The 140,054-nt window shown below is 53.7% G+C and overlaps 21 protein-coding genes across 21 annotated transcripts in view; 10 read left to right on the forward strand and 11 right to left on the reverse strand.

The window, feature by feature from the left end:
• IUM83_18676 (uncharacterized protein) overlaps positions 1-72 on the reverse strand; it is a gene marked incomplete at both ends in the record, with an annotated part of 1,156 nt that extends 1,084 nt beyond the window's left edge. The window contains one exon of the mRNA XM_067943686.1: positions 1-72. This exon is cut by the window's left edge and continues 935 nt beyond it. Within this exon, the coding sequence (XP_067780059.1) occupies positions 1-72 (72 nt within the window).
• Positions 73-1,798: 1,726 nt separating this feature from the next.
• Positions 1,799-2,494, reverse strand: IUM83_18677 (Glutathione peroxidase; the record flags this gene model as incomplete). Its single annotated transcript, XM_067943687.1, has 1 exon — positions 1,799-2,494. The coding sequence occupies one exon, from the start codon at positions 2,492-2,494 to the stop codon at positions 1,799-1,801; it is 696 nt and encodes a 231-aa protein (XP_067780060.1).
• A 351-nt stretch (positions 2,495-2,845) lies between these two features.
• IUM83_18678 (uncharacterized protein) lies at positions 2,846-5,483 on the forward strand (the record flags this gene model as incomplete). The annotated part of the gene is made up of 5 exons (XM_067943688.1): positions 2,846-3,541; positions 3,611-3,801; positions 3,874-4,542; positions 4,626-4,694; positions 4,763-5,483. 5 exons carry the CDS (start codon positions 2,846-2,848, stop codon positions 5,481-5,483), a joined length of 2,346 nt encoding a protein of 781 aa, XP_067780063.1.
• Positions 5,484-6,482: 999 nt separating this feature from the next.
• IUM83_18679 (uncharacterized protein) lies at positions 6,483-7,202 on the forward strand (the record flags this gene model as incomplete). Its single annotated transcript, XM_067943689.1, has 1 exon — positions 6,483-7,202. The coding sequence occupies one exon, from the start codon at positions 6,483-6,485 to the stop codon at positions 7,200-7,202; it is 720 nt and encodes a 239-aa protein (XP_067780064.1).
• Positions 7,203-9,638: 2,436 nt separating this feature from the next.
• Positions 9,639-10,742, reverse strand: IUM83_18680 (uncharacterized protein; the record flags this gene model as incomplete). Its single annotated transcript, XM_067943690.1, has 3 exons — positions 9,639-10,359; positions 10,428-10,496; positions 10,567-10,742. 3 exons carry the CDS (start codon positions 10,740-10,742, stop codon positions 9,639-9,641), a joined length of 966 nt encoding a protein of 321 aa, XP_067780030.1.
• Positions 10,743-47,401: 36,659 nt separating this feature from the next.
• IUM83_18681 (uncharacterized protein) lies at positions 47,402-48,040 on the forward strand (the record flags this gene model as incomplete). The annotated part of the gene is made up of 1 exon (XM_067943691.1): positions 47,402-48,040. The coding sequence occupies one exon, from the start codon at positions 47,402-47,404 to the stop codon at positions 48,038-48,040; it is 639 nt and encodes a 212-aa protein (XP_067780029.1).
• Positions 48,041-48,865: 825 nt separating this feature from the next.
• Positions 48,866-50,390, reverse strand: IUM83_18682 (putative xylanase; the record flags this gene model as incomplete). The annotated part of the gene is made up of 4 exons (XM_067943692.1): positions 48,866-49,750; positions 49,834-49,944; positions 50,029-50,281; positions 50,386-50,390. 4 exons carry the CDS (start codon positions 50,388-50,390, stop codon positions 48,866-48,868), a joined length of 1,254 nt encoding a protein of 417 aa, XP_067780032.1.
• Positions 50,391-53,208: 2,818 nt separating this feature from the next.
• IUM83_18683 (putative xylanase) lies at positions 53,209-54,734 on the forward strand (the record flags this gene model as incomplete). Its single annotated transcript, XM_067943693.1, has 4 exons — positions 53,209-53,213; positions 53,318-53,570; positions 53,656-53,766; positions 53,850-54,734. 4 exons carry the CDS (start codon positions 53,209-53,211, stop codon positions 54,732-54,734), a joined length of 1,254 nt encoding a protein of 417 aa, XP_067780031.1.
• Positions 54,735-54,911: 177 nt separating this feature from the next.
• Positions 54,912-56,216, reverse strand: IUM83_18684 (putative serine protease family S33; the record flags this gene model as incomplete). Its single annotated transcript, XM_067943694.1, has 1 exon — positions 54,912-56,216. The coding sequence occupies one exon, from the start codon at positions 56,214-56,216 to the stop codon at positions 54,912-54,914; it is 1,305 nt and encodes a 434-aa protein (XP_067780026.1).
• A 937-nt stretch (positions 56,217-57,153) lies between these two features.
• On the forward strand, positions 57,154-57,798 carry IUM83_18685 (KIF-1 binding protein; the record flags this gene model as incomplete). The annotated part of the gene is made up of 1 exon (XM_067943695.1): positions 57,154-57,798. The coding sequence occupies one exon, from the start codon at positions 57,154-57,156 to the stop codon at positions 57,796-57,798; it is 645 nt and encodes a 214-aa protein (XP_067780065.1).
• Positions 57,799-70,534: 12,736 nt separating this feature from the next.
• On the reverse strand, positions 70,535-70,816 carry IUM83_18686 (uncharacterized protein; the record flags this gene model as incomplete). The annotated part of the gene is made up of 1 exon (XM_067943696.1): positions 70,535-70,816. One exon carries the CDS (start codon positions 70,814-70,816, stop codon positions 70,535-70,537), a length of 282 nt encoding a protein of 93 aa, XP_067780028.1.
• A 9,149-nt stretch (positions 70,817-79,965) lies between these two features.
• Positions 79,966-80,502, reverse strand: IUM83_18687 (uncharacterized protein; the record flags this gene model as incomplete). Its single annotated transcript, XM_067943697.1, has 1 exon — positions 79,966-80,502. The coding sequence occupies one exon, from the start codon at positions 80,500-80,502 to the stop codon at positions 79,966-79,968; it is 537 nt and encodes a 178-aa protein (XP_067780027.1).
• A 2,489-nt stretch (positions 80,503-82,991) lies between these two features.
• IUM83_18688 (ARS-binding protein 1) lies at positions 82,992-83,258 on the reverse strand (the record flags this gene model as incomplete). Its single annotated transcript, XM_067943698.1, has 1 exon — positions 82,992-83,258. The coding sequence occupies one exon, from the start codon at positions 83,256-83,258 to the stop codon at positions 82,992-82,994; it is 267 nt and encodes an 88-aa protein (XP_067780034.1).
• Positions 83,259-85,437: 2,179 nt separating this feature from the next.
• IUM83_18689 (KIF-1 binding protein) lies at positions 85,438-87,583 on the reverse strand (the record flags this gene model as incomplete). The annotated part of the gene is made up of 4 exons (XM_067943699.1): positions 85,438-87,077; positions 87,166-87,226; positions 87,315-87,404; positions 87,524-87,583. 4 exons carry the CDS (start codon positions 87,581-87,583, stop codon positions 85,438-85,440), a joined length of 1,851 nt encoding a protein of 616 aa, XP_067780033.1.
• A 694-nt stretch (positions 87,584-88,277) lies between these two features.
• On the forward strand, positions 88,278-94,549 carry IUM83_18690 (uncharacterized protein; the record flags this gene model as incomplete). The annotated part of the gene is made up of 5 exons (XM_067943700.1): positions 88,278-88,345; positions 88,452-88,476; positions 88,552-88,929; positions 88,991-89,022; positions 94,087-94,549. 5 exons carry the CDS (start codon positions 88,278-88,280, stop codon positions 94,547-94,549), a joined length of 966 nt encoding a protein of 321 aa, XP_067780070.1.
• Positions 94,550-95,089: 540 nt separating this feature from the next.
• Positions 95,090-108,388, forward strand: IUM83_18691 (Secreted RxLR effector peptide protein; the record flags this gene model as incomplete). Its single annotated transcript, XM_067943701.1, has 3 exons — positions 95,090-95,616; positions 108,065-108,218; positions 108,287-108,388. The coding sequence occupies 3 exons, from the start codon at positions 95,090-95,092 to the stop codon at positions 108,386-108,388; spliced, it is 783 nt and encodes a 260-aa protein (XP_067780071.1).
• Positions 108,389-108,655: 267 nt separating this feature from the next.
• Positions 108,656-110,768, forward strand: IUM83_18692 (uncharacterized protein; the record flags this gene model as incomplete). The annotated part of the gene is made up of 2 exons (XM_067943702.1): positions 108,656-109,589; positions 109,657-110,768. 2 exons carry the CDS (start codon positions 108,656-108,658, stop codon positions 110,766-110,768), a joined length of 2,046 nt encoding a protein of 681 aa, XP_067780068.1.
• A 2,536-nt stretch (positions 110,769-113,304) lies between these two features.
• Positions 113,305-114,313, forward strand: IUM83_18693 (putative uracil phosphoribosyltransferase; the record flags this gene model as incomplete). Its single annotated transcript, XM_067943703.1, has 2 exons — positions 113,305-114,227; positions 114,298-114,313. 2 exons carry the CDS (start codon positions 113,305-113,307, stop codon positions 114,311-114,313), a joined length of 939 nt encoding a protein of 312 aa, XP_067780069.1.
• A 778-nt stretch (positions 114,314-115,091) lies between these two features.
• Positions 115,092-116,683, reverse strand: IUM83_18694 (Reticulocyte-binding protein 2 a; the record flags this gene model as incomplete). The annotated part of the gene is made up of 4 exons (XM_067943704.1): positions 115,092-116,064; positions 116,172-116,233; positions 116,313-116,472; positions 116,556-116,683. 4 exons carry the CDS (start codon positions 116,681-116,683, stop codon positions 115,092-115,094), a joined length of 1,323 nt encoding a protein of 440 aa, XP_067780074.1.
• A 277-nt stretch (positions 116,684-116,960) lies between these two features.
• On the forward strand, positions 116,961-117,795 carry IUM83_18695 (putative splicing factor, arginine/serine-rich; the record flags this gene model as incomplete). The annotated part of the gene is made up of 5 exons (XM_067943705.1): positions 116,961-117,095; positions 117,186-117,235; positions 117,302-117,364; positions 117,427-117,634; positions 117,697-117,795. 5 exons carry the CDS (start codon positions 116,961-116,963, stop codon positions 117,793-117,795), a joined length of 555 nt encoding a protein of 184 aa, XP_067780054.1.
• A 394-nt stretch (positions 117,796-118,189) lies between these two features.
• On the reverse strand, positions 118,190-119,258 carry IUM83_18696 (vacuolar protein sorting-associated protein 26A; the record flags this gene model as incomplete). The annotated part of the gene is made up of 3 exons (XM_067943706.1): positions 118,190-118,541; positions 118,624-119,180; positions 119,256-119,258. The coding sequence occupies 3 exons, from the start codon at positions 119,256-119,258 to the stop codon at positions 118,190-118,192; spliced, it is 912 nt and encodes a 303-aa protein (XP_067780072.1).
• Positions 119,259-140,054: the final 20,796 nt, after the last annotated feature.

The raw sequence follows: 140,054 nt of genomic DNA on the forward strand, positions 1-140,054 counted from the left end.
AAAGTGTCGGAAGTCAACGTCGTGTGGTGCCGCGGCGGGGGCGGCGGGTTTCTCTCGGCGACAGGACCGCATGCCCGCCAGCCTGCAAATTCTCGAATGAGCGGTCTGGACCAAACTGGCATCCATCACCCATCCGAACCCATCCTCTGACCCGGTTTTGTGAACTTGTCGCAGAGACCTCTCGCAGCTTATATGCTGCGGTTGTTTGAAAAACACTTGATTAAAGTATGGGAAAATCGTGTCCGAGCCATTTTCTAATATAAATCGCTCAATGTCGTAACGACATACAAAAAAGGACATGTCGTAACTTACGACGTTCGGAGCCAAGGTGTTAACTTACTAACCTACGCGACTTTGCACGAAGGTCTCACCCAGTAGAGCAACACTTCTGTTCGTGGGCGCTCTACTATTTCAGCAAGTTCTCAGAGTTCCGGCCCCATCCGTCTCGCACATGTCTTGAAACCATGGAATATGCTACACCATGGAGCAGTTACCTCCGTCGGGACCAGACAGCGCGCCCGCGATCGGTGAGAACCACAATTTTCGAGCTCGTGCTACGGAAAGCCGATCACTGTAGACAGCAATTGAGATGCCAGCCAGGGCAGTATGAACACGAAACCCTCGTCTGAAAATGGATCTTCTATGCGAGACATTCCGGTCTCGGTTTGGGGCGTGGCGCAGTAGCGACTTTATGTTGTTGGTCGTGGAAGTAAGCCCAAGCGAAGAGAAAGCTCGCGTGGCCGAATCGGACCACGAGATCACAAAGACGATCTAGAACTCGTTAAATGCGCGAGCAACTTACTCGCCGTCGTACCATTTCGTCATCTCAGACCCCGTCAGCTTCAAATTATAGTCGTCCACGCAGCTTAGTATCACCGCTATCAGAATTCCGACGCATGTTACCAGGTCCAGGATGCAGTCGCAGATAAACGAGACTAACACCTTGAAGGCCTCACTGCGTTTAGCTAAGCGCGCGTGAACGAAAACGAGTGACCAGCAATCGAGCACAAGAAGGCTTACGTAAAAACGATTGAGCTGCATTCGTGGTAAAAGCCAACTCATCCGGTAAGCCTGTACGGTCAGCAGCAAAGTCTCAACAAGTTCTCGAGCAATATGAATTATGTGGAAGTGCTTCCCATTAACGCCCAAGATCCCTTCTCGTGCCCAAGTCCTTGAGTACAGACGTACACTGAACAATTTTGCTGATACCAATAGTGAAGAGCCCCGGTTTGCTGATGCCAAACGTGAAGTTTGTGAAGTAGACCCCGCTATTTCCCAAGGCCGAAATGTAAACTTGCGACGCCAGACCGAGGTACTAACAATCACCACAACTATGAACATACCGTGCATTACAGCCAGGACAGCATGATGGTATAGTAATTCTAGGCTGACATGCCGATGCCAGCATATTCGAGACAGGTGTGCGGGTACGTGCTGTGCAGACGCCAATACAGCACTGCGTAGAAGGTGTTGTGTCCGAACGCTGTCCTGTGCACAGCAAATATCACCAGCCACCACACAGCGAAACTCCAAGAAGAGAGATTCGCATTGTGCGACTCTGTCTTCCCTACTGTAGGCTCGTGAGTGACGTAGCAATGCTCCACCCACCGCGCTTCCATGACGACTAAATGGAGCAGGACGAAGACACAAGGTGGGCCTACCGCGTTACACAGCGCTCAGTCCCAAGGTGAGAGTACACATCTCAGTCAAGCAAAGGTTTAGTGAGGCCCAAAGTGACTTTCGTCGCTATGTCCACTCAACCACCACGCCGACGCGGTCCATGTCTGAATGTCTTCCACTACTTAAACCGACGCTTTTCGTCTTCCTCATCGTTATCATCATCGTCCTCCTCCTCCTCGTCATCGCTGTCGTCGTCGTCACTATCGCTATTCCCGTCCTCCTCGTAGTCATACTCGTCCTCGTCCACCAGCTCCTGCCCCGGTTCGAGGCCGCGCGGGAGGTCCTCCAGCACCTCTTCAATCTCCGCAATCACCTCCTGCACCAGCGGCTCCGTGTCGTTCGGGAACACGGCGCGCATGTCGCCTCGGTGGTCCACCAAGAACTTGTCGAAGTTCCAGGTCGGCGCCACGGACGCGCTGTACTTGTCCGCGATCTTCTTGAAGAACGGGTGCGCCTTGTCCCCCGTGACCGGGGTCTTCTCCGCGATGGTGAACGTGGCTCCGAGCGCCGCGTACCGCTGCAGAACCTCGCTATTGTCGCCGGGTTCCTGTCCGGCGAAGTCGTTGGACGGCACGGCGACCACCACGAGCCCCAGCTCGCTGTACTTTTCGTGCAACTGCTGGAGCTGCTTCAACTGCGCCGAGTGGCTGCACTTGGACGCCGTGTTGACCACCAGCGCCGCCTTGAAGCGGAAGTCGGACGGGGCCAATTCCCCTTTCGGCGGCTGGATGGTGGTAAATCTCAAGAAGTTGGTGAATCCGCGAGGCTTGAGCGACGACGAAAACGACCGACTGCGCGCGGTGCGCGGGGCCATCGCAAGGCTGTGCAAACGAGTTGCAAGCCTGGAGGAGCTCTGCAGGCCGAGAACGCGCCGCTGCAGCATCGACCCAGTCATGACAACAGGACAATAGGACGGTCTCCGCTGTCCGCGTCCGACGTGGTGTGCGGAACATGGATTTGATGTGGCAGACTGGACTTTGGTGTGGTGGACGTACATATGGTGTATGCCACAGAAAACGGACCACTTCAACTTAGAGATGGCTACACCAGGACGGACACGGCATTATTCTTGGCCCTCAAGCGGTTAAACAAAACGGACGATGGTGCTGTCCCGCCACCTATTCCCAGCTCCAGTACAGCTTTTTCATTATCCTGGCGGTTAAGGATGCAGCCGGGAGGCCCCGCGAGGAAGTTTGGCTGGGAGGAGGACGAGGTGGAAATCTCGCACTTGACTTCGGCGACGGATGGAATCTCTGCGCGTGTCGTATCATCGGCCAACCTCGGTCCACAGCTCGTTAAGGGGCGTTCGCCTCCGCAATTGCTCGCGGGTCCAAGCAAAATTCACCCGGAGCCGGAGGTGACCCGCAGGACCAGCATTGAGAAACGAGACGCGCACAGATCCTCGGTATGGGGCAGTCTCACGGACTTTTCGATGCGGTTGCTACGCGCACAGACCCGCGCTACCTACCTCCAGTGGATTCTGGCGGTGGTAGTGTTCAGTTGTCTGCTGTGGACGATCTGGCTCATTTTCCTCAACATCTCGCCCAACTACACGGTGAACCTCGTCATGAACACGGTGCACTTCGACGACGGGGCCTTCTGGTTGTTTGTGGACCCCCCATCGGGGACGCTGCATCTGGCGGTGACAGGCCTCTCTCTTGTCAGCCTTGGATATGTTGTCATCTTGCTCATGTTGGCGTGTCGACCGAAACAGGCGGCTCGCTCGTCCCCGTCCAAGCAGATTTTGAAAGCTGGGATGGAAAAACTAGAATCTAGTGCTAGTAACAGTCGAACGACCTCATCGGCTCTAAAGCTGATCAACTCGTTCACAAAAGCCGACAGCTCTTCCAGACGATTTGTTGTGAGTGTTTCGGTTGATTTTCACGCCAATTCGGTGAGTTAGTCTAATTTCTGGTGATTTCTTTGACAGAAACTCTGGATGAAGATCGGGGATTTAGCCTTCGAGACGATCCTCCTCGTCCAGATCCTAGAAGCCGGGTCACCTGCTGTTATTGTCGGCATTTTCACCGTCGTTATCGCCTCAAATGCACTTGTGTTTGCTGTAATGATGTTACTTCCGTTGAACAGGATGGGGTTGGCTGAGACTCTCGCTAATCTGCTGTAAGAGGTGGTTTGAATTTTTATTTCAACAAACACTGCATCTAATGCTATGATCTCCTTCATCCACGACAGATTTGATCTGCTTATAGCTGTTGGATGCCCAATGATGATTCTCTGCTACTGCCTCGCCAACTTTAACTTTCCGAGGGGCAAGTTCGCTATTAATCTCGACGTATTCCCGGCAGGGTGGTTCGAAACCCAAGCAAGTGTCGTTGCCGACCCCGTGCAAACCGCTGTTATTTACAAGAGTCTAAAGTCGCTACGAATCACTACAGTGTACGAGTTGTTCGCGCGCATGGGCATCCACGTGACCTTGTTCATGCGTCTTCGTGAGCTCGTGATCCTCATCCAAAAGCCGAAAATGCAACTGATTCGCGTCTACCCGAGCTGTCACCGCCCGGCCGCGTTTTTCTTCGTCGTATTTGCAGGACTTTTGTGCTTCTTCGTCGAAGAGAGCATGCGTACATCGAACCTCGCGTGTGCTCCCCACCCTGAATGTGCTGTGAACGCTCGACGATGGACACTTATGGAGAATAGAGAAGTAATCCACTGCCCGTGCCTAATTATGATCGACCAAGATATCGCGCCAAAGACGTACGCCGAGTGGGTAATGCCCAAGAACCTAACAGATAAGGTCGCTCAGCTAGCCTCGACCGGTGACCTCCAGACACTGCAGCTTACGAATCGATACCTACCCATTCTCCCTGACGAGCTTCGCCTCTGCACGGGGTTGAGGCATTTGTACGTTAATTTTGCGAATGCCGTGCAATTTAGTTACTGCAAAAAAAAATTTTGTTCTAACTTATCTCGTAACATTTCTGCAGGACACTGGAATATACGCATACACAGATGCTGCCCGACTGGATCAAGGAATTCACCAACCTCGAGTACTTGTAAGTTTGGCCATCATTTTAAATCCTAAGTGACCCTATTCTAACCGTGTTTTGCTATTGTACTCAAGCCACCTCGAGAGCAAGTTCACAAGTCCAGTGGTATCACTTCCAGACGACATATTCGACAACATGTCGTCTCTGACGTTCATCCACTTCGCCGTGTTTATTCCAATGAAGCGGCTGCCGTCTTTCAAAGGACTAACGAACCTCAAATCCCTCACTTTGGCCGTATTCCTCTCCCTAGAGGAAATTCCAGCTCTCGACAGCCTCCGCCGTCTCGAAAAACTTTTAGTGACCTGCAGCCCTTCTCTGGACACTCTGCCTGACCTCGCGCCAGTCAGGAACCTCAAGTCACTCGTCCTAACCGACCGTGGCACGTGGTGCTGCAATGGGTTCCTGGGAGAGTGCAACCTGGACAACCCCATGTGTCAAATTCACCCGCTCTGGGGGACTCCAGCGGCAACGTGCCTCACTTCTAGTGATCCAAGAGCTACACCTGAAACTCTCGCGCTCATCGCCAAGTATCCGGAGAACGTCTGTACCGGTTTGCTGCGTCCTGGATCACTGGAAGGCCCACCCACCGAGGCCACCATGGACCCATGCAATGGTACATTGTATCGACAGTGTGTAGACCCCAGCGGCGCAGAATCAATGTGCTACAACGCCAGATTCATGGGCATCGCGTGCGATACGAACCCGTTTCCAATTAAAATGCGTCGACTGCAAATCGCCCGAGGTGTGGGCGATAAGTGTGACCCGGAGTACGAAGCGTGGCTGGGCTGCAAATAGTTTTGCCGATCAGTTTTTTCTCTCAATTTGATCATACAATTCATTTGCTGAGCTCGTCAGCGTTGGCAAGGCGAAAAGCTTTAAACTTCCAAGCGCTGCTCACTCGTGTTCCTGCTCTCTACCATATACGGTATCGTCCTAACAGGTCCAACAATAATTTTTTAACCGTCGAAGAAGGCAGCGATGCCTGACGTAGCACTTCCATCGGACTTTCCTGGCTCTACAGTGCATCGCACCTCCATTCCCTCCACCCCAGACTGCAGCCAGGTCCTGCCTGCAGCCATAGTGCGGGCGACCACATTTATTTCTATACAGACCTATTTGTAATCAGAGGTATTATACGTACCGAATACCTGGTACATTAGATCTTTTAACAACTTATTTATAGTTATTCACCCTTCATTAAGCGTATTTGTATAGTTTAGTACAACACAGAGGTGAGATGGGGCTGGTTCCATACATCAAATTGGGTGTCGTCGTCTCTTTGGGGAGATGCGTCCAGTTGTCGGTTTCCATGATGCGTCCGCCTGTCCGCATGGATCTCCAACGTCCTCCCGACTCAGCCATTCCGCGATTCGCAGTACGAGCCCAAGAGAATCGAAGCATCGATCAAATCGAAATGGCCTCATAGTCCCAAGACATTGCCCCCTCCACCACCTCCGACTCTGTGTGGATCCGAACTGCCAAGAAAAACAAGAACGGTCGACTGCGCAAGCCGCGCAAAGGGTGGGGGCCCTTCCGATCCGTGCTCAATGAACGCTCCGTAGACTTCAACTTGACGCTGGATGTACAAAATTTGAAACAAGAAGTGGGCAATTTATGCGTTTTCAGAGACATTCTGCAAACCAAAGCTCTGGTGCAGCAGCACTGCCCCGAGGTCTCGTTGGTGCGCGTGGTCAAAGAGTTCTACCAGGTGTTTCGAACCGCGGGCATCGTCCAAGAGGTGGGACGCAAGAGACTGTTAAATGAACACGACCAAAAAACTTTTTGGACAGCGTCATGCATGCCGACGTGGACGTGGGCGACGGGCTGAGCGGCACCACCGTCATGATGGAGCAGATGACCATGTACTCGACGTTTCTAAATACAATTTGCCTGACGATGCAGTCGTTCGAGGTCGTCGCGGCGGAAAATTCCGTGGTGGTCTCGACCAAGGCCAAACTGAGGTTTCAGATTTTGAGAAGTACCATTGAGAGTATTTTCCTGCATATTATAGGCAACGAGTGGCTGGTGTCGCAGCTTGTGGGCAGGGAAGTGGAGCCTGCGATGGGGATCACCTTCTTCTTCAATGGAGACGGCAAGTGCTGCAAATACTCGGTGGATCTGGATTTTGTGGGGGCATTTATGATCATTGTGAAGGATCCGGTGGTGGTGGGCATCCTGCTGGGACGAGCGTTGATAGCGGACAATTGCATGTTCGGCGTAATCGACGAGCCACGCGAGCCGGAAGAAGAGGACAAACCCGCAGTGCTTACTAGTGAGCAGGTGAGTGGGTTGGAAGAAAAGTTCCACGCGCAAGCGGATAAGCAGAGCGAATACCGCAGGGTATTAGCCATTGGAACCCCGCCATCAAGGATCACGACTGAGAAGGAAGCTTGGCGGCGCTCGAGAGATACTGAAAAGGCTTGTCTCCGTGCGGTGGGAGACTATTTCGCGACCTTCACGAAAGGCTACAAGCGCTACACGCACCGCGAATTTCTTCGGCGCCATTTTGTGTAGAATTCCACGTACACTACTGCCGAACAAGTCGCTGAGCGTTGGCAATCGCTGAGTACTTGCTTCGAGGTTCTTAGCTTCCAACAAAATGCAGTGGCGTCTGTCGAGTACGGTAGCCGAGAAGGACTGCGCGGTATCAAAGCTTCGGCGAAGTACAGGCTGCGCATTACGCCAGCCACGATTCAGTTTATATTTCCACGCCTGAGAGACTGGTACCAGCCACAAAACACGCTGGTGGGGACGGTACTGGGTGTTCCGTCGCAGATCAAGTCCTTCGTCCTGGGAGATAGCGGGCGGATCTCCGCCATCGAGGAGCACATGGACTTTATCGTGTCTTTGAGGAAGTTCATCACAAACCAGAAAGAGATGCTAGTCGTGCTGTCCATGCAAAGCGGGCACTGGAGAGCTTTGACTTCGCGAGCAGCCCAGTTTGGGTTCTTGACCGTCCCGGAATTTCCAGCACTGATACGTACACCTTTGCTGAAATGGAGAAAACACCAACAGCGGCCCTCCGACTCGGACGATGTGCATGGCGGATCTACTTAGCTGAGTTAATTAAAGTCTGGTAGTCTCGAATGCCTGGGGTGTACACAATCTGTATTTTGGCACAAGGTCAAGCCGCAGCTCACCATGATTAGAGAATGATAAGAGGTGCTGCTTCATTCATCTTGGTCGTTCTGGGATGTTTGCTTGCTATGCTTAGCAAAAACCAAACAGTTCTCTACTGAGGACTTGCTTGGTCAGAATCACCTGCTTCTCACGGTTTCAGCGATAGAGCAAGATCTTCTCACGAATCCTGGTCGAATGGATGATGCTGCAAACGCCCATACAGTCATATCTAGGTCTACGCATGCTCAATGCAACGAGAACGGCTCGAGCGAAGCAACGCGGACGGCTCTGTTGACTCAATCGTCGCCGTCTCGAAGCAAAGTTCATTCATGATGATAGCTCATTCATGATGGTTCTGGAGACGAAGCCGAGCCAGAGTCTTCGCGTAAGCAGTTCTCCCCTCATCGCAAACGAAATCCGTTCGCAGCGGTCGTTTTGATTTGTCTGTTGTGGACAATCTTGCTCATCCTGCTCAATCTAGCGCCGAATCACACTGTTATCCTCACCATGCGCACGGAAAACTTCGACGATGGCTCGTTCTTTCTGTTTGTGGACCCGCCACCATCCATACGCGGGTTGGCAGTGTGCGGTATGTCTACTGTCGCCCCCGGGTACGTCGTCATTCTCGTGAAAATGCTGATCCCCACATTTAGAGTCTTGCAAGAGCTGCCTACGAATGTTCACAAAGGTAAACACGTTGAAAGCCTGGATGCAGTGGTCCCGTCGTCGGAAAAGCATGATCCACCACGGTCAAAGTCGAAGAGTCAAGCTTTGGAATTCATAAGAAACAAACCGTCACTTCTTCAGGATGCGTCCACGACAGTTGCAAGCGCACTTGAAATGACAGACATCAAGTCTCGACAGCTTGCGGTGAACATTCTTCGTGTAAGGAATTAAGACATCTGTACGCAACACCTGTTGTTGCTTTATCAGAACGTGATGAATAGCTGACGAATTAATGTAACGTTTCAGAGCGCTGGAGTATACGCACACGCACACGCACACACCAAACTGGTTCAGAGAGTTCACCAGCCTTGAGTTCCTGTACGAGTTTTCTTTTGCTGATGTCTCTGTCCTTCTTGATAAACTGAATACTAATTGTCTGCTTTAATGTGCAGTCACATCGAAACAAAGTTCTCAAGTCCAGTGGTTGTGCTAAAAGACGACGTACTCGACGATATGACATCGTTGACTTTCATCCATTTCGCCATTTTTGTGCCGATGAGACGTCTGCCGTCAATTCTAGGGCTGTCAAATATCAAGTCACTCACCTTAGCCGTCTTCCTCTCCCTCGAGGAGCTCCCAGCTTGCGACAATCTCCAGAATCTCGAGAGATCACAGATCACCTGCTCGCTGATGCTCAACAGTTTACCGGATCTATCGCCAACCAGCAGCAAAATCCAGTCTTTCGCTATCACGGATCGACTGCAATGGATTTCTAAGTGAATGTAACCTCGAAGACCCAGCGCTGCGTGTCTTCCCACAAATCGCTCAGACAAAATTGCTGCCAAAGCAGTTATTGCGAAATTTCCAGAAACAACTTGCTACATTCTGCTGCGTCCTGGTTCACCTGAAGGCCGGCCAACGGAAGCTTCGATGGCTCCGTGTAATGGTATGCCTTGTCGCCAGTGCACAACGCTCGATACATGGGCGTCGACTGCGGCACAAACCGGCTCTCCATTAAATTGTGGCGTCAACGGATCGCAAAAGGAATCGGGGAGCCATGCGACCGCGAGTACGAAGCTTGGCTTTGGAGCAAGTAGATTAATCCGTGTCTGTACACAACCCTCGAATTTACACGACGATTTATTGCAATCCTTATCATTGGCATCACTTACAGCCCAGCCACGCTTCGTACTCCGGGTCACACTTATCGCCCACACCTCGGGCGATTTGCAGTCGACGCATTTTAATTGGAAACGGGTTCGTATCGCACGCGATGCCCATGAATCTGGCGTTGTAGCACATTGATTCTGCGCCACTGGGGTCTACACACTGTCGATACAATGTACCATTGCATGGGTCCATGGTGGCCTCGGTGGGTGGGCCTTCCAGTGATCCAGGACGCAGCAAACCGGTACAGACGTTCTCCGGATACTTGGCGATGAGCGCGAGAGTTTCAGGTGTAGCTCTTGGATCACTAGAAGTGAGGCACGTTGCCGCTGGAGTCCCCCAGAGCGGGTGAATTTGACACATGGGGTTGTCCAGGTTGCACTCCCCCAGGAACCCATTGCAGCACCACGTGCCACGGTCGGTTAGGACGAGTGACTTGAGGTTCTTGACTGGCGCGAGGTCAGGCAGAGTGTCCAGAGAAGGGCTGCAGGTCACTAAAAGTTTTTCGAGACGGCGGAGGCTATCAAGGGATGGAAGTTCCTCTAGCACCAGGAATGCAGCCAGGGTGAGGGATTTCAGGCTCGTGAGGCCCTTGAAGGACGGGAGCCGCTTCAGTGGAAGAAACGCAGAGAAGTGAATGAACGTCAAAGACGACATGTCGTCGAACATGTCGTCCGGCAGCGACACTATCGGGCTTGTAAACTTGCTCTCGAGGTGACTGGAGAAGGAAGATACATATTAGCTTTGATAGTTAAGTAGCGATAGCTACGTGGTTGAGAGACGTACATGTACTCGAGTTTGGTAAGTTCCTTGAACCAGGCGGGCAACGTCTGAGTGTGCGTGTATTCCAGTGTTCTGCTCAAACAAGCGTTAGTAAAGCGCTTTCGACCCTACAGGTATACCAGGACCACGCAATTTAACGTACAAGTGCCTCATTCCTGTGCACCGGCGAAGCTCATCCGGCAGGACGGGTAGGTATCGATTCGTGAGCTGTAGTGTCTGCAGGTCTCCACTCGAGACCAACTGAGCCACTTTTTCTGTCAGGTTTTTAGGCATTTCCCATTCGGCGTACGTCTTCGGTGCTGTGTCTCGGTCAATCATGATTAAGCACGGGCACTGCGTCAACGATCCATTCTCCAGTATAGTCCATCTTCGTGCATTTAAGGCACATTCCGGGTGTGGAGCGCACGCAATTGTCGACGTGCGCATACTCTCGCCGACAAAAACGACCAATAGTACGGCAAATATCACGAAGAAGGCGGCGGCGGGGCGGTGACAACACGGATACACTCGGATTCTCTGCCTCTTGGAGTCTTGTATGAGCATCACGAGCTGGCGCAGACGTAAAAACAAAGTAGCGTGCACCCCCATTCGCGCGAAAAACTCAAACGCGGAAGTGATGCGCAGGGATTTTAGGCTTTTGTAGATTACGGCGGTTTGTACCGGATCTGCGACGACGCTTGCTTGCTCTTCGAACCACCCGGCTGGGAAAACTTCGAGGTTGATAGCGAATTTATCACGCGGAAAGTTGAAGTTGTCCAGACAATACACAAGTATCAGCATTGGACACCCGACAGCGACAAGCAGGTCGAATCTGCAGAAAACGACCCAAAAAATCGTTAAATACCAAACACTCATCGCTGCTTGACGCACGTTGGTTCTTACAGAAGATCGACGAGGGTCTCCAAGAGCCCTATTCTGTCGAACGGAAGGAACATAATTACAGCACATGCGAGAGCGTTTGAAATGACAACTACAGTGAAGATGCCGACGATGACCAACGGCGCACCACCTTCTAGGATCTGTACGAGGAGGGCTGTTTCAAAAGCCAAGTCTCCGACCTTCATCCAGAGCTTCTGATTTAAGCAGACAGAGTCACGGATTAGTGAACAACATAATAGATCGAGGCTAACTAACTAGTGTGATTCAGACTCACCGCAACCTGGCAGGGAAATGTTTCCGCTTTGGTCAGTGCATCGATAAGTTTCAGTGCTGAAGATGTTGCTCTACTACGTCGTGTTTCATCGCAGGAGCTAGCACCAGAATTTCTCGCTTCGGCTCGCATAAAGCGAGGCGCGTGGGTCACTCGCTTGGATCGAATCGCCATTTTGAGCAGAATAATAATATACCCAAGGCCGACAAGCGAGAGTCCCAGTATTGCCAAGTACAAAATCGACGCAGGGGGGTCCACGAACAACCAGAAGGAACCATTGTCAAAGTGTTCTGTCTTCATGATCCAGTTTACGGTGTAGTTGGGCACGGCGTTGAGGAAAATTAGCCAGATTGTCCACAACAGGCAAACACATACAACCGCCGCGAAAACAGCTTGAAGGTACGCCGACCTGGTCTGAGCTGACGGCATACTCGCCGACAAACCTGACGCAAGACGCATCAGCGCCGAATCTCTGCGACTTTCTCTCCGATTAACCAACGCCTCTGGGTGAATTTTGGTCAGAGCAGTTGGAAATTGTGCTGGTGGACGCCCTTTAGTTAGTGTTGGCCCCAGATTTGTCGTTGCTATGTGTCGAGCAGAGCTGAGAAGGATCGCATTAGTCGGCGAGGATAGGCGCTGGACCTCGACATCACTCTCATCCCAGCCAACCGTTCTCGACGGACCACCAGGCCCCATTCTTGACATGACTTCAAGTCCTCGAAGCAATGCCGTCACTCATCAAAGCGTGACAAAAAGATGGAGCGTCGAGTAGAGCTGTTGTAGGCAAGCTCGGAATAGCGTCGATAAACTTATCACCGCTCTGGATGCGACTCGGGATGATCGTTGTTTTTAGCTCCCCAATCTGATGTTGACGAACAGAGCCAGCCAACATCACCAAGAGTATTGACAACTCATTTACGAAGCGAAGCCTACCATGGTATGCAACGGAGCAACTGGTGATACCCTTTGATACGATAATCCTGTACCACAATTGATTTGGAACTGCATGAAAATGATGAGATGCGGCTGTTCAAGACGATACACTTTTTCAAGTGCGCAATTCGTGGGAAAATCGCGCTGTAAAGTGGCCATGCGCGACCAAAGATGGTAAGTACAACGCGCTTCAACTGTATGGAGAAGTGAATATTCTTGTGTGGTATCGAGACCACGGCCAGGCACAGCTCCCTGCAATAACTATCCTGGTCAGGAAATATTTGGGCGAACCTTTATCACCAGCTCCTCAAGAGCGATATTTTAGCTCTAGCAGCTATGTAGTGACCGATTTGCGAACAAGTCTACCACGAGAACCGAGCTGAGTTGATGGGTTTGATGACAGCAAACTAGAGCGAGTACAAGATACTACAGAAGGAAATGTAGGTGGTTCTGCATATTACATCTAATATACGTATTCATGGATCAGTCAGTACCTATTTGTATCATTGTATCGCCTCCGCGGACCATTCAACGCGTCTAATGTCATCCATCTCTTCATCACTGGACGAACTGCTCCATTCCTCGTTGTCCGAATCGACTAGTTCGCCGTAGCTCCACCAGGGGAGGGGGGTTCTGGGGCGTTTTGTGAGTGAGACAATTTCTCGGAGCTACTGTCTAGTACAGTGCCTACCGACCCACACACCGCCGTTCTTAACGACGGCGCGCAGAGTGGTACGCCCTACCAGCCTACCACTCCGTTTTTTTTTTTAAGAATGGCCCTAAGATAGCAAAATTATATGTGTTATCGTATAATAAATGCTGTGCAGTATATAATATCTAAATTCGCCGGATTATTATGAAAACGTGTACTTACAGCAACAAGAGGGGCTTCACTAATTAAGTGGACAGAAACGAGAAATCCTAGCGGGTTGGCATGAAACACCAGAGATCTTGCACTGTACAACTGTCATTAGGTCATGTAGGGAGTTGGTCGGCACCTCGGCAAAAATCGCATCTTTGGTGATAAAGTATAGATTCCCCCGAGACCACGCCAAATCGCATGAGGGACCTATGAACCTGAAAAAAAAAAAAAAAACTAGCTAATTCGGGATAACCTGTGGTTTTTCGTGTGCAAATCAATCGCTCAAGCGAGGCAATGCAACTATTTGAATATCACGCTTTTCACGAAGTCTTGCACTTGTGCACTCCCACATAAACTATAACGCGCTGACGCCGCTACCCTTCGATGTTATTTAAGTGCATCGACTCAAGCGTGCACTTGTTCGACCGGGAGTGAGTGTAGTGGAAGAAATCTCCAGCCTGTCCAAGCTAGCAGCTTCAACACCAACTGGTCGCAGTCAATAACGGCAAACGTGATGACTGCGACAACAAATAGTGTGCATAACGAAAAGCAAGCGGAGCATAACGTAAAGCTGATGACCAGCCAGAAATCCAGTGCGCCATAACGACAAACTTGATGACTAGCTAACGATAACCTAGATTACAGTAGCTGCGGCTTCATTGGTTAGCAGGAGCCGCAGCACTAGGAGTACCTCGTGTCCTATTCACTTTTGCTATTTAGCTTTGGCAATACACTACGGCTAAACTTCCGGGTGCTTCGCCGACTCCCCCAGCGTGTCTTCGATTTCCCTGCAGACACTACAGTGAGATCAACGCGTAGAGGCGCGGGTTCTGAGCGAAGTATGCGGGGGCTTACTACTATGCTCGGTGTGGTAATGCACAGACATCGTACAGTATTGAATTGGTTCCAAGCATGCGAATATGAACCCGCTAGCATGCGAGGACACGTCTAGGCATCTGTCCAGTCACCAGCGTACCGGTCAAGATCATTAACTGCGGTTCGTCAATCTGCAGACAGCCTGGACAAACGTACACCGGTATTTTAACTTTGTCTTGTATGTGGGCATGGAAAAGTCTACGTAAATCGGCAGAACACACAGCTATTCGCTGAAAAAAACGTGTTTTGATGGGAGATTGATTTGATGACGATATGCTTGTGTCTCGGTGGGTTTATTCCCGGTTCCAGTAAAAGACCCAGTCTTTAACAATTGAGAGTGTGCGAATGAGGCTTGGTAGTCGAGTGAGTAGTTGGAAGGAAATCCGAAAGTGAGCTCGATTTAGGTTAGTGTGTTTGCCAGCTAGCAGTCCCTACTGTATGCAATGTTCCCTAGTAGGTGAGGCTTGTAGATGTGGTCCAAACGATCTCGGCTGCGGTCCAAACGAAGTTGCCAGTCGTAAGACTGATCCGCCTAGTCACGGCTGCGGCTCAAAACGGTTGACTCAACACATGCAAATCATAAGCACCCAAATTGAAGTTGTCGTCCAATCACATTCCAGTATCAGAGATAGTCCAGCCAATCAGGTTGCGAGATCTTCCCATCTTCAATCACAGACCCCGGTGGCACGTGCCAGCACGCGCAGTCCGTCTGCCTCGCGGTAGGGATCCAGTCGATCAGACAGCGAAGTGCAACCTCAACACCCCCACTCAATTCGATGTCTCGAGCTTGGGTCCAACGTTGCTACACATCATCAAGTAGCGGAGCGTGTTCGACGATAGACCCTTTCTCATGAAGTCAGCGAGCTGGTTCTTGGTCTCCACATACTCCAGCGCGACTTCGTTGCTCACCACCTTCTCGCGAATGAAGTGGTAGCGTATGTCGATGTGTTTCGTGCGAGCTTGGTATCCAACATTCTTCGCCAATGCCATCGCGCCTTGGTTGTCTTCAAAGATCACCGTAGCCCCCACTTGTTCAGTGCCAATGTCCTTCAATAGACGGCGCATCCAGACGCACTCCTTCACGCATTCGCTCAGCGCCATATACTCGGCCTCTGTAGAACTTAACGCGATAGTCTTCTGATACGTCGAACGCCGCACCACAGGAGCACCGCACATCATTAACATCGTCCCGCTTACGGAACGACGGTCGTCGCGGCTGCCGGCCCAGTCCGCATCCGAGTAGGCGACGAGCTCGGTTCCACATAACCCATCGTACGTGATTCCCACGTCCTTGGTCTTCAGTAGGTAGCGCACTACCTTGATTCCGGCGTCCCAGTGCTTCTGGCCAGGGTTCTCCAGGAAACGACTCAACTTGGCAACCACGACCGAAATGTCAGGTCGTGTTCCACATGCCAGGTACATCAGGCTGCCCACCAGCGATCGGTAGGGCTTCGACTTCATCTTGGTCTTCTCTTCTTCCGCCTGCGGTTCGTCGGCCTTGGTCAGATGAACTCCAGCTTCCATAGGCGATGTGCACGGCTTCGCGTTCTCTTGCCCAAACTTCTTGATGATCGACTCGGTGTACGCTTGTTGAGAGATCCTCAGTGTCTTGCGATCCATGTTGTAGTCGATCTCAATTCCAAGAATGAAACGTGCGCGCCCGAGGTCCTTGATTCGAAACTTCTCCGCGATTCCAGCCTTCACCGATGTAATCACCGCATTGTCCCGCGATGCTATCAGCATGTCGTCCACGTAGAGACACACAATGCAGTGGTCGTCTCCATCCCCTCTTGTGTACACACACGGGTCGGCGACAGCAGGCTTGAATCCCATCACCTTGAGGTGCGCGTCAATCGTTTCGTTCCATTCTCGTGACGCCTGCTTGAGTCCGTACAAACTTTGCAGCAACATACAAACGACGTCCTCGTCACCATCTTCTTCGGCAAGTGTCAAGAGATCTCGGAGTCCCTCTGGCAAGTCCATGTATATCTCTTCTTCCAGCTTGCCGTACAGGAACGCGGTGTCGACGTCGCATTGCTCGATGTCGTATCCATCTGCGACACACTTCGCCAGTTTGGCGCGAATCGAGTTGAGATAAGCCACCGGGGCGTACGTCTCTTCGTAGTCCACGCCGTGACGTTGCGAGTAACCCTTGGCTACGAGACGGGCCTTGGGACGAATGACTTGTCCCTTCTCGTTGCGTTTCAATGCGAATACCCAACGACAGCCGATCGGTCGTTGGTGAGCTGGTCTCGGCACCAGCTTCCATGTCTTGTTTGCTACGAGCGACTTCAACTCGCTCTGCATAGCCCTCTTCCATTCCACTTGGTCCGCACTCGCCATAGCTTCTTCATATGACGTCGGGACCTCTTCCGTTGCAGCCATTGCTTGGCCACCTTCAATTGCATATTGGTCCTCGTTAACCTGAACTCTGCCTTGAATCATCTTCTGGCGCTTCGTGCCAGTAGTCGAGGGTGCCACGACTTGCTTCTTGCGAGCGCCTGCCTCTTCAGGATCCGTTGTCTCGTCAATGTGGCGAGCACGCGATCGGGTAATCATATGATGTGTCGATCCGTATGGCACGATCGCATCGTTTACGCCCATGTCACGTTGAAGTGGGATAACGTCCCCAACTTCAGAATCCATTGGCACGACTTGTCCTGACTCGTCCGGTTGATACCCACCATGGCTGGGCTGCTCCACCTTGACTTCATCGTCATCCAGCTCCATTTCCTCCACCATGTCATCCAGACTTGTTGTTTCCACGAACTTCACGGTGCGCACGATTTGCACCTTTCCCGTCACCACGTTGAGTACTCGGTATCCCTTGACACCATCCTCGTAGCCAACGAATCGACACTTGAAGGCCTTAGCATCCAACTTGCGGCGCTTCTCGTCGGGAATGTGCGCGTAGCCAACTGAACCAAATACTTTCATGTTCTTGAGCTGCGGCTTGGTTCCATGCACAATTTCGTAGGGCGTCTTGACGTTCACCGAGTTGGGGAGCCGGTTGATGATCCACGCAGCCGTGTTTACGGCTTCGGCCCACCACGTTTTCTCAATGGCTTCGTGGTAGAGCATACAGCGCGCCATCTCCACCAAACTTCGGTTCATGCGCTCAGCCAGTCCATTTTGCTGAGGCGTGTATGGCACCGTCTTTTCATGCTTGATGCCACTGCGGTCGAGGTAGGCCTTGAACTGCTTGCCCGTGTACTCGCCACCATTGTCAGAACGTAGGCGCTTGATCGCCTTGCCTGTTGCGTTCTCCATTGCCGCCTTGAAGATCTTGAACTTCGACAGCACTTCCGATTCGGCCTTCATGAAGTAGATGGTCACGTGACGTGAGTAGTCATCAATGAAGGTTACCACATACGTGCAGCCACCGGGTGTCTTGGTCTGCATCGGACCCATCACGTCCGTGTGGACCAGATCCAGTACGCCTGCACTCTTGACGAGCTTCTCCGGGTGGTGCGGATAGTCGTCCGCTCTCATCTTGCCCATGCAGCAGCCTGCGCAGACGGTACCACTTGTGGCACCATCCGAAACGCAAGGCACTCCGTCTGCCATGGTCAACAGCTGTTCGTAACGTTTGAACGGGATGTGGCCGAGACGGGCGTGCACAACGGCCCATGGCTCCTTACGAGATGCCGTCGCCGCACGACACACCTCGCCCCCCACTGTCTTCAACTTGTAGACGTTTCCAAAACGCTTGGCCTCCATGACGGTAGCATCGCCATAGCGAAAGACACACTTGTCCTTGCTGAACTGCGCGACGACGTCCTTCTCGGCCAGCTTCGTAACCGAGATGAGGCTTCCATCAACTTCAGGGATGTGTAGCACATCCGACAGCGTGACAGACGTTCCGTCCATCAGCTTCATTCCGACGGTGCCCTTTGCAACTGCGTCGATCTTCGTGCCATCCGCGATCGTGATGCGGACTGGAGTCTTCAGCTCCTTCATGGACACGAACTTGTCCCGGACGCTGGTCATGTGCGAGCTGGCACCGGAGTCCACGAGCCACTCCGACTTGTCCATTGCACCCGTTGCCGTAAACGCGAAGTCGGACGCAGCTTGCGCGACTTGCCCACGTTCGTTGTCGACCTTCTTCTTGCGGCACTCGAATTCCTTGTGGCCAGTCTTCTTGCAGTAGAAGCACTTGCCGTTGAACCGATGCTTGAAATTCTCCTTCTTCTTCGTAGCAAACGCCTTCTCTTGAGCCGATGACGATTCATCCGAGGCTTCAACACCAGCTAGCGCTTGGATTGCGTACGAGAGCGTCATGTTCGGCGTGTTCTCGAGCACGGTACTGATCATCCGGTACTCATCGGTCAAACTGCCGAGCAGCAGCACGAGTTGGCGGGTCTCGTCGAGAGGCTTACCAATCGTCTCCATTTGGAGCACGATTTCCTTGAATCGGTCCACGTGCGTCGTGAACCGCGTACCGGGCTCCATCTTGAAGTTATGCAGCTTCTTGGTGACGAGGAGTCGGTTCTTGAGCGTGCTCGGTTGAACTGCTCCTGGAGCATGGTCCATGCATCCATCGCAGTCATCGCACCACGGATGTAGACTTGGAATGTGAGGCTGACGTCGCCAGCGATCACTCCAAGGGCTTTCAGATCGTCGGTCTTCCATGCATCCGTGGTGCGGTTGCTCACCGGGTCGAACTCTGCCTTGATGATGTGGGGCAGCAGTCCCTTGCGCGAGAGCTTCATCCGCATGTTGAACTCCCAGTGGAAGTAGTTATCTTCCACGAGCTTGACGGTGTCCGCGTAGCTTGGGCTCATAACCAATTGAGAGTGTGCGAATGAGGCTTGGTAGTCGAGTGAGTAGTTGGAAGGAAATCCGAAAGTGAGCTCGATTTAGGTTAGTGTGTTTGCCAGCTAGCAGTCCCTACTGTATGCAATGTTCCCTAGTAGGTGAGGCTTGTAGATGTGGTCCAAACGATCTCGGCTGCGGTCCAAACGAAGTTGCCAGTCGTAAGACTGATCCGCCTAGTCACGGCTGCGGCTCAAAACGGTTGACTCAACACATGCAAATCATAAGCACCCAAATTGAAGTTGTCGTCCAATCACATTCCAGTATCAGAGATAGTCCAGCCAATCAGGTTGCGAGATCTTCCCATCTTCAATCACAGACCCCGGTGGCACGTGCCAGCACGCGCAGTCCGTCTGCCTCGCGGTAGGGATCCAGTCGATCAGACAGCGAAGTGCAACCTCAACATTAACCAGAAAATGCCGAACATGGAAAATGTTCTATTTTACAGTAAGAGAACACAGTGCCAAAAATTAACTTAAACCTCGAATTGAAATCCACATAGAATAGCCCAGTGATGACCTTTAACACGAGGTCACAAGCGAAATAGTAGTATAATATTCCATGGATATGTGACAGTTGCATAAATAAATTCCAGCCGACTAATTTAGACAAAATACGTGTATTTTGTCGAAGTATGCTACCTTTGGATAACCATTGTACAATGAACCGGGTGTTGTTACCTGAGTGGTCCTAAGAGAAGCGATCGGGCGGGGCGGGTAACCCGAAAATCGCCATTTGCGAGCCCTGATGACCAGTACAGGACTGTCAACCTATATAATCCGTACAATTCGAAGCGGGCCCTAGATGCGATAGAGCGCAGGCAACGCAAGACAACGAGGTAATTATTAATGAAGTTGCCGTTAGGCTGCAAGCGGTAGATTGAATCAATTGTCGCACATTTAGCCAAAAACACATGGGCAACAAACCGATCCTCCAGGAAGATCGTGCACTTCAACGGGGCGATACTGTCGCAATCATCCAACACCTGGTACATGTACACTTTGCTGTGCTGAGCGGGCTCCCCTTGCTGTACAGGTAAACTTACATTCTAAGGAAGCCTTCCAGCCGTATTCGAGAAGCCGAACCAGAGCTATCAATGTCTTCGAAGTTCCTCTGGTATTACATGTTACAAACCTCCACCTCCGTTATGCGCACCTCTTCTTTAGCATCCCCCGCCATATTTGCTGATCCAAATACTACATTCCCAATAAAATACCGTCTCTTTCCCATCCGATCAATAATCTCGTTCTAATAAGATGTGGGGACGAGGCCGATGCAACGACGAATCGGATATTCGGTGACAATGGATTACTACCTAAAAGACATAGACAACGTCTTGGGATCAACCAATCACATTGGCGTATTGCTGCTGGTCGGTACGACGCGAAGTCGTTGCCTCCTTCGTCGCCAGTTCTTCAATCGCATAGAAGACCTACAGTACAAGAACAGCGTTGAACACAATGCACCTACCCAGCACGTTGGTCATCGTTGTTGCAGTTGCACTATTTGCCAGTGGACATGCAGTCATAGACCTCAGCCAGACCAAGTTTTCACAGTCGCTGGGTAAACTTCATCCCGAAGTTCGACGTGTCACCGGTGACCCCGGTGATGGCAACAGGTTATTGCGAAGTGCTACCACCGCCACTGAGGACACCGACGAAGAGAGAGCACTCTGGACAGAATTGAAGGCGCGCTTTCCTGGCACGATTGAAAACATGATGAAGAATACGAAGAAGGAAAGAGAGAGGATCAAGGAGCAGGCCCTGGTCTTTGCCAAGTTCCTTAAGCAGGAAGAACTGCCGTATAATGTCGTAGTATTCTATATGAGGCAGGGGTATTCGAATTCCAAGGCATTCAAAATGGGTCTCCGCTACGAGACATACAAGGAAAACCCGTGGCTGTATCATCAATAGCGTCGAGCACAGGCTGACGAGCTGGACCTGGAAGCTTATCACAACGTAGTAATTGATTTATATCAAGCATTTTCGTTGCGTTTGGCTGTCTACGACCTACTACGTAGTGTTACTTCGCTAGAGCAAGGCTTAGGTGCTGCCCCAACGTGTAGAGGCAGTATACGGAAAGCGCTTTGTTAGCTACAAAAAATGATGAACGAGGCGCAACCCACGCCATATCGTGCTCGTCACATTAATACCATTGAGTAGACGCATCAAACTTTATAGGTACAGGCTTGGAGGAGTACGACCCTGACTGCTGCGCCTTTGATAGTTTTATATAAACGGCTCGGAGATCAGTACGTGCTCTTTGCTAGCATGAATTGGAGCCCATTCCTCAAATACAAGCCGCGCTATTTTGAGGCGATGTCACTTAAAGAAAAATAGCCTCTCGCTTGGGGCAAGCCTGTGTTTAGCGATCTAAAATGAGCTGATGCAATCTGTCGGAGTTGTTGTGGGCACCGAGTTTTATGTTTCTGAGCAAAAACTAGTATTGCGGAACACACGTAAGGTATTTTAAACTTACCGCGTGGTCAAGTGCGATACACTAGGTCATTAATCAACAATAGCTCATAATGGCCGGCGTGTCCAACCCAACGGAAGCTAGACGCGGTAGCGATGCCCCAATACCGGAATCTCGACGCCGAACATCGCTATGGAGTCGTATCGAAATGCACTGGAGCCATATTCAAGTTGGACACCAGGGATCCTACTCCATTGAACGGCTGGAGCTCCTGCACGAGTATTCCCAAACCACCTCGTTCACCAGAGTTTTCCTGGTTTGTCTACTTACGCCCGTGCCAGCAGTGCTTTCAGCTGTGTTGCTAGAATGTCTGCCACTGACATCTCCATCGGACGGGTGGGAGGCGAACTGGATGTTCTGGATCCGGCATGTCTTGGTGACGTTCGTAATCTTCGGAGTTGGATCTTGGCAAATTGATCTCTTTGTCCCGGGGCATAATGTCTCACTCTGTCAACAGCTCAGCCTGACAGTGGCTGTTTCCGTTGTGCAGCTGGGGACTTACATCGCCGAAGCAGCGATTGTGGGGTTCCCAATTCCTTTCATGTGGCAGTTTGGGGTTTTCACGATCGGTATTTACATTCCATTGCTGACGCGACTCATTTATGGCCCAGCCTTCTCTACAAAAGGCTCGATCCTTCACCAACGCAACAAAGATTTTCAAGACACCGTCCTCATTAACTTGATAGTCACTGGGGTATTCCCCTTCTGCAAAGGCTTGTACGATCTGCTGCCGCCGGCTTATCGAGGAGTAGTAGTTCTCGTGCTACCGATCTGGAAATTTGGAGCGAAGATATTTGCAGTGCGGATGTCTCGTCAGGTGGAAGACTTCATGCCGGAGTTAGTGGCGTTTTCAGTTGATTTCTTCGGATCGCTTTTCATCTCTGTGTGCTTGTCCACTTCAGGAGCTTTTTATCTGACCACTCTGGTGATTGTAATCGATATTGTGAATCTGATGCACAAACTTCACTGGCTTTCCTCAAACGAAACCATTATATTCTGCGTAATTCAAGACCGACATCGTAACCAGTGCTCTAAAATCAAGTCATTACGAGCATCTGATAAAGTGGTTTCTGAAGGACTGGTGTCCATGATCGTGGACGTGATTCGCGATCCCAGCGTGACATCTCTGAAATGTGTACGATTATGGGCAAGCCCTCCTCACCTAATCTCCAAGCAGTTGTACATACACCTAAACAAACTAGAGGCATCAGGCAAAGTTGGGCCAAAGGATCAGTCTGCCACTGGAAGGACGACTTTTGCTGGAGAGCCACGCTTCACGTTTCATCCGACTTCAATTGTGCCACAAATCGTACCTACATCGACGCACCGTCTTGCTAGCAAGGGAGCGTAAGCAACGAATAACAGTCTTCGAGATGACAATGAAGTTGGACAATTGGTTCAACACGGTTTACAGCTCCTCTTTTACTGCGAGTATCTCATGCTCGTTGAGTACATTGCATGTGCCGTGCCGTTCGTGTACTTGATTTACAAATCTGGACTCCAGCAATTGCCAAATGTGGAATATTTTCCTTGTAGCGCCGGTGAATGGGACACGAGCGCAGTGACCAACGTGGTCGCCTTTGCGATTCTGGAAGTGGGCTCGCTCGTGTTAGTCGAGTTGTTCTTGCGGCGCAAGTTCGCATTCTCACCGCTGCATCAGCTTGCGTTTGTTTTGGAGAGACAATTTCTCACAGTGCAGGCATCGCTACTTCCAATCATACTTTTTACTCTGGAGTATCAACTCGAGCATCTAGGTTTGTAGCGTATCCCCTGCCTCCAAGCGCCATCAAGTTTTAACTAACATGCCACGAATTTGCAGGTGTCGACTTCACTTTTCACTTCGAATGGCTTCGACAAAGCTAACCCATGCATGAGATTCGCTATGAAAAGCAACTACTACAGTAGTAGTGGTAGATGCACAAAACGCGAAGAACGTACCAAGGCACTGCTAGCTAGGCTAAGCGAATAGGTGCACACTATTTTCCCGGATAACTTAATGGCAGACTAACGTACGAAGAACGAGGCGCTTACTCGAAACGGAGAGTAAACAATGTATTTCTATCTCGTTAAATAATGTGGTGGGGGATTCGTAGCTTAATTTTTTTTCTTTTTTGCAGTAACACGCGTGGTGGCCATCTTACTTTTCGGCCACCCCAACCAAAAACGATGATGAAGCGCAACAATACGCATCGTATTGGCAATTCCCTAAAGATCTGGTTCTTCTCGTGAAGCCAGACAGTCATCACTTGCAGTACAGATGGAAATAAGTATTGAATTCTATTTTCCTTACGTAATTCATGTTATTCAACCACGACCTTCACGTAGAGTACCAGCCACTATCAATGTCGTAGCCAATCGAAACGAAAAGTGAAATCGACACCTACAAAAACACAAACACAGGTTACTGAAAAGTTGGTCATGTTCGACGGCAAGGAGGGTGTACGAACCTAAATGCTCGAGCTGGTACTGAAGCGTAAAAAGCATGAGCGAAAACAGCGACGCTTGAATCGTGAGAAATTGTGTCTCCAAAACAAACGCAAGCTGATGCAGTGATGAGAATGCAAACTTGCGTCGTAAGAACACCTCGACTAGGACAAGATACCCAATTTCTAGAACAGCAAACACCAGCAGGTTAGTTATGGCACTGGTGCCCCATTTACCAGGGCCGCAAGGGTAGTACACTATGTTCGGCAATTGCTCGAGCGCCGATTTGCAGGCGAGGTACACGAACAGCACCACGCATTCAATGTACTCAACCAGCATGAGGTACTCGCAGTGGAAAAGGAGCTGTACGCCGTGTAGAACCAAGCGATCAGGCTGGCTGCCCTGCCGCACACTGCCGGGGGCTGGCGTTCTGTTTGTAATAAGTCCATACATCGGTGTAGGAGTAATATGGATCGCTACAACCGAAGTGTGCCGAAACACCCAGGGCATCAAGCGATGGTGTGACGCGATTGCAAAAGTCGATCTTGGGTTGATGGACGAATTACTCGGACCAAACCTGCCGGATGCTTCAAGTGCTTGCAAGTGGCTGTAGACCTGCTCGGAGATGAGGTGTGGAGGACTTGCCCACAGTCGTATTCCGTTCAACGACTCCACGTGAAACGTTCTAGGATTGCGAATCACAGTAACAATCATCGTGACCAGGTCCCCAGGGTCAGCGGTCTTAGACAACCAAATCGACTTCGTTCCCGAGTCGGTATGGAGTCGGACTTCTAGCATGCGGAGTATGGTAGTTTCGAGAGTAGAAATCTCGCGGAACTTCACAAGTAAATGCACGATATCTACTGCGATGACCATTGCGGTCAGGTAAAAGGACCCCGAGTTCGCCATGCACACCGAGATGAAGAGCGATCCGAAGAACTCAACTGAAAACGCCACCAGCTCCGGCATGAAATCTTCCACTGGGCGAGTCATGCGCACTGCAAACCGCTTCGCTCCAAACTTCCAGAAGGAGAGCAATATAATCACAACGCCTTGGTATGCTTGGGGCAAGAAGTCATACAGAACTCTGCAGAATGGGTACACGCCGGTAACTATCAAGTTCATGACGATGGTATCCTGAAATTGCTTGTTCTGCTGGTGAAGGACTGAACCTTTCTCATAGAGGGCTGGACCATAAATGAGTCGCGTCAGTATTTGCACGTAAATTCCAATCGTAATAATGCCACATGAACGGAACGGGGAACCCCACAACGACCGCTTCAGCGATGTAAGTTGCCATTTGGACAGCCAACGTCGTGAAAGCCAAGCTGAGTTGCTGACACAGTGAAATGCTGTGCCCCGGGACATAGAGATCTATATGTCGATTCCCAACTGTAAAGATTACGAGTGCGACCAGGCCTTGTCGGATCCAGAACACCCAGTTCGCCTCCCAACCTTCTGACGGAGAACTCAGCGGCAAGCACTCTAACAACACAGCCGCTAGCAGTGGTGGCATGGGAGTCAGGATACAAACCAGCAAAACTCTAGCGAATGAGGTCGTTTGGCAGTATTCGTGCAGGAGTTCCAGCCGCTCGATGGAGTAGGATCCCTGGTGACCTACTTCAATTTCACCCATTTTCTTCTTCACACGATTCCATAGCGATGGTCGCTGTCGAGGTTTCGGGATTGAGGCGGCGCTGGAACGCCTATGTGTCTTTCTGTCGGGCAAACTTGTCATTCTTTGCTGTTTGTTGCTGATTAATGAGTAAATGTATTGCTGTAGTACTTGACCAACGCGAACGCGCGAAGCTTAAAATACTTTCCATTGAAGTTAGAGGAGAGCACGACAATTCGCTGAGATCATTTTTAGCGTTCAAATGGCAACGACCTGGGATCTTGGTCACTAATAATCGGCTTGCTCGTTCGAAAAAAAACTATAGCTCCAACGAATGCAGTAGCACCAGACCAAATTTTTCTTACGGGAACGTAGTGGCAGTCAGTCGAGCAACGGTCATTAGCAGTGCACTAAGGGGCAAACAAAAAGCGATCCGTGAACCGCTTTGGAATGTTCCTGAAGAATCTCGACTTTCGCTCCATATCCGCCAAGGCAAGGATCAGGACTTGAAGAACGAAAGAATTTTGCTTGGTTCGATTCGTGAAGGGCTGGTTACTCGTGCCCCAATCCATGCCTACCATATATACATTAACCCCTCCAAACCGGATGCTGCATAATGCAGCATAGATTTGAAGGCTTAAACTGCATATATGCAGTTTAAGCGATTTATGACTTGAAATTTGTATTGGTGTCCTTTCCCCCGCAACAAGGGTATACAAACTTTAAGATAAGATGTTGTTTATTTTCTGTACCCGCATTTTTATTTGCACACGGACAGAGACAAGTGTTTTTCAAAATTCGGATTATTAGTTATGGTGGGTAGCAAGGACTGTCCTTGAGTTGCATCAGCTCTACGAGGTTTTGTGTGACACTCCGCCCAACGACTGGTTTGGACCACTCCCCCGCCTTTTCAGAATCTGCCTCATTCGAGAATTTGCGCGCGGAGGGCTCAAGTCGACTACGGGAAGATTGTGAAGCTGAGAGGCAAGATCCTGCGGGACTGCGAGGTGACGGCGCGCGACGTATCGTTCAAGTCGGTGTGGCGTGAGCTCAAGGCTCAAGGCTGGACGCGCAAACCGCCCCCGAGGCGCAGCCTTGACGATCGCTACTACTACATTCGGCCAGGATGCGAGTTGAGCGAAAAGGAAGGCGTGCATTTCTTCCGCGGGGAGGAAGCTGTGCTGGAATACTACGCAAACGGTATGTCTTTATTTCATTATTGCTGTTGAAACTGCTCTAACGTCTTGTGGTAATTGTACGTAGTGCTACGGAACACCGCACGTGTCCCCACACCTGCTGCACGTGGTGCCCCTGGAGACGCCCAACTGGCTTCTGCCGCCGAGGTAGTTCGGCTGAACTATAACGCTGAGATCGAAGCTGCACCATCTCGCGAACAAGTGCCCGCTGCTCGCGCACGCGCTGCCGCATCAGCGCGAGTTCCCACATCGCCCCAAGTTGCTGATATTCCCGTCGAAGCTGCTCAAGCTGCGGCTCAAGCACCTCAAGGCGCTGCTCAAGCTGTTGCTGGCCGTGACGGCTCACCTGCGGCGGAGGTGACGCCATCGGCCCCTCCGGCTACGCCGCCAACCTCTGTTCGAGGCGGTGCACCCGGGAAGCGAGCTGCTCGACGATCGGCAAGACGCTCTCTTGACGCGGCATCCGGTGCGTTGCCAAGAACGCCCACACGTGCTTGTCGCACCACCACGACGGAGCACATTGCGACGTCTCCTCATTGTGGAGACAGCTACGGTGATACGGTTTCCCCCGCTGACTCAAGATATGAAGAGAAAGGTTTGTTGATCTTATACTCACTGTTATGATGAATATTATACTGCATGCTATGCTGTATATTCTGCTGCATCCTATGTAGTATGCTATGCTGTACGATATCCTGCATTGTATACTGCATACTAACTTATGTTGGTCGTGGTTTGCTGCAGACGATGATGACGACGAAGCCGAAGTCACCGCGCGGGGAAACGCGCTATTGGCAGACAACGACGACGACCTGAATGCCATTGAAACGAACATAAGTGGTCAGTTTGGAAGTATTGAATCGGAGATGAGGCCGGCGAGTACGAATCTGATTAAGGGGCGGGTCGCACCTCTTCTCTTTTTGGTTTTTTTATTGCAAATAAAGTGGAGGTCGGGTCACAGCACATTTTCGCATTTCCCTTAAGAAATTTATATGCGAGTCAGTGTAACTTTTGCTCACAGTTAAGCATGGCCAGCCGCGCAGAAGAAGCCTACGAGTGCAGCGTATATGCCGTCAGAACCAGCCCACGGAGAAGACTTGTTGGGACCGAATCATATCCCAGTCAGCTCGCGGCACGGTATACTGGTGTTGCGGAGGCTCGGGCCACGTGCGTTTGTCGGAGACGACGACAGCAAGCACACATATCGAGGCCGCTGCGCATGCCAGAGTCGTGTCGCCTGGATTCATGACGAGAGAGAATGACAAATGTTACGATAGATCTGTCAATGCGTGTCTATAACAGAAAAAGAGACCAAAAGACCTCCACTACCTCTTGTTGGGAGTGTACATGCAAAAAGAGGTGAGGGGTCGTTTGATTGGCGGGTTCTCTTTCTGCGACCTCTTGTTTTGACTGCGACCCGCCCCTAAGACGTGGAGGCTTGGTGCTTGCCGGGAGATGTTACTGATGACCCCGAAGAGACCGAGGCCGAGATTGCTGCTGAAATTCTTTTTGCAGAAAATTTCTTGGAAAGCTTTGGCGGCGAGGACCAAGTGCTTGCCGGGAATTTGAAGAACCTGGTATTGCGTAGCATGACAGCTACGGGCTGGGAGGACGTGGTGGAACCTGACAACAACCAGCACATGATGGCTCCGTACGAGCCAGTCGATGACGTTGGCAGCTATCCAGGGTTGCGGCAAAGCTACTCTGGTCCGACGGCTGAGGCGCTGCGGCATGGTGACTCTTCGGTGGCACTCTTATTCTACTTTTTGCCTGTGGTTCTGTGGCATCACATTGCTGCGTGCTCCAAGGAGTATCATCGCGAGATGCTGCGCACCGGATTGATGAATCCTACCAGCGGTACCGGAAGAAACAACGGCGCAATGCTGATCTACCTCGCAAGACACGCCGCGACATCCAGCATGACATGGAAACGATGAAGCCGATCATGCCCACGAGCTCTGTCGATTCATTGGTTTACTGGTTGCGCGAACCATTTCGCCGAATCGAGAGAAGTTGGGCAACCACTGGAAGACGACTGACGTCGGGGCCATCTCTCGCGGCAGCTTTGGTTCAGTGCTTTCCCGCGACCGCTTCATGGAGATTTCGCGCAATCTCCATTTCAACTCGAACAGCGATGCCAGGGCTCAAACAGACCGAGCGTGGAAGATTAGGAAGGTGGTGGAGGTTCTGCAAAGGACATTCACACGAGGGTACGTTGCGCCATCGCATTTGGCCTTTGACGAAGCTGTTCTACCTAGTCGTTCTTCCTTCAACAAGATGCGAGTCTACATGAAGGACAAGCCGCACAAATGGGGCACGAAGCTGTTTATGTTGTGCAGTGCAGTCACCGCGTACTGCATCCGGTAAGATTTTTTTGTCGTTTTTCAATTAGTCTGTGCTGTATTATGCAGCTTATTAATTCCAATATTGTGCTCCACTATGCTGCATATGGACAGTTTTGAAGTTTACTGAGGTAAAAAGCAACACGCCAGTGACGCGCACAAACCGGATATGAAGTCCGGGCCTGATGCAGTCGTGCGGAACCTGCTGGAGGTGTTTGGACCTGAGGCACGGAAGCAAGGAATGCGACTAGTTGTTGTTGACCGCTTCTACACGTCTGTCGCCTTAGCAATTCAGCTATTGCTGATGGGGTTCTACTGTGTGGGCACTATAATGACGAACCGGCTAGGCTACTGTAAACAAGTCATTGAGACGAAGAAGACGCGGCCAGCCAGTATTCCGCGAGGCTCATTCAAGATTGCTCGATCGAAGCTCGTTCCGAACATGACGGCTATCAGTTGGTGGGACTCGCGACCAGTGCATTTCCTGTGCACGGGTGGCAGCACCGCTATTGACAGAGTCGGGCGGCAAGATGGCTCCGGGTAGGTGGAGGTGCCGTGCCCCCGCGTAGTCAAAGATTATCACGACTTCATGGGGGGCGTGGATGTTCACGATCAGCTGCGCTTGCAGTGCTACTCACTGCAACGTGCGCTCCGCTTCAAGAAGTACTACAAGTCGCTGGCGCTGGGCTTGATCGACCTGGCTATGGTCAACGGATACATCGTCCATAACGCCTACCACAAGAACAAGGAGTCGCGCCCACTGACGCATGTCAAGTACATGATCAAGCTCCACCTACAGCTTTGCCAGCTTCAACCTATCGATATGTACGAGGGCAACACCTTCGGGACGCAGCTACCGCCAGCCACTCCCGACTACGAACCCATCCCTGTTGGTGTAGGCCCGCCTTCGGTCCACACCGCGCGCCAGGTGGACGAGTGGCACAATGAAGCACGCAGGCGAAGCGACGGCAGCGTGCATGCAAGGTCTGCTCCGCCCTGCGCAACAGCACGCAGCGCGCCGCTACGACGACGTACTTCTGCGGCGACTGCAATGAACTGGGACCGATATTTCTATGTATGCGGGCTCGAAGGAACGTGCGCGGGGTGGCTATGACGTGCTGGGATATCTGGCACAAGGAGTGGGCCAAAGGGAAGCTGATTCCGTTGGAGGACGCGAAGCCGATCCGAGTTCGCCGCAAAGCAGACGCGACTGCCCCGGGAACGCCTTCAACACCAGAAACTTCTGTAAGTACAAAGCGGCGCCGCACAAGCCCGTAGTTGGTAAGCTGCATATTAGGCTGACTTTAAAGTTGAATATATGCAGGAAGTGGTTGATGAGTGTGCCTCCGTCTACCATAGCGTAGTTGTCGTGTGTGCAGAGCACGTTGAACCTAAGCATGGAAATGGTGTCTTTGTACACGTCCTCCTGACTCTCGCCCGGGTCGCACATATTCCCATCCCAAACTGCATCTTGCGCGGCATCTTTTCACGTAAGATCCAGTGTGCAACATGATTGAGTGAGTTTGGCAATCTTCTTCACTTGACTTTTGTATTGTGCACAGAACCCATACAGACGAGTCAGGAGCTTGCGTTATGTTTGGGGGTGACATCCCAACTTTTATCTTGGGCTTCACTATGGGAAGTTTGATTTCAGAATTTTAGAAAATGGGAACAGCAGCGCCAGCGGTTTCTGTTCGGCGGTTTAGGGGGAGTGCCCTGTCACTTTCCGCCGTAAGCTGCATTATTCAGGTTGTAGGAACGACTAGGTGATTCTTAAGCTGTCGATATGCACGATTAGCACGCTATTGTTACCGGCAGGATAACTCCAGCGGTCCCCTAACCATTTTGTATACAAAAACCAAGTCTAATTACGCTGCATATGCAGTTTAGATGTTCTTTCGGACTCCCGGTTTGGAGGGGTTAAACGCCTGTCATATCTGCTGCTGATATGAGAGGAATTTTATCAAAACTATCACTATCGTGTTTTTGAGTTTTTTTTTGTAATTGGCCTTGAAAGTTGGTGTGGTGAAGAGTCCAGTTTCTACGAAGCTGAGTAAACGAGCAAAAATAAAACGAACTCTGAAAACTGTCTGACCGCACAGACGGAGGCTGGATCCAATGGCCCCGGAGGCGATAGCAGCTCGAGTGAAGAAGAAACCGCGCCTCCCGTGAGTGCAGTTCATGCTCCTCCTGTCCTTGAGGGCGGTCCCCTTCTTGAGGAGCTGAAGACGTCGCTGCTCTCGTGCAGAAACTGGAAGCTGTTGATTGGTAATATTCTCATAAATAAAATCTAGGATCTTCTAGGTATGTTTTTATAATGTTCTAGCTCGATTCAGAGGTCGCTGATTGGTTTATCGGATAGACCAGGATCTTAGCATTCTGAAACTACATTTTCGTTTAGGTCTTGTTGTGTCGGGCGATCGGCCGTAACTTCTCTTCTACTCCGAATTTAGATGTGGTGGATAGCGTTAGAGGAAGCCAAGACGCCTCGCCTTGTGCTTGTAGTGGGTCTAACTTGACTCACTACTTTAGCTTACACGTTGCGCAACGTGTATGAGGAAGCGTAGGTACTGAGTAATTAATTAGGTTAATTATACTTGAATACACAAATATAATTTAACAGATAAGACTCCAAGTTACTTAGGTTAATTATACTTGAATACACAAATATAATTTAACTTAGATAAGACTCCAAGTAGCTAGTTTAAGGTAAAATGAGAACTGTATTGTTTGTAAATTGATCTTCCTCCTAAATCTGCTAAAACTGTTTATCATCTATGAAAGGGGTTGACAGCGGCTGCTGTCAGAGCCCTGCCAATATGCATGTCTCTGATTGGTAGAAAGATGCTGCTTTCTACCAATAGCATCTTTGGGTAGGTGTGGATCACTCATTGTGGTGGCCCACTTCAATGTATCCATTGCTGTTACTTACACCAAGGTGAGGAAGTATCTAAAACTTTTAACAGATATCCTATCTGTTAAATTCACAAGTGGCTTGCAGCCACTTGTACGTGTAACCCCGTTACACCATCCCCCTTAAGGTTAGACGCGCGGGCTCTCCGCACGTCAATCTTCGGAATTGACCATTCGTCAATTCTCCGCGTTTGGACAAGAAACCCGCGCTCATTCATCGATGAGCGCGCCTCAGAAGAAGACTCCGAAGGCGGTGGAGAGTCATCTCTCCATCGACGACTACTTCGAACGCCAGAAGGCGAAGTACGGCGACGTCGTCGACCTCGACAACGACGATGAAGATATGGAGGGCGAGGAGGACTCGCCCTCAAAGCGGAAAGACTCAGTGTCGAGCGAATCGCTCGATCCCCACGCTAAGAACATTCGCCCGCGTGAAGGGGACGAATCGGACGCTTCGAGTTCGAAGCGTTCGCGAACTGAGAGCGATACTCCACTCGCTTCCGCTGGGGCCCTCAGTTCTCCGCGCGCTGCAGTTGCAGCGCGTGATTCCAAAGCTCTAGGCTCTCCGCGCGCTGCGCCTGCAGCGCCCGATCCGTGGATGCCGTCCGCGTCCGAGATCTTGGACTGGTATGGGAACTCGGTACGTCCAAATGAGGTGTCGTTATACGTATGCAGCGCCATCAAAGATGACGCCGTGGCTGCCGAGCTGCACTTTGATGCGGAAACGCATCAAAGGCGCGATTATTACATCGGCCTTTTTCATGAGCTCCGATGGTTTCAAAGCAAGAAGACATCTTCTCGCCGCAAAGTGCCCGAATGGCAGGCACTTTGTCAAAGTTGGAACACCTTTGTTGAACACTTCAACAAGAAACCGAGTGCTTACCGTGATCGGATTAAGCAAGCGCGTGATCGCTTCGAGACGTACTCGAAGCGTGGAAAGTTGGAGCAACTCCACGCTGCTGCGGAGGAGGCTAACGAGCCGTGCGCTGTGCCCGAGGGCTTTCAGTGCACGAAGTGCTTCCCAGGCGCGATCCGCTTGAGCGACCGCGACCTGAACGGGTACACGTCGTTTCGTGTGCCCGAGAGTCTCAAAGAGCTCCGTACTAAGTTCTTCGCACGTGAACGTTCGGGCGCTAGCGATGATCGCAGCGCTCGTATTACTTCCGCTGCGCCAGCGCGTACTGCGCTTCGTACGCCGTCACCATTTCCGGAACGTCCTCCAGCAAGACGTTCCGCGGCTCCCATGTATCTTGATGGGGAGGAAATCCTCTCCAAGGAATACGAAAACGAGCCCCTTGAGGGTTCGTTTTCGGGATACTATGATCAACAATCCGCTCAACAATCCAGCGTGTTGAGTCGCGGGCGTCACGGATCGGCGGTGGCGGGGTGGGAACACGCCCCGGGTATGATCAGCCCCGGGCTGATCAGTATGCGCCTCTCCACGACCGGGTGACCGCCGTGGAGCGTTTGCAGGGCGCTGAGTTCGCCGCCCTGAAACAGGAGCTGGCGAACCAGAAGGCCTAGTTCACGGCGGTCTCGCAGACCGCCTGGAATATCCAGGTCGAGTTGGGGACCCGGGTGAACGAGTTGCTCCAGTGCGCGGACGCGCTGGAGGAGAGGCCGCTCGTTGCCGAGGCCAAGGCTAAACTGCATGTGAACGTGCCGAGGCCGCAACCACGCCCGGTAGCGAGGACGGGAGGTCCGGAACCAATGGACCTCTCGAGCGCAACAACTGCTGGTTACCAGCAGCAGGGAGGTAACGTGCGATGCTTCCGTTGCGGAAGGATCGGTCACTTTGCACGGGAGTGCACAGCTCCCATGCCCCCTGGAGGTGGCCGTCGTGGCGATGCTAGGCATCGCCGCGGACCAACAAAAAACGCGAACATCCAGTAGGCGCGGGGCGCCCTACTGGTAATGCAGTCGCGCGTACCGACATCGGGCACGCGACACTGAGGACTGCAGCCCCCAGTGATACCAGCTCTCACTGCAAGAAACAAGATGACAGACCGAACCTAGTCATCTTGAAGGTTTACTCGAAGAGAGCGAGTGACTCTCTTCGAGCATTGGTAGACTCAGGCGCGTCGAACAACTTTGTTCGACTACGAAGCCTGTCAAGACTTGACTTCGAGGAGGTAGATACACCTCGAAGTCTTCTGAGTACGACTGGCAACAGGTGCCATCGTGAAGACCGAGAAGCGCGTCGTGAACGTGCGCTTCTCGTACAAACAACGAGTGTTTGTCGAACACTTTATCGTCCTGGACCTGGACGATAAATTCGACGTAGTAATGGGCATGCCGTGGCTTGCACGGCATGATCCGGTAATAGACTGGAAGAAGCGCACGCTCGTGCGCTTCGGACGCGATAGCGGAACAGAGAGCGATGGCCCTGTTACCGCAGCGCGCGCACCAGCAGGTGCGCGCGGCTCTCAATCGAGACAGCGCTTCATGCTGCTGTCCCGGAGTGCCAGGAAGTGCGCGAGGGCGCGCACAAGTGAGACCCACGTCGGCAATGCTGCCGACGTCGGAAGAAAAAAGATATGTTGGTTCCGGGAACCAACACCCACGTTCAAGCGTGTAGGGACAGTCCCTGACCCGAAGAGGTCAGGTCGACAGCGACGCGTCGGCTCCGGGAGCCGACGCACCCTCAATCATGAGGGGCTCCGCCAATGATTGGCGTCGAGGTGACGAAGGCGTGTCAACTCCGGGAGTTGACGCTGCAAACAGTGCGGACGGTTGCAAACGTACCGCACTGACGCAATTTACATGCTGTCGTGCAGCCGGGCTGCACGACGAAGCGCTCATGCGGTAAAGCCGGGCTTGATACCGCGCGCCCGCGGACAGGGTCCGCCGGCGAACGACTGTCCACGGCCGGGCCTGGACAAGAAGAACAACTGTGCGGAGCCGGGCTCCGCACAACAGGAAAGACGGCGCAAGCGAAAACGCTGCGCAAGTCTCGGTCCGGGACCGAGATGCAACAAGAGCAGTCTGCTGGGCAGACTGCGGCGGTGACGCCGAATGTCAAGACGCTAAGCGTCTTGACGCGCACCGATACTGGATTCCAGTATCGTGACATGGAACTCGCTAGTCCTCCGACGACGGCGTCGGAGTTGACTTCGCTTCCAGCCATGAGCTGGAAGCGCTTCACGCGACTTGCACGATGGACGCATCGAGCAAGTCTGCGTTCTTCGGACAGCGAAAGAACGGCGAGCGAGAGCGAAGACCTGAGGCAGCTCTTCATGGGAAGTACCACTGAGTGAAGACACTCTCAGTGCGAAGACGAAGCGAGAGCGCTTCGAGGAACAAGGTTGGGACTCGCTGAAGTCGAGTCCCTATTACGAATTGTTGAGGGAGTACAAAGACGTACTCCCGGAAGACATTCCTGCGGAGCTTCCGCAGGATAAGGGCATTCAGCACGAGATTGATCTCGTGCCGGGCACGAAGTACTGTGTCACGCGGCAGTGGCCACTGCCGCGAGAGCAAAGTGAAAGCGATCGACGACTTCTTTGAAAGTCGTCGTAAAGCAGGACAAGTGCGGGAATCAAAGTCCCCGCACAGTGCTCCGACGTTCTGTGTCAAGAATCCACAGGGCGGATGGCGCATCGTTCATGCCTACAACAAGCTGAACGATGCGACGGTACCGAACGCCGATACCACGAAAAGATGTTATCATCGATTCGATGGCCGGGAGCACCGTTTACAGTGCTCTCGACTTGCGAGATGGATTTTATCAAATCCTAATGCGTGAGAGCGATATCCCTCTCACGGCAGTGAGCACGCCAAGCGGCATGCTCTGGGAATGGCTAGTAATGCCACAGGGGCTTAAGAACGCCCCTGCGACTTTCAACAGGTGCGTGACGCACTTGTTGCGCTCGGTGCGCGACTTCGCACCGAGCTACTTCGATGATGTATTCATCCACAGCCAAGCTGTGGACGGAAAGACCGACGTAGAGATGCACAGGGTGCATCTCCGGCAGCTACTTGAGCTTATGCGAAAGCATAAGCTCTACGCGAACCTGAAGAAGTGTATCGTCGGGGCGAGCGAGATACCCGTCCTCGGGTGTCTCGTAGGGAAGAATGGTGTCCGCCCTGACCCAGAAAAGGTCAGAGTGATTAACGAATGGCCAACGCCATCAAGTGTCAAGGAACTGAGGCAGTTCCTTGGCTTCTTGTGCAAGTACGTGGAGGACTACGCGGGCAAGATCCGCCCGCTGTCACAGCTTCTTAAGAAAGAAGCTGTGTGGAATTGGACACCCGATTGCCAAAAGGCATTCAATGCAGTCAAGCGGGGCTTGACTGAGGCGCCGATCTTGGCAGTGGCTGACCAAGATCGCCCATTTCACGTAGTGTGTGACGCATCCGATTTCGCGATCGGATGCGCGTTATCAGCACGATCACGAGGGCCGTGATCGTGTCGTCTACCAATCGCGTCAGCTGAAGCCAGCTGAGCGCAACTATCCGGTGCACGACAAGGAACTCCTTGCCATGAAGTATGCACTCGCAAAGTTCCGAGTGTACTTGCTTGGGAGTAGACCATTTGTGGTCTACACCGACCATGCTTCACTGCGCACCGCAGTGAAGTCGCCACACATTTCACAAAGAATGGCGAGATGGCTCTCATTCTTTGCGGAGTATAACTTCCGGGTCGAATACAAACCCGGAAGATTGAACGTGGTGGCCGACGCGTTATCACGTCGGCCGGACTATGCAGAAGCTGTTGACGTCAATGCCATTGACGCCATACGATCGAGCAAACCCACATCATCCCTGTTGGATGATGTGAAGGCCGCGTACGCGCACGACGCGGACGCGAAGCTCTTGCTGGCCTATGGCACAGCGCCTTCTGACAAGTCCCGTCAGAAGCTGCCGAAACATCTTCGTGCGCGTGCACACCGATATCGGGGGCGCGACGGAATACTGCTTTATAATGCAGTCGACGACAACGCGATCCGCGTTGTCGTGCCGAATGACCATGACCTGCGACTCAGGATCATGTACGAGTATCATGATGCCCCGACTGCGGGACATCTCGGACGTGAGAAGACTTACGTCCTTCTCACGCGCGACTTCTACTGGCACCACCAGTATAAGTGGGTGCGCAAGTACATCCGTGCTTGCGAGGTATGCCAACGCGTAAAGCCTGCGCCATTCGCGCAGGCTCCACTGCAATCACTACCGACTCCGTCGGAGTGTTGGAAGTCCATGTCTTTGGACTTCATCTTTGGTCTTCCCCCGGATAGCGGAGGGAACACCGGTGTTGTGGTCTTTGTAGACCGTTTCAGCAAGATGGTACATCTTGCTGCGGTGCCGGCAGAAGTGACCGCGAAACAGACGGCCCGTCTGTCCGTTGACATGGTGTTCAAACACCATGGCATGCCGTCCGACATCGTGTCGAACAGAGACCCGCGCTTCACAGCGCACCTGTGGCAAGAAGTGTTTACACTTCTTGGGAGCCAGCTTTCCATGTCGACCGCGGATCATCCGCAGACGGACGGTCAAACCGAGCGCGTGAACCGCGTGCTCGTCGACATTTTGAAGAGCTACGCTCACTCGTTCCAATACTGGAGCGAGTGCTTATCGATGGCAGAGTTTGCCATCAATAACTCAGTGCATGCCTCGACCGGGCATACACCGTTCTACGTGAATGCCATGCGGCATCCACGCCTACCGAGCTTACTCGGAGTGATGGCTCCCACTTTACGTGGGGGAGGATCTACGACTGCAATACAGCAGCCGCAGAAAACCGCTGACACTTGCACAGTGTCAGCTGCAACAATGGACAAACCACATGAGTCTGCGCAGGGCACAGACTCCCCCAACAACAAGGCCAACGACCATGGGTCTGCGCAGGGCGCAGACACCGCAAGGCTCACGCAGAGGCCGGGCCTCTAGCGGAGAGCGAGCTGAATGACTTCAGCTCGGATGCAATCAGTTTCATCACCAAAAGACAAGCCGTAATTCGGTTTGTCCAAGACACAATAGCAGCTTCTGTTGATCAACAGAAGCTGAACGCAGACAATGCGGGCAGAGGCAACACAAATGACTTTAAAGTTGGTTCATTAGTTTTGTTAGCTACACAAAACCTGCCTAAACATGCAGTTTCGGATTTCGGAGCAAGCAAGCTTGCTCCGCGCTTCATCGGGCCGTTCACTGTGTTGACACGGCACGGCAACGCATACACTAGACATACCGTCTAGCATGCGCCTCCATCCGACCTTTTACGTCGGACGGCTGAAACCATACCGGCAGCACGAGCCATCTAGCTCGGCTGACCCGAAGCCTCGGCAGGAGCCGAGGCAGAAGCGGAGACTTGGCCTCGGCGACGAGCAACCTCTCCTCCAGCGCGCGGACGCGCTGGAGCAACCCTTCATCTGGGTCCCCAACTCGACCTGGATATTCGAGGCGGTCTGCGAGACCGCCGCGACTTGGGCCTTCTGGTTCGCCAGCTCCTGCTTCAGGGCGGCGAACTCAGCGCCTACAGACGCTCCACGACGGTCACCCGGTCGTGGAGAGCGCATACTGATCAGCCGGGGCTGATCATACCCGGGCGTGTTCCCACCCCGCCACCGCCGATCCGTGACGCCCGCGGCTCAACCCGCTGGATTGTTGAGCGGATTGTTGACCATAATATCCCGAAAACGAACCCTCTAGGGGCTCGTTTTCGTATTCGATGGAGAGGATTTCCTCCCCATCGAGATACATGGGAGCCGCGGAATGTCTTGCTGGAGGACGTTCCGGAAATGGTGAGGGCGTACGAGGAGCAGTACGCACCGGCACAGCGGAAGTAGAGCGAGCGCTGCGATCATCGCCAGCGCCCGAACCCTCACGTGCTAAGAACTTAGCACGGAGCTCTTCGAGACTTTCGGGCACACGGAACGACGTGTACCCGTTCAGGTCGCGGTCGCTCAAGCGGACCGCACCTGAAGCACTTCGTGCAATGAAAGCCCTCGGGCACAGCGCACGGCACATTTGCCTCCTCAGCAGCAACATGAAGTTGCTCCAGCTTTCCACGCTTCGAGTACGTCTCGAAGCGATCACGCTGCTGCTTAATCCGATCACGGTAAGCACTCGGCCTCTTGTTGAAGTTCTCAACAAAGGCGTTCCAGCTTGACAAAGTGCCTGCCATTCGGGCACTTTGCTGCGAGAAGAGGTCTTCTTGCTTTGAAACCATCGGAGCTCATGAAAGAGTCCGATGTAGTAATCACGCCTTTGATGCGTTTCCGCATCAAAGTGCAGCTCGGCAACCACAGCGTCATCTTTGATGGCGCTGCATACAGCGGTACCTCATTCGGAGGTACCGAGTTCCTAAACCGGTCCGCAATCTCGGATGCGGACGGCATCCACAGATCGCGCGCTGCAGGCTAGCGCGCGGAGAAGCCTTGAGCTTTAACATCACGCGCTGCAGCAGCAGCGCGCAGATACTGAGAGCCCCAGCTGAAGCGAGTGGGGTATCACTCTCAGTACGCGAACGCTTCGAACTCGAAGCGTCCGATTCGTCCCCTTCACGCGGGCGAACGTTCTTGGCGTGAGGGTCGAGCGATTCGCTCGACACTGAGTCTTTACGCTTTGAGGGCGAGTCCTCTTCGCCCTCCATGTCTTCATCGTCGTCGTCGAAGTCGACGACGTCACCGTACTTCGCCTTCTGGCGTTCGACGTAGTCGTCGATGGAGAGATGACTCCCCATCGACTTTGAAGACTTCTTCTGAGGCGCGCTCATCGTTGAATGAGCGCGGATTTCTTCTCAAACGCGGAGAATTGACGAATGGTCAATTCCAAAGATTGACGTGCGGGGACCCCGCGCGTCTAACCTAAGGGGGGATGGTGTAACGGGGTTACACGTACAAGTGGCTGCAAGCCACTTGTGAATTAACTGAATAGGTTATCTGTTAAACGTTTTGGATACTTCCTCACATTGGTGTAAGACACACCGATGGATACATTGAAGTGGACCACCACAGTGAGTGGTCCACACATACCAAAGATCCTATTGGTAGAAAGCAGCATCTTTCTACCAATCAGAGGTATGCATATTAGCGGGGCTCTGACAGCCAGCCGCTGCCAACCCTTTCATAGATGATAAACAGTTTTAGCAGATTTTAGAGGAAGATCAATTTACAAACAATACAGTTCTCATTTTACCTAATCTAAGTCACTTGGAATCCTTTTGTTACTTAACTTATATTTGTGTATTCAAATATAATTAACCTAAGTAATTACTAAGTACTTACGCTTCCTCATACACGTTGCGCAACGTGTAAGCTAAAGTAGTGAGTCAAGTTAGACCCACCACAAGAAGGCCCAAGTCGCGGCGGTCTCGCAGACCGCCTCGAATATCCAGGTCGAGTTGGGGACCCAGATGAAGGGGTTGCTCCAGCGCGTCCGCGCGCTGGAGGAGAGGTTGCTCGTCGCCGAGGCCAAGTCCTCCGCTTCTGCCTCGGCTCCTGCCGAGGCTTCGGGTCAGCCGAGCTAGATGGCTCGTGCTGCCGGTATGGCTTCAGCCGTCCGACGTAAAAGGTCGGATGGAGGCGCATGCTAGACGGTATGTCTAGTGTGTATGCGTTGCCGTGCCGTGCCAACACAGTGAACGGCCCGATGAAGCGCGGAGCAAGCTTGCTTGCCCCGAAGTCCGAAACTGCATGTTTAGGCAGGTTTTGAGTAGATAACAAAACCAATGAACTAACTTTGAATTCATTTGTGTTGCCTCTGCCCACATTGTCTGCGATCAGCTTCTGGTTATCCACAGAAGTTGCAATCGCGTCCTGGACAAACCGAATCACGGCTTGTCTTTTGGTGATCAAACTGATTGCATCCGAGCTGAAGTCATTCAGCTCGCTCTCCGCTAGAGGCCCGGCCTCTGCGTGGTTCTTTGCGGTGTCTGCGCCCTGCGCAGACCCGTGGTCGTTGGCCATGTTGTTGGGGGAGTCTGCGCCCTGCGCAGACTCATGTGGTTTGTTCATCGTTGCAGCTGACACTGTGCAAGTGTCAGCGGTTTTCTGCGGCTGCTGTATTGCAGTCGTAGATCCTCCCCCACTTAAAGTGGGAGCCATCACTCCGAGTAAACTCGGTAGACGTGGGTGCCGCATGGCATTCACGTAGAACGGTGTATGCCCGGTCGAGGCATGCACTGAGTTATTGATGGCAAACTCTGCCATCGATAAGCACTCGCTCCAGTATTGGAACGAGTGAGCGTAGCTCTTCAACATATCGACGAGCACGCGATTCACGCGCTCGGTTTGACCGTCCGTCTGCGGATGATCCGCAGTCGACATGGAAAGCTGGCTCCCAAGAAGTGTAAACACTTCTTGCCACAGGTGCGCTGTGAAGCGCGGGTCTCTGTCCGACACGATGTCGGACGGCATGCCATGGTGTTTGAACACCATGTCGACGAGCAGACGGGCCGTCTGCTTCGCGGTCACCTCTGCTGGCACCGCAGCAAGATGTACCATCTTGCTGAAACGGTCTACAAAGACCACAACACCGGTGTTCCCTCCGCTGTCCGGGGAAGACCAAAGATGAAGTCCAAAGACATGGACTTCCAGCACTCCGACGGAGTCGGTAGTGATTACAGTGGAGCCTGCGCGAATGGCGCAGGCTTTACGCGTTGGCATACCTCGCAAGCACGGATGTACTTGCGCACCCACTATACTGGTGGTGCCAGTAGAAGTCGCGCGTGAGAAGGACGTAAGTCTTCTCACGTCCGAGATATCCCGCAGTCGGGGCATCATGATACTCGTACATGATCCTGAGTCGCAGGTCATGGTCATTTGGCACGACAACGCGATCCGCGTTGTCGTCGACTACATTGTAGAGTAGCAGTCCTTCGTGCACACGAAAGCGGTGTGCACGCGCTCGAAGGTGCTTGGGCAGCTTCTGACGGGACTTGTCAGAAGGCGCTGTGCCATAGGCCAGCAAGAGCTTCGCGTCCGCGTCGTGCGCGTACGCGGCCTTCACATCATCCAACAGAGATGATGTGGGTTTGCTCGATCGTATGGCGTCAATGGCATTGACGTCAACAGCTTCTGCATAGTCCGGCCGACGTGATAACGCGTCGGCCACCACGTTCAATCTTCCGGGTTTGTATTCGACCCGGAAGTTATACTCCGCAAAGAATGAGAGCCATCTCGCCATTCTTTGTGAAATGTGGCGACTTCACTGCGGTGAGCAGTGAAGCATGGTCGGTGTAGACCACAAATGGTCTACTCCCAAGCAAGTACACTCGGAACTTTGCGAGTGCATACTTCATGGCAAGGAGTTCCTTGTCGTGCACCGGATAGTTGCGCTCAGCTGGCTTCAGCTGACGCGATTGGTAGTAGACGACACGATCACGGCCCTCGTGATCGTGCTGCATTAACGCGCATCCGATCGCGAAATCGGATGCGTCACACACTACGTGAAATGGGCGATCTTGGTCAGCCACTGCCAAGATCGGCGCCTCAGTCAAGCCCGCTTGACTGTATCGAATGCCTTTTGGCAATCGGGTGTCCAATTCCACACAGCTTCTTTCTTAAGAAGCTGTGACAGCGGGCGGATCTTGCCCGCGTAGTCCTCCACGTACTTGCACAAGTACGTGGCCAAGCCAAGGAACTGCCTCAGTTCCTTGACACTTGATGGCGTTGGCCATTCATTGATCACTCTGACCTTTTCGGGTCAGGGCGAACACCATTCTTCCCTACGAGACACCCGAGGACGGGTATCTCGCTCGCCCCGACGATACACTTCTTCAGGTTCGCGTAGAGCTTATGCTTTCGCATAAGCTCAAGTAGCTTCCGGAGATGCACCCTGTGCATCTCTACGTCGTCTTCCGTCCACAGCCCGGCTGTGGATGAACACATCATCGAAGTAGCTCGGTGCGAAGTCGCGCACCGAGCGCAACAAGTGCGTCACGCACCTGTTGAAGGTCACAGGGGCGTCCTTAAGTCCCTGCGGCATTACTAGCCACTCCCAGAGCATGCCGCTTGGCGTGCTCACTGCCGTGAGAGGGATATCGCTCTCACGCATTAGGATTTGATAGAATCCATCTCGCAAGTCGAGAGCACTGTAAACAGTGCTCCCGGCCATCGAATCGATGATTACATCTTTTCGCGGTATCGGCGTTTGCGCCGGTACCGTCGCATCATTCAGCTTGTTATACGCATGAACGATGCGCCATCCACCCTGTGGCTTTTGACACAGAACGTCGGAGCACTGTGCGGGGACTTTGATTCCCGCACTTGTCCTGCTACGACGACTTTCAAAGAAGTCGTCGATCGCTTTCACTTGCTCTCGCGGCAGTGGCCACTGCCGCGTGACTGTACTTCGTGCCCGGCACGAGATCAATCTCGTGCTGAATGCCCTTATCCTGCGGAAGCTCCGCAGAATGTCTTCCGGGAGTACGTCTTTGTACTCCCTCAACAATTCGTAATAGGGACTCGACTTCAGCGAGTCCCAACCTTATTCCTCGAAGCGCTCTCGCTTCGTCTTCGCACTGAGAGTGTCTTCACTCTCAGTGGTACTTCCATGAAGAGCTGCCTCAGCTCTTCGCTCTCGCTCGCCGTTCTTTCGCTGTCCGAAAGAACGCAGACTTACTCGATGCGTCCATCGTGCAAGTCGCGCGTAAACGCTTCCAGCTCATGGCTGGAAGCGAAGTCAACTCCGACGCCGTCGTCGGAGGACTAGCGAGTTCCATGTCACGATACTGGAATCCAGTATCGGTGCGCGTCAAGACGCTTAGCGTCTTGACATTCGGCGTCACCGCCGCAGTCTGCCCAGCAGACTGCTCTTGTTGCATCTCGGTCCCGGACCGAGACTTGCGCAGCGTTTTTCGCTTGCGCCGTCTTCCTGTTGTGCGGAGCCCGGCTCCGCACAGTTGTTCTTCTTGTCCAGGCCCGGCCGTGGACAGTCGTTCGCCGGCGGACCCTGTCCGCGGGCGCGCGGTATCAAGCCCGGCTTTACCGCATGGCGCTTCGTCGTGCAGCCCGGCTGCACGACAGCATGCAAATTGCGTCAGTGCGGTACGTTTGCAACCGTCCGCACTGTTTGCAGCGTCAACTCCCGGAGTTGACACGCCTTCGTCACCTCGACGCCAATCATTGGCGGAGCCCCTCATGACCGAGGGTGCGTCGGCTCCCGGAGCCGACGCGTCGCTGTCGACCTGACCTCTTCGGGTCAGGGACTGTCCCTTACACGCTTGAACGTGGGTGTTGGTTCCCGGAACCAACATATCTTTTTCTTCCGACGTCGGCAGCATTGCCGACGTGGGTCTCACTTGTGCGCGCCCTCGCGCACTTCCTGGGCACTCCGGGACAGCAGCATGAAGCGCTGTCTCGACTGGTGAAACCGCGCGCACCTGCTGGTGCGCGCGCTGCGGTAACAGGGCCATCGCTCTCTGTTCCGCTATCGCGTCCGAAGCGCACGAGCGTGCGCTTCTTCCAGTCTATTACCGGATCATGCCGTGCAAGCCACGGCATGCCCATTACTACGTCGAATTTATCGTCCAGGTCCAGGACGATAAAGTGTTCGACAAACACTCGTTGTTTGTACGAGAAGCGCACGTTCACGACGCGCTTCTCGGTCTTCACGATGGCACCTGTTGCCAGTCGTACCTCCAGAAGACTTCGAGGTGTATCTACCTCCTCGAAGTCAAGTCTCGGCAGGCTCCGTAGTCGAACAAAGTTGTTCGACGCGCCTGAATCTACCAAAGCTCGAAGAGAGTCACTCGCTCTCTTCGAGTAAACCTTCAAGATGACTAGGTTCGGCCTGTCATCTTGTTTCTTACAGTGAGAGCTGGTCTCACTGGGGCTGCAGTCCTCAGTGTCGCGTGCCCGATGTCGGCACGCGCGACTGCATTACCAGTAGGGCGCCCCGCGCCTACTGGATGTTCGCGTTTTTGTTGGTCCGCGGCGATGCCTAGCATCGCCACGACGGCCACCTCCAGGGGGCATGGGAGCTGTGCACTCCCGTGCAAAGTGACCGATCCTTCCGCAACGGAAGCATCGCACGTTACCTCCCTGCTGCTGGTAACCAGCAGTTGTTGCGCTCGAGAGGTCCATTGGCTCCGGACCTCCCGTCCTCGCTACCGGGCGCGGTTGCGGCCTCGGTACGTTTACATGGAGTTTAGCCTGCCGCAGGCTAAACTCTTCTTGCATGGCAAGAGTGATTGCAGCTTCGAGAGTACTCGGGTACTCTCGGAAGAGATAGGTCTTCACAGGCCCATCTCTAAGCCCTTTCATGAACGTGACGACCTTGGTCGCCTCGTCAATCGGGTTAGTCACGATATTTGATACCAAATATCGTGCGCGCTGCGCGTAAGCATGGACGTCATGCTTACCCTGCTGAAGGTCGAGGAACTCCGCCCTCGACCGGAACTCGTTTGCGGGGGCTCAAACGCTTGTTTGAGCTCCTCTTTGAACACTTCGTACGTGCTGAAGCACGTAGGATCGGAGAGTCGGCGTCCATACGCCCAACTCCTTGCGCGTCCGCCAAGACATGACATGGCGAACGCGACCTTCGACAGCGGGTCGACGATGCGTCGAGCCGCTATGGCTGTGTCGAGTTCGACAAGCCATCGGAGGAGAGCTCGCCCTCTCTTCCCACGTAATTGCTTACGCTCAACTTTAATGGTTGAGCACGCGGTGTCGTCCCTGACGACGCCGTCACTAGAAGCAGCGTCACGCTGCTCCTTCATGATGAATCCCAGAGCAACACCATGTTGCTCCGTCGGCGATAGCGTACGCAGCATTGTAGCTATCGCCGCTTCTCCAATGACTGTTGACAGTCGTTGGAGGCCTCTACTCTGGGTCAGACAGGTGCAGTCAACGCGTGCAACATGCGTTGCAGGCGTGTTGGAGCTCTCCATGGGCACCTCCGTGCTCATGTGGTTCTCGGCTCCGCGTTCGTACACCGCGTACGAACGTCAAGCAGTCGGTCGTTGGACGGACTACAAAGTGCTACCAGGTGTAGTGGGTCTAACTTGACTCACTACTTTAGCTTACACGTTGCGCAACGTGTATGAGGAAGCGTAAGTACTTAGTAATTACTTAGGTTAATTATATTTGAATACACAAATATAAGTTAAGTAACAAAAGGATTCCAAGTGACTTAGATTAGGTAAAATGAGAACTGTATTGTTTGTAAATTGATCTTCCTCTAAAATCTGCTAAAAACTGTTTATCATCTATGAAAGGGTTGGCAGCGGCTGGCTGTCAGAGCCCCGCTAATATGCATGTCTCTGATTGGTAGAAAGATGCTGCTTTCTACCAATAGGATCTTTTGGGTATGTGTGGACCACTCACTGTGGTGGTCCACTTCAATGTATCCATCGGTGTGTCTTACACCAATGTGAGGAAGTATCCAAAACGTTTAACAGATAACCTATCTGTTAAATTCACAAGTGGCTTGCAGCCACTTGTACGTGTAACCCCGTTACACCTCAGAAGAGGAGCTACGCTGCGCATTGGTCCATGGTCGAAGAAGGCGCCATACCAGCCGGACTGTTCGGGCGGTACATGACTCGTGACCGCTGCCAAAACATCCTGCGCGACCTTCACTTAGTTGACAACACCGCAGATCACGGCCGCGATAAGCTGTGGAAGTTACGTCCTGTGGTGGACAAGATCCAAGAGCGCTTCTTGGCAGGTTGGTCTCTTCCAGCCATCTTCTCCTTCGACGAAGGCGTACTTCCTGCCACGTCGAAGCGCAACACCACGCGCATGTTCATGTCTGATAAGCCACACCGATACGGCTCTAAACTGTTTATGTTGTGCGACGCAAAGACGGCATACTGCCACAGGTGTTTTGTTTGATCTTTTGTCTATGTCGTAACTTCCGACATGTAATGAATTCTGACATCTCTTTATGCCGTATCTGTTCTAGATTTGACGTTTATGTGGGCAAGCGTAACAACGATGGAGGAGATACCGGAATTGACGCCAAGACTGGAGCAGCGGCCGTCTTGCGGAACCTGAAGACTACGTTCACTCCTCAATCGCGCCACAACTGGCATGCTGTGATCATCGACCGATACTACACCTCGGTTCTTCTCGCCGTGGAGCTGCTGAAGATGAGGGTTTACGTTGTTGGAACGATCATGACGAACCGCTTGGGGTTCGACAAGATCATCAAGTCCGAACACAAGAACCGCCCAGCAAGCATCCCAAGGGGTTCCTTCGTCTTCACGCGCTCTGTCGATGTCCCCGCCATGATATCGTGCCTCTGGTGGGACCGCAAACCAGTCTACTACCTCTGCACGGGCTCCGCCATGACGCCGTCTACGATCGAGAGGAAGGTCAAGCGGGTGGGCGCGATTCAAGTGGGGTGTCCTCAGTTGGTGAAGGACTACCAGAACTGGATGGGCGGGGTAGATCGCCACGATCAACTCCGCCTCCAGAGTTACTCTCTTCAGATGTCCACGCGGTTCACCAAGTACTACAAGGGCTTGTTCTTGGGGTTCCTCGATCTGGCGCTGGTGAACGCGTTCCTGACCCACAAAGAGGCGGCCAAGATCAAGGGTACAGTGTGTTTGAAATGCTCCGAGTGGTTTACAGTCCTGCAGAACCAGCTCCTGCAATTGAAGGCCGAGGACTTTGCAGGGGTCGAAGCGACACCACCTCCCTCCCGCCAAAAGCGTAGGCGAACACCAGTTCGCCTTGTGCACGCACTCGAGCAGTCCGAAGACTGGGTTACCGTCACCGGAGTTCAGAAGCGCCGCCAAAGGTCATGCAAAGTTCGTGCGCTCCTCCGCACAGAAAAGAAGAAGTCCTTCGCGACGACTTACTTCTGCGAGCGCTGTTCCATCGACAACGCCAAATGCTGGTTGTGCAACAAGATTCGCCGCGAATACAAGGGCGTCGCCAAAACCTGTTTCGAGATCTGGCACGACGACTTCGGCGCCGGGCAGAACGTTCCTGCCAGCCTGGGGAAGCGCGTAGTGCTGCGCCGGCCTGGCAAGAACGCAGGAAAGCGCAAGAAGACACGGCGGGAACTGCAGCTCGTCCGCGAGGAAGGAAGCGATGACTCTGACTCTGACAGCAATGATGAGTGAGCGTGTAGGCTGCGTTTCAGTTGATGAGTGGTGAGCTTCGTGTGGCTGAATGCCAAGTTTATTGAACCAACGTACCTTCTTTCATGGGTTTTCTGAAATGAGCTGCAGATCAGTGCACCTCCTCAGCCATCTGTTGGCTGCAAATGGAGTAAGTTACGACATCGAGCTGTGATTGCTCCATCCTAATGCCGTATCATTTACGACATAGGCCGGAAACCCTGCTGAAAACTTATACACCTACCCCGACGTGAAGCACATGACATATACAAATGCCAAGTCTTTCTGTAAGTCGTAACTTACGACATGCGCTTACGCGTCAGAGGCGAGTACCGTTCGGAGACAAGGTGTTAATATCCCGTGACGTGCAGCGGTTCAGCCGATACAGATAAATGCGTTCGAGCAAGACAATGAGCTTCAGCATTGAGGCTAATGTCCTTCGCAGGACAAATGGCTGCAATTAAAAAAAACAACATAGTTTTGTTGCTTAATAGTCTGGCGTGTCTTGAGTTTGGCTAATTGTCGAACTGCAGGCTTACATTCTCAAGCGTAGACGCCAGATCTCGTTCATAACAGCCAACTTATCAACGAAACAGGTACCCAAGAGAGATACGCCGACAAGGCGTTCTGGTAGGCCCTGACCACAGACTCTCCCTACCACGGCAACAACTCACGCTCTGGACTTCGGAGTAGGGGCACATGAGGAGTTCTCCCACTAATCTTGAGCGAGTGAGCGAAGTAGAAACGAACCATCATTTTTTTTCTTTGTATTACGCTACTGTACCTCTCTGGTATGCACGAAAAGCGCTGACCAAATTGACTTTCACTCTAGTTTTGCTGCTGGTAGATAGGCGCCGGCGTTCCGTGTTTCTTGACACCACCCTTTTTGTGCTTCTTCGGCGAGGGGCAACGGACCGAAGTTTGCGTCGTGTTACTCGCTCCAAAGGCAGGGGCGACAGTATCCGGGGTGTTGTTGGGCTTTGTCGGGTATCCAGTGCTTGATCCTCCCCAGCCAGCGACAATGCCGTCGTACAGAGATTTACGAACCAGCGCCGTGTTGGCTCCACCTGGCTGGTACCAAGGCAGCGGCGACCTGGTAGGGAGCCACGAGTAGTTGTCGTCGTAGCCCCAGATGGTGACACCGACGCACCGCTGCACCTGGTTGCAAGCCGCGACAGTGTTCTTGTAGACATTCACTTGTCTCGCCTGCTCCTCCGCGGATGGCGAGGGCGAACTTGCCGTGACGTCGACCTCAGTGAGGGCAACGTCCAGCCCAAGAGCAGTGAAGCGCTCCAGGTTCGCCGCCTGATCAGCGGCGGAGGACGTGTCGGCGCAGCCAAAGTGAGACTGGAAGCCGACGCCGTCAACGGTAATGCCACCGTCCAGCAGCGTCTTGATCATGTTGAGCACCCCAGTTGACTTGGGGTTGATCGTGTTGGTGTTGTAGTCGTTGTAGTACAGCTTGGTCTTGAGGCCGAGCGACTTCTTGACCTCGTTGGCGGTCTTGAAGGCGGTCGTGAGGAAATCCATGCCCGTCGTCGTGTACCAGAAGGAGTTCCGCATCTGACCGTCTTCGCCCATGACCTCGTTGGCCACATCCCAGGCGTAGCACGAGTCCCCAAAGTGCGTCATGACCTTGGTGATGTGGTTCTTCAGCGCACTCAACATCTCCTGCTTGCTCAGACTCTGGACCCACTGAGGCGTCTGCGAATGCTGTAAGACGAACCAAACACAAAAGTTAGTTGCCGAGTAAACACATAGTTCTTCATAGAATGTGTACAGCTTGCAATACATACCCAGGTCAAAGTGTGGCACCGCACTTGGGCGCCCATTTCCTTGGCGATAGCCACGACGGCATCCCCGGAACCAAAAGTGAAGGAGCCTTGAATGTTCTCGGTAGCATCCCACTGCAGCGATACACAGCAACAACAAAAGCGTAACAAAAGTTAGGAAACTGAGAATATGGATGTCGAGAGCCAAAAGTTGTGCACCTTCATCGAGTTGGCCGGGGTGATCATGCCGAAGTCGTGGCTGTTTTTGAGGACTTTGAGCGCGGCGGAGTCCCTCATGTCCTGGTCCACTGCCGTGCCCATGTACTTGCCCGCGGCCTTAGCCATGTCGTTCAGACCGCTGGAGCCCGAGTACGTGGACTTGACAATGGTGTCGCCTGCCACCACATTGAGCGAGCCGATGGCCACAGCGAGAGCAACTGTGTGCTTCATTGTTGCTTGGGAGGGTGGAGAGCTGCACGTGGAGAAGAAGCAAAATGAAAAGTGAACAAAGACTTCCGCCTCGGACTCCAAGTGGTCATACAATCGTTCAACGCCACATGGCAATGCCGCCCTTACCACATTTTCACTGTTTGCTACGGTACATTTATTGGCGAGCGTTGCTTTAGTACGAAGTAGCGCGTGTAGTAGCGGAATATATGCAGTCCGACTCACACAACAAACGATTATGGTATACTGATTGCGGACGCTGTGAATTCGCTGCCAAGAGATCACACCACAAGGAAAATAGGAAATGCTTGAGTACACCTGCTGTTTTCTGTCCCTGCTCACCTGTTTGGACTTAACAGTCCCTGCTGGCCTGTTGTTCGCCCTGGTTACCTGTTGCACATTCAGCGTTGTTTATGTGGTATGAGTCAGAGGCTGTGAGTCCGGACTCACGACAAGCAACAGCTTTTCTGACGTATTTGCTTTAAAACCATGGCGCAATAGCGACCAACCAACAATTGCGAGATCCCGTAGTATTTTTTGAAATGCGTACGAATTCTACAGTATCCACGTTTTAGTGATGGAATTTTTGAGTGATTGATTCACAACGCAGGAAAAAACATTTCAACAAAACTATTGTACAGTATTTTTCTGACACGTCGTTAGGAACTTGTGACCTGCCTGCTAATGATGGCTCATCGAGAAGAAGCGGTGCTGTTGAATTGTGGCATCGTCGGAGAAGGGAGTGTGATCTCTGTCATAATTGAGCAGTGGATGTCGGTGTTTATCCTGAAAGATGCCATCGCAGACAAGCTGAGATACCAGGGGCGAGCTCACAAACGGAAGCGCTACTTGGCGAAGAAGAATGGGTGGTTGAAAGACACGGATCCTGTTGCTTTCCGACTGGAACCTGATGACATTCGAGATATGAATGCACGAGGGCAGCTGATGGATACGCGGGCAATTCAGGATGTCCTGAAAGACAACAACATGGCCACACAGCGAGCTCTGAAGTCAAGGCAACTTCTCGTGCTGGAGGTGGTTCCCAGAACACCCGCGGAAGCAGCTACAGGCGCGCCAACGTCGGCAGCTGGAGATGCCAACGATCATCTTCTGCCTGGTATAAAGAAAACTCTTGGCCAAAACGTTGCTGAATGTCCAAGAGAAGGTAGGTGTATCGTTGTGAGATGCTATACGTGTATTACCACCAACGATTTTTTCTTTATTTGTCCAGGACAGCATTTGAACGATGCCTCACACAACTATCGATCACTTGGGCTTCGCTACTGTCGTCCTTTGAAATGGAGGCAACCCCAGCAACGTGTGATGGAAGGGTCCATACAACACGCAATCACGCTGCGGGATTCACGCATGCACTGCAAGTCACTTTTGTGATGTCGTAGATAATATAGTTTCATTCGTGATGCGTTTTCGGTGGTTTTGATTCACTCGTTGATGGAGGTTTCGATTTATTGATTCACAGCTACTACAGTACCTACGGGGTTTTGGGCTCTGTTGATAGGTTCAGCCACACACAACCCGTCAATTACGCGCACTTCCTCAATTTTGAAGCACCTACAGGTACCACAATAGAAGAGTATGCAAGAAATCCAAGAGCGTGAGTTGTTGCCATGGTAACGAGGACGTTGCTGTGGAGAATCTGTGGTCAGGACCTTCCAGAACGCCTTGTTTGCGTATCTCTCTTGGGTACCTGTTTCGTTGATAGATTGGCAGTTATTGAACCCGGAGATCTAGCCTCTACGCTTGAGAATGTATGCCTTTGACTTTTAGCCAAATTCAGACCACGTCAAACTATTTAGCAAAAGAACCATGTTCTTTTAATTGCCACCAGATGTCCTGCGAAGGATATTAACCGCTGAGCACGAGATATTGAAGTACATGTACTGACCCATATCATCGCGACTTTGTACGAAGGTCTCACTCAGTCAACCCGATCAGAGCAACATTTCTGTTCATGGGTGATCAACTCATACCAACGGGAACAATGGGAACTACGCGACCTCGCAATCGTTGGTTGATCGCCATTCCGCAGTGGATTGAAAGCGTGAAGTTGCCTTGACTTCGGAGCTCGCTGTGTGGCCATGTTGTTGTCTTTCAGGACATCCTGAATTGCCCGCGTATCCATCAGCTGCCCTCGTGCATTCATATCTCGAACGTCATCAGGTTCCAGTCGAAAAGCAACAGGATCCGTGTCTTTCAACCACCCATTCTTCTTCGCCAAGTAGCGCTTCCGTTTGTGAGCTCGCCCCTGATATCTCAGCTTGTCTGCGATGGCATCTTTCAGGATAAACACCGACATCCACTGCTCAATTATGACAGAGATCACACTCCTTCTCCGACGATGCCACAATTCAACAGCACCGTTTCTTCTCGATGAGCCATCATTAGCAGGCAGGTCACAAGTTCCTAACGACGTGTCAGAAAAATACTGTACAATAGTTTTGTTGAAATGTTTTTTCCTGCGTTGTGAATCAATCACTCAAAAATTCCATCACTAAAACGTGGATACTGTAGAATTCGTACGCATTTCAAAAAATACTACGGGATCTCGCAATTGTTGGTTGGTCGCTATTGCGCCATGGTTTTAAAGCAAATACGTCAGAAAAGCTGTTGCTTGTCGTGAGTCCGGACTCACAGCCTCTGACTCATACCACATAAACAACGCTGAATGTGCAACAGGTAACCAGGGCGAACAACAGGCCAGCAGGGACTGTTAAGTCCAAACAGGTGAGCAGGGACAGAAAACAGCAGGTGTACTCAAGCATTTCCTATTTTCCTTGTGGTGTGATCTCTTGGCAGCGAATTCACAGCGTCCGCAATCAGTATACCATAATCGTTTGTTGTGTGAGTCGGACTGCATATATTCCGCTACTACACGCGCTACTTCGTACTAAGCAACGCTCGCCAATAAATGTACCGTAGCAAACAGTGAAAATGTGGTAAGGGCGGCATTGCCATGTGGCGTTGAACGATTGTATGACCACTTGGAGTCCGAGGCGGAAGTCTTTGTTCACTTTTCATTTTGCTTCTTCTCCACGTGCAGCTCTCCACCCTCCCAAGCAACAATGAAGCACACAGTTGCTCTCGCTGTGGCCATCGGCTCGCTCAATGTGGTGGCAGGCGACACCATTGTCAAGTCCACGTACTCGGGCTCCAGCGGTCTGAACGACATGGCTAAGGCCGCGGGCAAGTACATGGGCACGGCAGTGGACCAGGACATGAGGGACTCCGCCGCGCTCAAAGTCCTCAAAAACAGCCACGACTTCGGCATGATCACCCCGGCCAACTCGATGAAGGTGCACAACTTTTGGCTCTCGACATCCATATTCTCAGTTTCCTAACTTTTGTTACGCTTTTTGTTGTTGCTGTGTATCGCTGCAGTGGGATGCTACCGAGAACATTCAAGGCTCCTTCACTTTTGGTTCCGGGGATGCCGTCGTGGCTATCGCCAAGGAAATGGGCGCCCAAGTGCGGTGCCACACTTTGACCTGGGTATGTATTGCAAGCTGTACACATTCTATGAAGAACTATGTGTTTACTCGGCAACTAACTTTTGTGTTTGGTTCGTCTTACAGCATTCGCAGACGCCTCAGTGGGTCCAGAGTCTGAGCAAGCAGGAGATGTTGAGTGCGCTGAAGAACCACATCACCAAGGTCATGACGCACTTTGGGGACTCGTGCTACGCCTGGGATGTGGCCAACGAGGTCATGGGCGAAGACGGTCAGATGCGGAACTCCTTCTGGTACACGACGACGGGCATGGATTTCCTCACGACCGCCTTCAAGACCGCCAACGAGGTCAAGAAGTCGCTCGGCCTCAAGACCAAGCTGTACTACAACGACTACAACACCAACACGATCAACCCCAAGTCAACTGGGGTGCTCAACATGATCAAGACGCTGCTGGACGGTGGCATTACCGTTGACGGCGTCGGCTTCCAGTCTCACTTTGGCTGCGCCGACACGTCCTCCGCCGCTGATCAGGCGGCGAACCTGGAGCGCTTCACTGCTCTTGGGCTGGACGTTGCCCTCACTGAGGTCGACGTCACGGCAAGTTCGCCCTCGCCATCCGCGGAGGAGCAGGCGAGACAAGTGAATGTCTACAAGAACACTGTCGCGGCTTGCAACCAGGTGCAGCGGTGCGTCGGTGTCACCATCTGGGGCTACGACGACAACTACTCGTGGCTCCCTACCAGGTCGCCGCTGCCTTGGTACCAGCCAGGTGGAGCCAACACGGCGCTGGTTCGTAAATCTCTGTACGACGGCATTGTCGCTGGCTGGGGAGGATCGAGCACTGGATACCCGACAAAGCCCAACAACACCCCGGATACTGTCGCCCCTGCCTTTGGAGCGAGTAACACGACGCAAGCTTCGGCCCCTTGCCCCTCGCCGAAGAAGCACAAAAAGGGTGGTGTCAAGAAACACGGAACGCCGGCGCCTATCTACCAGCAGCAAAACTAGAGTGAAAATCAATTTGGTCAGCGCTTTTCGTGCATACCAGGGAGATACAGTAGCGTAATACAAAGAAAAAAAATGATGGTTCGTTTCAAATTGACTCACGCATCAAGATTCCTCAACCTACTGCGATGAAGGCGCAAGCGCAAGTTTGTCGAATATGTCACTGCTGTCTGAACTCCGTTAACCGCTAGAGGCACTCAAGCTGGAATTGTACGCGCCATCGTATGCATCATTGGTGCCCAAGTACTGATTTTGATCAGTTATTGACGCCGTGAGCTTGAACTCTGGCATCTCATCTAAGCACGACTTGTCCAGACGGTTTAAGTCTCCGTTATTCTTCACGTACGACGCAAGCAGCTTTAGTCCACAAGTGTTACTCGAATCACCGTCCTCATCGAGTGGGGTCGAAGAAACGGTATCATGCACCGAGTATCGGAACAAAATCAGTTGCTTATTGTCACCGTCCAGAGCGTGAAGCAAACTCTTGGCGTACTTGTGTGGCGTAAGAGGATCGAGTTTACCATTGAGTAGCAACACGCTGGCGTGCTCAGGAATGGTGGCGCTCTTGTTCCAGTACTGGTCGTGCTGGTAGAATATGCCGTTGCCGGAGTAATTGCTGACATTGAGCTGGTTGCACACGGTCGAGTTTTCTTTCGAGAACGCGCAGTACAACGGAGTGTCCATGTAGACCTCAGGATCGGAAATCATTGCATTTGTAAAGCGCGCTCTCATTTCTGCGATTGAAGGCGATGGAGTCTCCCACATCTCGGAGAAAATAATCAGGTAGTAGAGCAACGGCGAGTAGAACGCGTCGTCTTGGCTGGAAAACTCGGCGTCTGCGTTAAAACTGGTAACGAAGTGGTTCAGCACGTCGATATCTTCTGGTGCGCAGCGATTCAAGCGGTACACGACGGGAGGAATGAGTTTTCGTAGGGTTAATCGCTCGAGCAACGAACTCAAAGCACTGCGAAGGATCAGCGAGGGCGGCTCGCCCTTCACATCCGTCATCAAGTTATTCATGAGAACAGCGCACGTCGAATTAGGTTCGTTGTCAAACTTCACGATCAAATTCTGAATCGTGTTATCCAGTCCGTGTGGCTCAAAGTGAGAAGAGCATTCTCGATCACCATCACAGAGTGCCAAAAAGGAACTCGCCACTTCGCCAAAGTCGATGTTCCAAGTCGAGAAGTACTCAAACTGGTCTGCCGGAGCTCCGGACGACGTTGCAATGCTGTCCAGCACGTACCCCGTCACCGTAGGAGGGTCCAAGTGGATCAACCGCTCAACCAACGCCGTGCCGTAGCTCACTCCGTACACCGTCGTGTTAGCGCCATTTGAGAACTTGGCGATGAAAGTCGCAATATCCGTAGCCGCACTCGTCACAGAGAACGCCGCGAGGTCTCCATACTTGAACTGCAGATCCTCCGCACACCCTGGTACCTCGGCTAGATCAATCTTTTGACCGCGGGGTGACCCGGTGGTCATCGCTTGGGCGGCTACACAATCGAGAAAGGTACTACGTCCAGTCCCGCGATGATCCATTGTGTACACATTGACCGCACCCTCACGTTGGTTGTGCAGATCTACCATCAATGACTCCATAGCAGTCGACGAATCACCGGGCCCACCTTGTAGAACCCACACATTGGTCGTAGTTTCAGGATCGCCCACCGTCGCCAACATCCGCTTCACGAATATATTGACCGTGGATTCTGATACATCCGAGTTCTCGCAAATTCCCGGATAACACAATGGAGCGTTGTACATGGCGCATTCAGCCACCAAATCTCCAGCGCTTCCTTCATCCGAAAAGGTGAATTCAGAGCACGGGTACCAGCCGTTCAGTTGATGGTCCGCCAATACTGTAGATGCATCCGCAAGTATCGCCACTAGCGAGAAGAGTTGGGACAGCTTCATCGAGACTGGAGTGGTGCTGCTTGTTGATGTTGTCGGAGGTTAGCTAATTCGAAAGTGAGGGAAGAAAACCGCGGTGGCTAACGCGACCGTGCATTGGCCGGAGACTGTCGTCCGTGCAGTGCGGTCGACACGCGAAGCGGAAGCTTCTTTTTTGCTGGTCGAAGAAGAACCGCTGGCTCCAAGTTGAGGCCACCTTTGACCGTCACAAACTAGTGAATCAAGTCGTGGCCAGATAACACGTCGACTCACAGCCGTCGTCTTTCCTACTGCCGGTAGTCGACGACGGAGGACAACCGAAGGCAATCGCCATGGCTGGATACCTAAAAGTTCCGGTGCATTCACATGCCCGTGATGACCGTCTCTGGAATTCGTGGGCTCCTGTAGCGAGAGCAGTCTGCGTGCGTAATGCGTTTCGCGTGTGAGCGAGTGGGAAACGACCCGCTCGCTCGTCGACAACTATAGCCTCCAAACTTTCACCACTACGACAACCACCACCCAAGCACCGATGCTGCTCTCTCCGAAGGGGCTACTTCGCCTGGTCAGCGCTGGCGTGGGGTTCATGCTGTTCATCGTGGCGTGCATGGGCTTCAACACGTTGAAGTTGTCCGTCTACTCGGTGGACAGCCAGGCCGAGTTCGGCTGCCTGTGCTTCCTGGGCGTGTGCTTCGGACTGCTGCTGACCTTCGGCGAGTCCAAGTGGGAGCTCTTCTTCTTCTTCTTCGGCTTCATGCGCTACCGCCTGGGCCGAGCCTGTATTTTCGCCGTGAGCGGCATCATGACGGCGCTGCTGGGCAAGAGCCGCGACCAGCAATGCAACTGCAGCGACAACGTCATCCTGATCATCGAGGGCGTGGCGCTCATGGCCATGGCTATCATGCAGACGCTCGCCATGTTCGTCTTCGGCAACAACAGCGCCCCGCGTCGCAGCAAGGACTCGGCCTCGACCATCCGAGTGCCTCCAGTAGCCACTCCATTGCCTGTCACGGCACCACGCACCATCCCGTTGCCCAAACAGCCTGCCCCGTTCCAAGCCATCGTTCAGCCAGTGTCACAGCCTACGATTCAAGCTGCGGCCTCGGCGCCGCCGATACCCATGTCGCCTGCTAGCCACGCAGACAACAACTTGCCCTCGTGGATGCACACACCGTAGTGCAAGAGCATAGTTGCCGTTTTACCGTCGATTTACCTCATCAAACAACTCGAAAATTGATAAACCTTCCATATCGAATTGTAGTGCAGTCACTTGTGCGCTGTTTCTCTCTTATAGGAATGTATACATTGGATCACTGCATCCTCTTGATACATGGTTATTTCAGTTGTATCGACGGTACACAACATGCATTCGTACCTCGTCGCTTCCTCGTCTCTCAGTACTGTGGCGACCACCGCACCACTCACGCACCTACGTGGATTCTGTGGATTCGACACACGCAGCTTTCTACGCCTGGAGTCGCTCTTGTGTGGCTGAGGCTCGCACTCGAACCCACGTGCGAGATGTCAAGAGTGACGAGGACGTGTCGCTTTCTATTCACGTGTTTATGGAGAGTTTGTGCGATGCGCAAAAGGTTCCAAGGCCAGTTCGGTTGGCATCTACATCCTCAGCAAGTTTTCCGAGTCTGGCCTCAGCAGGCTTTCGAATCGACGAGGTGACAAATTCCACCATCGAGGGCATTCGTGCAGAGTCAACAGACATCGCGCGCGTTACATAATTCGGACGGGCTTTGCTGTGGTACACAACTTCCTCTCAGCTGAGAAGCGTCTGCATTTGCGTCGGTGGGGTACATCCGAACGGTTGGTGAGCTTCGAGCAGTGCGATGATTTCTCGTTGCGCTTGGCTATGAGAATCATCCGATGGGGGCAACACATGTGCGAGTTGCAGTGCAGTGAGGCCATCACGGTCAAGGACGCCAAAGAGGTTTGGATGTGCTAGTAGCAATCTTACACAACGTTCGTGGCCAGCAAACACAGCAACGTGGAGGGGGGATTGTCGCAAATGGTCTGTCACTAACGTCGGATCTGCTCCACACCGCAACAAGAGATCCAATATCTCGGCGTGACCGTGTTCCGCCGCGATATGGAGTGGCGTCCGTGCATCATCCGAAGCATCAAGTCTCGCATTCACATCAGCATTAGTCAGGAGTAGTTCTTCGACGACTTCGAGATGACCACCGCGAACCGCAAGATGAAGTGCGCGCCAGCCTCCGCTTCGAGCTGCTTCGAGAAGAGTCTCACGCTTGGTAGAATCATCATCCTCGCACTGGAGTAGACAACGAATCGCTGTGGCGTCGCCGAGTATCGCAGCACAATGGAGCGCCGTCCACCCCGCCTAAAACGTCAGACATTGGTTTATCACAACCAAAACTCTCGTTTACGTTTGTTCTGAACGTACGCTGTCCGTCTGTGTGAGGTCCAAGCCAGATCGTTGTAATGCGCATACTAGTGTCGGGTGGAAATCGTGCTGTGCTGCTGATAATCCATGCAGCACCAGTGGTTTGGCTCGATTCTTGACCGTGGCACTCGTCGGGATGAAATCGCGCGGACGACCACAGCAGCGACACAAGCAACTCGCATCGGCGGCAGCTTCCACGTGCTCGTTCACCTTCCAGCACACAAAGCACTCCCATTTCTTCATCGTGGCCCCGCGTTGAGCACTTGCACTTGCAAATAAAACAGCAAATATAGCTTGCAAACCACGTCTGCAATGTCATTCGAAGCCACGTTATGTCTTACCTAAATTGAGATCTCAGCTCACATCTTTTCTAAACTTTTTTTAAGTCATAGGTGGATCCTTGAGATGAATGTTCTTGCGAAAAGTTCCGCTCGCATGATCCATGGTTGAGATGATGCTCGCACCCCATTGTTACAGAGTCATCACGAAGACGAACTCGCATCTTAACCGATACTCTCAGCAGGGTCAGTTTGCGAATCGATAGCACACGATCTGTCACGGTTGTAACGGACCAGCGAACTGCGAGCGAGCAGGCGTCCGTTTTGGAAGATGAACAATCACAAGCAGTGAAGCACCGCTAACCTTAAAACAAAATATCACTTCGTTAGTTTCCTCCAAGCCGCAAGAGCCTCCCCAGTCTCTTATCCCCTAGCAGCGCAAGTTCGAAGTCCGCTGCTCTCCAACACTTCGCTTCCTCGCCTAAAAGGGACCGTGAATATCAACATCTACGAGGGATCGTCCTATCCGGAGTAGGTGCCACCATATTTGCAACACAATCTCTGCCTCCTTGCAGGTGATAGCGCGCTCCATCGTCTTGCGGGTATTGAATTCAGCGTAATAGTGCTCAGTAAGCCCGTGAACAACCTTCAGGTCGCCGCACGATTCTTCTGGCAACGCTTTGGGGTGTATTTTTCCAAGATGCCCCGCAGCACCCATTTTACCGCGTCCAGGCCACCAAGTCCAGCTGCATGTAGTTCTTTACGTTTGCACCTTGCTGAATAGTTCATCAAGTATTCTCCCGTCGCCGCATTATCCATCGCCGCCAATGAACATCCTTCTGAATGATTCTCACGCAGCCACTTGACGATGTCCAGGCGACCTCGACCAGCAGCTGGGTCCATCGCCTTTTGTGAGCATCTAGCCGTCGTGTTTTCGTGGAGCCACTTAATCAACTCGAAGTTGCCATTGGCGGCAGCTTCGTCCATCGCGGTTGTGGTGCCGCCTTCGGGGTTGGGAAACGTGTTCCACACGCCTCGTTTTCGCTTCTTGCGCTGTGAAACATCAACATCGTGCAGTACATCAGAACGTCTAAGTGTCCATGCCCAGCCGCAACCTCCAGTATCGTCACCATTGCAGCCTCAGAATAAAAGACATCGATCTCCAAGTCTTCGGAATACCCACTTGACCACTTCCAACTTGCCATATTTCGCTGCAAAGCATTTGTCAAAGCAGACATTAGTCGCTTTTCGTCTTCCCGATCGTAGTCCTGCTCGTGCGAATGAGATTCCAGCAGCCACGAGGTGAATTCAAGATCCCCCATAATATTTCTGCGTCCTGTACAAAGCCCCCTCTCAGTAACTTTCATACTCTGCATCAGTGTAGTCAAACGGAAATTCGCACGAGAACTCTTGATAGCCGTTCTCTACCGCCCACTTTCGTTCCATGCAATTGTGCTGATAGAACGCGCGCTCGGTCACATTTTGTCGCCGTAATTACGCCGCACCGAGTGTCGGTATTTTGCTGCTGCAATTGTCGCCACACTCAACCCCGCTGTGTAAAGTGTCCGCTTCCAGCAGCTGCAGAACCCACAAACATCCACCTCTCGCAGCTCTTCCTCCACTGCGCCCTTCTCCACTGGACAATCACAAAAATGTTGCAGAATCCACTGCATCATCCATAAGTCATCACAGCGAACGGCTTGCACCAGAGCGAGTGAAAACTCCCACATGTAGCGGTAATCTACAGTGCGGACCATTGCACAAAGTCACAGAACTGTAGTGGTGAGATTCATGATAAAGTCTCCACCCACTGGGGGGGGGGGGTTCCCACCGGCAAATTTTTAGTAGGCTACTCAAGATTGGCGACTCAATAAATCCAGCGAAATCATGAGTTGTGTTTCCACCGGTATATTTTAAGAAGGCGCGGCCTTTCGTCCATTCCTAAGAGCTGCTTGACGATGAAAGAGCTAGCTAGCGGAACTCTAGTAGTTCTGCATAGGTTTCTGTCTCGAGGCTACGCATCACCTAGCGGCGGCGAGGACAGTGACGACACTGATGAGATACTTCGACGCGTAGCCGACGCTGTTTGTGCACTTGGATTGATATGCTTGCCGTCTGAAACCGAGCTTGTTGAAATTGCACTGCGAAATGAACAACGTTCTGGAATTCCGCAAGCTACTCTCAGTATTGACGGGTCTCACATTCCCATTCTTCGTCCGCGTAAATGCGGGCAGAAATACTACAATCGCAAGGGGTTTTACAGTACAGTTCTTCATGCTGCCGTCGATGATCGACGTAAGTTTCGTGATGTAGTTATCGGATGGCCTGGATCAGTAGGTGGCAATCGCATTTTCTCTACCAGCTACTTGGGGCGGAATTATGAAACCTGGCTAGGAGGAATACGAACCAGACAAATTGCTACTTCTGCTACCACTACTGCAGAATTGCCAATGTTTTTACTCGGTGATTGCGCGTATTCCAATCGGCGCAATTTTGTCACGACTTATGAAATGACGCAAGTAGCACAATACACAAGCATTAAGACCCTGAATCGTGCATTATCTAGAATTTGCTACAAAGTGGAGCAAGCATTCGGAATCCTAAAGGGCCGTTTTCGCATTCTTCTTCGTGCAAATCCGACCGCTGTTACTGACTTCGAGTTCATTCCAACGCTTGTCTACGCTCTTTGTTCGCTCCACAACTTCCTCATCGATGAAAACGATATTTACTACAACCGCCGCTATGTTCAGCGAGAGAGAGCTGCAAATCCACCGCAATCCAGCCGAAGCCTTCCAGAAAGTCCAGCCACGAAAACTCGCGATACATTGCTGCTGTTCAGTAAGAACAAAACCCGTGCTAGTCGCGCCTCCCAAATAACTCGCGCAGAAGCTCACGATCGCGCTCCCTCTCGCGCTCCTGGTGTTCGCGGCTCTCCTGCTTTTCCTTGACACGTTGTCGTAGAGCGGCACGACGATCGGCTCGAATTTCCTCGAGCTTGTTTACCATAGCATCCGTCTGTTGTAACGGGGTTACACACACAAGTGACAACAGTCACTTGTGCACGATAACGGTCACAAGTAACAACTGTCACTTGTGCATGACATTTGTCACTTATGGTTTAACAGATAAATATCTGTTAAAGGTTTTGGATACTTCCTCACATTGGTGTAAGACACACCGATGGATACATTGAAGTGGACCACCACAGTGAGTGGTCCACACATACCCAAAGATCCTATTGGTAGAAAGCAGCATTTTTCTACCAATCAGAGACATGCATATTGGCGGGGCTCTGACAGCCAGCCGCTGCCAACCCTTTCATAGATGATAAACAGTTTTTAGCAGATTTTAGAGGAAGATCAATTTACAAACAATACAGTTCTCATTTTACCTAATCTAAGTCACTTGGAATCCTTTTGTTACTTAACTTATATTTGTGTATTCAAATATAATTAACCTAAGTAATTACTAAGTACTTACGCTTCCTCATACACGTTGCGCAACGTGTAAGCTAAAGTAGTGAGTCAAGTTAGACCCACTACACCTGGTAGCACTTTGTAGTCCGTCCAACGACCGACTGCTTGACGTTCGTACGCGGCGTACGAACGCGGAGCCGAGAACCACATGAGCACGGAGGTGCCCATGGAGAGCTCCAACAAGCCTGCAACGCATGTTGCACGCGTTGACTGCCCCCACCTGTCTGACCCAGAGTGGGAGGCCCTCCAACGACTGTCAACAGTCATTGGAGAAGCGGCGATAGCTACAATGCTGCGTACGCTATCGCCGACGGAGCAACATGGTGTTGCTCTGGGGTTCATCATGAAGGAGCAGCGTGACACTGCTTCCTCAGTGACGGCGTCGTCAGGAACGACACCGCGTGCTCAACCATTAAAGTTGAGCGTAAGCAATTACGTGGGAAGAGAGGGCGAGCCTCTCCTCGGATGGCTTGTCGAACTCGACACAGCCATAGCGGCTCGACGCATCGTCGACCCGCTGTCGAAGGTCGCGTTCGCCATGTCCTGCCTTGGCGGACGCGCAAGGAGTTGGGCGTATGGACGCCGACTCTCCGATCCTACATGCTTCAGCACGTACGAAGTGTTCAAAGAGGAGCTCAAACAAGCGTTTGAGCCCCCGCAAAACGAGTTCCGGTCGAGGGCGGAGTTCCTCGACCTTCAGCAGGGTAAGCATGACGTCCATGCTTACGCGCAGCGCGCACGATATTTGGTATCAAATATCGTGACTAACTCCCGATTGACGAGGCGACCAAGGTCGTCACGTTCATGAAGGGGCTTAGAGATGGGCCTGCGAAGACCTATCTCTTCCGAGAGTACCCGAGTACTCTCGAAGCTGCAATCACTCTTGCCATGCAAGAAGAGTTTAGCCTGCGGCAGGCTAAACTCCATGGAAACGTACCGAGGCCGCAACCGCGCCCGGTAGCGAGGACGGGAGGTCCGGAACCAATGGACCTCTCGAGCGCAACAACTGCTGGTTACCAGCAGCAGGGAGGTAACGTGCGATGCTTCCGCTGCGGAAGGATCGGTCACTTTGCACGGGAGTGTACAGCTCCCATGCCCCCTGGAGGTGGCCGTCGTGGCGATGCTAGGCATCGCCGCGGACCAACAAAAAACGCGAACATCCAGTAGGCGCGGGGCGCCCTACTGGTAATGCAGTCGCGCGTGCCGACATCGGGCACGCGACACTGAGGACTGCAGCCCCCAGTGAGACCAGCTCTCACTGCAAGAAACAAGATGACAGGCCGAACCTAGTCATCTTGAAGGTTTACTCGAAGAGAGCGAGTGACTCTCTTCGAGCTTTGGTAGATTCAGGCGCGTCGAACAACTTTGTTCGACTACGAAGCCTGTCGAGACTTGACTTCGAGGAGGTAGATACACCTCGAAGTCTTCTGGAGGTACGACTGGCAACAGGTGCCATCGTAAAGACCGAGAAGCGCGTCGTGAACGTGCGCTTCTCGTACAAACAACGAGTGTTTGTCGAACACTTTATCGTCCTGGACCCGGACGATAAGTTCGACGTGATAATGGGCATCTCGTGGCTTGCACGGCATGATCCGGTGATAGACTGGAAGAAGCGCACGCTCGTGCGCTTCGGTCGCGACAGCGGAACAGAGAGCGATGGCCCTGTTACCGCAGCGCACGCACCAGCAGGTGCGCGCGGCTCACCAGTCGAGACAGCGCTTAATGCCGCTGTCCCGGAGTGCCCAAGAAGTGCGCGAGGGCGCGCATAAGTGAGACCAACGTCGGCAAGGCTGCCGACGTCAGAAGAAAAAGACGTACTGGTTCCAGGAACCAATACCCACGTTCAAGTGTGTAAGGGACAGTCCCTGACCCGAAGAGGTCAGGTCGACAACGACGCGTCGGCTCCGGGAGCCGACGCACCCTCGGTCATGAGGGGCTCCGCCAATGAATGGCGTCGAGGTGACGAAGGCGTGTCAACTCCGGGAGTTGACGCGGCAAACAGTGCGGACGGTTGCAAACGTACCGCACTGACGCAATTTGCATGCTGTCGTGCAGCCGGGCTGCACGACGAAGCGCCATGCGATCAAGCCGGGCTTGATATCGCGCGCCCGCAGACAGGGTCTGCCGGCGAAGGAACACATTACCGTGCAGCCGGGCTGCACGAAGGAAAATGCGGTCAAGCCGGGCTTGATACCGCGCGCCCGCGGACAGGGTCCGCCGGCGAACAACTGTCCACGGCCGGGCCTGGACCAGAAGAACAACTGTGCGGAGCCCGGCTCCGCACAACGAGAAGACGGCGCAAGCGGAAAACGCTACGCAAGTCTCGGTCCGGGACCGAGACGCAACAAGAGCAGTCTGCTGGGCAGACTGCGGCGGTGACGCCGAATGTCAAGACGCTAAGCGTCTTGACGCGCACCGATACTGGATTCCAGTATCGTGAGATGGAACTCGCTAGTCCTCCGACGACGGCGTCGGAGTTGACTTCGCTTCCAGCCATGAGCTGGAAGCGCTTCACGCGCAACTTGCACGATGGACGCATCGAGCAAGTCTGCGTTCTTTCGGACAGCGAAAGAACGGAGAGCGAGAGCGAAGAGCTGAGACAGCTCTTCATGGGAAGTACCACTGAGAGTGAAGACACTCTCAGTGCGAAGACGAAGCGAGAGCGCTTCGAGGAACAAGGTTGGGACTCGCTGAAGTCGAGTCCCTATTACGAATTGTTGAGGGAGTACAAAGACGTACTCCCGGAAGACATTCCTGCGGAGCTTCCGCAGGATAAGGGCATTCAGCACGAGATTGATCTCGTGCCGGGCACGAAGTACTGTGTCACGCGGCAGTGGCCACTGCCGCGAGAGCAAGTGGAAGCGATCGACGACTTCTTTGAAAGTCGTCGTAAAGCAGGACAAGTGCGGGAATCAAAGTCCCCGCACAGTGCTCCGACGTTCTGTGTCAAGAAGCCACAGGGCGGATGGCGCATCGTTCATGCCTACAACAAGCTGAACGATGCGACGGTACCGGCGCAGACGCCGATACCGCGAAAAGATGTTATCATCGATTCGATGGCCGGGAGCACCGTTTACAGTGCTCTCGACTTGCGAGATGGATTTTATCAAATCCTAATGCGTGAGAGCGATATCCCTCTCACGGCAGTGAGCACGCCAAGCGGCATGCTCTGGGAATGGCTAGTAATGCCACAGGGGCTTAAGAACGCCCCTGCGACTTTCAACAGGTGCGTGACGCACTTGTTGCGCTCGGTGCGCGACTTCGCACCGAGCTACTTCGATGATGTATTCATCCACAGCCGGGCTGTGGACGGGAAGACCGACGTAGAGATGCACAGGGTGCATCTCCGGAAGCTACTTGAGCTTATGAAAACACATAAGCTCTACGCGAACCTGAAGAAGTGTATCTTCGGGGCGAGCGAGATACCCGTCCTCGGGTGTCTCGTAGGGAAGAATGGTGTTCGCCCTGACCCCGAAAAGGTCAGAGTGGTTAACGAATGGCCAACGCCTTCAAGTGTCAAGGAACTGAGGCAGTTCCTTGGCCACGTACTTGTGCAAGTACGTGGAGGATTATGCGGGCAAGATCCGCCCGCTGTCACAGCTTCTTAAGAAAGAAGCTGTGTGGAATTGGACACCCGATTGCCAAAAGGCATTCGATGCAGTCAAGCGGGGCTTGACTGAGGCGCCGATCTTGGCAGTGGCTGACCAAGATCGCCCATTTCACGTAGTGTGTGACGCATCCGATTTCGCGATCGGATGCGCATTGATGCAGCACGATCACGAAGGCCGTGATCGTGTCGTCTACTACCAATCGCGTCAGCTGAAGCCAGCTGAGCGCAACTATCCGGTGCATGACAAGGAACTCCTTGCCATGAAGTATGCACTCGCAAAGTTCCGAGTGTATTTGCTTGGGAGTAGACCATTTGTGGTCTACACCGACCATGCCTCACTGCGCACCGCAGTGAAGTCGCCACATTTCACAAAGAATGGCGAGATGGCTCTCATTCTTTGCGGAGTATAACTTCCGGGTCGAATACAAACCCGGAAGATTGAATGTAGTGGCCGACGCGTTATCACGTCGGCCGGACTATGCAGAAGCTGCTGACGTCAATGCCATTGACGCCATGCGATCGAGCAAAGCCACATCATCTCTGTTGGATGATGTGAAGGCCGCGTACGCGCACGACGCGGACGCGAAGCTCTTGCTGGCCTATGGCACAGTACCTTCTGACAAGTCCCGTCAGAAACTGCCCAAGCACCTTCGAGCGCGTGCACACCGCTTTCGTGTGCACGACGGACTACTGCTTTACAATGCAGTCGACGACAACGCGGACCGCGTTGTCGTGACAAATGACCATGACCTGCGACTCAGGATCATGTACGAGTATCACGATGCCCCGTCTGCGGGACATCTCGGACGTGAGAAGACTTACGTCCTTCTCACGCGCGACTTCTACTGGCACCACCAGTATAGTGGGTGCGCAAGTACATCCGTGCTTGCGAGGTATGCTAACGCGTAAAGCCTGCGCCGTTTGCGCAGGCTCCATTACAATCACTACCGACTCCGTCGGAGTGTTGGAAGTCCATGTCATTGGACTTCATCTTTGGTCTTCCCCCGGACAACGGAGGGAATACCGGTGTTGTGGTCTTTGTAGACCGCTTCAGCAAGATGTACCATCTTGCTGCGGTGCCGGCAGAGGTGACCGCGAAGCAGACGGCCCGTCTGTTCGTCGACATGGTGTTCAAACACCATGGCATGCCGTCCGACATCGTGTCGGACAGAGACCCGCGCTTCACAGCGCATCTGTGGCAAGAAGTGTTTACACTTCTTGGGAGCCAGCTTTCCATGTCGACTGCGGATCATCCGCAGACGGACGGTCAAACCGAGCGCGTGAATCGCGTGCTCGTCGACATTTTGAAGAGCTACGCTCACTCGTTCCAAAACTGGAGCGAGTGTTTGTCGATGGCGGAATTCGCCATCAACAACTCGGTGCATGCCTCGACCGGGCATACACCGTTTTATGTGAATGCCATGCGGCATCCCCGTCTGCCGAGTTTACTCGGAGTGGTGGCTCCCACTTTAAGTGGGGGAGGATCTACGACTGCACCACAGCAGTCGCAAAAAGCCGCTGACACTTGCACAGTGTCAGCCGCGACAACAAGGACCAAGACAACCAGGTCTGCGCGGGGCGCAGACCTTGGCAGGAAGAACCAACGGTCAGCGCAGTGCGCTGACCCCCAGAACAAGGCAAACGAGTCTGTGCAGAGCACAGGCTCCACAAGGAACAAGGACCACGGGTCTGCGCCCTGCGCAGACACCGCGAAGAACCACGCAGAGGCCGGGCCTCTTGCGGAGAGCGATCTGAACGAGTTCAGCTCGGATGCGATTGACTTTATCAATAAAAGACAAGCCGTAATTCGGTTTGTCCAGGACACGATTGCAGCTTCTGTGGATAAACAGAAGCTGAACGCCGATAATATTGGCAGGGGCAACACAAATGAATTCAACGTGAATTCATTGGTTTTGTTATCTACTCAAAACCTGTCCAAACATGCAGTTTAGGATTTCGGAGCAAGCAAGCTTGCTCCGCGCTTCATCGGGCCATTCACAGTGATGGCACGCCACGGTAACGCATATACGCTAGACATACCGTCTAGCATGCGGCTCCACCCGACATTTTATGTCGGGCGGTTAAAGTCATACTTCCAGCACGAGCCAAGTGGCTCGTCTGACCCGAAGAGACAGACTCGACAGGGGAAACCCTCCTCTCCAGCGCGTAGTCGCGCTGGAGCAGTTAATACAGTCGGGCCTACAGCCCGACCGGCACGTTCAAGGCGGTCTGGGAGACCGCCAGAGCCGGGACACGAAGGAACAGAGCGGCAACCGCCGCGCTCTGAAAGTACTCCACGACCGTCACTTGGTCGTGGAGCAACACGAGATGAAGGTCAACACGGCGTTGACCATCGGAGCGTGTTTCCACCACCTCCGCCACCGCTGCAAGACGCACGCGGAGAAATTCGCTGGATCGTCCAGCGAATTGTTGATCATAGGAAAACAATCCGAGGTCCGGATTGTTTTCGCATTCGCTGGAGAGGTTTCCCTCCCCAACACGACACGTGGGAACCACGGAACGTCCTTATGGAAGACGTTCCGGACATGGTGAAGGAGTACGAAACCCAACACGCACTACCAGCAAGAAGGTAGTGCGAGCGCTGTAGTAATCTACAACGCCTGACGACTCGCGTGCTAGATAATTAGCACGGAGATCATTGAAGCTCTCAGGTATACATATAGTATACCTGTTGTGGTCGCGGTTGCTAATATGCACCGCCACCTGGACGGACAGTGCGCACGGCGCATGGACACCAGCCTCCACCGCAACAGCGTGGAGTTGCTAATACTTGCCACTTCGAGAAGGACTCGAAGTGCTTTGGCGCTTGCTTACCCGATCACGGTAAGCAACAGAAATTCGCTTAGAGATGTCGACGCATAGACGCGGTCGACATCGAAGAATCGTACACAGACACTGTGTTGTCTGTCCCCGTGGTAGCGACGCACCTCGCGCTACCGCGCATTGTACACAGCAACAGAGAGTTTACACTCTGTTGCAATGGTGGTCTTCAGCTTGATCGTGCTCATTGCGGATGAGCACGGAAACCCCAGCACAAACAATTGACAAGCAGTCAATATTAATTGACGTGTCGAGACCGACACGTCTAAGCTTAACGGGGGGATGGTGTAACGGGGTTATACACACAAGTGACAACAGTCACTTGTGCACGATAACGGTCACAAGTAACAACTGTCACTTGTGCATGACATTTGTCACTTATGGTTTAACAGATAGGTTATCTGTTAAACGTTTTGGATACTTCCTCACCTTGGTGTAAGACACACCGATGGATACATTGAAGTGGACCACCACAGTGAGTGGTCCACACATACCCAAAGATCCTATTGGTAGAAAGCAGCATCTTTCTACCAATCAGAGACATGCATATTAGCGGGGCTCTGACAGCCAGCCGCTGCCAACCCTTTCATAGATGATAAACAGTTTTTAGCAGATTTTAGAGGAAGATCAATTTACAAACAATACAGTTCTCATTTTACCTTAAACTACCTACTCGGTGTTTTATTTTATTTATATTATACTTGTGGACTCAAGTATAATTAATTCAAATTATTAATAAACTCCTACGCTTCCTCATACACGTAGCGCAACGTGTAAGCTAAAGTAGTGAGCCAAAGTAGGCCCACTACATCTGTAGCTGAACCAAATTCATGAGGAAGCGTTGTTCATTACTTGGCTCCGAAATCTGCTTTCATTTTTTTTGCCTTGAATGGAGTTGTTCTGCTGTGTGTTTTCTTGGTCTTCGGACGCACCATCAGAACCTGGCGACGAAGGGATGTTGTCAACGAGAAGGCCTTCGTCTCCACCACTGCACGAAGATTGCGCTGCATCCGTGTTTTGGTTGTTGTCAGCGAAGTCCGCAAAATATGTCTGACGAGGATCACTACTATCTTCTCTCTCAAAGACAGGCGTAGAGGAAACTAAAGCGGAAGGCTCGACAGAGTCATCACCGCCTAAGATGTTCTTCAAAGCATTGAATACGGCTATGTCCATGTCGGCATTGCGAGCGTCCGTCTTGTTAGCAGTCTTGATGGTTTTCTTTTGCTCACGTGACAGTTCAATCCAACAAGGCTGGCCGGTTGATCCGACCACACGGTTGTTGTTAAATGCGACTATGAACTTGTACGCAACAGGCAGTTGTTCTTCTTGTCGATGACTGCTTTCTCACTGCGAGACGTGGTGCGACCACACAGCGTCTTGAATTGCTCGAATACTCGCGTGTTAAGAAGGGCCGTCGACTCCCCCTTCTCTGCTGGGGTATCCAGCCCAATTCGCCATGCCTCGATGAGCTTCAGGATCTCAGTTGTAGTCCAGTTAGGCCCTCGAGCACGAGATTTACCCTGCTGCTTCTGCTGCTGCTTCTGCTGCTGCTTCTGCTGCTTCTTCTTCGCCATGAGACCTTCTCCTCCGCCCCCTACTCAATATTTTTTGCAGTAGCAGAAATCCTACTGCAAAAATCCGCACCTTCTGACGGGTTATTGAGTAGGAAAGTAATGAATCAGGTTAGGTTCTCAAAAACGCCTACTCAAGAGTTACCGGTGGGAACCCCCCCACGCACTGGGCATTGCAAGATCTGCGATGCCAAGCTGGCGGTTAGGAAACCACTGCTAGCCCGACAGGCCGCGCCTAGTAGTGAAAGGACATTGGAGAATAAACGCATAGGACGCATAATAGACTTTGTGTTCGCCAGGAAGCGCCAGCTTCCTTCGCAGTGTGTATTTCGCTAAGACCCACTACAAGAACCAGCGTGACTCAGCTCCACTCCCTTGGACACGGCATATCTCACACCAAAAAGTCCGTCACGATAGCGCTGATGCTCTCCCGCGCTTCATTTACGAACGAAAGAGAAGCGCAAACTCCATGTGTAACGGGGTTACACGTACAAGTGGCTGCAAGCCACTTGTGAATTTAACAGATAGGTTATCTGTTAAACGTTTTGGATACTTCCTCACATTGGTGTAAGACACACCGATGGATACATTGAAGTGGACCACCACAGTGAGTGGTCCACACATACCCAAAGATCCTATTGGTAGAAAGCAGCATTTTTCTACCAATCAGAGACATGCATATTGGCGGGGCTCTGACAGCCAGCCGCTGCCAACCCTTTCATAGATGATAAACAGTTTTTAGCAGATTTTAGAGGAAGATCAATTTACAAACAATACAGTTCTCATTTTACCTAATCTAAGTCACTTGGAATCCTTTTGTTACTTAACTTATATTTGTGTATTCAAATATAATTAACCTAAGTAATTACTAAGTACTTACGCTTCCTCATACACGTTGCGCAACGTGTAAGCTAAAGTAGTGAGTCAAGTTAGACCCACTACACCTGGTAGCACTTTGTAGTCCGTCCAACGACCGACTGCTTGACGTTCGTACGCGGCGTACGAACGCGGAGCCGAGAACCACATGAGCACGGAGGTGCCCATGGAGAGCTCCAACACGCCTGCAACGCATGTTGCACGCGCTGACTGCCCCCACCTGTCTGACCCAGAGTGGGAGGCCCTCCAACGACTGTCAACAGTCATTGGAGAAGCGGCGATAGCTACAATGCTGCGTACGCTATCGCTGACGGAGCAACATGGTGTTGCTCTGGGGTTCATCATGAAGGAGCAGCGTGACGCTGCTTCCTCAGCGACGGCGTCGTCAGGGACGACACCGCGTGCTCAACCATTAAAGTTGAGCGTGAGCAATTACGTGGGAAGAGAGGGCGAGCCTCTCCTCCGATGGCTTGTCGAGCTCGACACAGCCATAGCGGCTCGACGCATCGTCGACCCGCTGTCGAAGGTCGCGTTCGCCATGTCATGTCTTGGCGGACGCGCAAGGAGTTGGGCGTATGGACGCCGACTCTCAGATCCTACGTGCTTCAGCACGTACGAAGTGTTCAAAGAGGAGCTCAAACAAGCGTTTGAGCCCCCGCAAAACGAGTTCCGGTCGAGGGCGGAGTTCCTCGACCTTCAGCAGGGTAAGCATGACGTCCATGCTTACGCGCAGCGCGCACGATATTTGGTATCAAATATCGTGACTAACCCGATTGACGAGGCGACCAAGGTCGTCACGTTCATGAAGGGGCTTAGAGATGGGTCTGTGAAGACCTATCTCTTCCGAGGGTACCCGAGTACTCTCGAAGCTGCAATCACTCTTGCCATGCAAGAAGAGTTTAGCCTGCGGCAGGCTAAACTCCATGTAAACGTACCGAGGCCGCAACCGCGCCCGGTAGCGAGGACGGGAGGTCCGGAGCCAATGGACCTCTCGAGCGCAACGGCTGCTGATCACCAGCAGCACGGAAATAATGTGCGATGCTTCCGTTGCGGAAGGATCGGTCACTTTGCCAGAGAGTGCACGGCTCCCATGCCCCCTGGAGGTGGCCGTCGTGGCGATGCTAGGCATCGCCGCGGACCAACAAAAAACGCGAACATCCAGTAGGCGCGGGGCGCCCTACTGGTAATGCAGTCGCGCGTGCCGACATTGGGCGCGCGACACGGAGGACTGCAGCCCCCAGTGAGACCAGCTCTCGCTGCAAGAAACAAGATGACAGGCCAAACCTAGTCATCTTGAAGGTTTACTCGAAGAGAGCGAGTGACTCTCTTCGAGCATTGGTAGACTCAGGCGCGTCGAGCAACTTTGTTCGACTACGAAGCCTGTCGAGACTTGACTTCGAGGAGGTAGATACACCTCGAAGTCTTCTGGAGGTACGACTGGCAACAGGTGCCATCGTGAAGACCGAGAAGCGCGTCGTGAACGTGCGCTTCTCGTACAAACAACGAGTGTTTGTCGAACACTTTATCGTCCTGGACCTGGACGATAAGTTCGACGTGGTAATGGGCATGCCGTGGCTTGCACGGCATGATCCGGTGATAGACTGGAAGAAGCGCTCGCTCGTGCGCTTCGGACGCGACAGCGGAACAGAGAGCGATGGCCCTGTTACCGCAGCGCGCGCACCAGCAGGTGCGCGCGGCTCACTCAGTCGAGACAGCGCTTTATGCCGCTGTCCCGGGGTGCCAAGAAGTGCGCGAGGGCGCGCACAAGTGAACCCGCGTCGGCAATGCTGCCGACGTCGGAAGAAAAAGATGTGTTGGTTCCGGGAACCAACACCCACGTTCAAGCGTGTAAGGGACAGTCCCTGACCCGAAGCGGTCAGGTCGACGACGACGCGTCGGCTCCGGGAGCCGGCGCACCCTCGGTCATGAGGGGCTCCGCCAATGAATGGCGTCGAGGTGACGAAGGCGTGTCAACTCCGGGAGTTGACGCTGCAAACAGTGCGGACGGTTGCAAACGTACCGCACTGACGCAATTTGCATGCTGTCGTGCAGCCGGGCTGCACGACGAAGCGCCATGCGATCAAGCCGGGCTTGATATCGCGCGCCCGCAGACAGGGTCTGCCGGCGAAGAGACACATTACCGTGCAGCCGGGCTGCACGAAGGAAAATGCGGTCAAGCCGGGCTTGATACCGCGCGCCCGCGGACAGGGTCCGCCGGCGAACAACTGTCCACGGCCGGGCCTGGACAAGAAGAACAACTGTGCGGAGCCCGGCTCCGCACAACGAGAAGACGGCGCAAGCGGAAAACCCTACGCAAGTCTCGGTCCGGGACCGAGACGCAACAAGAGCAGTCTGCTGGGCAGACTGCGGCGGTGACGCCGAATGTCAAGACGCTAAGCGTCTTGACGCGCACCGATACTGGATTCCAGTATCGTGACATGGAACTCGCTAGTCCTCCGACGACGGCGTCGGAGTTGACTTCGCTTCCAGCCATGAGCTGGAAGCGCTTCACGCGCAACTTGCACGATGGACGCATCGAGCAGGTCTGCATTCTTTCGGACAGCGAAAGAACGAAGAGCGAGAGCGAAGAGCTGAGACAGCTCTTCATGGGAAGTACCACTGAGAGTGAAGACGCTCTCAGTGCGAAGACGAAGCGAGAGCGCTTCGAGGAACAAGGTTGGGACTCGCTGAAGTCGAGTCCCTATTACAAATTGTTGAGGGAGTACAAAGACGTACTCCCGGAAGACATTCCTGCGGAGCTTCCGCAGGATAAGGGCATTCAGCACGAGATTGATCTCGTGCCGGGCACAAAGTACTGTGTCACGCGGCAGTGGCCACTGCCGCGAGAGCAAGTGGAAGCGATCGACGACTTCTTTGAAAGTCGTCGTAAAGCAGGACAAGTGCGGGAATCAAAGTCCCCGCACAGTGCTCCGACGTTCTGTGTCAAGAAGCCACAGGGCGGATGGCGCATCGTTCATGCCTACAACAAGCTGAACGATGCGACGGTACCGGCGCAGACGCCGATACCGCGAAAAGATGTTATCATCGATTCGATGGCCGGGAGCACCGTTTACAGTGCTCTCGACTTGCGAGATGGATTTTATCAAATCCTAATGCGTGAGAGCGATATCCCTCTCACGGCAGTGAGCACGCCAAGCGGCATGCTCTGGGAATGGCTAGTAGTGCCACAGGGGCTTAAGAACGCCCCTGCGACTTTCAACAGGTGCGTGACGCACTTGTTGCGCTCGGTGCGCGACTTCGCACCGAGCTACTTCGATGATGTATTCATCCACCGCCGGGCTGTGGACGGGAAGACCGACGTAGAGATGCACAGGGTGCATCTCCGGAAGCTACTTGAGCTTATGAGAACACATAAGCTCTACGCGAACCTGAAGAAGTGTATCTTCGGGGCGAGCGAGATACCCGTCCTCGGGTGTCTCGTAGGGAAGAATGGTGTTCGCCCTGACCCCGAAAAGGTCAGAGTGATCAATGAATGGCCAACGCCTTCAAGTGTCAAGGAACTGAGGCAGTTCCTTGGCTTGGCCACGTACTTGTGCAAGTACGTGGAGGATTATGCGGGCAAGATCCGCCCGCTGTCACAGCTTCTTAAGAAAGAAGCTGTGTGGAATTGGACACCCGATTGCCAAAAGGCATTCGATGCAGTCAAGCGGGGCTTGACTGAGGCGCCGATCTTGGCAGTGGCTGACCAAGATCGCCCATTTCACGTAGTGTGTGACGCATCCGATTTCGCGATCGGATGCGCATTGATGCAGCACGATCACGAAGGCCGTGATCGTGTCGTCTACTACCAATCGCGTCAGCTGAAGCCAGCTGAGCGCAACTATCCGGTGCATGACAAGGAACTCCTTGCCATGAAGTATGCACTCGCAAAGTTCCGAGTGTACTTGCTTGGGAGTAGACCATTTGTGGTCTACACCGACCATGCTTCACTGCGCACCGCAGTGAAGTCGCCACACATTTCACAAAGAATGGCGAGATGGCTCTCATTCTTTGCGGAGTATAACTTCCGGGTCGAATACAAACCCGGAAGATTGAACGTGGTGGCCGACGCGTTATCACGTCGGCCGGACTATGCAGAAGCTGTTGACGTCAATGCCATTGACGCCATGCGATCGAGCAAAGCCACATCATCTCTGTTGGATGATGTGAAGGCCGCGTACGCGCACGACGCGGACGCGAAGCTCTGCTGGCCTATGGCACAGCCCTTCTGACAAGTCCCGTCAGAAACTGCCCAAGCACCTTCGAGCGCGTGCACACCGCTTTCGTGTGCACGACGGACTACTGCTTTACAATGCAGTCGACGACAACGCAGATCGCGTTGTCGTGCCAAATGACCATGACCTGCGACTCAGGATCATGTACGAGTATCACGATGCCCCGACTGCGGGACATCTCGGACGTGAGAAGACATACGTCCTTCTCACGCGCGACTTCTACTGGCACCACCAGTATAAGTGGGTGCGCAAGTACATCCGTGCTTGCGAGGTATGCCAACGCGTAAAGCCTGCGCCATTCGCGCAGGCTCCACTGCAATCACTACCGACTCCGTCGGAGTGTTGGAAGTCCATGTCTTTGGACTTCATCTTTGGTCTTCCCCCGGACAGCGGAGGGAACACTGGTGTTGTGGTCTTTGTAGACCGTTTCAGCAAGATGGTACATCTTGCTGCGGTGCCAGCAGAGGTGACCGCGAAGCAGACGGCCCGTCTGCTCGTCGACATGGTGTTCAAACACCATGGCATGCCGACCGACATTGTGTCGGACAGAGACCCGCGCTTCACAGCGCATCTGTGGCAAGAAGTGTTTACACTTCTTGGGAGCCAACTTTCCATGTCGACTGCGGATCATCCGCAGACGGACGGTCAAACCGAGCGCGTGAATCGCGTGCTCGTCGATATGTTGAAGAGCTACGCTCACTCGTTCCAATACTGGAGCGAGTGCTTATCGATGGCAGAGTTTGCCATCAACAACTCAGTGCATGCCTCGACCGGGCATACACCGTTCTACGTGAATGCCATGCGGCATCCACGCCTACCGAGTTTACTCGGAGTGATGGCTCCCACTTTAAGTGGGGGAGGATCTACGACTGCAATACAGCAGCCGCAGAAAACCGCTGACACTTGCACAGTGTCAGCTGCAACAATGGACAAACCACATGAGTCTGCGCAGGGCGCAGACTCCCCGAACAACAAGGCCAACGACCACGGGTCTGCGCAGGGCGCAGACACCGCAAGAAACCACGCAGAGGCCGGGCCTCTAGCGGAGAGCGAGCTGAATGACTTCAGCTCGGATGCAATCAGTTTCATCACCAAAAGACAAGCCGTGATTCGGTTTGTCCAAGACACTATAGCAGCTTCTGTTGATCAACAGAAGCTGAACGCAGACAATCCGGGCAGAGGCAACACAAATGAATTCAAAGTTGGTTCATTAGTTTTGTTAGCTACACAAAACCTGCCTAGACATGCAGTTTCGGATTTCGGAGCAAGCAAGCTTGCTCCGCGCTTCATCGGGCCGTTCACTGTGTTGGCACGGCACGGCAACGCATACACGCTAGACATACCGTCTAGCATGCGCCTCCATCCGACCTTTTACGTCGGACGGCTGAAGCCATACCTGCGGCACGAGCCATCTAGCTCGGCTGACCCGAAGCCTCGGCAGGAGCCGAGGCAGAAGCGGAGGACTTGGCCTCGGCGACGAGCAACCTCTCCTCCAGCGCGCGGACGCGCTGGAGCAACCCCTTCATCTGGGTCCCCAGCTCGACCTGGATATTCGAGGCGGTCTGCGAGACCGCCGCGACTTGGGCCTTCTGGTTCGCCAGCTCCTGTTTCAGGGCGGCGGACTCAGCGCCCTGCAGACGCTCCACGACGGTCACCCGGTCGTGGAGAGGCGCATACTGATCAGCCCGGGGCTGATCATACCCGGGGCGTGTTCCCACCCCCGCCACCGCCGATCCGTGACGCCCGCGGCTCAACCTGCTGGATTGTTGAGCGGATTGTTGACCATAGTATCCCGAAAACGAACCCTCAAGGGGCTCGTTTTCGTATTCGTTGGAGAGGATTTCCTCCCCATCAAGATACAAGGGAGCCGCGGAACGTCTTGCTGGAGGACGTTCCGGAAATGGTGAGGGCGTACGAGGAGCAGTACGTGCTGGCGCAGCGGAAGTAGTACGAGCGCTGCGATCATCGCTAGCGCCCGAACCCTCACGTGCTAAAAACTTAGCACGGAGCTCTTTGAGACTCTCGGGCACACGGAACGACGTGTACCCGTACAGGTCGCGGTCGCCCAAGCGGGCCGCGTCTGGGAAGCACTTCGTGCACTTAAGCCCTTGGGCACAGCGCACGGCACATTTGCCTCCTCCGCAGCAACGTGGAGTTGCTCCAACTTTCCACGCTTCGAGTACGTCTCGAAGCGATCACGCGCTTGCTTAATCCGATCACGGTAAGCACTCGGTTTCTTGTTGAACTTTTCAACAAAGCGTTCCAACTTTGACAAAGTGCCTGCCATTCGGGCACTTTGCTGCGAGAAGATGTCTTCTTGCTTTGAAACCATCGGAGCTCATGAAAGAGTCCGATGTAGTAATCGCGCCTTTGATGCGTTTCCGCATCAAAGTGCAGCTCGGCAGCCACAGCGTCATCTTTGATGGCGCTGCATACGTACAGCGGCACCTCATTCGGAGGTACCGAGTTCCCAAACCGGTCCGCGATCTCGGACGCGGACGGCATCCATGGATCGCGCGCTGCAGGCGCAGCGCGCGGAGAGCCTTGAGCTTTAACATCACGCGCTGCAGCAGCAGCGCGCGGAGTACTGAGAGCCCCAGCGGAAGCGAGTGGGGTATCGCTCTCAGTACGCGAACGCTTCGAACTCGAAGCGTCCGATTCGTCCCCTTCACGCGGGCGAACGTTCTTGGCGTGAGGGTCGAGCGATTCGATCGACACTGAGTCTTTACGCTTTGAGGGCGAGTCCTCCTCGCCCTCCATGTCTTCATCGTCGTCGACGAAGTCGACGACGTCACCGCACTTCGCCTTCTGGCGTTCGAAGTAGTCGTCGATGGAGAGATGACTCCCCATCGACTTTGCGGACTTCTTCTGAGGCGCGCTCATCGTTGAATGAGCGCGGATTTCTTCTCCAAACGCGGAGAATTGACGAATGGTCAATTCCAAAGATTGACGTGCGGGGACCCCGCGCGTCTAACCTTATAAGGGGGGGATGGTGTAACGGGTTACACGTACAAGTGGCTGCAAGCCACTTGTGAATTTAACAGATAGGTTATCTGTTAAACGTTTTGGATACTTCCTCACATTGGTGTAAGACACACCGATGGATACATCGAAGTGGACCACCACAGTGAGTGGTCCACACATACCCAAAAGATCCTATTGGTAGAAAGCAGCATCTTTCTACCAATCAGAGACATGCATATTAGCGGGGCTCTGACAGCCAGCCGCTGCCAACCCTTTCATAGATGATAAACAGTTTTTAGCAGATTTTAGAGGAAGATCAATTTACAAACAATACAGTTCTCATTTTACCTAATCTAAGTCACTTGGAATCCTTTTGTTACTTAACTTATATTTGTGTATTCAAATATAATTAACCTAAGTAATTACTAAGTACTTACGCTTCCTCATACACGTTGCGCAACGTGTAAGCTAAAGTAGTGAGTCAAGTTAGACCCACTACACCATGACCTTGAGCTCAGCGGGGGTTCCAACACATCGTTAGATCCCGAACGACTAAGAACGACCAATGTGTTTCCGGAGTCGAAAGCTAGACAAAAAAGGTGTTCCAGTTTAGCAATGGCAGCGCTGTGAGTGCTCGAGGCCTTAGATAACGGTAATTATATATTATCTACTTAAAGTAAGGCACACCTCGCTTGCAAAAGACAATGATTTTGTGTCCAAGGCTAAATCGATCGTCAACTTCGACAACCAATTCTAGTTGCATACCATTGGTTTTTCTGGAAAAACTGAACTCAAGCAAGGTTCATTGAAAGAAAGAATGAAATTGCAGCACTCGATAACAAATGACTCTGAGCAAGGGGGACCATCTTGTGTACTGCATTTTGGGATTTGCTTGAGAAAATAAATAAAGTGTAGTTTTATTGGAAAGATAAACTTATCGATCAAAACTAAGCTGACCATGCATATAGCATTTGCATCCCTCCAAGTATTTGTTGTTACGTACTTGTACTACATAATATGTACCTAGTAAATCGGTTGGGCTTTCTCATATCGCAGCGCATTTCGGAGCTTGCCTCACTAAAGATACGCTTTAGGATGCGCCTTGTATTTCTCATAGAGACGGCCCATTTTCTTTGCCGTCTTTTCCGAGCGAGTTGAGCGATAGAAGTCGGTGACAGCGATTGAATCTACCTTTCGAATCGCTAGATCCGAAAAAAATGGGCGTTCCTTCTTGATGATCTCGATTTCCTTCGCGTCCTTGGCAGCCTGCCTTTTCGCGGCCCCCGGAATGAGGGCCTTGATGGTTTCCCATTTGATGCCTCGATCTTCCTCGCCGCCGTCGTTGACGTGTTCCTGGGTGTCGACGTTCCGCAGAGACCTTTTCACGTTGTCACCAGCGCTCGATACGCGATGGACGGGCAGGATTAAGATCGGCTTGACTTCATCGGCTTCCGTGATCGTGGAGAAGCCATTCACGCAGACAAGATGAGCAGCTGCTGTGAAAGCAATCAGTGCGCTGTACAGACGCATCAGCTTCGTATTCCACGGGTAGAATTCGTAAATGAAGAAATGTGAACTGGGTCGAGGTGCACGCGAGGCGGTGAAGCCAGTCATTTGTTCAACAAGATTGTTTGATCCAAACTGTATGTCTTTCATTGGCTTTGAATTGCCCTGTCTCAACACCATCTCCGGTACATTCAAAATTGCAAACATTGTACTGACATTACACGAAGGGTGGTTATTTTACACATACCTAACTTTGAAAAGATGAGTATCTCAACGTCCATGTAACTGGCGTACAGTACCGTGGCTGAGCTGTTACAGCTCTGAGTGCCAGAAAAGTTTTGAGTGCCAGCTTCTGTCATTTGGGGAAGAATTTGAAAACATTTCTGGGATACCGGTAGTGCCAGCAATTTTCATTTGGCGGGTGTTTATCCCTGGGGCTAAGTTACATACCCGTGGCTGACACGAGCTCACGGATACCGTTAGGTGACTCGGTGAGCCATTGGGAAAGGCGTTGGGGCTATACACCACGTGTGGACCGTGTGCATCCTGTGCTTTGGAGGTGTAATGTACATTGGAATTCCTTCTTGTGTATTATATTTTTTACAGGCGGCAACAAAAGCAACAATTGCACAGCGAAGTGTTTGCCACCGCTACCGGCGAGCACCAACGTGGCCGCCGACAAGTGCTGAGCCTGCCGTGTGTGCTGCTGGTGCTCCCGGCGCTGCACTGCGCGGGCGGGGCTCGAGCACCTCTACCAGCAGCTGGGTTCATAGCTTTGTGTGTGCATCCACCGTCGTTTTCTGGTGGAGTCATTTCAGTAGCTCAAAGTTGCCATTGATGGCGGTGTTGGCCATCGCCCTAGTTGTGAAGCTCTCCGAGTGGTTTTCAAGCAACCATGAAGGGACAAGAGAAATCGATTCACAGTACTCACGAGTAAGATTCCAGCAACACCACGACTCACGATAGTAATAAGAAGTAACGAAGTCTGCGACTTGATCCCCCCAGCCTTTCACGTGTTTGTTCGAACAGTTTTCATGCAGCCGGTTTACCACTTTCACATGTCCATTACATGCGGCTCCACTCATCTCAAGCATGTTGTCTCCTTCGTTTCGGTTGGCATGTAGCCACTTTGTCACTTCCAAATGATCATTACTGTCATGTGGTGAAAGTGAAATTGGGAACTGAGTAGATTTGTAGATAGAGCCCGTGGCTCCTTACTGCATAGCTTCCTACTTCTACGAACCACCACCTTGCTGCAGTCGTGCTGCAGCCACTCGTGGCGTTCTTGCTAACCGGCTCGTTCCGAGATCGGCTTGGACCAATTTGGCGGACCGCCGGAACCTTGTGCGCGCGCCACAGATCATGATCCTGCTGACAATTACTAAGGCAGCTAAATCCACAGCCTTAGTCGTACATCGTCGACAACGGTCACGATTTGGAAACACGCCCCACTCCTCTCGTTTGCGCTTCCTGCCCTGCGAAGCGTCGACCTCGTGCAAGTACCAGAGTACGTCCAAGTGCCCGTGACACGGCGAAACATCCATCATCGCTACAGGTTTCATAGTTCGTGGAGCAGGCCTACGGTAGAAAATGTTCTCGACGTTCGAGCCCGAGTAATTAATTTCAACTTGCTGACTCGTACATCGCACTTGAGGGGTCAAGGGGTAGTATCAGCTTGTGACAACAGATACTTCGAAGTAGGACGTGCCCGTATCTCTTCCATTAATCTTTCTTCATTTCTCCGATAATCCTGATCATGCCAATGGGATGCCAGCAACCATTCGTCAATCTCGTGATCGCCCAACTTTGCCGCCAACATCACTGTATCATTTACAATTGCTCTGTTGTCTCCATGACTATGACTCAGCAGAAACCGCACTGCCTTCCAGCAAGTCGGCCGCTCTGCATCAGTGGAATCATTTGGAATTTCGCACACGAAGACATCGTTTTTGCCCCCAACTGGTTGTGAAGTGCTGGTGAGGAAACTCCCCCTTGTACTGTAGTGATAGTCTTTAGTGTGGACCAACTTGGTGCGTCTCTCAGACCTCGCATCCACACGAAACCCAAAAGAGCCACAGAATCAACGTGACTCAGCTCCACCACCTTGGACTGAGGCATGTCACTCACTAGAAATTCCGTCGATGAAGTAAAGAGTTTAGTTCAGCAATGGCAAAACGTATTGACGTGTGAACATCCGAAGACCTCATAACCAGAAAAGCCGACAATTATATATATACCTATTTTACTGGGATAGCAGTGACCCCGGAGGGAGTGCTGTGGCCAGCCCAACACACATTAATTAGGTGTTGCTGGTAACTGGCTCCAGTAACTGCATGACGCTAGGTGGCGGAGACTTCGCTTGCGCAGGTCCTCCTGGAACTCCTCGGACGCGGCCTGCTGTGCCTGTACATCAACCAACAGTTCGCGCTCGCGCTCATACTCCTCCGACATGCCCGACTTCCTCAGCGCCACTATGTTGCCCGCTTTCAAGTGATCCAGCAGCAGCTTCACGCGAGCCTGACACGCCCCTGCAGTCTTGTCCAGATGAAAGTCGCTGTGTCCCCTTAGCTGGTCGCACACTTCCTGCCATCCGTCCATCACGTGCGGGGCTTCGTGGCCAGGACCTGCGTGAGCAATATGATGTCGTCCGCCGACACAAACTGCTTCCTGCTAGCCGCTCTAGGAGTCGACGTCGCGCTCTTCTTCGACGGCGGGATCAGCAACAGCTCGTCCTCCGTCTCCTCTCCGTCGTTCGCCTCCTCCCTCGATCGTTTCTCTCCAGCCGCAGCAGCAGCAGAGCTCTCGTCCGCAGCAGCCACTCGCTCAGCAGCGACAGGTCGACGCCGCCGCGCTCCTGTAAACATTGAATTGGTCACCTTAAAAAACAACACAAGACAGAGTGCCACGCGAGAAAATAAATATCGTGCTGACAAGAAATTCATTCGACGAATAAATTATCAGAACGGAAAATATAAATATATATTTTCGGCTTCCCTGCTCATACCACGATTATGTTGTGGAAAATACTACAAAATACTCCGAGACATATTCGCGATGTACCAAAAGTCAGTACTTCTGAAATATAAACAATCAAGCACCTCCGGTAGCCTCCACCATAATTGTTGTGCATTCCATATTTCGGACTTCAACACGCTGAATTGGGCAAGTTCTCACCGTTGTTCACTTGTAGCGGGTCCACAATGAGCTCGTTCGTCTTGAAACTACTGCCCCGAAGAACGCCGATCTAATTTGGTGCACCTTTTTGAGATGATGCAGCGGTGAGGGCTCACTGCAGATAGCAACAAGAACGGTATGTCTGAAGTCGTTCGTTTCCCAGTCGTAGCATCGCAAAAAGGGAAAGTGCATTCACCTTGGTGTCGACCTCACTATCAATGTTCCCAGAGGTGGAGGCATTTGAACCCCACCTTGCACCGACTCACTCTTCAAGTCGCGCTCTTGGAAAACATGCATCACCGCGACCTTTGCTGCGCCAACTCAAGTGATGAAGAAGATGAGGATCCGGTCACTGTCATCTCGCCGCGTCTACGCCGTACATATATATCAGTCTTCTATTCGATCGATGATGTCGAGTTCGACGGCCATATGCATCACCACGCTGCCAATTTGCACGACCGAGTTTTCAACCCCAGCAAACGCAGGCGCGAAGACAACGAATCGCGCAGCAGTAGGATGGAAGACGGCGGCACCCTGGGTTTGGTTCGCCCCACTCCCAAACGGCTTAAGACGGACGGAAGCCAGCTAGTGCATGGTACGTGGTTGCACAACCTCGGCACTCAAGTTGAAAACGGTCGAGACTTCTTGCCGTCAAGAACACCATTCATCGAGACATGCCATACTTTTCAACCTATCTGCTGGCCTGGGGACAACACCGTGGTGCTCGATCCTGATGATCGTTTTCAGCGTCGAAGCTCATGATTCCAAGTTAGGTTCAGGAATTTGTAGAAGCAGCAACAACAATCAACAAAATCGGCTCGAGCAGCCTATGCAAGTCTCTACACTTGCTTTGGCAACGAAGATATACAATAACAATAAAAAGTATCGACACACTTGCGTTAGGTAGTTGGACAAAAGATAAATTTTCAGTTTATGTTCTTGCCATAGAAATACCCGACACTACGTCGGCGTTTCTTGCACGATAATTCGTTCGAGAAACTACCTCGGGAGTTTGGCGCACTCAGCAATCTCGAAATGCTGGACATACAAAGCAACCAGCACCGCAGGCTGCCAAAGTTATGTCTTTGTCTTCCGAAGCTCACTCGGTTCGATTTAAGGTGCAACAAGCTTCGCAAATTACATGATGCGTTCGGAATCTGAGCGCTCAGAGGATGAAGACGTCAAGGATGTATCGAACAATCTGGTGAATCTTCTTGCAGCGTTGACCACAGTGCAGTACCTTGATTTGAGCGATATCGCGCTAGTTGTACTCCCAAAGCGGGATTGGGATTGTCTTGCCGATCTTTGCACTTAAAGCTCGCTCGCAATCGATTTCAAGTGCTTTCTGCTGCGGTTAGGAAAACACGAGAGCTTCAGCGGCTTGACATTGCTGGGAACAAGATGAAAACGTTGCCTGCCTCCCTCTTTCGCAGTAAAGCACTCGCGTTTCTCGACCTCCACCAAAATGCACTAGAGGAAATACCAGGCAACGCTGGTGAGTATGAGCTTCTCGTCCGTCTCGTTTTAACGAGAACCCGCGGCCTGAGAGGTCTACCATCAAGAATTTGTCAGCTTTCTCGTCTGCAGGAACTCCGGGTGGACAAATCCTGTTTCTTGGTGCTGGAAGACGAGCAAACTATTTTTTTGTCGGGGTATAGATTTTTCTTCTCAACTGAGCAGAGCTCGTATGTTCATGTCAGCGGATTTTTTTTCAAGGCCGAGTTGGTTGACGTGTACAATCTCAGCGAATACGAAGGCAGGGTTCCAGATCAACGGCTTCGTCGTGAAGGACATATACTACAGTACATGTAAGTAAGGAGAGTCGACAACACGTGAGCTTCTCATAAAATTCGGGTAGTGCGATGCATCTTATAGAGCCTTGCCGTTGTACACGAGTTGGTTGATCTTCTCCGGTAACAGCTCGGCCATCTCGCCGCAGATGGTAAGCTCCGTCTGAAAGCTGCGGCGCAGCTCTGTGCCCTGCTGTCCCGGATACTTTTGTTCGTACTTCCGAACGAGCTCTACCACAGCCTCGTGGTAAGCAAGGCTCTGGCGCCAATATCCCACAGTCTTCGAGGTGTCTGACGGAAATGTGACTTTGCCGCAGGCGTGAGCAAGTCCGAAGTAGCCGAGCAGCATGGTACGGAACTCCTTTGGTGACATGGCTTCACTTGGAAGTGGAACCGACTTACCACCACACAAGACGCTAACCCGCACGGGGTCTTCTTTGGTAGATCCGTCAGGCTCAGACGACGGGTAGTAGAGTAGCAGGAACTGTTGGTAACACTGGATCGCCTTGGTTGCATACGCCATGGCCTTCTCCCCCGCTTCCTTACTGCGTTTAAGCTCGAACACGTCGGCATTCACCTCTGCGCACTCGAAGTAGAGTTCCTGTAGCAGATCGCTGAAGGCGCGCTCGTTCAATGTGTCGCCCAACATTGGTGTCAGCAGTGCCAAACGTCGTCTGTGCATAGCAACTTGCCGTCCCCGAGCATCTTCGAAGGGCAGTAGTCGCTTATACAGAGCGCTTTCGCGCTGGAGGAGGCGCACATGCTGCGTCACAAAGCCATCCAGCACGAACAGCTCGCGGGCGCGGGTACAGGCCCTGAGACCCATCTTAAACACGTCACGAGCTTGGTCAAAAGTCTCCACACTTGATGCGGGTACAAACTCCATGCCAAAACCTGTCGGTTTGGTTTGTTCGTCCGCACTAGGTACTTTCTGGTCACTCAGAGCCAATTTGGCCAGCGTGGTCTCCATGCTGCTGGGCCGTGGTAGGACAGGGTAAATATCGTCAACACTGTAGCTATCCCTCCTCATACCTGCAAGCTGAAGCGTTATGACATGCAGCCTGCTCCAGGTCGAGTAGATCTCAGCCACTAGAATCTTTTGGTCGTCATCATCGCCGCTGTTGTCAGATCCGTGGTGGAGCAGCATGTACTCGCTGGCTTTAAGACAGGTCGCCGCATCCTTCGGGTTGTCCGTATCCAGGTAGAACTCCACGAGTTTCAATGCATTGCGCACCCACTCGTGCGCTCCTGCAAACCGCGTCGTGTCTCCCTGCTCCGTATCATGCACGCACTGCAGCAATTGAAGCTCCAAAGTCGACAGGCAGAACCTCGCCGAGTCACCCGCCATCCCCAAGCTGCCATACACCTGCGCCAAGTAAAAGTGCGTGTGCGTTAAAGCCGCCGCCAACGCGCCATGCTTCTTCTCCTCGGACTTGTCGCACAGCGTCTGTGCCGCCGAGAGATAGCACAGCGCCCTCAACGGCCGCGAGCGGTTCGACCAAAGCACTCCGAGCTGGTTCAGCAGCTCCACCACGAACTCCTCGAACTCCTCGTGCTCTGACTTCACCTCCACCTGGGGCATCTCATCTAGAAGCTTGGGCGCCGTCTCCTTGGCAGCTTCAGGGCCAGAAGATCCGTCGTCCGCCACGATGGCCGTCGTGAACGTCACGAGCCCCGGGAAGAAAAAGTTGCCCGCTTCCTCCAGCGCTGGCTGGGCGTCTAGAACCACACAGAAACGTAAAATTAAGAGCTAAAATCTTTGATATGAGGCCCCCAGAGCTCGGAAAGGGCTCAAAACACCACGCACGGTGGGGCTCCTCCACCGCCAGATACGTGGCGCCCAGTTTGGCGGCTGCGATGGCCATTTCCTGCATGAAAATAGGAAGCAACAGCGACAGTTTAGTGTATTTTCGCCTAAGTTTTGGCGTTTTGAGGCTTCTAGAGGGCGTCACACACAGCGGGGGGAAGCGCTGTGGTCCGCAGCTTCTGCAGAATCTCCAGCACGCGGTAGTGAGACGCGTAGGGCGTCGCATCGGGGCATTCTTCCTGCTCAAAATGTGGGGATTAGACGCTGTTTTAAGACTGCAATTGCGGCGCTACGACTGGACGGGGGATGAAGCCAAGTAGTGCGGCAGGAAGAGGAGATCCAGGCGCGTTCAACGCACCGCCGCAATGCTGTCGAGACGGCGCAGAAGCGCGTGGAAGTCCTCGGGAAGATCGCTCATGCTGCGACGTCCGCTGGTATCCTGTCGCACGAAGCGCTCAATGTTGTGTTTTACAGATGCGAAAAAGTACTACAGTAGGTTCAAAAATCATCAATTAGGATATAATGAAGTTAGGTGAATTGGAGGTTTTGTGAAAATCTAACGACAGTTGTTACTATAATAGTCTAGAGATCGTAATGACTATGAAGAGTGTGTACCGGTTTGAAGGTACTCGCGGATTTTTTTTCGGATTTTACCAATCCGCCATTTACAAACGAGCTTGTGCCTGGTATCACCACTAATCAGGATACAATGATGCTTTGAGAGACCACATCAGCTGATTCTGGTGAGGACACGGGCAAGATGGAGCTTCCTGGGTTGAAGTTGTTGTCGTAAGTGGTTGCACAGTCCACAGTGTCAATTGAGGGCGGCGACCAATCTGATTGCCGTTTTCTGGTGCTTGAAATACAATCCTCGCTGTAGTTAGTTTAGTCGACGGCAGTGTTCGCGAGGGTCCAGCACGACGGGACTCTTCAGGCCTCTGAGCCTTGAACTGGCCCGAATCGCTGCTATCTTTGCAGCGTCTTACGACCGACACCCGCCTTGGTGCGTTGGCTCCGTCGCCCTCATTCCGTCAATCTCGGTCAACGCAGACAGACAGCGTGACAAGAATTGAAGCGCTGTTTGCTGCTGGACAGTGATGGCGCACGTGGTCATGTGCCGCTTCCTGCGCTTGGGCTGCAGCGAAGACGAGCACCCGCTCTTCCGCCGTGAGTACGCCAGGTAGGAGGCGCCACGCGTGACGCGGCGTTCACGAGTTCACTCGTGAACATGTCTACATGGCAACTTTTCGCTAATCGCGGGACGGATACAATTGTGTCCTCCACAGGAGCAACCGAGAGAAAGGAGTCAAGGTGCAACATCGAACGCCAGTGTCTTCGATTGGTCGGTGTAGGACCAGGACTAACGCAATGCTCTTGTTGAATTAGCTGCTCCGGTGCTTCCCGCACTGCTGTCCGGAGCACGTCAAGCGCAGCTACTGTGGGTGCTCCGTCCACCTGCTCGTGACCTTCTCTGCGGATGTGCGTGACGTTGATCTGGATGAAGTGTTGGTGGCGACTCGGTTCGAGCCCTCGCGGGTGGCTCCGCTGTGGCCAGCCAGTCTGGCAGGATTGTTTCGAGATGCTGGTGCTCCTGGGGACGACGACAGCGCCAGATACGACAACGAGCGGAAGCTTGGCGTGGGAGAAAACGTTCAACTTCCCGCGAGTCTGCTCGCATTAAGCGCAGATCCGTCGTCCAATAAGGGGGCTGTCTGGGTGCGTGCTGAGAGGGAGAGTGCATCGATGCAGGGCCGTTTTCCAAAGGTAACTACGAGAGTCGACTGCATCGATATGGTCAGCGTGAAAGCCACTAACTGTTTGATAGAATACTGTGTTGTACGCCATCAACAAGCGCAGGTACCCCAAGTGGTTTTACAACTACGACAGCAGTACCACGCGCACGCAGCGTGAAATGACCCACCACCTCGTCGCCTACGTTTTTCGACATAACGTTTCAAGGCATTCTGCGCACCAAAATCAGGTGCATGACAGCGATCCACCGACTGCAGTTGTGTTGGCGCGGCATGCCTCGCCTGCATTCCAGTTGGTCTCGTTTCGACGATCGGGCACAACCAGCAACGACTCTGGCTGCGCACTGCCAGCAGTGGATGCCCCCGCAGTAAACGAGGCCTCACGAGTATATGGTGTCTCAGCGCAGCAGCACTACCAACATCAAAGCCAAGCCCACGACAATACGCAGCAATACGCAGCTCCACGCCAGCAGAATTGGTTCCTAGCCTATCAAAGCGATGAGCACTCTGCAGAAAGCTACAACATCGAGGATGACCTTGATGTTGGTCATAATTCTGCTGGTGGTGATGATCCAGGTCAGTGGCATGGATCTCGTGAGAAGGGTCAACATCTTCTCATCGTGTGGAAGTTTCTCAAGTGTATATCACTGCATGACATGGGGATCAGCGCTGCCACAGTCGGTTCATATCTGTTGCGTGTTTCGGCCACCAGATCTGAATCAGAGCGAGAGCATGTAGCGGTCTCTTTCTTGATTGGTATCTCCGTTCGTTCCCGTGGCCATCAGGATCAGTCTCCATCGCCTATATTTGGTAGCACGTCGCCAGCAACATCATCCCCAGCACCAGAGCGTGATATGATCCGGGTGGTTGTCTGTCTTTTCCTGCGTGGGCTGTCCTCAAGTACTGTCAAGGGGATTCTGTATACAGCAATCCGAATGGAAAGCGATATGGACAGTAAAGAGAAACTACGAGAGCGGTTCATCTTCCTCGTAGACAAGCTATACGATGCTCTCGACGATATTCTGCGCGAAAGCGCGCATGATACCACGGAGTTATCATGCGGGAACCAAGAGACCAGCGTACCTGCTCTCACTGATGCCATCCTAGCGCTCATGTATGGTGAAGATCGGTTTGAAAGCATTCGACCGGAAATCTCAGCCTTGCTAGATAGTCATCAATCGCCAGAGCTGCTGATATATGCTTTGGACGACTTGTTCCAGACGTATACGGCTCAGGTTCGGGAATTCATAATTGCGTCTGCAACTCAACTTTATGGGATTGACCTGGGTCGTGATACAGAGGCGCGAGTCGACAGGAGCGCCGTGCTTCACAGCGGGTTCAGCCGTCGATGGACGCTAAATCCTCAGTCGGTGGTAGTTGTTGATGACGCGTTGGGCCGAGCGAGAGATGTACTCCAGGACTTCCGCGTGATTGACGTCGCACAATTTATCTACGAGGCCGGGTGTGTTGACGTCGAGTTGGATATCACGACACCGAGACTCGCCCTTCAGTCCGCATTATCGCTCGCAAATGATGCGACTCAAACGCCGACTTCATTGCTCTTGGATGGTAAGCTGCGCGTCTTCCGAGTATTGCCCAGCGGCTTGTCATCCATGGTCGCGACGGCCGGAGGATGGTCCATCGGCGACTATGCCGGGACGGTGTCAGACGACGGCCAGTCGCTGAGTTTGGATTTCTTCGCGTTCGCAGAAGGATACCATCCTCAGTCTGGGGTCGAAATAGCAGTGGTGCGTCGAGTAAATCTGACACTGACCCTGGCGCTGGGGTGTGGCATCGCTGAGGGAAAACCCATGTGCGCCGATGGTGACTCGAGAACAGCAACCTTGCTAGTCTACGGGATGGTGTACGGCTCCGCATTGAGACCTTCGAATCTCGGCTTGAGAACTGGAAAGCCAAGTGGTCAAGTCTTGGCGCACAGACTGTCGACAACTTCAAGTTCCGATCGAGCTGCCGTGTGGAGCGATCAGAGGTGGATTCCTTTGATGGAGACGCAAGCAGAGTACGTCGCATTCCCGGTGGCACGCACGTAGCTAAGCTCTGGAATCGTACATCCAATTTCCAAAGTCGACAACGAGATCATCTCGCCATCCAAAGTTTACTTTACGCTCATTCACGAACCGCGTCGCCACCAACACTTCATCCAAAGCAGTAGCGTTCTTATATGCCGAGACGGCCACAAGCAAGTGCACGGAGCAGCTGACAACGTAGACCAGCTTAGCACCGGCAAGCTAGATGAGTTGTCCACGGCCATCTCGATTTCTGATAAAATTAAACGCATATCTCCTTGCAATCGACCCGCTCAAGACAGGTGGTGGATCTTGGGGCAGTTTGTCATGTCAAGACGATCACTCGCGTTGAAAGGGGGTGAGGCGGGGGATGCTCGTCTTCGTTGTAGCTCAAATGCAAGAAGCGGCACGGCACCACGTGCACCATGAAGAAGTGAGCAACACGGGAGCTGACGTTGGCAATGATCGTGTGCAATGGAGCTGAGCGCAATCATCGACTCCTGAAGCCGCTGTAAAGCACGGCATTTCTGTCGACACTTTTGCCATTGCATCCTGGTTGAATACCAGCCCGTGGTAACCATAAATTCCCGTAGCTGATCTGGAGTAGTTCGTCCACAGCACTTGATAACGAGTCGGGCGAGTGTGCTTCGTAATCATTGTCGACTATAGAATTACAGACTACTGCGGCGTCGTCACAGCATGTGCACCGCTGCGAAGCACAACATCAGAGACGTGACATACTCACCCATCGTGACGAGCAGAGCTTATCTTTCAGCGAGATGCCAGCTTCCTGAGCTTTGTGAGAATGAAACTAAGTGTGAGAAACACGAGACCGAGTGGCATCCACGTTTAGAATCGGCGGAGATTTTCAACGGGGTGAGCAACGCAGAATAACTATGGGAGTTTCGCGAGTGTTCATCAGCAGCTACGCCTTCCCTAATATGTTTGCTTCGTTTTTCTGAACGAAGCAGAACACATTCGTCCCAAAGTCCTTGCCTTCTTGGCCGTAAATAGCATCCACTGTCGTCCTAATGAGCTTGCCCTGGATGGCGAACGGGTTGACAGCATGACACGAACACATCCTGGTGGAGGGCACTTCTTGTCGAAGCAAATGTCAGTTGGAAGCTAACGCTAGACCTGGGTATTCTGCTTGCATCTTCATCAAAGCTGTTCACTTCAACTCACTCCACGCTGTGGCTCGGTCGGCACTCGATGCGGTAGACAGCCTGTACGACGAGATTTGGACAGTCAGGTGTGCAGTTCTGAAGCCTGGCATCAAAGCGGCGCCGTAGACCATCCCATGCATGAACACGGTTGAGCGACCTGTGGCGTCCTGCTCCAGTATCAGCGTCAGACTTATGCGGCTAGCCACGGTTATTTTGCTACCAGAATGACGGTGGTATGCCTCCGAAACACGAGGAAATCGAGGCTCAGGGACTAGGCGTCGTCCGATAGAGTACCGACGAATTCCCCGATGGACCATCCTCCGGCCGTCGCGATCGTGGACAAGCCGCTGGGCAAAAAGGCGGGAGACACGGAACCTACCATCCAGGAGCAGGGAGATCGGGACCTTGGCAGCCTCATGGTGAACGACAATACTGATTGAACATTGAACTGACACCCGTGACGCTTTGGCATCCACGTCGACATCGAGGTAACCGACCTCGCCGGTGAATTGGGCGACGTCAACCCGCGAAAATCCTGGAGAACGCTTTGTAGTGGACCGGACCCGACGTTGATAACTTGAACCGACCGTCCTGGTCTAACGCCATCCTTTGCCGATGAGTCACATAAAAAAATGTTTCTCCGATCTGAGCCTCAGCCAGTGCCGGTAAAAACAGTTCGTTTTTAAACGAACTGACGAAACTTTTAAAAAAGTTTCGACGTTTTTTTTTTTTTACCGTTTTTATAACAGTAGAAATGTGTAAACCGTTTTTACGCACACCACGCGTAAAAAGTCGTAAGAGTACAGACAACAACGAAAACATCCGGCATGACTGAAAGCCATCCTAGATAGCATTGCGACTCCACAGTGGGCGCCTTCCATAACCGTCATTAAACGGGTTTATGCAACCCTAACCTCAGCATTAAAAGGTGCATTAAAAGGCGTATTAAACGACAGTCATAAAACGTTGTTTGGTCGCCTATATGTCTGGGTCGATCAAAAAAGTCGGCTTTAATGACGGGTTTTAATGTTTAATGTGCACCTTATTCAGCAACCCCATAAAAGCATACAAACCTCCGTGGATAAGCCAACTTCAACACCTTAAACGTGCAACCCTGTTTGAACTGGGGATCTTGCGCAGGCGCGAAAATTGCCGCGCTGGCGCGTTCGCATTCCAGAATCGGCAGGGCGGTGGCGGATTCAGCTCGGACCACGCAGAAAGGTGTGCCGTATCTGTGGGCGCTGACCTCTCTGCTCTGGCTGATCTTTGTCTTGCGCTGCAGTGATGACGACGCTGAGCAAGACTCGTAAGCGCTCGTCTTCGGAGGCCGCTCGCGATGAGTCTGTATGTAGTCCTGCTGGCGCTAGCACAAGTAAGAAGAGCCGCACAAGCGCGTCCGGCACTCTGACCCAGACGAAGCGCGAATATCCGTCAGGAGGAGCGGGCTGGTCAATAGCATCCGCTGTTGGGATCCGTCCGAGACCTCCGACCGAGCCTGCCGCTGTTACCCTCGCGGGGCATGCCGTCGAAGACTTTACGGTTCCTCTGGTCACATGCGTAACCAGTGCGCTCTCGGCGTCGTCGTACACGCCCACGATTGCATCATGGGGGCGCAATCTGGGTATCCGTCGGATCGCACTCGTCGTCTGTCATTACAATCCACTCGCTCCGTGGTTTCAAATCCTTCGACCACTGCAAGCGACAATGGGCATGAGGACGAGAGCGACAGCTCGGAGAGAACGCTGACTCAGTATCTACCGGGTTCCCAGCATGAACTGCTCGAACAAATTGCGAACGAGGAGTGGAGACCCACCGCTTGGCCAATCTTCGTTACCCCGCCCAAGAAGAACGATAATCCTCGCGAATACCGCTTCGAGCGAGTCTTGATTGGGAAACCTTGTGGATGCTCTGAGCGCTGCGATGCTCTGAGCTGTCGAAACGCTCTAAGCAACGCTGCTGTGTGGAGGAAAATTGCAGTTTTGGGGGCAAGTGTGGCAACGCGCTCTCGCAAAACCCCAACCTCGTGCTCAGCGCGCGGAGGTCGTCGTATGAGTTTGGAGTCACGTCGGTGGGGTTGATTCAAGCCGGGGAGGTCATCGGCGAGTATCGCGGTTATCTAACCGAGCTGGGGGACCTGGAGTCACGTGACGCTGTTGAGAACGGCTACAGGATGCTGCTGGACACTCCCTCTGTGGATGGTAAGAGCATCGGTATCGATGCTCTTTGGTGTGGGACGCTCATGAGGTTCGTGAACCACCACTGCGACCCGAACTGCCGCTTCCAGGAGGTCCGAGTGGACCAAGACCTAGCTGTCATCGTGGTGACGCTGCAGGATATCATACCGGGCCAGGAAATCACCGTGTCTTACGGAGACCAGCTGTGGTTTATCCGCAGATGTGGTTGGTGGGGCTGCCAGCACCGCCACCTGCAGCACCTGTAAGGCCAGCCATCGGTGCTCGCCCCTGGCATGTGCATTTGATTCGCGCCGTAGCTTCGGTGCAATGTACTTGAGGTTAGTATAGGGGAATTTCGGAGATCTCAATACAAAAACGTAGTGCTTCTTCAGGCACCATTCTGGCTTTGACGGAGAGAGGGAGAGATGGCGAAGATTTACTCTCGGACTTGCCGTGTCGACCACGCCGTCGACTCAGGGACTAACGTCTGAGTTGGTTGTGTGGATGATGTGCAACAGGGCAGGAAGTCGGGCTACAAGAACTACAGTAAGCAGGAGGTGCTCCTGCTTAGCTTGATCGTGCAGCAGATGAAGCCGCTTGGCAAATACCAGTGGGAAAGGGTGAAGGTTGCCTTCGACAAGGCTCGCCCGAGAACATGACCCGAGCGCGATGCAGATTCCCTCAAGAGGAAATTCAAGGAGGCTGCGGCCACGCCAAAACCCACTGGCAACGCCTCGGTACCCGTGCACATCGCGGTGGCTAAGCTAGCTCAGAAGGAGCTCGGCGAAGACACATCAGTGAGAACCATGGACGACGGGCTGGACGACGGCACGGATGACCCCGAGCTACTGAAGAATGTAGCAGCCGCTGCTCGAGCGCAAATGGACAAGATTACGCGCGAGTTTAGCGCGGATGCGAGGGCGCGACGTGAGGCCGGTATGGATGGTTCGGGCTCCGAGCAACAGGAAGAAGAGGAAGACTCCCCTCCGGAACGCACCGAGGTCGCAGAAGCAGCTGGTGCTGGTGCAGAGCAAAACGAGTCGTCTGTCCCTGACGCTCCCACTGGTATTACTCTGCTGCGGGATAACTCCACCATCGACGTGAGGCTCGCCCGCGAGTTTGGCCTTCTAGAAGAGTCTTCAGGAGAGGATGTAGACGAAGACAAGCCCAGAGCGACCCCAGTCGAGGACTCGGGCAATGCAGCTCCCACTGAAATGGCCGGGGCGGTTCCTGCCACCCCCAAACGCAAGCAGACCGGCCGCCCCAGGCGGAAAGCTGCGGAGGCCCGGCCGACTCTGACAAGCCCGTCACGAACACCTCTGCGCCGAAATCCGTCGAAGGATGCAGATTGTAGTGGGTCTAACTTGACTCACTACTTTAGCTTACACGTTGCGCAACGTGTATGAGGAAGCGTAAGTACTTAGTAATTACTTAGGTTAATTATATTTGAATCACAAATATAAGTTAAGAAGGGTTTCCAAGTAACTTAGATTAGGAAAAATGAGAACTGTATTGTTTGTAAATTGATCTTCCTCCTAAATCTTCTAAAACTGTTTATCGTCTATGAAAGGGGTTGACAGCGGCTGGCAGTCAGAGCCCCGCTAATATGCATGTCTCTGATTGGTAGAAAGATGCTGCTTTCTACCAATAGGATATTTGGGTATGTGTGGACCACTCATTGTGGTGGCCCACTTCAATGTATCCATTGGTGTGTCTTACACCAAGGTGAGGAAGTATCTAAAACTTTTAACAGATAACCTATCTGTTAAATTGACAAGTGGCTTGCAGCCACTTGTGTGTGTAACCCCGTTACACAGATGATGAACGCGAGCAGAAGGCAAACAAAAACTTATCTGCGACCTCTGCACGTCAATATTCGGAATTGACCATTCGTCAATTCTCCGCGTTTGGAGAAGAAATCCGCGCTCATTCAACGATGAGCGCGCCTCAGAAGAAGTCTTCAAAGTCGGTGGGGAGTCATCTCTCCATCGACGACTACTTCGAGCGTCAGAAGGCGAAGTACGGCGGCGTCGTCGACTTCGACGACGACGATGAAGACATGGAGGGCGAGGAGGGCGAGGAGGACTCGCCCTCAAAGCGTAAAGACTCAGTGTCGAGCGAATCGCTCGACCCTCACGCCAAGATCGTTCGCCCGCGTGAAGGGGACGAATCGGACGCTTCGAGTTCGAAGCGTTCGCGTACTGAGAGCGATACCCCACTCGCTTCCGCTGGGGCTCTCAGTACTCCGCGCGCTGCTGCTGCAGCGCGTTATGTCAAAGCTCAAGGCTCTCCGCGCTGCGCCTGCAGCGCGCGATCCATGGATGCCGTCCGCGTCCGAGATCGCGGACCGGTTTGGGAACTCGGTACCTCCGAATGAGGTGCCGCTGTACGTATGCAGCGCCATCAAAGATGACGCTGTGGCTGCCGAGCTGCACTTTGATGCGGAAACGCATCAAAGGCGCGATTACTACATCGGACTCTTTCATGAGCTCCGATGGTTTCAAAGCTAGAAGACATCTTCTCGCAGCAAAGTGCCCGAATGGCAGGCACTTTGTCAAAGTTGGAACGCTTTGTTGAAAACTTCAACAAGAGGCCGAGTGCTTACCGTGATCGAATTAAGCAAGCGCGTGATCGCTTCGAGACGTACTCGAAGCGTGGAAAGTTGGAGCAACTTCATGTTGCTGCTGAGGAGGCAAATGTGCCGTGCGCTGTGCCCAAGGGCTTCAGTGCACGAAGTGCTTTCCAGGCGCGGTCCGCTTGAGCAACCGCGACCTGAACGGTACACGTCGTTCCGTGTGCCCGAGAGTCTCAAAGAGCTCCGTGCTAAGTTCTTAGCACGTGAGGGTTCGGGCGCTAGCGATGATCGCAGCGCTCGTGTTACTTCCGCTGCGCCAGCGCGTACCGCTCCTCGTACGCCCTCACCATTTCCGGAACGTCCTCCAGCAAGACGTTCCGCGGCTCCCATGTATCTCGATGGGGAGGAAATCCTCTCCAACGAATACGAAAACGAGCCCCTTGAGGGTTCGTTTTCGGGATACTATGGTCAACAACCCGCTCAACAATCCAGCGGGTTGAGCCGCGGGCGTCACGGATCGGCGGTGGCGGGGGTGGGAACACGCCCCGGGTATGATCAGCCCCGGGCTGATCAGTATGCGCCTCTCCACGACCGGGTGACCGTCGTGGAGCGTCTGCAGGGCGCTGAGTTCGCCGCCCTGAAACAGGAGCTGGCGAACCAGAAGGCCCAAGTCGCGGCGGTCTCGCAGACCGCCTCGAATATCCAGGTCGAGCTGGGGACCCAGATGAAGGGGTTGCTCCAGCGCGCGGACGCGCTGGAGGAGAGGTTGCTCGTCGCCGAGGCCAAGTCCTCCGCTTCTGCCTCGGCTCCTGCCGAGGCTTCGGGTCAGCCGAGCTAGATGGCTCGTGCTGCCGGTATGGCTTCAGCCGTCCGACGTAAAAGGTCGGATGGAGGCGCATGCTAGACGGTATGTCTAGCGTGTATGCGTTGCCGTGCCGTGCCAACACAGTGAACGGCCCGATGAAGTGCGGAGCAAGCTTGCTTGCTCCGAAATCCGAAACTGCATGTCTAGGCAGGTTTTGTGTAGCTAACAAAACTAATGAACCAACTTTAAATTCATTTGTGTTGCCTCTGCCCACATTGTCTGCGTTCAGCTTCTGTTGATCAACAGAAGCTGCTATAGTGTCTTGGACAAACCGAATCACGGCTTGTCTTTTGGTGATGAAACTGATTGCATCCGAGCTGAAGTCATTCAGCTCGCTCTCCGCTAGAGGCCCGGCCTCTGCGTGGTTCTTTGCGGTGTCTGCGCCCTGCGCAGACCCGTGGTAGTTGGCCTTGTTGTTGGGGGAGTCTGCGCCCTGCGCAGACTCCTGTGGTTTGTCCATTGTTGCAGCTGACACTGTGTAAGTGTCAGCGGTTTTCTGCGGCTGCTGTATTGCAGTCGTAGATCCTCCCCCAGTTAAAGTGGGAGCCACCACTCCGAGTAAACTCGGCAGACGGGGATGCCGCATGGCATTCACGTAGAACGGTGTATGCCCGGTTAAGGCATGCACTGAGTTGTTGATGGCAAACTCTGCCATCGATAAGCACTCGCTCCAGTAGTGGAACGAGTGAGCGTAGCTCTTCAACATATCGACGAGCACGCGATTCACGCGCTCGGTTTGACCGTCCGTCTGCGGATGATCCGCAGTCGACATGGAGAGCTGGCTCCCAAGAAGTGTAAACACTTCTTGCCACAGATGCGCTGTGAAGCGCGGGTCTCTGTCCGACACGATGTCGGACGGCATGCCATGGTGTTTGAACACCATGTCGACGAACAGACGGGCCGTCTGCTTCGCGGTCACTTCTGCCGGCATCGCAGCAAGATGTACCATCTTGCTGAAGCGGTCTACAAAGACCACAACACCGGTGTTCCCTCCGCTGTCCGGAGGAAGACCAAAGATGAAGTCCAAAGACATGGACTTCCAACACTCCGACGGAGTCGGTAGTGATTGTAAAGGAGCCTGCGCGAATGGCGCAGGCTTTACGCGTTGGCATACCTCGCAAGCACGGATGTACTTGCGCACCCACTTATACTGGTGGCGCCAGTAGAAGTCGCGCGTGAGAAGGACGTAAGTCTTCTCACGTCCGAGATGTCCCGCAGTCGGGGCATCATGATACTCGTACATGATCCTGAGTCGCAGGTCATGGTCATTTGGCACGACAACGCGATCCGCGTTGTCGTCGACTGCATTGTAAAGCAGTAGTCCGTCGTGCACACAAAAGCGGTGTGCACGCGCTCGAAGGTGCTTGGGCAGCTTCTGACGGGACTTGTGAGAAGGCGCTGTGCCATAGGCCAGCAAGAGCTTCGCGTCCGCGTCGTGCGCGTACGCGGCCTTCACATCATCCAATAGAGATGATGTGGGTTTGCTCGATCGCATGGCGTCAATGGCATTGACGTCAACAGCTTCTGCATAGTCCGGCCGACGTGATAACGCGTCGGCCACCACGTTCAATCTTCCGGGTTTGTATTCGACCCGGAAGTTATACTCCGCAAAGAATGAGAGCCATCTCGCCATTCTTTGTGAAATGTGGCGACTTCACTGCGGTGCGCAGTGAAGCATGGTCGGTGTAGACCACAAATGGTCTACTCCCAAGCAAATACACTCGGAACTTTGCGAGTGCATACTTCATGGCAAGGAGTTCCTTGTCATGCACCGGATAGTTGCGCTCAGCTGGCTTCAGCTGACGCGATTGGTAGTAGACGACACGGTCACGGCCCTCGTGATCGTGCTGCATCAACGCGCATCCGATCGCGAAATCGGATGCGTCACACACTACGTGAAATGGGCGATCTTGGTCAGCCACTGCCAAGATCGGCGCCTCAGTCAAGCCCCGCTTGACTGCATCGAATGCCTTTTGGCAATCGGGTGTCCAATTCCACACAGCTTCTTTCTTAAGAAGCTGTGACAGCGGGCGGATCTTGCCCGCATAATCCTCCACGTACTTGCCCAAGTACGTGGCCAAGGAACTGCCTCAGTTCCTTGACACTTGAAGGCGTTGGCCATTCATTGATCACTCTGACCTTTTCCAGGTAAGGGCGAACACCATTTTTTCCTACGAGACACCCGAGGACGGGTATCTCGCTCGCCCCGAAGATACACTTCTTCAGGTTCGCGTAGAGCTTATGCTTTCGCATAAGCTCAAGTAGCTTCCGGAGATGCACCCTGTGCATCTCTACGTCGGTCTTTCCGTCCACAGCCCGGCTGTGGATGAATACATCATCGAAGTAGCTCGGTGCGAAGTCGCGCACCGAGCGCAACAAGTGCGTCACGCACCTGTTGAAGGTCGCAGGGCGTTCTTAAGCCCCTGTGGCTTTATTAGCCATTCCCAGAGCATGCCGCTTGGCGTGCTCACTGCCGTGAGAGGGATATCGCTCTCACGCATTAGGATTTGATAGAATCCATCTCGCAAGTCGAGAGCACTGTAAACGGTGCTCCCGGCCATCGAATCGATGATAACATCTTTTCGCGGTATCGGCGTCTGCGCCGGTACCGTCGCATCATTCAGCTTGTTGTAGGCATGAACGATGCGCCATCCGCCCTGTGGCTTTTTGACACAGAACGTCGGAGCACTATGCGGGGACTTCGATTCCCGCACTTGTCCAGCTTTGCGACGACTTCCAAAGAAGTCGTCGATCGCTTTCACTTGCTCTCGCGGCAGTGGCCACTGCCGCGTGACACAGTACTTCGTGCCCGGCACGAGATCAATCTCGTGCTGAATGCCCTTATCCTGCGGAAGCTCCGCAGGAATCTCTTCCGGGAGTACGTCTTTGTACTCCCTCAACAATTCGTAATAGGGACTCGACTTCAGCGAGTCCCGACCTTGTTCCTCGAAGCGCTCTCGCTTCGTCTTCGCACTGAGAGTGTCTTCACGCTCAGTGGAACTTCCCATGAAGAGCTGCCTCAGCCCTTCGCTCTCGCTCCCCGTTCTTTCGCTGTCCGAAAGAACGCAGACTTGCTCGATGCGTCCATCGTGCAAGTCGAGCGTGAAGCGCTTCCAGCTCATGGCTGGAAGCGAAGTCAACTCCGACGCCGTCGTCGGAGGACTAGCGAGTTCCATGTCACGATACTGGAATCCAGTATCGGTGCGCGTCAAGACGCTTAGCGTCTTGACATTCGGCGTCACCGTCGCAGTCTGCCCATCAGACTGCTCTTGTTGCGTCTCGGTCCCGGACCGAGACTTGCGCAGCGTTTTTCGCTTGCGCCGTCTTCTTGTTGTGCGGAGCCCGGCTCCGCACAGTCGTTCTTCTTGTCCAGGCCCGGCCATGGACGTTGTTCGCCGGCGGACCCTGTCCGCGGGCGCGCGGTATCAAGCCCGGCTTGACCGCATTTTCCTTCGTGCAGCCCGGCTGCACGGTAATGTGTCCCTTCGCCGGCAGACCCTGTCTGCGGGCGCGCGATGTCAAGCCCGGCTTGATCGCATGGCGCTTCGTCGTGCAGCCCAGCTGCACGACAGCATGCAAATTGCGTCAGTGCGGTACGTTTGCAACCGTCCGCACTGTTTGCAGCGTCAACTCCCGGAGTTGACACGCCTTCGTCACCTCGACGCCATTCATTGGCGGAGCCCCTCATGACCGAGGGTGCGTCGGCTCCCGGAGCCGACGCGTCGTTGTCGACCTGACCGCTTCGGGTCAGGGACTGTCCCTTGCACGCTTGAACGTGGGTGTTGGTTCCCGGAACCGACACATCCTCATCTTCCGACGTCGGCAGCACCGCCGACGTGGATCCCACTTGTGCGCATCCTCGCGCACCCCTTGGGCACTCCGGGACAGTGGCATTAACCGCTGTCTCGACTGGTGAGTCGGGGTAACAGGGCCATCGCTCTCTGTTCCGCAGTCGCGACCGAAGCGCACGAGCGTGCGCTTCTTCCAGTCAATTACCGGATCATGCCGTGCAAGCCACGGCATGCCCATTACTACGTCGAACTTTTCGTCCAGGTCCAGGACGATAAAGTGTTCGACAAACACTTGTTGTTTGTACGAGAAGCGCACGTTCACGACGCGCTTCTCGGTCTTCACGATGGCACCTGTTGCCAGTCGTACCTCCAGAAGACTTCGAGGTGTATCTACCTCGACAGGCTTCGTAGTCGAACAAAGTTGTTCGACGCGCCTGAATCTACCAAAGCTCGAAGAGAGTCACTCGCTCTCTTCGAGTAAACCTTCAAGATGACTAGGTTCGGCCTGTCATCTTGTTTCTTGCAGTGAGAGCTGGTCTCACTGGGGGCTGCAGTCCTCAGTGTCGCGTGCCCGATGTCGGCACGCGCGACTGCATTACCAGTAGGGCGCCCCGCGCCTACTGGATGTTCGCGTTTTTTGTTGGTCCGCGGCGATGCCTAGCATCGCCACGACGGCCACCTCCAGGGGGCATGGGAGCTGTGCACTCCCGTGCAAAGTGACCGATCCTTCCGCAACGGAAGCATCGCACGTTACCTCCCTGCTGCTGGTAACCAGCAGTTGTTGCGTCCGAGAGGTCCATTGGTTCTGGACGTCCCGGCCTCGCTACCGGGCGCGGTTGCGGCCTCGGTACATTTACATGCAGTTTAGCCTGCCGCAGGCTAAACTCTTCTTTCATGGCAAGGGTGATTGCAGCTTCGAGAGTACTCGGGTACTCTCGGAAGAGATAGGTCTTCACGGGCCCATCTCTAAGTCCTTTCATGAACGTGACGACCTTAGTCGCCTCGTCAATTGGATTAGTCACGATATTTGAGACCAAGTATCGTGGCGCTGCGCGTCAGCATGAACGTCGTGCTTACCCTGCTGAAGGTCGAGGAATTCCGCCCTCGACCGAAACTCGTTTTGCGGGGGCTCAAACGCTTGTCTGAGCTCCTCTTTGAATATCTCGAATGTGCTAAAGCACGTAGGATCGGAGAGTCGGCGTCCATACGCCCAACTCTTTGCGCGTCCGCCAAGGCAGGACATGGCGAACGCGACCTTCGACAGCGGGTCGACGATGCGTCGAGCCGCAATGGCTGTGTCGAGTTCGACAAGCCATCGGAGGAGAGGCTCGCCCTCTCTTCCCACGTAATTGCTCATGCTCAATTTTAATGGTTGAGCACGCGGTGTCGTCCCTGACGACGCCGTAACTGAGGAAGCAGCATCACGCTGTTCCTTCATGATGAATCCCAGAGCAACACCATGTTGCTCCGTCGGCGATAGCGTACGCAGCATCGTAGCTATCGCCGCTTCTCCAATGACTGTTGACAGTCGTTGGAGGGCTTCCCACTCTGGGTCAGACAGGTGGGGGCAGTCAGCGCGTGCAACATGCGTTGCAGGCGTGTTGGAGCTCTCCATGGGCACCTCCGTGCTCATGTGGTTCTCGGCTCCGCGTTCGTACACCGCGTACGAACGTCAAGCAGTCGGTCGTTGGACGGACTACAAAGTGCTACCAGGTGTAGTGGGTCTAACTTGACTCAATACTTTAGCTTACACGTCGCGCTACGTGTATGAGGAAGCGTAAGTACTTCGTAATTACTTAGGTGAATCATATTTGAATACACAAATATAATTTAATTCCGATAAGACTCCAAGTGACTTAGAATAGGTAAAATGAGAACTGTATTGTTTGTGAATTGATCTTCCTCCTAAATCTGCTAAACCTGTTTATCATCTATGAAAGGGGTTGACAGCGGCTGGCTGTCAGAGCCCCGCTAATATGCATGTCTCTGATTGGTAGAAAGATGCTGATTTCTACCAATAGGATCTTTGGGTATGTGTGGACCACTCTTTGTGGTGGTCCACTTCAATGTATCCATTGGTGTGTCTTACACCAAGGTGAGGAAGTATCTAAAACTTTTAACAGATAACCTATCTGTTAAAATTGACAAGTGGCTTGCAGCCACTTGTGTGTGTAACCCCGTTACACAGATGATGAACGCGAGCAGAAGGCAAACAAAAACTTATCTGCGACCTCTGCGCGTCTTGGAGGACAGGATCTTCGAGTCGTCAGCGGCAACCTTACTCAACTCACAAAGCGCGCTACTAGTGAGGCGTCTGCAGACACGTTGTACAGCAAGTCGAAGCGTATCCGCACAGCGCGTAAGCTGTCAGACCTTGAAAAAAAGTCTGTCAGCAGTGGAAAAGAAGGAGTCGTCGGGACGAAGCGAGATGATGGAGATGATGCTATTGTTTCGTGAAGAAGCGGACCGAAAAACAACGGCGGAAGAGGCCCGTCGGCGCGAGGACCGAGAGGCAAGAGAAACAGCCGACCGGCGTCACCGTGAGGAGCGCGAGCAAATCCGTCGGGATGACATGGCCGCCGCCGAGGCCCAACGAAAATTCGAGCGGGAAGAGGCCAGACTTGAGCGTGAGGACAGGAGTAGAGCTCACAAACTCCGCGCAGAGCAGCAGGAGAAGGACAGAGAGGAAAGCCGACGCCGCTACGAGGAGCGGGTGTAATTGGATCGGAAGAGGCCAAGAACCGCCACGAGCAAATGATGCTCATGTTCGCGAGCATGAGGAAGTAGTGATACATCGGTCTCGGAGTTCATATTGCATATCAATTTGAAACACGACGCTTACACGTTACTGATTGTCCTGCTTGCCATAAAAGTACGTGGTGCGGATCTGGCTGATTTCAAGTGCACGCACGCGGAAGTTCGACAGACGAAAAAGGTCGTCAAGGCGGAGCGCTCGCTTGTCCTGGTCGGGTGGAAGCGGTAGCAGCAACCGCTTGTAGACCTTCTCCACGGCGCCCATACCCCACTCCGCAGACTGCCGAATAAACGTTATCGCGCCCGACAAGATTTCTGCAGACTCACGCACCGACGGCAGCAAACGTCCGAGATCACCTTCCTTAAGAGGTGTTAGGATCCTTCCGGTCATCCGGCCGGAGCACGGGAACGCGCTGTCCGCAACCACGCCGTACCGCACATTCGGGCACAACTCGGGGTCCAGCAGGTTGTGTCGAAAGCCGACACAATTTTCTGCGTCGTTCCAGGAGCCCGGGCAGTTGTGGCGGGTCCACACAATTAATCCGTCTGCACTAAATCAGAGCGTCCCAGTAACAAACACGCTGTGCAACCAATCGTTGTAGAATGCGTTCTGCACTTCAGCGTCTGCAAGCTGAAATACCTGCAATGAGGCGCAGAACACACCACACATGATAGTCGTTAGCAAAATCACATGTGTCGCGACCTTAAGCGAAGCAAGCACCTTGAGATTTTTGCCGTCGATGAACCCCCATGTGAATTGCAAAAGGGGCTCACGAAGGGCGATAAGCCTCGCCAAGGCGCGCTGGCGGTCTCCCGACGGCCACACTATGTGCGCGGGGTCAAAAGAGTTCAAGGCTTTCCCCAATGCCTCTTCGGCACTGGACAGGCCACGGCTTAGTGTCGATGGCGAAGCCCCGAAGTAGACACACGTTAACTTTACGTGGTGCGAGTCCACGTAGAACATCAGCAGAGCTCCAAGCGCCTGATGCTTGTAGCGGAGGCGCGGCGGGCGCCCTCCTTTAGGACTGCAGCCCGGTAGCTTGTAGAATTGTGAGAACTGTTTCAGGAGAAGGCAAAAGGATGACCTGGCAACACGAACTGCATGAGAACCCTGGCTACGCACGCACTGTACGCCTTGTAATACCTATCCAGACTGGTGTAATGTATGAAGTTTTCGTCCGAGCCACTATCCCACAACTTCATCCAGTCCGACTCACGAGGGTCGGGAATGCAGTCCAGCGTGGCGTAGTGGCGGACACGAAGCGACCGACGACGCTCATCTCGCAGCTTCTCCTCATGAAACTTTCGACGCAACACCTTCAGCTCCAAGGCCAGCCGCCCCCTCGACCTCATATTCGCGGCAAGCGCGAGTAGCATCCCTGCATCGTGCATGGCGCGCTCCCGTCAGATTTGTCAAGCGATCTTCGCGCCTGCCGAAGATCAGTAAGCTCACCCCGGACTCATCACGTAGTCCCGAATCAACTGACCTATTCTTGCGTATGAATATATCAGAAAGAGACACTTTAGGGCGACCAGATTAAACACATTTTACTGGGGTTTCGGTAGTCCGAATTTGACCCGCCCGCATGCACGCACCTTTCATGTCACCTAACCCTAGCATTGAAAGTGGTATTAAAAATCTTCCATAAAACCGTTTTTGCACGGTTATGGAAGGCTTCCAGTGACCGATACAAAAAAATCCGGCAACAGAAAATAAAGCTGTACGATTGGTCATACAGTAATATTATTATCGTTCAAAGAAAATCCAAGATTAACATATGACAGCACAGAAACCGAGCCATTTAAAGCATTTTGGCTCAACAAATCCCTAATGAGGCGTTTTAATTAGTTAATAATTTGACAGCAAAAGTACATAGTACCACTCTGATTGCAGGATTTTTGTGTTGGAGGGTTTTTTCGTCGTTGTCTGTAAGACTTGAGTCAAGTCGTAAAAAGTAAGACTTGAGTCAAGTCGTTCCGGTACTTCATGAGCCCCAACATCTCGGTCCGCATCATTACATAGTAGAGTTCCAACATGCTTTAGCACGGGTTTGCAAATTGCTTCTGGATGTTTTTGCAAATCATGACAACTGCGGCTCTTTCTTGAAATTGCCTGAAAAGGTAGCCTTAAATTGAACATTTGCATGGACAAGTCATTTGCACCTTGGTTGTAAAACTTGCAGCCGTGAAACTCGTGAACTTGATTTTTGTGTACACCATTCCCCACCCTGCTTGCAAATTTTACAAACCAAGGTGCAAATGACTGGTCGTTGCAATTTTTTAATTGACAGCTACGTGTTCTGGCGATTTCAAGAAAGAGCCACATTGAATTTAGGTGCGAAACGCTTTTTTTAAGCATAGACTCCGTGACGGCCGCGTTCTTGAGGATGAAAGAAATCTATGCCGGCATGCGTCGGAGATTGAGCGCCACTGTAGCCTAGGCAGCTAGCTCGGGCTGTGTCATCTTTAGACACTCGGCAGCCTTCTAGATGATGACTCGCTTAGCCTCGATCTTCGTCCAAGCTCCCATGGCTTGGTGGTAGCTCCGGCTGTTGGCTTCGACGGCTCCAGCTATGGTGGTGATACAGCTGTTGACGAGGAACACATTGTCCCACCTGCAAAATGTCCCGTCCATGGGACAGCTAATCCAAGGCTGTGTGGCGACACACATTTTTATTCTAGGTTACAGAAAGTAGCGATTTGCTTTTACCAGAGTTGCAAAAATCGCCCGATCGTCATCCCACCAATTTGCAAAACTCACCTGATGCATGATGCATGTCAGAGATTCGCTGTGCTCTCATGCATGACCGAGTGGTAGCTGGACAGTGACAGCTCGTGCTTTAGATTACGCGTAATGAAATACGCCATATACCACGTAATCTAAAGCTTGAGTTGTCACAGTCCAGTTATGTATCGCAAGGGCATGTTTACTCTTGGGCAGAATAACCACTAGTCTCAATGCTGTATGTACATGAATTTGCTTGTGGCTAAAAGCGATACAGTACGTATCGCGATGCCGCGAAGCCACCAGCACGTACAAACAGTAAAATATTCTGCGAAGCTCACTCCAGAATTTGCAACCTCGAACTTCAGCCAGCTATGCGTTCTCTGGTGGCGTTGACGTTAATCACTCTCGCCTCGACGTGCGGAGCTATTCCCGCCTCGGACAAGATCAGCACCTATCGGGATACTGGCAACCAGATCCATCGTTCCCTACGCGGTAATGTTGGCGACGAAGAAAGAGGAGTCGAGAAAGTGGCGGAAAAGGTAGATGACGCTCTTGCCATCATCCTACACAAACCCCTGAGACTCCCGACGGCAGCTCTCGCGAATGTGGAAAACGTCAAGACCAAAGTCCAGGCCGCCATGAAGACCTATCCGGAAGGTTTGAGCACCGGGGCGCTGCAGCAGCTGCGGAAAGTTGAAGAACAGAGGCTTAAAGACGTTGCTCTATTTGATAAAGTGACCAAGAAAACCCCTGACGGAATGCGCCGAGACATCAAACCTTTCCCTGGCATGCGAACCGCTCCTATCTTGACAGCCAACACTGGTCGCGCCGCACAACGCTATGCCAAAGATGGCGGTCGGTTGACGGCATGTGCTGTAGTTACGAGGCCTGCGAGTGAAGGCGGTGGCATTCTCCTTATTTCGAGCTCCAAACTCGCCAAGCAAGACTTTCTTCTGCCAAAGGGGGGCTGGGACCATGGCGAAAGTCTTCATAGGGCGACGTGGCGTGAGGTCCTGGAAGAAGGAGGCGTAAGTTATTGTTTGGTTTGTTTTCCTCCTTGTTTATCAGTGGTAATAACGAAGAGGTGGCTCTGCAGGTTAATGGCGCCTTCGCGGCGGCCCTGGGCGAGCAAAAAGTGGGGAAACACTATTACAACTCCTTCCTGATGCAGGCTGTCAAGACATACGACCAGTGGCCGGAGAGCATGCGCTACCGCGTCTGGGTACGTGACTGATCAATCCAATTGAGGTAACCATGTAGCGATGCTAACATTGTCTGATGGTCGAGCAGCTTAAATGGGACGACGCAATCACGTTGCTCACGGCCAAAAATCACCCAGAGATGGCGGAGATCGTGATGCGAGCGCGCGACGCTGCTGCTAGAACGCGCTAGGCCACTTGTTTGCATCGCTTCTACTTGAACCTATCACAATTACGTAAGAATGCGGTATTAATAATAGAGGAGCGACATTGAAAAAATAGCTTGCGCACCACACCACCTCCCCACCAATCCCACCCAACGCTCACACCATTTTCCGTCGCGCCGTCGATTCGCCAAAACTTCTTCTGCCTCTTTTCCGCCAATCCCAGCCCTTACCTCATTTTCCACCAATCCGCTTTGCACCCTCTATTGACCCTCAGGCCATCAGCACTTAGCGCTATGTGGTCTCCCTCCCCCTCCGTGGACGGCGACCAGCTCTTCCCCCGGCGCCCGCGCCGCGTCTCCAGCGGCGCCACGCCCTCCCCGAGCCGCCGCAGCAGCGCCACGAGTCGCCTGGAGCAGCGGCGGCGCGATCTGCCGCCGCATTCGGTGTCAGCAGGCGGGCTATGGACCTTTGACGGGTCTGCAGCCGGTACATCGGCCTTTTCCCCGTCTTCCACAGCATCCACAGCGTTCAATGGGGTATCAGAGTCTTCACCAGTATCTGGCGAGTCCGACGCGGGTCCTCCTGGCCTCCAGAGCGGCGCGAGGCCCGCGAACCACGGAGTTATCGGCTCGTACTCGAGCGGTGAGGCCACGGCCAGGATGCTCTGGAACAGGCCGGAGCGGGAGGAGGAAGAGAGAGAAGAGGAGGCGCTGCCCTCGTACCTCAGCTACCTGCAGGCCCCGTCGCTCACGGGAGACGCTGCAGCAGCCGCTGCTATGCCGGCGCCCGCGGCCTTCGGCGCCGTGTCGCTGCAGCTACCGGCGGACGAGATGGAGACCAAGAGCAAGGAGCTGGCGAGAGCGCTGCAAGACTTCATCATGGTGCAGATGCAGGGACAGACGGGGGTGACGACGTCGACGTCGACGGGTTCTCCGTCGAAGCAGCGAGGCTGTAGCTGTGAACGCCGCGTGGCGGAGCTGGAGAAGCAGGTACAGGGACTCTTGGTTGCTCAGAAGGACGGCAGCTCGACAGCGACACCCGAGGAGACGGGAAGTGCTATTGGTGACCGGGTCTCCACGCTGGAAGGACGACAGAGCGCTTTTCAGTCGCAGCTCGCGCAGATTTCCAAGGTGTTGGGGGTCCCTGTGGGCAAGCACGGCAAGAGCAGTCAGCTCAAGACGCTGGTGCAGACGCTGCATGAGGAGATTGACTCGAAACTCCAAGCAGGTGCGTGGGTGGAGTTTTACGTTCATCGTTGATGTGAACTAATTGGCGTGTTGTCGTGTGTTTGCAGCCGTCGCGGAAGTGGAGGCGTCGTGTGTTGCCAGCGTGACCAAGCACGCCGAGGAGATGATTGCTGAAGTGGTGGCGACAGCTTCTTCGTCATCACCCGCGGGAGAATCATCGACGCCTTCTGACCCCAATGATGACAAGAAGAAGCAGCCTTCAAGCAATGACTACGGCACGGTTTCGACCTCAGGCCTGCCGTTTTCAACAGTGTTGAATGCCCTTGCGGAAGAGCACGAGGCGTCATTGACTAGACTCAGCACGCATTTTGACGAACGCCTGCGCCTGGAAGGATCGCAACGTATTGCACTGGAAGGGAGGATGCGTGCTCGACTCGGCGAGTTGGAGGAGTGGTTGCAGCAGGTTGAGGGCGAGCTAGGTGGTTCGCACTTTGAACCCACTGCAACTTCAACTTCAGCATCGATTGCGGCTATGACGAATCAATTGAGCAAGATGCAGACCCACCTGTCGGAACTGGAGATCTCATGGAAGCAACAGCGCGAGGAAGCCAAGATATTGTCCGCCAAATTGGAAGAGCTACCGGCCTTAGATGCGTTGCAGACCCAGCTGGATCAGACGGACGGAATCGTGAACGCCCTCCGCGAGAGTGTGGCAAGCGTGGAGACGGTCACCTCGTCGACTCGTGAGGAAACGCGCTCGGTGGCCCGCACGTCTCAGGGGCTGAAGCTCATCGTGGAAAAACTTGTTCGCGACACGGGGTCGGCAGAAGAGCTGCTGCAGCAGTACGTGAGCACGATCACACACCAGGTGGCCAGCGTGACGCGGCAGTACGTTTCCGTCCGGATCCGAGATAACAACCGCCTGCTCGACGCCACGCTGCGCGCGCGCGTACCTGAGTACGTTGCGAACGAGAGCGAGAGCTTCTTGCTGGTACGTCCAGAGTCGAAGAAGGAGGGCGAAGGACACAGTTTGGACCACGATACTTCCGAGCCAAAAGCCAACAGCAATTTCAGCTTCGTGCTGCGCGAGGACGACGAGGACGGGATCCGCCGCCTGCTGGCCACCCAGCGAGGCGCCAAGCCCGGCACCATCGGCACCACCATTAGCTCGGACGCTAGTGCTGTTGCCGCTGCTGCGGGCGTGACAATGTCGTCGTAAATTTTTTTCGACGCCGTCTTCGTGGATAGAGGGGTATCCTACGATGAGTGTAGCTGCGAATCTAATGTACCTCTTGTTTGGTTGCATTAGTATTGTACACCCGATAGACCTGGTGCCAAAGTTGCTACCTCGCACTCGCCTTCACCTCGGGCCAAAAAGTTTCCCCGCAACCAGTGGCTGTCGAGCGTCAGGCCGGGCAACGCTCGCACTGGACCCAGTGCGATAGTCGCCTTGCGTGCCAAAGCCGTCCGCGCTGTCTGCCTCGACCATAGAGCCTATAGCGAGTTTCCTGAAACGAATGAGCGCTCGGCTATCCCAAATCGAGTAACGGCAGGCACCACGCCAGGCACATGGAAATCGAAAAGACGGCGCCGTGAGCTTTCGTCACCGGCGCCAAGAGTGGCTGCCAACCAGGTACCACCCAACTGCAAACACGTCGCGGCGCATTCACTGAACCCGCGTCAATCCGAGCACAAGTGACTCACGAAGGTGGGGCAGGTTCTCGCCAGAAGCAGATCGCACGCAGCGCAAGAGCTGAACATGCTGGCGCCGTTCGTGTCGTGCTCGGCCAGTCGCCAGCGGCCGCTGGGTTTCCACGGAGCGCCCGAAACCGAAATAGGCACCTGCGTGAGCCGAGCTAGCTTTGCGATCTCACGCTGTGCTGCGTTGCAAGCGCGTGAGTCACTGGGCTGAGTTGCAGGCTTTACCAGAGCTCACTGGAAGGTGCTGTGGTTCTAGTCCAGAACTTCTGGAGCACCATGCTGTTGTGCGAGTATCCATAAGCCCTCGCGGAGTGGGATGCCACAAGCGTGAGACGGCAGAGGCCGTGGTCCCATACTGTTGGCCGGGATTCGGCGGTTATTTGAACGGAAGCAGCCTGCGATCCAGGCACGAATGAACAGGTATTCGCGGTCTTCATCCCGGCCGAGGCGCCCAGAATAAAACGATAACTGCCCTGGTTGCGCGTATTGGCGTTCACCTTTCTTACAGCTCCACAGTGCTGGCTTGACTGCTGCCGTTACCTGCTTCCCCAGCTTCTCGCCCCAGAGCCGCACGCTGTATGCACTTTTGCACAACCTGCACGACTTCCGCGATGGTGGGAACCATCCTCCGCGCGCCGGAGCGGGCCATTCATCCGTGCGACGCAGCGGCCCCTGTCGTGCGCGGAAACGCTCGTCTCCGGACGCAGCCCGCGGGCTGCCACCTGCGGTTGGTGTCTGTGCGCATGGACTCGGCGCAGCCCCGAACTGCAACTGACACGAAAGGGTGCAAGCTGCAAAGTGCTGACAGGCCCAGGAGCGATATCGCCACGAGTGCTTTCTGCCTGGAGACCGTTCAGCCACAAGGCATCTGCATCATTGGACGCACGTTCTGCCGGGGCCTGGTCCGAACTTGCCGACGTGTGGTTCGACTCACTCGAGACTGCAATGTTGGCGCTCGACCAAAGGCGACTGCACTGCCCAGCCATGCAATGCGCTCTGCGTGGTGACGAGGACCTCGCCGTCCACGGGTGAAGGCTCTGTGTGAGTCACTTGGAGTTCCAACGCACGCAGCGTGTCGCATACCGCGGAGTCTGCGGTCGAAAACTATTTCAGCGCAGAGGGTCGTCAGTAGAAATTTTCGCGGCCGGACCGTTAGAGCGGTGGGTTCAGCGAACATTAGCGCGGCGTCTATGCGGTCTCAGGGCTCGCGGCGGCGCCTTACCCAGCGGGGCTATATTAGCCGGTGGGTGCTCGATGAGTCGCTGTTGAGAGGCGCTTGCCCGCTGCGGGAATGTGACGCGCGTTTGGTGAATATCGCCGCAGCGCTAAGTGGAATTTCGTGTTAACAGCGTGTTTTTTTGCAGCGATCGTTTTGGACAGGGGAAGAGAGCAGTCAGTCGCCAAGTGAGTCAACGCGCGCATCACCGTGGTATCGGATTTGGCGGGGCCAGCTGTGACTTGACTGTAAAATTGAAGATAAAAGACGAATCACAGAGTAAACGGCACTTCAGTCAACGTCCAGCTCGCGCGCTCCCGAGATCGGCACTGGAAGTCGGTGGTAGTCTCTGGCTCGAGCGGCAGCGAGCTTCGTTGGCTGGCAGCGCAGCTTCCTCACTGTGATCGATCGATCAACCGCATGGTGTCCGGCTAATTGTCCTAGAGACCAAGCGCGCTCGTTGTTCTTATCAAAACTCCGCGCCGTACTATCCGATCGCCAGCACCGCCAGTGCAGCCCAGCCCAGCACGGAAACCGCTTCCATTTGATCGCCCTTCCTCGCCTCCCTGCTGAATGAAATAAGCCCCCACCGTCGCCGCCGCGCTGTAAAACCAGCAAAGTCTGCCACCGTGTAACGGGATCGAGGGCGTTTGATAGCCGCCCCGTTTCTGCCTCCTGCGTTCCGGAGGGAGTTTCGAGAGCCCTAGCCGCGTCTCGGGCGGAGATGAGCGGCCGGCTTGCCTCCGCTTGCACCCAGCGCCAGCTCACTTCACTTTGCAAAGGTTACCGTGGCGCGCACGTCCAAGAGAGTTAAATACCGATATACCGAGGCACCGGCATGTACTCGGCGTACAAGAACGTCCATCCGAGCGCCAAGAGCTACGCCGTGTCCAGCCCGGACGGCTCCAAGCGCCATATGGTCTCGGGCCCGCCGCTGCCGGGGCTGTCCTCCATGCTGCAGCGCAGCCCCGAGGACGCCTTCATGCTGTCGCCGCGCTCGCCCGCCCAAGCCTCGCCCAGCACCAGCAGCGAGGGCGACCCGGAGCAGCTCACCAAGCTGTATAATAATACAGTGTTCCAGTCGGGCCTGCAGGCGCGGCAAGCGGCCGCTAGCGCCGTGGCGCGGGCCCTCGCCCCCACCGCCTCCAAGGCTTCCCGTCCGTTAACGTCTCCTCCTCCTACTACGTCCTCCTCTTGTTCTCCTCCTCCTACTACTACTACAACTACTACTTGCACTACGAAACCTGTGACGGTGCCCCCTGCACCCGTGGAGAAGTCGTCCCGGTACCTGCGCGAGATCGACCGGCGAGCCATCCTGTCCAGGATCGAGCAGGGCGAGAAGCAGTCGGCGCTCGCCAAGGAGTACCAAGTGAGTCGCGCCGCCATCTGCAACCTCAACAAGCACCGCGACGAGGTGCTGTCGCGCAAGAACGGCAACCCGCTGGCGAAGCACCCGAAGAAGCCGCGACCCAAGACCATGAAAGCCAAGCTGGGCAAGAGCGGCTGGGCCGCGGCCATGGCGCTGACGGAGACCGCAGCGACGGAGCACAAGGGAGTGCACGAGATCAAGAGCCGCGCGGCGGCGCTGCTGCTCACGACGCTGAGGAAGAAACACGCCACCGTGAGCGAGTTTCGTCGCGCCAGCGACCGCCTCATGCGCCTCGTGATGGAGGAGGCGCTGGCCTACGTGCCCGTCAAGACCGTCGAGATCTTCCTGCCCAACCACAGCAAGTCGGACGGCGTGGCGCTCGAGCACCCGCCGTGCGCCGTCTCGATGGAGCCCGCGGGCTGCCCCATGCTGGATCTGTTCCACTTGGTGGAGCCCGAGCAGCCGTCGGGCTACGTGAGCTTCGGCGACATGACGCTCTCCCCGAGCGACTCGCAGGGCGAGGACCTGCAGGCCAAGATCTGCGGCTCCAGACTGCCGTGCAGCCTCAACTACCACAACGTCTTCGTCATGGACCATGTGATCACGTCGGCGGAGGTGGTGATTGCAGTCGTGCGGCGACTGCAAGAGCGCGGTGCGGTGGAGGCCATGATCTCGCTGGTGGCGCTGATTGCGACGCCCGAAGCTGTGGACAAGATCCACGCGGCGTTCCCGGCCCTCAAGATTGTCATCGCGCAGGTGGACAATGCCGGCGACGACCTGGCGTCTCCATCCGCGGCTGGACCGATTGATCCCGGGATGCGCGCGTCGACGACCGATATGATTTTGGACCGACTGGAGCAGGTCTACCACGGATACTCGCCGGCCAATGCGTACTGAAGACTGAAGAGGAAATGGTCGCTGAGTTACGCGATGCAGAGTGTGAGTATGTTTGAATTCTGGGCTCGTAGGCTTATTATGACGTTGAAATGGATGTACACTAGTGATGACACTTCGTTTGTTGAGCATCTTCAAACCGCTCACGCTGCCTGCTCTCGCAAAAAGTATCTTGCAGCTTTACGCACAGCGTGGCAGAGCCAAGCACCGCGCGCGCTTAATTAATCGATCGAGTGTGTCGGCCGAGACGAAGCAAATCAATCAAGCCGATGAACACCGTGGCACGAGTTTGACAACGAGTTTCGTCGTCAAGCGAGTTTTACGCAATCTCCATCACAAATGCAAGCACGGCAGCAAGCTGCTCACAGCTCCACGTGGGGATTCGACACCAACGAGTCGTAGAGCGACTGGAGCTGCAGTCGAACGCCCGCTTGTTGCTGCTGGAGCTGTTGGCTTCGCTGTTCCAGGCCTGATGGAAGGAGGTGGCTGCTTGGTGGCGGCGATGGAGGTGGCATTGCATAGACCAAGTCACTCGCACCGGAAGATGGTGGCGGCGTGGTGCCCGACAGTGAAACCGCTGGTGTAAATGGCGGCATCGCTGCACCAAATGCCTCGCCATTCTGCTGGGCCTGCAGCTTCTGCTGCTTCTTGATCTCGTATCGTCGACGACAGCGTTCACGTTCACGCAGACGCTGCTCCTCTGACGCATTCTGGCGCCGCAAGCGACTGCGCTGCGCCTCTCGTCGCCGCTGCTGCTCCGTCGCATTCTGTCGTCTTTCGCGCGAGCGCTGCACCTCGCGCGCCTTCGTTTCAGGAGACGCCTCGGCACGTCGTGTTCGACTTCGCGCCCGCTCTTCGATCCTCTGGCGCTTACGCGCCCGCCGGTCCGCATCCACCTGTCGTTGCGCCGGTGTGAGCTGTGCTCGTCGCCGCTTGCTCCGCTCCGCCTCCGCCTTCTTCGCTTCGGGCGTGGCTTTCATCCGACGGATTCGACTGCGCTCCGCCTCATGAGACGGGACCGAAGGTTGCCCACTACCACCTCCACCATTAACAACTGTCGGACTCATCGTAGCTCCGACAACATCCCCACTTGCTTGGAGACTCAAAGAGCCTGCCGCCCCTGCCGAATCTGCCTGCAGTCTCTGTCCTTGAGCCGCAGCATTCCCCAAAGCTCGGTGGCGACTGAGAGAACTGTCCACCGCTGGTAACATCCTCAGAAAGGCGTTGTAGGCTGCTTCATGGTACTGCCGGAGGTGCAGCAGGGCTTGGCGGCGACCCGGCTCGTTCGGCTCGAAGGCGTGAGGCAGATCACTGGCCTTCCGGACACCTTTGCAACTATAAAAAAAATGCACAACAGGAAAAGAATAATAATGGTTGCTTGTTAGGATGAAGTTCTACAAGTACATCGCAGGATAATATAAAGCATCAATGAATATACTCACAGACGGCAAGACCAGCACTCGCGCTCAGCTATTTCACCCCATTTGTTGTCTTGCATGGAGATCTATGAAAAACTCAGTGGTTAGACATAAGGTTAGCCGTACCACAACCAAAACGAAATGAAAGTATTTTTTTTGCCGTACCATGCGTTTCTCGGTGGACTTGAGCTGGCCGAACCAGGCGATGGCGTCTTTCCTGCGCCGCGGGCCGAAGCGCACGCGCTGGTTCTCCTCCTCGGAGCAGCCGTTGAAGCGGTACAACACGTTCTTGAGGTGGCAGGTCTTGAAGTGCGTGACGAAATAGCTGCCGCCGATAATTGGCACACAATGCAAATAATTATTATTGGCGATGCACAGACGGTTAGAGAGTGCTAACCGCAACCGTACCGCGGATGGCGCAGGAAGTCGAAGAAGAAGTTTTCGCTGCACTCCTCGCAGCGGATGAGGTTGGCGCGAATGCGGTCAAAGTGCTCGTCGATGCGCGGCGCCGCCTCTTGCACGCCGCCGATCTCCATCCTCTCTCTTGGTTAGCACTTGCCTAAACGGTGAGAGAGGGGCGGAAGCCGAATGCCTCCGGCTTCCTCGGCCTTCCCACTAAAGAGACGCAGGCGCCTAATTGGAACACAACTCAACGCGCATAAAGAAGCGTTGCGAATTCGGGGACAAAACTAGTATGAAACGGATCAGTTGTGTGGCAGCAGTGCATGTTAATGTGCATGTTAATGGTGTCACTAAAGCGGGACAGTACATGTGTTTCAAGAGGGTCACTAAAAACCTAATAGCCTGCTGAGCATGGCGCGGGTGTTCGTGGGCAATCTCCCTGAGGACGTGCGCGAGCGAGACCTATCGGACAAGTTCGACCGCTTCGGACGCATCTCCAGCGTGCGCATCAAGTTCCCCACGCGCCCGCCGCCGTTCGCCTTCATCGTGAGTGCTTTCCACCGGGTGTTGCCGTTTTAACTCTAGCCTAACTTTGATTGGCATCGCTTTTTTCCTTATTTTATGGTATCGTTTTAGGCGTATGAAAATGAACAGGACGCCAGCGACGCCGTGCGCTCCATGCATGGGTAAACATCGATTAATCCTGATGGGTCACCTCAACAACAGTCAATGTATCTAACTGCAACACGCAGTTCCTTGTTCTCCGGCTGTCGACTCCGCGTCGAGATGTCGAGGGGAGTGGTGGACGACGCTCGGTACGTCGCTTTAACACCACTCCGTTGGCACTTAAAAAGTTTTAACACCTTTGTTGTTGCAGTCCTCGCGGTACTCAATATCGTGTCAAGCTCAGTGGCCTCCCGGCTACAATGAGCTGGCAAGACCTCAAAGATTTCCTCCGCAAGGGGGGAGACGTCGTCCACAGCGACGTGGACCGTCGTGGCAATGGGTCGGCGTCTTTCGCCACTGCGGACGAAATGAGACGGGCCATCCGCAAATTGGACGGCACCGACCTGGACGGTGAAAGGGTCCGCATCCGTGAGGAGGACATCGGAGGACGCTCGCGGACTCCCTCCCGCTCCCGCTCGAGGTCGAGGTCTCCGCCTCGTCGTCGACGCTCCCCGTCGCGTTCCCGCTCGCGTTCGCGGTCTCCTCGTCGCCACAGCAGCAGCCGAAGCAGCCGCCGTGATCGTTCGCGCTCCCGTTCGCGCTCCCGTTAATCCTGCATCCTGTCGCTGGTCGGGTTGTTGTCAGAGCTCGTGGGTTGAAGATCGACCGATTAAGGACGTGGGTTTTGTCGACAACACCCAGTACCCGCTCAAGCAACGAGATGACGTGGAGACAAGAGGAGAGGAAGGGGCCCTCTTTCCCCTCCCTCCACTTGCCGTCTCAGTCGTAACCTTTTCTCTTTTATTACGCAGTCGATGCGAACGATTCCTAATCACTTGACGGGGCTTCTTTTTTTTTTCGCTTTCTTCTTGCTATAGCTTGACTGGAATACTGGTCTGGCTCTGGCTCGGGGGGGGGGGGGGGGGGATATCTCTGGAGGTTGTGTCTGTGTGTTTTCGTGGTGACCTGTCTGGTTAACCGATGCTCTTGCGCCAGAGCGTGATCTCCTGCTGCTTGAAGTAGCGCCGGTCCTCTTCGTCCACCAGCACGAGGTTCAGGAAGTACTTGACGGAGAATCGACTCTGCACGTTGCGGTACGTCGGGGTGAGCGCGTACGGGGAGAGGTAAAGTCGGACCGGGACACTCTCCCCCTTGATCGGCGCGCCGTCCATGATTTCGAACTTGGTGATGCTCTCGCTCTCACTGTGTCGCTGAGTGCCAGCGCCCACACTCTCGCGACGCAGGATTGCCAACTCCATGTGCTTGATCTTGATCCGCACCAACAGGAAAAAAATCTTTCCGATCACCACGTCCTTCAAATGATATCTAAAAAATTAATTTAGAGACTCCAGTTAAGCTTGCCTTCTCCTTCTCCACTCAGACAAATGAAAAAAACTTGCAACGTTACCTCGACTTGTCGTACTCGAACTCAATATGGAGACAGTCTTCGATCCCCACCTCCATCTTAATGGACCGATCCACTGGGGGTGGGGGTGCCACTCGTTGCACCCAAAGATCTTGCTCATGCACCAGGCTGCTGGCGTAGTTGCCTCTGGTCAAAGTGGCTCGGAGTACATATCTCAGCTTCACACTCTTGCCGTAGTAACTCTCGTGTGGTTTATCCACTTTTGCAAAGTCGAAGCGGAAAGTTGCCTCCCCCTCGATTGCCTCTCCACTGGGCTGCAATTCTCTAACCGACGAGGTGAACTCGTCCCCGACGCTGCGGTCCACGGGGACCTCGATGAGCCCCAGCAACTGTAACTTCAACCCGCTGTGTTCCAATTTTTTGCCGCTATCCACCGCCACGGTTAACACCCCGCGGACGTCCTCGTCGTCGCGGAAAAGCGGCAACTCGACGACGGACTTGCTGTCTCCGAGGCGAGGAACTTTCACTTTGGCGCGCTGCTGCTCGCCCTCGAGCGAGAAGCGCAGCTCGGCGGACGGCACGCCGAAGTTGAAGAGGTTCTAAATGAGGTTAGAGACGGTTAGAGAGAGAGAGAGAGGCGGCAAAAAGGTGGAGAAGAGAGACTTTGCACTTGCCATGTTGCCGTCGAGTTTTAGGTGAATGTGATACGGAAATTCATGCTGGTTCGGAGGGCCTTGCATACTGCATAAATGTAAGTAGAAGCAAAAACTCTACCAGTATATGGGGTAAAGTTGGTGTGGTAGGCAAGTTGAAGTAGGGAGATCGCAATGGACCTACGCCACACTGGGTTTTGTCTGCAGTAGAATGTGTAGCGATGCATATTACGGGTCGGATGGCGTGTCCTCGGTTTTCACCATCAGCCTGGAGCATACGTCCCTCATTTCCCCACACAAAATGGATCTGCCCATGCGATGCTAGCACATCGCCACCATGGCACGGTCCTTAATAACACATCAGTACACAACCGAATCGTACACTCTTACTGGCGTGTCATATTTGACTTCGGACCAGGGTTCGGTAGTAGTGAGAATTTTGGGTTAGTAGTAATATTGTGCCTTTCTGTCGTTTTGCCATCCTTCGGAGATAGCTGCGTAGGGGTTCCGAGCATAGTGTGATCTTCCTAATCTGTAACATGGACCTGTAAAAATTGGACTAATTGAAGGTTAGCCGGATTGGATAAAATTTCTGACTGGACAGCCGGCGCACACACGTGACCCACATTCCAGGTTTCGCCGGCTCAAGTGCAAGTGCGACCTCAAAGCCCAAGCCACTCTCGCGACCAGGCTGGCAGCGCGCGCATACACTCCAACACCACCGTACCTCAACGGCAGAGTTCCGCTGGCGGGCGGTGGGGGGGGGGTAACAGGGTTACACACACACACAAGTGACAACAGTCACTTATGGTTTAACATATAAATATCTGTTAAAAGTTTTAGATACTACCTCACCTTGGTGTAAGTCACACCAATGGATTCAATGAGTGGTCCACACGTACCCAAAGATCCTATTGGTAGAAAGCAGCATCTTTCTACCAATTAGAGACGTGCATATTGGGGGGGGCTCTGACAGCCAGCCGCTGTCAACCCCTTTCATAGATGATAAACAGTTTGAGCAGATTTAGGAGGAAGATCAATTTACAAACAATACAGTTCTCATTTTACCTAATCTAAGTCACTTGGAGTCTTTATTTGCTTTATATTATATTTGTGTATTCAAATATAATTAACTCAAGTAGTTACTAAGTACTTACGCTTCCTCATACACGTAGCGCGACGTGTAAGCTAAAGTAGTCAGTTAAGTTAGACCCACCATATTTGGTAGCACTTTGTAGTCCGTCCAACGACCGACAGCTTGACGTTCGTACGAGGAGTACAAGCGCGGAGCCGAGAACCACATGAGCACGGAGGTGCCCATGGAGAGCTCCAATACGCCTGCAACGCATGTTGCACGCGCTGACCGCCCCCACCTGTCTGACCCAGAGTGGGAGGCCCTCCAACGACTGTCAACAGTCATTGGAGAAGCGGCGATAGCCACGATGCTGCGTACGCTATCGCCGACGGAGCAACATGGTGTTGCTCTGGGCTTCATCATGAAGGAGCAGCGTGATGCTGCTTCCTCAGTGACGGCGTCGTCAGGGACGACACCGCGTGCTCAACCATTCAAGTTGAGCGTAAGCAATTACGTGGGAAGAGAGGGCGAGCCTCTCCTCCGATGGCTTGTCGAACTCGACACAGCCATAGCGGCTCGACGCATCGTCGACCCGCTGTCGAAGGTCGCGTTCGCCATGTCCTGCCTTGGCGGACGCGCAAGGAGTTGGGCGTATGGACGCCGACTCTCCGATCCTACGTGCTTCAGCACGTACGAAGTGTTCAAAGAGGAGCTCAAACAAGAGTTTGATACCCCGCAAAACGAGTTCCGGTCGAGGGCGGAGTTCCTCGACCTTCAGCAGGGTAAGCATGACATCCATGCTTACGCGCAGCGTGCACGGTACTTGGTCTCGAACATCGTGACCAACCCGATAGACGAGGCGACTTGTAACGGGGTTACACGCGCAAGTGGCTTCAAGCCACTTGTGAATTTTAACAGATAAGATATCTGAGACCCCGCCAAACAAATTGACGCTTATTTACATTTTGACGTTTTCGAGATATCGGCGTTTAAAGATGTGCCATTTATTTTCGCACTTAAATGAATATCGGAGAAATGGATTTTTTAGTTTTTATGACAGATAAAATACTTGACTGGAGCTCACGCAGTCCAAGATTAGCAAAAATGGAGGGAAGGCAGGAGAAGCCAGCTTCCAGCGTGGGCGCCCGTGCACCGTCAATCGAAGATGCGGACTCTGCAGTCGCCTCCTCTAGCTCGGACGACGTGTTGAGCGCGGATGAAGGCAGTGACTGGTCGGGGAGTTCGTCTATTGCTTCTGTGGTTGACGATGGTGACTACGAGACACATGAAAGCTGTGAGGAGATTGATGCTGAGGAGGAAGACCTCGCCTCGTACCTGTGTGATGGAAGAGGTGGTTCCTGTTCGTGTTCGAGTGAAAAAGACAGACAACGGCCAACTTTGGAAGTTCTACAGTACTGAAAAGTATACCTTCCTTCCGGCGTATTTTACGTGGGATCGCTTGTTTGAAGAGATGCAAGAGTTCGTTGAGCTGTCACGCATTCGGCGACGTGAGCCGGCCCGTTCTACAATGAGACAGTTGCTAGCGCTTCACTGCCCAAAGATCCGCATCAGGTCGCCCCGCGATAACGTATGCGATATTTGCTCAATCTACGTAATGAAAATGCGTCATGGTGGATCTAGCGACACGACAGAACCACTCGGTCGGCACATGGAGTCAGCCAGACGAATGCGGTACGACATAATATCCATTTTGTTTTCGCTGTGTGTTGGTGACAATTTTTTAATTGACTGTTGGTTTTGTGAATAGGTTAGAGTACAAAGCAGACCTAAAAAAAGCCGGTGACGACTGTGCTGTTGTTGTCATGGACTTTAGCCAAAATTTAGCGTGCCCAAGTGTCTCTGAGACGCCCTCGATGTGATATTTCTTGTCGTTGCTATCTATTAGTGTCTTTGGGATATACTTTGCGAACGACAGAAAACAGCAGAACTACGTTTACGACGAGCGTGTCAGCGGCAAGGGAACCGATCAAGTGAATTCGATGCTGCACGACTTTCTCAAGACCAACGTGATATCGCGCAACATCTGCCGACTGATTGTCTACGCCGACAACTGCGGTGGACAGAACAAGTCAAACTACGTGATCCACTTTCTACTAGCTCTCGTCCACCAAGGATTGTTTGAAAACGTGGATTATATTTTTTTTGTTCGGGGCCATACAAAAAACGCATGCGACCGCGTGTAACGGGGTTACACGCACAAGTGGCTACAAGCCACTTGTTAATTTAACAGATAGGTTATCTGTTAAAAGTTTTGGATACTTCCTCGCCTTGGTGTAAGACACACCAATGGATACATTGAAGTGGACCACCACATTGAGTGGTCCACACATACCCAAAAGATCCTATTGGTAGAAAGCAGCATCTTTCTACCAATCAGAGACATGCATATTAGCGGGGGCTCTGACAGCCAGCCGCTGTCAACCCCTTTCATAGATGATAAACAGGTTTAGCATATTTTAGAGGAAGATCAATTTACAAACAATACAGTTCTCATTTTACCTAATCAAAGTCACTTGGAATCCTTTCTTACTTAACTTATATTTGTGTATTCAAATATAATTAACCTAAGTAGTTACTAAGTACTTACGCTTCCTCATACACGTTGCGCAACGTGTAAGCTAAAGTAGTGAGTCAAGTTAGACCCACTACACCTGGTAGCACTTTGTAGTCCGTCCAACGACCGACTGCTTGACGTTCGTACGCGGTGTACGAACGCGGAGCCGAGAACCACATGAGCACGGAGGTGCCCATGGAGAGCTCCAATACGCCTGCAACGCATGTTGCACGCGCTGACTGCCCCCACCTGTCTGACCCAGAGTGGGAGGCCCTCCAACGACTGTCAACAGTCATTGGAGAAGCGGCGATAGCCACGATGCTGCGTACGCTATCGCCGACGGAGCAACATGGTGTTGCTCTGGGCTTCATCATGAAGGAGCAGCGTGATGCTGCTTCCTCAGTGACGGCGTCGTCAGGGACGACACCGCGTGCTCAACCATTCAAGTTGAGCGTAAGCAATTACGTGGGAAGAGAGGGCGAGCCTCTCCTCCGATGGCTTGTCGAACTCGACACAGCCATAGCGGCTCGACGCATCGTCGACCCGCTGTCGAAGGTCGCGTTCGCCATGTCCTGCCTTGGCGGACGCGCAAGGAGTTGGGCGTATGGACGCCGACTCTCCGATCCTACGTGCTTCAGCACGTACGAAGTGTTCAAAGAGGAGCTCAAACAAGAGTTTGATACCCCGCAAAACGAGTTCCGGTCGAGGGCGGAGTTCCTCGACCTTCAGCAGGGTAAGCATGACGTCCATGCTTACGCGCAGCGCGCACGATATTTGGTATCAAATATCGTGACTAACCCGATTGACGAGGCGACCAAGGTCGTCCCGTTCATGAAAGGACTTAGAGATGGGCCCGTGAAGACCTATCTCTTCCGAGAGTACCCGAGTACTCTCGAAGATGCAATCACTCTTGCCATGCAAGAAGAGTTTAGCCTGCGGCAGGCTAAACTCCATGTAAACGTACCGAGGCCGCAACCGCGCCCGGTAACGAGGACGGGAGGTCCGGAGCCAATGGACCTCTCGAACGCAACAACTGCTGGTTACTAGCAGCAGGGAGGTAACGTGCGATGCTTCCGTTGCGGAAGGATCGGTCACTTTGCACGGGAGTGCACAGCCCCCATGCCCCCTGGAGGTGGCCGTCGTGGCGATGCTAGGCATCGCCGCGGACCAACAAAAAACGCGAACATCCAGTAGGCGCGGGGCGCCCTACTGGTAATGCAGTCGCGCGTGCCGACATCGGGCACGCGACACTGAGGACTGCAGCCCCCAGTGAGACCAGCTCTCACTGCAAGAAACAAAATGACAGGCCAAACCTAGTCATCTTGAGGGTTTACTCGAAGAGAGCGAGTGACTCTCTTCGAGCTTTGGTAGATTCGGGCGCGTCGAACAACTTTGTTCGACTACGAAGCCTGTCGAGACTTGACTCCGAGGAGGTAGATACACCTCGAAGTCTTCTGGAGGTACGACTGGCAACAGGTGCCATCGTGAAGACCGAGAAGCGCGTCGTGAACGTGCGCTTCTCGTACAAACAACGAGTGTTTGTCGAACACTTTATCGTCCTGGACCTGGACGATAAGTTCGACGTAGTAATGGGCATGACGTGGCTTGCACGGCATGATCCGGTGATAGACTGGAAGAAGCGCACGCTCGTGCGCTTCGGACGCGACAGCGGAACAGAGAGCGATGGCCCTGTTACCGCGGCTCACCAGTCGTGACAGCGCTTAATGCCACTGTCCCGGAGTGCCCAAGGGGTGCGCACAAGTGGGATCCCCGTCGGCGGTGCTGCCGACGTCGGAAGATGAGGATGTGTCGGTTCCGGGAACCAACACCCACGTTCAAATGTGTAAGGGACAGTCCCTGACCCGAAGAGGTCAGGTCGACGTCGACGCGTCGGCTCCGGGAGTCGACGCACCCTCGGTGATGAGGGGCTCCGCCAATGAATGGCGTCGAGGTGACAAAGGCGTGTCAACTCCAGGAGTTGACGCTGCAAACAGTGCGGACGGTTGCAAACGTACCGCACTGACGCAATTTGCATGCTGTCGTGCAGCCGGGCTGCACGACGAAGCGCCATGCGATCAAGCCGGGCTTGATACCGCGCGCCCGCGGATAGGGTCCGCCGGCGAACAACGTCCATGGCCGGGCCTGGACCAGAAGAACCACCGTGCGGAGCCGGACTCCGCGCAACAAGAAGACGGCGCATGCGGAGAACGCTGCGCAAGTCTCGGTCCGGGACCGAGACGCCACGAGAGCAGTCTGCTGAGCAGACTGAGGCGGTGACGCTGGATGTCGAGACGCTAAGCGTCTTGACGCGCACCGATACTGGATTCCAGTATCGTGAGATGGAACTCGCTAGTCCTCCTCCGACGGCGTCGGAGTTGACTTCGCTTCCAGCCATGAGCTGGAAGCGCTTCACACGCGACTTGCACGATGGACGCATCGAGCAAGTCTGCGTTCTTTCGGACAGTGAAAGAACGGCGAGCGAGAGCGAAGAGCTGAGGCAGCTCTTCATGGGAAGTACCACTGAGAGTGAAGACACTCTCAGTGCGAAGACGAAGCGAGAGCGCTTCGAGGAACAAGGTTGGGACTCGCTGAAGTCGAGTCCCTATTACGAATTGTTGAGGGAGTACAAAGACGTACTCCCGGAAGACATTCCTGCGGAGCTTCCGCAGGATAAGGGCATTCAGCACGAGATTGATCTCGTGCCGGGCACGAAGTACTGTGTCACGCGGCAGTGGCCACTGCCGCGAGAGCAAGTGAAAGCGATCGACGACTTCTTTGAAAGTCGTCGTAAAGCAGGACAAGTGCGGGAATCAAAGTCCCCGCACAGTGCTCCGACGTTCTGTGTCAAGAAGCCACAGGGCGGATGGCGCATCGTTCATGCCTACAACAAGCTGAACGATGCGACGGTACCGGCGCAGACGCCGATACCACGAAAAGATGTTATCATCGATTCGATGGCCGGGAGCACCGTTTACAGTGCTCTCGACTTGCGAGATGGATTTTATCAAATCCTAATGCGTGAGAGCGATATCCCTCTCACGGCAGTGAGCACGCCAAGCGGCATGCTCTGGGAATGGCTAGTAATGCCACAGGGGCTTAAGAACGCCCCTGCGACTTTCAACAGGTGCGTGACGCACTTGTTGCGCTCGGTGCGCGACTTCGCACCGAGCTACTTCGATGATGTATTCATCCACAGCCGGGCTGTGGACGGAAAGACCGACGTAGAGATGCACAGGGTGCATCTCCGGAAGCTACTTGAGCTTATGCGAAAGCATAAGCTCTACGCGAACCTGAAGAAGTGTATCTTCGGGGCGAGCGAGATACCCGTCCTCGGGTGTCTCGTAGGGAAGAATGGTGTTCGCCCTGACCCGGAAAAGGTCAGAGTGATCAATGAATGGCCAACGCCTTCAAGTGTCAAGGAACTGAGGCAGTTCCTTGGCTTGGCCACGTACTTGTGCAAGTACGTGGAGGACTATGCGGGCAAGATCCGCCCGCTGTCACAGCTTCTTAAGAAAGAAGCTGTGTGGAATTGGACACCCGATTGCCAAAAGGCATTCGATGCAGTCAAGCGGGGCTTGACTGAGGCACCGATCTTGGCAGTGGCTGACCAAGATCGCCCATTTCACGTAGTGTGTGACGCATCCGATTTCGCGATCGGATGCGCGTTGATGCAGCACGATCACGAGGGCCGTGACCGTGTCGTCTACTACCAATCGCGTCAGCTGAAGCCAGCTGAGCGCAACTATACGGTGCATGACAAGGAACTCCTTGCCATGAAGTATGCACTCGCAAAGTTCCGAGTGTATTTGCTTGGGAGTAGACCATGTGTGGTCTACACCGACCATGCTTCACTGCGTACCGCAGTGAAGTCGCCACACATTTCACAAAGAATGGCGAGATGGCTCTCATTCTTTGCGGAGTATAACTTCCGGGTCGAAGACAAACCCGGAAGATTGAACGTGGTGGCCGACGCGTTATCACGTCGGCCGGACTATGCAGAAGCTGTTGACGTCAATGCCATTGACGCCATGCGATCGAGCAAACCCACATCATCTCTATTGGATGATGTGAAGGCCGCGTACGCGCACGACGCGGACGCGAAGCTCTTGCTGGCCTATGGCACAGCGCCTTCTGACAAGTCCCGTCAGAAGCTGCCCAAGCACCTTCGAGCGCGTGCACACCGCTTTCGTGTGCACGACGGACTACTGCTTTATAATGCAGTCGACGACAACGCGGATCGCGTTGTCGTGCCAAATGACCGTGACCTGCGACTCAGGATCATGTACGAGTATCATGATGCCCCGTCTGCGGGACATCTCGGACGTGAGAAGACTTACGTCCTTCTCACGCGCGACTTCTACTGGCACCACCAGTATAAGTGGGTGCGCAAGTACATCCGTGCTTGCGAGGTATGCCAACGCGTAAAGCCTGCGCCATTCGCGCAGGCTCCACTGCAATCACTACCGACTCCGTCGGAGTGTTGGAAGTCCATGTCTTTGGACTTCATCTTTGGTCTTCCCCCGGACAGCGGAGGGAACACCGGTGTTGTGGTCTTTGTAGACCGCTTCAGCAAGATGGTACATCTTGCTGCGGTGCCAGCAGAGGTGACCGCGAAGCAGACGGCCCGTCTGCTCGTCGACATCGTGTTCAAACACCATGGCATGCCGTCCGACATCGTGTCGGACAGAGACCCGCGCTTCACAGCGCACCTGTGGCAAGAAGTGTTTACACTTCTTGGGAGCCAGCTTTCCATGTCGACTGCGGATCATCCGCAGACGGACGGTCAAACCGAGCGCGTGAATCGCGTGCTCGTCGATATGTTGAAGAGCTACGCTCACTCGTTCCAATACTGGAGCGAGTGCTTATCGATGGCAGAGTTTGCCATCAACAACTCAGTGCATGCCTCGACCGGGCATACACCGTTCTACGTGAATGCCATGCGGCATCCACGTCTACCGAGTTTACTCGGAGTGATGGCTCCCACATTAACTGGGGGAGGATCTACGACTGCAACACAGCAGCCGCAGAAACCCGCTGACACTTGCATAGTGTTAGCTGCAACGACGAACAAAACGCATGAGTCTGCGGAGGGCGCAGACTCTTCCAACAACAAGGACAAAGACCACGGTCGCCGCGAAGAACCACGCAGAGGCCGGGCCTCTTGCGGAGAGCGAGCTGAATGACTTCAGCTCGGATGCAATCAACTTCCTTACCAAAAGACAAGCCGTAATTCGATTTGTCCAGGACGCGATTGCAACTTCTGTGGATAAACAGAAGCTAATCGTAGACAATGTGGGCAGAGGCAACACAAATGAATTCAAAGTTAGTTCATTGGTTTTGTTATCTACTCAAAACCTGCCTAAACATGCAGTTTCGGACTTCGGGGCAAGCTTGCTTGCTCCGCGCTTCATCGGGCCGTTCACTGTGTTGGCACGGCACGGCAACGCTTACACGCTAGACATACCGCCTAGCATGCGCCTCCATCCGACCTTTTACGTCGGACGGCTGAAACCATACCTACAGCACGAGCTACATGGCTCGTCTGACCCGAAGAGACAGACTCGGCAGGAGCCGAGGCAGAAGCGGAAGCCTTGGCCTCGGCGACGAGCAACCTCTCCTCCAGCGCGCGGACGCGCTGGAGCAACCCCTTCATCCGGGTCCCCAACTCGACCTGGATATTCGAGGCCGTCTGCGAGACCGCCGCGACTTGGGCCTTCTGGTTCGCCAGCTCTTGCGTCAGAGCGGCGAACTCAGCGCCCTGCAGACGCTCCACGGCGGTCACCCGGTCGTGGAGAGACGCGTACTGATCAGCCCGGGGCTGATCATACCCGGGGCGTGTTCCCACCCCCGCCACCGCCGATCCGTGACGCCCGCGGCTCGACCCGCTGGATTGTTGAGCGGATTGTTGACGATAGTGTCCCGAAGACGAGCCCTCAAAGGGCTCGTTTTCGTATTCATTGGAGAGGATTTCCTCCCCATCAAGATACATGGGAGCCGCGGAACGTCTTGCTGGAGGACGTTCCGGAAATGGTGAGGGCGTACGAAGAACAGTACGCGCTGGCGCAGCGGAAGTAACACGAGCGCTGCGATCATCGCTAGCGCCCGAACCCTCACGTGCTAAGAACTTAGCACGGAGCTCTTTGAGACTCTCGGGCACACGGAACGACGTGTACCCGTTCAAGTCGCGGTCGCTCAAGCGGACCGCGCCTGGAAAGCACTTCGCGCACCGAAAGCCCTCGGGCACAGCGCACGGCACGTTAGCATCTTCCGCAGCAACGTGGAGTTGCTCCAACTGTCCACGCTTCGAGTACGTCTCGAAGCGATCACGCGCTTGCTTAATCCGATCACGGTAAGCACTCGGCTTCTTGTTGAAGTTCTCAACAAAAGCATTCCAACTTTGACAAAGTGCCTGCCATTCGGGCACTTTGCTGCGAGAAGATGTCTTCTTGCTTTGAAACCATCGGAGCTCATGGAAGAGTCCGATGTAATAATCGCGCCTTTGATGCGTCTCCGCATCAAAGTGCAGCTCGGCAGCCACGGCGTCATCGTTGATGGCGCTGCATACGTATCACGGCACCTCATTCGGAGGTACCGAGTTCCCATACCGGTCCGCGATCTCGGACGCGGACGGCATCCATGGATCGCGCGCTGCAGGCACAGCGCGCGGAGAGCCTTGAGCTTTGACATCACGCGCTGCAGCAGCAGCGCGCGGAGTACTGAGAGCCCCAGCGGAAGCGAGTGGGGTATCGCTCTCAGTACGCGAACGCTTCGAACTCGAAGCGTCCGATTCGTCCCCTTCACGCGGGCGAACGTTCTTGGCGTGAGGGTCGAGCGATTCGCTCGACACTGAGTCTTTTGTGGCGAGGCGGGTGAGCGCCTTTTGCCGCCCAGGTGTATAGCACGATGCCACGGGGCCGCCCGTCCGGAGAATTACTCCTCCTTACGGATTTTCCCAATGGGGTCAGACTCCGATAGCAGCACTAGGTGCTCCCAACGGAGGTGGCGTGTGACCTTGTGAATCCCTGTAGGTGTCGTTTATCTTCGATAGAACGAACTTCACCTGATGAGTTGTCTTCACAATGATAAGGTCTTGGGTGTAGAGCGCTTACGTTACTTCAAACGTAGGTCTCCACGACTGGGGTTGAGATCACAAGCAGATCCTTCCAGCCAAACCTTCAAAATCAGAGAGTTAATATGCAAATATACAAATATACAGCCGCTACTTATTCTTTGGGGGGCCCTTGAGCGGGGGGCCCGTACACCGGTCTACTGGAGTTTCTTCCGGACCACCGGTCGAGTCCGAAAGCACCCTTCACTCACGCGCACCAGCTCCCGCAAGGAGATAATTAGCTCCAGGCGGAAGACTTTCCAAATGTTCAACTCCAAAAAAAGGAGAACAACCTCCGGTCAGACAATATACAATCCTATCACACAGTAGTCAATCAATCGGATCTAGGGGTGACTACACACAACCTCCTAGAAACGCAGTTAATATGAAATGGGACCTCCAAATGGAGGACCAACAACTGGAATATGAAATAGGACAGGTCACTTCGGAGCGCGCGTCGCCCGATCACCGCCTAACTTGGTCTTAGCCTTTGGGAGAGTTCCACGGCGGTATTCGCGGTCACGACGCGTCCAAGCGCAGGTCTTGTAGCTTAGGGCCGCCGGCAGGGTTAATCCCTCCGGTCGAGGCTTGTTCCTCTCGCTTACTTGACAGCACACCTCGTCCCTGGGGACGGGGAAGCACTTGCGCCCTTCTTGGCAAATTGAACTCTCTGATTATCTTTTCTTAGGCTTCTGTATCCACTGTTCTCTCTGGAATCAGCTCTTTTATCTTGGTTTCACTATAGTCGGGCGTGGCGTAATCACGTCGCATGTCGAGCAGGTCATGGATAGGGCAGGAATCTGGTCAGTGCATAACATATCATGGTCGGTCGTCTTGGTCGGTCGTTAACATCTTGGTCGGAGTATACTTGAAACTTGGAAGGCCTTTCTGGGTACAAATCAGACTGGGACAGGGCGCGACCGGTCGCCCATCGAAGATCTTCGTCCGGAGCCTGGTGTCTGGAATCCTGCGTCCGGCGTCCGGAGACCAATGAGTCTGGAGTTTGACTTGACTTTACTATGACGGGAGTCTGGACGATCTTGAGCAATCTTCTTCGGCTCTCTGTCTGGACTTGCTTGAGTCTTCTTTCTCGCTTGTGTCTTCGCTCTTCTCTTGTGCTCTTCCGTCGCATGTCTTACGGGCCTGTCGCTGGCCGGGTCACTCAGCAGAGACTTGGGCAAATTTTCTGGAGCCGCTTCGTGTCAACCGTCCCTCTCATCCCAATCTCTCATAGAGGAATTTACTCCCGAACTGATAGGTTGCGATGAGACCACGCGTAGCAAGGCGGACAAAAATGTCCAAACGTCGGAGTGGTCCGGAGGGCGGCAAGGTAGCCCAGCTCGCTGAGGTGGCCTCCCTTCTTTGTCCCATGTCGCGTCAGCCAATCGGGTCGCAAAATATCAATCGGAAACTTCTTTCGTCGAGGGGCACATCCGCGCAGTCGATCCAGTTCAGACATGTACTAGGCTCTGGGGTGATCGTCCCCAGCCTGCATCGTCTGGAACCGGGCTCGTGCACGTGCACCTTGATTGAACGCGTACAGCAAAGCTCCACAACTGAGCTGAGACACGGGCAAACATTCGGTGTCGTCATACCCTTTCCACTTAACGAGGTACTCTCGAGTGCGTCTAGACGTTCGGGTCCGTTTAGACCACCTGAGGTCCAGAATGTTCTCCACTTCATACTCGTCACGCTCTGAGTCGGGCTCCCAGCTGTCCTCCGGAAGTAAGGCCGCGTCGAAGTCATCGTCTCCGGACACTTCGACCTCTCCGACTGGACGCTTCGGGAAGAGGGCACGTGGCTTAAGTCGACTGACATGGACCCAGGGATTAACCCGGTACCCCGTGTCACCAATCTTGAGCTTGACTCGGAAGTCGTCGTGCATCTCTTCAATCCGGAAGGGGCCATGCCACATGTGGGCAAGTTTACGGCTGAGACCCGGCTGGACTTTCGGAATGTATAGCCAGACCGAATCTCCCTTCTCGAACCCAGACTTCAGTCGTGCGGACAGCTCTCTCCACCTTTGCGTCTGGACCTCAGAACGCTGGTGTTTCGCCTTCTTCTGCAGATCCTCGGCACATGCTTGTGCATAGCTATATTGCCGCTGAAGCTTCCGACGCCACTCATAGGCAGTCCGCTCCGGAACGCTAGAGGGTTTCGGACCTAACATTGCAGACAGCGTCCCTTGAGCGTCCCAACCATGCACCAGGTAGAAGGGTGTATCCAGACGCGTGGCATCGAACGACGTGTTCAGAGCGAACATGAGCCTCTCCGCGTGGTCGTCCCAGTCACTTTGGTCCGCCTCAGCAATGTATGCTCGGATACTTCGAACGACAGTCTGGACGGACCGCTCCTGTTGACCATTAGCTTGCGGACGATAAGCGAGAGTGGCTCGCTGCTTGCTTCCCAGAAGTTCTCTGAACCGTGTGAAGACCTCACTCATGAAGCGGGGGTCCTGATCATGTCGGACCATGGAGCTCGCTCCGAACCTCCGGAACACACATTCTTCGTAGACCTCTGCGACGTCTTGAGCAGTAGTCGACCGCATGGGCTTGCACATCACGAATCCGGAAAACGCATCCTGGAACAACAGCAGAAAGGTGTTTCCACGTTCGGACTCCGGCATGTGAGTGACAAAGTCCATCGAGACAACTTCGAACGGACGTCTGGGCTCAATATTTCCGGGCGACGGTCCTTCATTGGGCGGTCGTCCCTTGCCACTCACACAGTCGACACACTCCTTGACACAGCGCTCAACATCAGCGTACATCCCTGGCCAGTAGAATTCCGAACGAAGTCTCTCGTACGTCCGGGTGATGCCTTGGTGACCACCTTGGAAATCCTCGTGTGCGTAGTGCAGCATGTCTGGTCGCAGGGATTCCGGGATCACCAGTCTCGGCTCATCTACAAAGTCGCGAGGGCGGTCTCGAGTCGATCGGGCCAGACGGTATAACACATTCCGAGCATCTAACGCAAATAAGTCCGCCACCTTAGCAATCTTGCGGAGCCTTCTCGGCGAGAATCCGTCGATATCCCCTTTCAGGAACGACTTGATTTCGGACAAGTAGGCATCCTGATCCTGGTGCGTCCTGATACGTCTCCACCGTTCGGCCTGATACTCGAGGGGACCCATGGGTCGCTGAGGTTCACCATCACCAGGAGGAGCAATGTCCTTAACTCCCGGATCCGGATGTACGGCGTCCCTGGTCCTCGACCTCGTCAACGCAGCGAAGACTCTTGCCGCACGAGAGAGTGGCGCGGACTGTGAATCTGCAGCCACTGCGTCACTTTCCACCCGGGCCGAAGTCTCAGGACGCGGAGATGGGTCTCCATCCAGATGGACCACCTTTGCCTTCATCAGCTTCTCCGCAATCTTTGACACTCTTTCCAGGTGTGTCCGCTCTTCGGAGTCCTGAACAGTCCAGGACCCTCCGAGTGCCAGCGTCTTCGACGTCAGGTAGTCGGCAGCTTGATTGTACTCGCGCTTAACATGGACCAGTCGCAACGTCCGGAACTTATCCCTCTGGACTTCACACTCAGCCAAGTGTTTCTGGAGGTTCGGCTGGTGACAGTTGATGAGACCTTGGACTTGTTGAATCACGATTCGAGAGTCTCCCACAACCACCAAGTCTTCGACCTGACGGTCGAGCGCCATCTGGACTCCTTTCAGGAATCCATGATACTCCGCATCGTTGACTGTCACGTCGTCCAAAACGAAACCTCGGGCTTCGAGCACCTTCCAGCCGGGGAGCTGCCAGAGAATACACCCGCAGCTTCCTTGCCGAGTTGACGTCTTGGCCGCACCATCGAAACTCAGGACGACGCCCTGATAGGTATCGTCGAGCATCTCCACACTGAGAACTGGGGGCTTCTGAACGCGTCCCTTGGCAGATATCAGTGCTTCTGCGACTTCGTCCAAATGCTCACGCGGGGTGATCCCAGCTCCCATGATAGCCGCCAGACCGTCTTCATCCTTCTGGACCTTCCGGACGGTGATGTCCCAGTGTGAGAGCATAACCCCCCACGGAACACAGCGTCCATCAGCAGACTTCGACTGGAGTATCCACTTGAAGACTGAGTGCCGAGTGTAGACTTCCAGGTGACAACCCTCGAGAAGTGTTCGGAAGACTTGAAGGACTCTTAGCACAGCAATCACCTCCTTTTCAGCTATGTGATAACGGAGCTCAGCATCATTCAGAACTCGTCCAGTAAACCGCACCGGTTGGATCTTTCCATCGTATTCCTGACCGAGGACCGCGCAAGCAGCCCAACGGTTAGCATGTGGGATGATCACGAACGGCTTTGTCCGGTCTGGATGCCGGAGCAGTGGGGTTGAAACGATCTTCTTCTTGAGAATCTCGAACGCAGCCTTGGCCCTGGTGAGATCTCGTCCGGCTTGCACTTGGTCGTCTGAAAGCTCGTACAAGACTGCAGCCACTACCGGAAAGTCTTCAATGAACTTATGATAGTAGTTCAGACTTCCAAGGAAGGACTGCACTCCTTTCAGAGTCTTCGGGAATGGCAGGTCTTGAACTCCCTTAGCGATTTTCGGAACTGCTCGAATCCCCTCTGCACTAATTTCGTGCGACAGGTATGGAATCGACAGCTTTCCAAACTCACTTTTCGGGAGACTCACAGAAATGTTCCAGTAGCGCAAGCGGAATAGAAGAGCATTCAGATCCTCACAAAGCTTGTCCCAGGTGGGCGCGCCATGTGCGATGTCATCAATGTACGAGCTCCGCCCCAAAACTGGACCCATGCTGTCTGGATCAGGGATGTTCCTCTGGAACACCGTCGCTGTATCCGTCAATGCCAACACTTGGCCTTCGGAGTCACTCCTGGACGGGTCCAAGCTCAGGAAGTCCAGAACATCTTGGTCCACCTCCAATTCTTCTTCCGGGGATAGTCTCACGAAACCCCACAGGCAGTTATTAATCACTGCTTGGTAGACGAGGGGAGCATTCTTGAGTCCAAACGGCATCCGAACCCACTGAAAGTGCCCGAACGGACAGACGAAGGCCGAGATCAGCTTCGCACGCTCAGTCATCCGGATGGCCCAGAATCCACTCGCCATGTCCAGACTCATAAACCACATTGCACTCTCAAAGCCAATCAATAGATCGTCGATCAAAGGCAGAGGATAATTGGACAGTTGAATGAATCCATTCACCACTCGGTAGTCGATACACATCCGGATGTCCACGCCGTTCTTCTTCAGGACGATGACGATCGGGGAAGCCCACAGCGATTCGGAGTGTTCTATCAGCCCTGTCTCTAAGAGCTTCTTCAGCAACTCGTAGACCTTGATCGCTAAGTGTGGGGCGATTGACCTCGGACGCTGAGCAACTGGTTTAGCATCACCGACATCTAGATCACACCACACTCCACGAGCCGGCGCGGGGGCAGCATTCCCGTCTCCCAAGAATATCTTGTGGTGATACCTCAAGTGCATTCGAAGTTTCTCCTCTTCGGCCGAAGTAGTCCGTCCAGGTTCTCCAACGTCGGCCTTCTCGATATCACACCTTGGACTCAACTCTTGGAGTTCCGGAAGCATGGCCAGTTCGTCGCGCAGCTGAGCCAGCAACTCACTACCTTCGTGGATATACACGGCTGGTTCCAGGTTCAGTTCTTCCGCACTCATCTGCATGCATCGTTCGTACTCCACTTCGAGCCTTCGGACCGGAATAGACGATCGTTCAGGGCTCCGATCAACATTCGGCTCGACTCCAACGGGGATTTCCGGAACGTACTCGGTCAGACACTCATCGTCAAAACTGATCGCGTCATAAAACTCGTCCAAGTCCGAACCGGAGTCCTCATCCGGGTTCCTATCAGGATCTTCGATCGTTACCAGCTGGACCTTCGCAACTTCGGACACCGAGCTCGCATTCTCAACATTCTCGCCTGGTCCGGGTACCTCACCTGGAGCAGCCTCAGGAACCGTGTATTCTCTTTCGGACGCTCCGGATATCTCGGTTTCCGAAAGGCGAGGAGTCTGATCCGGGCAACGACCTTCCGTCTTCACGCCAGGTTTAGGCTGCAGGCGCACCATGTGCACCTTCGCCGAATCAGCCGGTGACCGAGTGAGTAACTTCGTGGGCCACGTGTAATCGGGAGTCTGGACACACGGCGGTTCGGAACTCTGCTGCGCTCGAGCGAGCCGTTCCTCACGCTCTCTGAGCTCCCTCGAGTTGGTACTTTCATAAATCATCACTTGCCATTCTCGATACCTCCGTAATCCTGGACGGACAAACCTTCCGGCTGTCGGGAAAAATCCAAACTCCACAACCCGGGCCACCGCCGTTCGAGGGTCAATCCAGACTGTCTTGTCCGAAATGTTGACCACCTTCACAGCAACTGGCCAGGACTTCGCAGCATAGATAATCTGCGTAACCCAGCGGTCACCTCGACCAGCCCAAACGACTTCGCGTTGCGGATTGCTCTGACCGTAGTGAATTCGGACGACGGCCACCTCACCTGGGGCTAAGTACAGACTCTCTTTCGGAGTGACGGCCAGGTCCAGGCCACGTCCCATGTGGTCCGCAGTTCGGCCAGCTAACAGTACCGTCTCTTCGTCCGGCAGCTTGACCAACCCTTCCTGAGCACACAATCGAACACCAGCCGAGTACATGAAGCTCATACCGAGAAGCACATCCACACCTTCGCCAATGTTCGCGACCCATAGTTCCATAATGTAGACCACGCGAGGTCCTAAGGTAATCTTCACCTCGGTAGTAGCCGTGATAATCGTCGGGACACCACCCAGTCCAGACACCCGGAGCTGTTTGCAAAACTTAAGCCGGAGTTTGAGCCTACGCGCAAGGTCCAAACTCACCATGCTAACAGATGCTCCGGAGTCCAGGAGGATATCCGTTCGATAATTGTTCACAGCGCCATGCACCATCGCCACTTTCTTGGTGTCCTCAGGGTTGTGCTCTTTCCACCATCCATACCTTTGGCCGGGCCCCAGTCGGAATTCGGGAGGGTCGTCTGAATTATTATCCCCCAGACGACCTTCTTCCAGCCGAGACCGCTCCAAACGCTGTTGATCGGATAGGTACTTGTCGTTTTCCTCTGAAATCACAGTCATGCATTGATGGTTATCTTGGTGCTTGTTCCTCAACTCTGGTCCAATATACACTAGGACACACAATTCCGGGGTAGTCTTGAGCCCGACGCGTTCTGGATCCCCATCCAGCGGGCTTGTTAGTTTAACTGTTGTTCCTCAGAATCGACGTCCCCATCCAGTAGTTGATTCCGGATAGCGGACGGAAGGTCCAGTGTACCTTGACGAGCGAGAGTCTTCACAGCTTGGAACTTCTTCCACTCTTCACATTGGTCTTCATGAAATTTCTTGCAGAATAGGCAGGGTCGAACTCTGCACAGGCGGGCAGGGTGCCCTTTCCGGCCGCAGCGATCACACTTGAGGTCGGTCCAGCAGCTCTCCGTAGAATGTCCAAAATCATTGCAGCGCTCACAGAACTTGGTGCGGTTCGCAGTGTCGAAACGAGGGGACCGAGGTGGTGTTCGGAAATCTCCGCTCAAAGGAGGTCTCCAACCTGAATTCTCCATAATCCGGAAGACAGTGCTTGAAATATCTTGCACGCGATCTTCGTCTCGCCTGGAATCACCTCCGGTTGGCGCACCTCCAACAGCCGAGCTTGCCGTCGACGGAGTGGCAGGAACTTCTTCCACCGCATCTTGGAACCGCACTTCCCGATCATCTTCACCTTCATCCGACACATCTTCGTCCTGAACCACATACGCGCGGCCGGCACGCTTCGACTGGAACCGTCCGTGCGGAACATTGTCCGCCCGGAAGTCTCGCTTGGCCTGAGGAGCATCGTAGTCGTCGCCTTGGGTCATCTCTTCGTGCTGCTTTAGGACGTACTCCAAGTCACGTAGTCTCCGGATGCGTTGGCCTTGCAACGTCGATCGAAGGCGTGAGTCCAAGAGCTTCTTCGTGAATACCTTCAGATGACGTTCCCGCTGCTTGGACGACGAGTCGAAATCGATACCCGCCTTATCTGCCACCTTGTTCAGGCGATAGTAAAACTCTAGCGGGCTTTCTGACTTCCTTTGAACCATCGTGTAGTAGCGTTCGGAGTCTGAGGTCTTTGCTTTGCAATACATCTCACGGAACTCTTTCAGGAACTTCTTCCAGTCTCGTCTCACCTTCGGACGAAGGTTCGCGCGCCAGTTCCGGACAGCGGCGGACAACTTGAGCTTCATCTCGTATATCTTGACCTTGTCCGTCCATCCGCCCTGAGCCGCGATGCTTTGGAATCTCTCCAGCCACCTTGTCCGGACCGCCAGCGACGCCTTCTCATCGAAATCCTCCAGGCTGTTCGCATTCACATATGGCCGGAACGTGGATAGCGTTCCTCCGGGCCCTGCAACAGTCGGCGTGTTCGGGGCGACATCTTCAAACGACGAGCTATCGGGGCTGTCGGAGTCCGAAGAACTCCCGTCGGAGCTTGAGCCAGAATCGGAACTATCCGGATCACCACGGTGCTTGGGGGCTTCTTCGATTTCTCTCCACGGGACGAGGCGTCCCTTCCCCCTCGCTCTGTCGACTTGCCACTCGCAGACTTCCCCCGTCTCGCCGAGCCAGCTTGTGCCTTGCGCTGTGGCACGCCCTCCACCTGCGCCTTTCGTTCAGGGCGCGCGTCGGCGTGTCCTCGTGCGGAGGCGTCGGGGGCGCTCTCGGTCTTGGCGCGCGTCGGCGCGGCGTCGGCCTTGGTGGCGGCGCTGAGAGTCGCCCGAAGCTGGGCCGCCAGGAATTCGTCGAGGTTCGTCGAGGTCCGTGTGACATCTCCCCTGATTACGTCATCACTGATTACGCCACTGGATTCTGGACGCCTGACCTGACGACTGGTCGCCACTGGATTTTCCGTTGTCACATGAGGGTCCCGAGTTGCCGAATCAGGTCTGAATGCGAATGGTCGCGTAGGCGTCTGGGCGGATGTTGCACGAAGGTCGCGCAACTGTCCAGTCAGAAACTTCTGGACATTCTTGGCCGCCTCTCGCTCCTGGGCCCGCCCCGCGCGCATGTCTTCTAGCTCGCGCTGCAAGGACTCCATCATGGCCGCCACGCGCTGCGCTTCTTCGGCCTGACATGTCTCCGTCTGGGCACGATACTGTGCCAAGAGTGCGTCCGCTCGCTCGCGTTCCAGACGCGCGGCTTCCAGTCGAGCGGCTTCCCTGGTCTCCGCCTCGCGGCGTGTCCAAGTGTCGTCGGCCGGGTTCCGGTTGGACTCCTCCTTCGCAGGTGGGTCCCGAGCCGGCGGTCCGAACCTCCGAGCGACTTCCAAGTCCAGCTTGGTGTTCAGCTTCTCGAGCGCGGAGTCCTGGTGCCTCTCCATCCTGGCGACCGCCTCCTGCACCTGGAACATGGCGTTCAAGGCAACTTGGGTGCTTCCAGAACTGGCTGAATCATGTGACCGTCCCGAGCGGTACGAACGCTCAGACTGGGAGCGCCGGCTGGACCTGCGGCGGCGGCTATCATCGTCGCTGCTGGAACTTTCGGATGGCGACGGACTTCGACACTTGGAGCGACGCCGGAATGCCTTCGACCTCCGTCCCCGGGCGTGCGATCGTTCGGACTCCGACATAACGACATCGTCCTGATCCACGCGCACCGGGTTCGGGGGAGAGCTTCCTGGGTGACGTACATGGCCATCGCGGATTCGACCGGAGCCACTCCACCAAGCGTCTGGGCAGTCATCGCCATCGGAACGGCCGACATGTGCGATCCAGCGTCTTGACCCCAGCTCAGTCCCGAAGAACCGGACGAGCTGTCCCTCGAGGTTCGCGATCCTGACGTGGCGCTAGCAAGCGACTCGTCCGAGCCACCTGACGTTCCGAAGAGGCTTGACGATGCTCGAGATTCCGACTTGACCGAGGCATCCAGACCGGACGCCACACTGCCAGGTCGAGCGCCTTCCAGACTTCGGAAAGCAGACGACGACACAGACTGCGGGGACTCAGGCGTCGGGATGGACGACGGAGGTGCGAGCGCCGGCACACGTTGGACGCGCTTGGGTCCAGGCTCACTCACCG

This window comes from Phytophthora cinnamomi (assembly GCF_018691715.1).
Source record: "Phytophthora cinnamomi strain GKB4 chromosome Unknown Contig129, whole genome shotgun sequence".
In the NCBI taxonomy this organism is placed as follows: domain Eukaryota; phylum Oomycota; class Peronosporomycetes; order Peronosporales; family Peronosporaceae; genus Phytophthora; species Phytophthora cinnamomi.